General features: G+C 41.6%; 1 protein-coding gene and 1 pseudogene across 1 annotated transcript; both read left to right on the top strand.

The window, feature by feature from the left end:
* Positions 1-31169: 31169 nt before the first annotated feature.
* Positions 31170-99638, top strand: LOC124529118 (forkhead box protein H1-like; annotated as a pseudogene).
* A 10224-nt stretch (positions 99639-109862) lies between these two features.
* POU3F2 (POU class 3 homeobox 2) lies at positions 109863-111194 on the top strand. Its single transcript, XM_047101190.1, has one exon. The coding sequence runs from the start codon at positions 109863-109865 to the stop codon at positions 111192-111194; it is 1332 nt and encodes a 443-aa protein (XP_046957146.1).
* The last annotated feature ends 32985 nt before the right edge of the window (positions 111195-144179 follow it).

Below are 144179 nucleotides of genomic sequence, written 5' to 3'. Positions count from 1 at the left end.
ATCTGCATTTTGACAAGATTTCCAGATGGTTCGCTTACACATCAAAGATTGAGGAGCGCTGCGCTGCACGATGGTGTGGTAGGTGTTTCCGAAAAGATGCAGCCTGAGGAGTCAATTGCATGTAGAACTTTTGCCCTGAGAGCAAACCACCTTGTCTGGTATACGTACAAAGTATCCTCATAAACTACAAATGGTATTTCTCATATCAACAGAGGAAGAGAAAGCTAAATAAAAACACGTACTCGGTGCAAACATCCCTTTTCTATTTATGGAGAAATGCATATGAAGTATATATAATTTTATATATATTAATGCACATGAAAATGGCTTAGCAACAAAATAGAGACAGATCCTGGGTTGCTATAACACTAAATGGAGGATGGAGAACCCTGATGAAGGTTAAAACCAATTCAAATTTGCAGGTTGTGCTGACTATATTATTCTGAAGGAGTTTGTGGTATGATAGTCTACATTGAATCATTTAGATACTTACAGTGTGCATAAATTGAAAACTGTTATTTTTTTCTTCTGAAATGAACTGCTGAGTATGTGTGAGCCCAACTCTATAAAGCGCTCTCTCGCGCTCTCTCTCGCGCGCTCTCTCTCGCTCTCTCCCTCTCTTCCTCTTATCACCTTTTTCCCCCTTATCTTTCTTGATGTCAAACCATGATGGCTGATGCTATCATATGTCTCTTCGTTACACTGAAAGTATTCTTTAAACTCCTTGGTAGAATGCATCCCCCCTACAGCCCTGTTCCACCTCTGCCCTTATAAATACACTTACATTGCCAGTTCTACTCTCATTTGTAACAAGGTAAATTCTTACTTAGGCAGTGTTTATTATCAGGTTCATGTTTGCTTATTGATACTTTGGTTTTATCAAATGTTTCTCAGCGTGAAAATCTTATTTCACTAATGAAGAAGCTGAGTTCAAAGAATTCTTTAGAAGTGTTATACATAAACAACCACGAAAGAGTGTCCCCAACCATAGCAAGCCAGGCCTTGTATTCCTACTCTTGAAATACCACTCATAACAAACGTTGGGGGATTTCTTCTGATTAGATTAATTTCTTATCATTTCACCTTACTCGGTCGCTTCTTTTTTTCCTCTCACTACCAAATACCCATTCTTTAAACTTTTTAAAAACACTAGACTTAATTTGGGGAGCAGTTTCAGGTTTACAGAAAAATTGAGCAGAAGTACAGACTTACATATCGCCTCCAACTCCTCCCACTTAGTTTTCCTTATTTATTAACATCTTGCGTTAGTGTGGCACTCTTGTTGCAATAGTGATATATAATTATTAACTAATTTACATAGTTGAGATCAGAGTTCGCTTTTATTTCTATGGGTCCAAATATCCATTTTTTCATTGCATCACTGCTGTGATCCTTTCTGGATTTTCTTCCCACCTAATTAAGGGAAATACATACTGGTACAAAAAAGAAGCCCATTCCAATCGATCACCACATTACCAGAGGTAAGTAGTAGCTATTTGTTTCTTCTCCTGAACATCCATTGCATTCAAAGGACCTTGAGGCAGCAAGTGACTCAGACATGTATCTGACATGGACTCCCTCTCTGGAACCTAGGCTCAATTAGGAGGGATAAAACATGGATAAAAGTACTAAGACAAGGATTGAAGAGAGCTCAGGAGAAAAATCATGGCAAGTTGAGTGGGTGGAGAAGGACAGGCTCTTGTAGGGAAGGCAGCATTTGAGAGCCACGAAAGATCAATAGAATTTGAGGGTGTGCCAATCAGGTTTAGGGACTGGCTGAGAACAACTCTAGTGAAAAGACTGAGGATGGAGAGATGTGAGTCTTGTAAGAAAGCCAGAAGGAGTTCAGACTGGTTGACTACAGGATTAGTGAAGAGCAGGGATGGTCAACAAAGCTGAGAGTGGATTATCCATTTCTGTGGAGGATACTCCTAGAACACTTAGAGAAGTGGTTCTCCAAGTGAGGTAACAAGACACCCCAAGGCTGTTTCTAGAGCCAGGTTTCTCTTAGTATGCTACTTGGCTCATCAAAACAGAACCAGTCTCCTGAGGCTCTTATTTCCAGGCCTCACTTACACTCACCTATTCAGGATCTGGAGGGAGGAGGTGAATGTAGAGACCAGGAATTCACATTTTGAACGAGAATTCCAGGGGCGCCTGGGTGGCTCAGTCGGTTAAGCGTCCGACCTCAGCTCAGGTCTTGATCTCGCGGTCCTTGAGTTCAAGCCCCGCATCGGGCTCTGTGCTGACAGCTCAGAGCCTGAAGCCTGTTTCGGATTCTTTGTCTCCCTCTCTCTCTGACCCTCCCCTGTTCATGCTCTGTCTCTCTCTGTCTCAAAAATAAATAAATGTTAAAAAAAAAATTGAACAAGAATTCCAGGTGATCCTTATACTATAGTATGAGATAATTTTCCTAAGACAGTTGGGAAATGTGCCAGGGCACAATAGTACTTTGAGCAGAAGTACAGACTTACATATCGCCTCAAACTCCTCCTTTTTTCATTGAATTCAAAATCCACACACCTTTTTAAAAATAAACACATGACCTCAAAAAATTTATCTATGAGGTAGACACACATTCACCCTCCTCTCTCATTAAAAATATTTGGATGGAAACATTTGAGGAGCACTGTACCAAAAGCAGACAGAAGACCCAAATATGCTGCTAATATGTGGAAACGTATATAGATTCTTAGGCATAAACTCTGCTTTGTGTGTCTGTATAAATATCGCCTTTCTCTGCAATGATCAGCTTTGGCCTCCTCCACACCTCCCCTGGTTTGATGGCAGACCATAATAATGTCACTTGGCTATTCTTGAAAAACAGCTACTAAATGTTGATGATACTTACTGCAGCAATATTTATGTGAGAATCCTAAAATACTTGGGAAAATGTTTTGAGGGTGCAAAGGCTGGCATAGCCATAAATTCTGAGTAACGCTGCAGTTGGGCAGGGACATAAAGTTCAATCGCCTCTGATTTTCTGGACGGTTTTGTTCACTGTTTTGTACACTCATACGACCCTTCTTAGTCTAACTGGATGTGGGGCTCTTCCTAGCAGGTTAACTGTCAAACTGAGGAACTGAAGAATATCGTGATTTCCCAAGTCTCATTTGCTCCTGGGGTCATTCTTACCCACAATGAAGAAATCAATTCAATGGCCAGTCTCATTTATCTCAGATTCCTGAAGATTAAACTTCAGACGTTTCTGTACACACAGAAGTGAGAACAGAAGGAAAATCCAAGTCTTCAAAACCATGTGCCTTGAACATAATGGCTGCTGGTAACAAAAATAGAAACCCCTCCCTTTGAGAGAAATGTACTAAACAATGCAGATACAAAGACATATGCAATTTGTTACCAGAGAGAGGAGTTGTATAGGCAAAAGCAGCCAGTGCTTGATTTAATGAACCAGATCACCAATTATCCACAAGGGTAAATGGCTATTCCCCACACTCAGTTCTCACCTCCCACACTTTCTGCTTTGGAAATTATTCCTCTGAATGGACATGCAAAGCAGAAGATGCAAAGAGAACTTTGCCTTTGTTCATTCTTCCTTCAAACATTTATAGGGGAGCCTGGGTGGCTCACTTGGTTGAGCGTCTGACTTTGGCTCAGGCCATGATCTCACGGTTTGTGAGTTCGAACCCCGCATTGGGCTCTGCACTGACAGTGGGAGCCTTCTCAGGATTCTCTCTCTCTTTCTCTCACTCTACCTCACACACTCTCTCTCTCAAAGTAAATAAACTTTTTAAAAATGCTTTAAGGGGCACCTGGGTGGCTCAGTTGGTTAAGCGTCCGACTTCAGCTCAGGTCATGATCTCGAGGTCCGTGAGTTCCAGCTCCGCGTCGGGCTCTGTGCTGACAGCTCAGAGCCCGGAGCCTGCTTCGGATTCTTTGTCTCCCTCTCTCTCTGCCCCTCCCCTACTCATACTCTGTCTCTCTCTCCTTCAAAAATAAATAAACATTAAAAAAAATTTTTTAATAAAAATGCTTTAAAAATGTTCATTCAAATGTAAACAATTATTCTTCAAGTGTGTTGTGTGGCTGTTTTGTGTTTTCCACAACTCACTGCTCTATTTTGTAAGACCATGTCACTCTAACATTGATAACATGGCCCTCTCGCCATCTTTAGTACATATCTGGAACTCATCTGAGGGGTCCTGGGCTACTGCCGTGTCATTAGCTATTTTGCCTCCACCCTTTATTCAACTGAAATGATTTTTTAATTACTGAAGAGAGATCCTTTACAGGATCTCTCATCTTACGTAAGCTGCGACCCTTTTAGAGTCTTTGATCAGAGAATCATACCTGCATTGTCTCTGAGGTTGAAGAAATTTACTTTCCCAAAGTCTAAATTTTATCTGACAATGTCTAGTTTTGCAGCCCTTTGCCCAAATCTCTACAATGGGCAGTAATTTTCCCTATAGTTTCATTAATTTTCACATTCTTGACTATTCTCCTTTCTTACTTCAGTGACAGGCCAAGATGGCTCCTTCCGAACCCATCCGTTTCAACACCCCCCCAGGTCCCTCCATACACAGACACACACAGACACACACACACACAGACACATGCACACACACACACACACACACACACACACACACACACAATTTCTCAGGTTCTATAATATCTCTAGACTACCCCAAAGCAAATTTTCTTGAGTGGGGCCAAATATTTGAGGTCATAGTCATGAAAAGAAAAGGTCACTCAGGCTCTCAGTAGTTATAACCTCACAAATAGAATCCAATTTTTGCAAGCCCAGTAAAGAATGCATCAGATTAGATGCTATGCTTTGCTGGAGTGAAACTTCCAACAGAGTTCCAAATATTTGACATCCCTCATGTCTGTCTTAGCTTAACCCTATCATTGTTGTTACCTGAATTGTAATAGTTTATTCCACAACATCCATCTTTTCAGGAAGGCTTAAGTTTAATAAGAATAATATCCATTTTTCCTTTGCAAAATAACATATATACACTCACATTATACATATATACGCCCACAAACATATACGATTTTTGAAAATGTAACTTTCCATTTTCAGAAATATTTCTGTTTACTGTAAGCAGATTAATGACAAAGACTATTCAAGAGCTCTTTTAGGCTTCTTTGCCTCTTTCCCTGGTCAATCCAAATTTAACACTTATATTTAATAGTAATTCCATGTGAGAGCAAGAAAACACCTCTCTACCCACCCTTGAATGTAGAGCAGTAAAAGATAAAAAGTTATGATAGTATTCTGGTCTTGAGCGAATCAGAATGCCTATTTATTTCTCTTTTGTGGAAGTGCACTTGAGAAGTAAAATGTGAAACCCTACCCCAGTGTGAGATTAAAAGCAGAGGGAGGTTTTCCTCATAACTACAAATGATCTACACGGAGAGAACAAGTAATGATGAGTTTTTGAAAATGATAAGATTGTAGCAATCCGAAGCACTGCAAGAAATTGGCAAATTGTAAAACGACCAGAAGGAGCCACAGTGAAACTCTAATTTTGCCGGCTCTCCAGCCTCAGCAAACGGAGAAGATGCAGGCGGCAGGGATGATTTTCCTCTTTCCAGGGTGGCCGGACCTTCTAAACCATGAGATACAAGAGGTTAGCTGTGTGGTCTCTGTTGGAGAGAGTTAAAGGATCATGGTCGCAGAGCACAGGGCAGTTGAGATATCTGTAAACTCATTTCTGTCATTGCTTTAGGGACACAAAATCCTGTTGGCTTTATTGAATGTGGTAACTGTCAGCGTGTTATGAACATTAACAGGGTCTGCAGAAGTGACCTCCACCGTTGACTAGATAGTTCCCATTGGAACGAGGTTATGACTTGTATCAAGCAAAGTGATGCCTGTTCAAAGAACGGGAACGTCACACTCGGGTAAGATTCTGGAGGTGTCTGGAAGTTAATAACCATCTATTGGTAACTAACACCTTCATGTCTACAGACCAAAATTCTGTCCCGGCCTAAAATTCCTTATTTTTTTTTAAATGAAACTAAGCACAAATAAAGCCCCAATGATGAAACTAGGAATGCTCAAATGTCATTTTGTAGATCCATTGAGACCCACCCACCCCCAAATTTTGGAAAGTACTTGGGATTTCTTGGTCACAGTCATGAAAGAAACGGACCATCAAAGGTTCTAAAAAAATCACGACTTCCTTGTTTAGATCAGATTATCCTTTTACCAGTCAGCTGGTCGGGCATCTCATCCTTCCCTACACTGCCACCAGTGCTGTGTATTAGCCCCAAAGACCCATGCCCCACGACTCCATATTGTATCTTCTTGGCTCCTTATGTAGTCTCTTGACTGTGTTCCCATAGTTGGTACCTCTGTTTCTCCTTCACACCCTGGCCCTGGCCCTAGCCTGGTCCCTAAACTTCCTCAGGACTGCCTCAGCTTCTTCCAGGTAAGCCTGCCACACCTGACTATGACAGCAATACACCACGCTTAGGAAACTACCTTTTCCCCTTATTCTCTGTAATCTAATAGCTATTTTTGTGAGGTCTTCATTGCTAGTTTTTTTTCCAAATTTGAATAATGTTTACCAAGCCCTCTATTTTTTTGTTCTTAGAGAAAGGGTGTGAGCAATTAGCTCAACACCCTCAATATGGTAAAAAGTAAACTGAGTTTTATACTAAACTTCATGTCTTAATTTGGTCATTTCTTCTTGGTAGCACAGTACTTTATTAAAGGTCTCTAACCTCTTCAATTCACTGATTCACTCATTCACTGATTCATTCATTCAACAAACATTTATCCTTTCCATTTTCTCAATTTTTGCATTATAAAACATCTTGCCTAAGAGAGTTTTGTTGTGATTGGTGAATCACATAACTGATGCTTTTTATTCTTACAATTATTTCAATGCAAACATTTCCAGCCTGCTTTTATTTCCATTGATTTTCACACATATTTACCCTTTCTCATCTTAAATAATGGATTTTTCTTCTTTTCTATGCCTGTGTTTAAATATTTCCTTTATTTGTTATATGTGCCTTTTCTTTGCAAAATAATTATAGCTACAGTATATAATTATGGTTTAATCGTTGCATCCATTCTGTTCAATGATCCCTTTACTAAGTGGAATTACATGTCGAGTTAACACCTTTATCAAGTGCTAGTTTTCAAAGAATAAGCTATGCAGTCTTGCTGAGTTTTTCCCAGCACTCGCCTTTTCCAGAACAAAGCATTCTTCCAGAGTGAATGGTTTACAAAAATCTGATAGCAATTCAGTCGGATAGAAAAAATGAAAACTCTATATTTTAGCTGTGTTGCAGGCAAGAAAGATGAAACTGAATCTATCTTCAAATTATAGAAATTGACTGACTTTACAGATGCATTAAATGGTTCACCTTTTAAGATTTAACTTTTTAAGATGTATTCGAATTGAATTTTTGAGATGCCGACAACTCTTACTCTTCCAATGACCCCTGTTTTCTTTTTTAGATATTTTGCTCTGAAGAAATTTCATTGGAAAAAAATAAACTTAATATAATCTCTACTTTTCTTTTGCTTTTTATTTTATCACCTCAAATCAGTTTTAAAAAATAGAATGTAAACCAATCAATAAATAAAATATTATCTTTATTAGCAATATTTATTTTTTTTTAATTTTTTTTTCAACGTTTTTTATTTATTTTTGGGACAGAGAGAGACAGAGCATGAACGGGGGAGGGGCAGAGAGAGAGGGAGACACAGAAGCAGAAGCAGGCTCCAGGCTCTGAGCCATCAGCCCAGAGCCTGACGCGGGGCTCGAACTCACGGACCGCGAGATCGTGACCTGGCTGAAGTCGGACACTTAACCGACTGCGCCACCCAGGCGCCCCGCAATATTTATTTTTAAGTTCCTATATGCTGGATACTCTGCTAAATTCTTTACATAGATCAGCCTCTTTGATCTATATTCAAAATAAGGTTGTTCCTATTATTACCTTCATTTTACAGATAAGCTAACAGGTCTTTAAAAGGGTAAGTGACTTCCCAAAGTCACAGAAGTATTGTGATTATAACATCAATAAGGGACCTCATTCGAACCCACATGCTGATGAGGCCTGTGAACTTTTGGGTTATGTGAGTCAAATAGCACTTCCGAAGGTCATTGTGGGAAAATCAGAATCTATTGCATTAAAATCCCTAAGAAATGAGAACCTCACGCTATGTGCATACTTCAGTATCTACTCCAGTGGGTGCAACGTGCCAGGGAAGACTTTAGTGGAAGCACAACATGGACATCAGACTTTAAGTCACTCTTGGTCCCTATCTACAGTTCATTGACACCATCTAGCTGCTGTATTATCATTTTTTTATTATAACACAAGGGTTTCCCAATGATTAGATTACAGGTAAGAAAGACCAACCACAGTTCGCAGGCTTCAGCCAACACCCTTTTGATTTGCTGTGTCACAAATGGACCAACAACTATCACATACAGTTGACCCTTGAACAATGGGGATTAGGGGCACCGACTCCCAGCCCATGCAGTCAAAAATTTGAGTATAACTTGGACTCGCCCAAAAATTACCTACTAAGCCTACTGCTGACCAGAAGACTTACTCATAGTGTAAATAGTCGATTATCACATATTTTATATAGGTATTATATACTATATCCTTACAATAAAGTAAGCTAGAAAAAAGAAAATGTTAAGAAAATCACTAGGAAGAGAAAATACATTTACAATATGCATTGTATTTATAGAAAAAAAATCTATATATAAGTGGATCCATGCAGTTCAAACCCTGTTGTTTAAGGGTTAACTGTATGTGTGTGTGTGTGTGTGTGTGTGTGTGTGTGTGTGTGTAATATAGATCATATTGTGTGTGTGTGTGTGTATATATATATATATGTATAGGCAAGAATAATTTATTAGTTTGCATGTCTTTAAAGAACATGAGATACTTATATGCTTTTAACATGAGATACGTGTTTGTGTGCCTTTTAGTGTAATCTCTTACATAATCTCAATGTGAAATATTTTTGAATAATTCTATACTTTGTTTAGGGAGTCACCATACATGTCACAGAAATTATCTCTGCTCAAAGAATTCAAAAGCAATAAACATCAAGTCTCAATAGGACTTAATTTAAGGATTTTGCAGTGTCTCAGGCTTATAATATAGATTAATAGCATCATTTCCACAATGAACCACAATTATGTCAATTAATGGAAATTTCCAGGTAACAAGATGCTGAGATAGACATTTTATTACACACGCACACACACACACAAACACATCTATATATATATATATATATATATATATACATATATATATATACATATATATATCAACACGTCAACACTCATAAATAAAATGAAGGGGGTAGTTTAAGCTCCATTTCTTCAGCAAACTCTCAGTAAAATAATTTACATTATTTGTAGTCTGGTTGCCCATAAAGCTTTCAACAGCTGAATAAATATCTGAGTTTTGCTCTTTGTTTCAATTTACTTGCATACCTGTGAGCCCCTTTCCACCACCCCTAGGTAGACCACCCGGAGCCCAGTTCCTGGTGGTGCTAATAAGAGTTGAGTGCTTAATTTCCTGCATGCTGCATATAAAAGCACCCTTATGTGTCAGGCTCCAAAGGCAAAACACAAAAAGGAGTAAACACTGGTTTTATATGGAATCCTTCATATACAAATTATCCCAAAGAGCTTTACAAACAATGAATTCGACACTGGGATGGTGTGAACAAATGTGGCAGCCATTAGGGGCTCACCCATAACTCACACAGAGGCCTCCTTGAAATGTCAAAAAATATACAGTATATCTTCCCCAGCATTCCCTCCCTAAGCAGGGTCTGCACACGAAGCTTGCTGTCAATCACAGAACTCTACTCACACTTAATGTAAAGAAAGGGAAAATTCCTCATTTATAGGATTGATACAATAACTTGCAGAAGAACTTACCCTGCGGGGAGGACTGCGTGCTCAAGTTCAGCCAACGTACTTGGTGCAAGTTACTAGCCCCACCGATTGCTCCTCGGTAGGGTTCCTATATGACTCTTTACAACCACCTGATCCCTGTCCCCAGCCCCTCCCAACATACAAACACCCCTAAATATCAGTTTTGAACAACCAAAGAGTACATAGGTTAATACTTAGCTCACACACAGCGCTTTCCCTGCCCTCATTTTCGTGTTACTCATTTCATTTTATAAATTGTGCACGTGTCTTCCTCACCAAGTGAATAGTAAGAAATCCTGTGTTGTTGCTTTTGTAGCCACCATTTTCCCCCACTACCCTCAACCAACAGCACCTACCCAAGTCCTACTGAGCTAATTGCTTCTGGGTAACAGGCTCTCAATAAGAGCTGATTAAATAAATACAGCAAACTTATTCCAGGACATAGGCATGGAAAGGAAGTTGCACTTTGTAACTTTAGTTCTAACCGAAACTGTATCTAGATCATTATAAGAATAAGTTTTCTTTCTTTCTTTCTTTCTTTTTAATATTAGTGGAAAGAAATGAGCTTTTCCAACAACCCATTTACTGACTAATATCCAGATACTCCTTATCAAAATTTCTGTTAAGTTCTTTCAGGTCCCATGGCAAGCTTGTTCTGATGGAATGTCATGAAAAGCAGAACTTTCAGTCATTGGTTATTGCCCTGGGAGGCTCTTCCAAAGCAACCCCTAGTAGCAATAGTTGTACATTGTCCTCTTGGAACGATGGGCTAATAATGGCAGGATGCTTGATGTCCATATCAGCTTGAGAGTTGCCAGAAAGGAGAGCAGAAGGACAAACAGTCTTCCCCCCTTGGCTTTTTCACACATGGCTTTTGTGAGCTGGGGCTTTGGGTCACCTGACACCCAGGCTGACACATTTGCAGCATTTTCAAGGTTAGGAATCAGTAGGGATGGATGCAGAACAGCTGGATAAAATGAATGTCCAGCCCCTTCCCACCCTCCCCTCTGCACCTTGCTCTTCTCTGCAGGGGAGCCTCTCTGAGGGATCAGTTTGAGGTCACAGGGAACCTATAAGTGCAAGCATCTCTTCCCCTCTTCCAGCAGGCTTCATTTGGGGCACTGAACACACAGCTCACTCTACCCATCTGTCCCCTACTTACAGTTCTTCCACGGCTCCAGAAGTTCAGATTATAATTCGTTTTCTCTTTTAACCACCCTGTGACCCTCCCCTGGGCCAGTTCCTCTACTTATTTACTTATTTATCTACTTATTTCCTTATTTATTTGTGTTCATGGTCAGAGACCCACAGCCATGGGGCAACTCATGCATGGGCCAAAATCATACCCCTTTCTCCTAACTAAAGGGAACATAGTTTGTCTTCTGAAAGAACTTTACATCAGAGAGAACTCTTCAGATATTTAACTGCAGTATAGTCTCTGGTGCTACACTGTCCAGGTTCAAATACTGTCATATTCCTTCCAATTGTGTGACCTTGGGCAAGTCAACATTGACTGGGCCTCAGCTTTAAGTACTTACCTCATAGGATTTTGATTTGGATTAATTGAGTGACTATAAGTAAAGCGTATTTGGAACACAGAAGCACTGTATCTATGTTGGTTGTTTCTGTTATCACCAGCACTGAGTCAGACTGTGCTTTCAACTGTAACAGGCCAACACTGAAATCTCAGTGGTTTAACAACACAGAAATTCATTTCTTACCTTCACAAAATCCAGTTGTGGGGATTCAACAGCACGGACACCACCCATCCTGGTTCTGTGCCATCCCCTGCTCATCTGTGGGATCTTCTCTGGCCAGCAGATCAGGAAAGAGAGAGTAGCAGGGAGCAAGGAGAAAGGAGGGTTGTGAGGGCAGTGTTGAAGGGTCTGGCCTGGAAAGGACGTACCCTACTCCCTTGTACATCCCAGTGGCCAACACTCAAGTCACATGGCCACATCTAGCTGAAAGGGAGCTTTGGTCTAGTTGTGTGCCCAGGAAAAACAAACCTTCAGTGATCTTGTGTTAGTTTAGTCTCTCCCACAACTGCCTCATGACCCTCAAGGGAAATTGTTCCTGAACAAACCTCAGGGCTAATTTAAGACTGAAGTAATTTAGACGCTAATTAACTCACTTTGAGTTATCAACTGTTGATATTATCTCCTATCAACCATAAGCTGTCCTCCCTCTCATTTCCTTATCCTTATCAGCATGAAGCAATGAAGTCTTCTAGCTGGATGATTTCAGGGTTGGGGAGGAGGGAGGGAGAGAGAGAGAGCCTCAGATTTCCAGGTTGATTGTTTCTGTCCTAGGGAATTGTACAAAAATAGAAGTCACTAAACTGAGTCTGACCTGGCCCTCTGAGGCTGAGTTGTAGTTGCATATAGTCCTGGGAAGTGCCCCCAGGACTCAACATGATTACTGTACCTCCCAGATCCCAGCCCTGCTCCTCACTGAGGATTCCTGCTGCACACTGTCTTCAACTCTACATTGTACCATCAAGTGGAATTTAAGCAGCCTCGATTTTGCCAGGCCAAGAATAGGACCATCTCTCCGTGGACAAGGAACCCTTTATTGTGCCTCCCTCTGGGTCTGGATCTCCTGATCACCTAAGGACCTCTTTCCTATCTAGAGATAAAAGAAAAAAATCCCTACTTGTGGAAGTTGGCTGGTTTTATGCTCAAAAATCAAAAGATTCAGTTCTCATATTCCTCCTGCCCAAAGTCAGTCAGGACTTTGTGTTATAAGAATTTGTCTTCTCCAGATCTTAAACCTGGCCTTGGTCCAATGCCTGCTTTTGGTGGGATTTTTCTGCTGCCTAGAATCTTCTCGAAGCATTAGGGACCCAAAAGGCTTAGTGCCGGTATTATATGGATTATTGGCTTAGTCCACCCTTCTTGCAACTGCTTCCTTCAGGCAATATAATTTAAGAGTACAATTCTGAAGTCAGTCTGCATAGGTCCAAATGTTGTCTCTGTCAGTTACTACAAGTCTCTGTGAGCTTTAGTCAACTGCTGGTCTTCATATGCCTGTTTCCTCTCTTACTTTGGGAGTAACAACACTATCTACCTTGTGGGTAGGGAAAGCATTAAATGAATTAGTACACACAGAGCGCATAGAATGGGGTTTGGGGCATAGTAAGTAGTTGCCATCATGATTATAAGCTAGGTCACACCATTTGTTCACTGTGTAATAGACATAGTTCCCCTAAAACAAAAATTACCAACCTTTGAGCTGTAAGTGGACATACTAAAAATACAGACCCTCAGAGATGCTGGGCCAGGCCTGCAGTCACCTCTGCAATGAGCAGCCTCAATACTTTTCCCCAACGTAATATACAAATATTGTCATTCTATGTGCCACGATGTGACAAAGCAGAAAAGCACTCGTTCAAAATTTCCTACAGAGACCATGATCAAAAAAGCAGAAATAGTATTCCACTAAAGTTGAAACAGAGCAAGCAAGGATAGACTCACCCAATTTTCCACCACATTAAGACCATTAACTTCTGACCCAGGTTTCTGAGAAATCTTTCACAGGGCAGAGGATCATACTAGAAGACAGAACAGAAGATGCCAGAATTTCTTAAGCACTGACCTAAACGTTTTCAACAGTGATTCCTGAACCGGGAATTATGGACAGTGTCTGACAAAGGGAGACTCACCGGGGGTACACTCCTCCACCCTCAGGATAACAGAATTCACCCCGCGCCTGGTTGGGATTCCCATGGGAACACTCACTGCAGCCTCTGCTGGCTTGGAGAAGTCTGATTCTCCCAACCTTTGAGTCTGTGAGTGAACTGGCACCTACACACTCACATCAAAAGTCACATCCTCCAGGGGCGCCTGGGTGGCGCAGTCGGTTAAGCGTCCGACTTCAGCCAGGTCACGATCTCACAGTCCGTGGGTTCGAGCCCCGCGTCAGGCTCTGGGCTGATGGCTCGGAGCCTGGAGCCTGTTTCCGATTCTGTGTCTCCCTCTCTCTCTGCCCCTCCCCTGTTCATGCTCTGTCTCTCTCTGTCCCAAAAATAAATAAACGTTGAAAAAAAAAAAAAAAGTCACATCCTCCAAATCCCCAGCCCTGTCTGGTTGCCAAAGTTATTCATGGGGGAGACAAACTCAGGCAGTGGCCCCCTAACCACCCACATGTCAAATTTTTTTTTAATATGTGCACAAATTGCATCCATTGCTGTGGGTTTGAAGACAGTAAGGTGAAGACTAGATCTTGTGTAAAAAACGGAAGAACTGTACCAGACAGCAAGAGTCGCTCCAGCACTGGTTCAAAGTCAAACTCTGACTTCTTTCAGGTCTCCTGAAATGAGCCCTCCCTCAAGTCAGCCTGCTGCAAAACAGATAATTAATATAGTACTGTCCCAGGCTCCCTATATCCAAAAACATTTTTTGCTGAAAATGACAATCATAAAGCTTTGCTTTGCACAACACTTCACAATTTAAATGATGCTTTTGTGAGTTTTGATCATAGAAAAAAACCAAAAATCTCGGGAACTGTTTCCATTTTAAGACCTCTCCCAGTGCTAGTCTTTCCTTGTCACAGTGAGATTTCATTTGGGAGGGGGCGATGTTAAGAGTCTCGCTGGAATCCAAACACCAAAAAAAAAAAAAGATTTTTATTTTATAAATGATTACTATAATGATCACTATAATGATCACTATAATTACAGAAAGAGCTATCATTTCCTGAGCTCTTACTAACTGGCAAGAAAATGCCTCTCATAGTTTTGCTCTCTTCCTCACTAAGGTATAAACCAAGTATCCTTTAAAGGACAAGGGATTCACATTTTCTTGATCAAGCAGTTTGAAACTTCCTTGAAATGCCTTGTTAATCTCTGAGTCCCTGTTGACACATGGTAGGTATTGAAAAAGCTTTCAATAAATTAATTCTTTAAATGATTAGTATAATAATCTCCTCTGAACTCTTCAAAAATTGATGTCCCAATCAAATATGCATCAACATTCCCCACTAAGAGTCACTGAGATTTACAACCAAAGCAACATACCTTCAAATAAATTGGAGAGTTAGTCCATATCATTTCTTCTCCATTATGTTAACTTTCAATATTACCAATACCTTATATAGTTCATTAGTTCAAAGATTTTAAACATTATTCTTTTGTTAAACATTTATTTATTTTTGACACAGAGACAGAGACAGAGTGTGAGCAGGGGAAGGGCAGAGAGGGAGGGAGACACGGAATCCGAAGCAGGCTCCAGGCTCTGAGCTGTCAGCACAGAGCCCAACGTGGGCTGGAACTCACAGACCACAAGATCATGACCTGAGCTGAATTTGGACACTCAACCAACTGAACCATCCAGGCACCCCTAGTTCAAAGATTTTAATACATATAAAGTGTACATTTTAAAATTTGAGCTTTCCATCAACTTTTACACAGTATATGCTCATTGTGATGAATGATTTACTCAAAGCTGCTTTAGTTAATGCACGTGATGAGAAAAGTTTATCATCTAGTACTTTTATATTAGAATTTTTAATCAGTTTCACCTTAAAATTGTATCTAACACTTTTGTTTTCAACCTTTGTAGCTCCAGAGAAATGTGTTTAAAATAATCACTTTAATAACTTAATGGACTTGATATTTTATGTCTGAATGAAATTTAGTTACCAATTTCATACAAGTACACTTAATGCTAAATAATGCCGTGTTATCATGGGCAAATCAGAGAGATTTAATTTATCTACTTGAATCTCTCTCTTTTGGTGTTTCAATTCTGGTTTTTCTTTGACTTTTTATGTGACTTTTTACATTCTCATTTGCACAAAACCATTCTAACATTTAAAAACTTTACACGCTCCTGTTATTTGCCTAAATATCATGTTATCATCAGATAATGATTGAAGCCACAATTAATTTCACCAGTATTTGCAATGGAGTAGTTACCATCATTTGCAGACTTTTATAATTTCAATAAAAACATTAATATAACCATTTTTGTAGGTCAAAACAATCAAACATTAGGACTTCTTATGGCTCCATCTAATACAAACGCACATTCTAGCCTTAAATTGAGGTAGCTTATTTGTTTAAACTCTGGGAGGCTGCAAGAATATGAAGAGGGAAGTTAGTCAAACCTAGTTTTGAATCTCAGTCTTGCATACATACTAGTCCTGTGACCTTGTAAAACTTCTTCACTTCTCTGAGCCCTTAATTTCCTCACCTATCAAATAGTAATTACTACCTGGAAGGTTATCATGAGAATTAAATTAAAAAACACATATAAAGCATCAAGCACAGTGCCTGGAAGAAGACATTCACCAAGTATTTCGTCTTTTCTGTTTCTTCTTGTTTTTAAAAATGGAAATCAAATCAGCTCCAAAAACTGTAGTGCAAAGGGCAATTGACAAATGGATCAGGTAAGTGCCTCTAATTTGTTGCATGAATCAGGTGTTTGTATATGTGTGTGTGTGTGTGTATGTGTGTGTGTGTGTGTGTGTGTGTGTATGCACGTGCACACACCCGGGCACACTGAGATGAGCTACATATGACACTATAACACAATTTGCCTTTCTGGCAAGAACCGATCTTATGAAATGCTTCCCATTTATTTTGATCTCAAGTGTAAATTCAGGAAAAGTTTCATTTTCTTGTTACAAAAAGACTGTTTGGGGGGCACCTGGGTGGCTCACTGGGTTTAGCGTCCAACTTTTGATTTTGGCTCAGGTCATGATCTCACAGTTTGTGAGATGGAGCCCCACATCAAGGTCTATGCTAACTGCATGGAACCTACTTAGGATTCTCGCTCTCCCTCTCTCTCTGCCCCTCCTCCACTTGCATGCTCACACGTGCACATTCTATCTCTCAAAATAAATGCATAAAACTTTTTTTAAAGACTGTTTTATGAATTATTAATCATTTAGCAAATCCAATAGATTGTGAATGTAGATTAAAATCTATTAGCTACTTGCAGTTGACTACCATGATTCTGGGGATGTTTCCTTCCAAGTGATCCTTATTGCTCACTTTGAGAAACGAATGGGCAAATTTCACTCTTTTCTCAAATGGAATTTTCCTGTTTTTTAGACATCCACTAAGAATTTGTAACATGTCTCCTGGTGGTTTGAAAATCTATGACTCTACCGGGGCGCCTGGATGGCTCAGTCGGTTGAGCATCTGACTTCAGCTCAGGTCATGATCTCACGATTCGTGAGTTCGAGCCCCGCGTCGGGCTCTGTGTTGACAGCTCAGAGCCTGGAGCCTGCTTCAGATTCTGTGTCCCTCTCTCTCTCCACCCCACCCCTGCTTGTGCTCTGTCTCTCTCTGTCTGTCAAAAATGAATAAACATTAAAAAAATTAGAAAATCTATGACTCTAGGGAAAAACTGGTATTTTAAATTATTTATACTTCTCCAAAATTGCTTTCAAAGAAGACACAATGAAGAGGGCAGCAATTTTGAACAGACCACCATTCATGGGGCCAAATGCTTTGTTTGTAGTTTTGTATTCTTTGTTTAAAAAAAACAAATTCTGTCCAGTTCCATTTCTGAGTTTTACTGAAACCTTACCAAGTTTCTGGTGTAGGCTTCAGTGCTTTAAACAGTCCCTGTTTTGTTCTTTGATCTCCTGCTTCAGTCCTCCAGAGTCAAAGTGGAGGTCAGAAATAAACCCTCCTCAATTCCTGATTTTAAAGGATGAGAAAATACGGGCAGTTAAAATGTGAGAGAAAAAATATTCAAAGCACTTATACCTTACCTGATCAAATTTTAAATTCTAGTTATATGAAAGAAGGGATTATCTTATTACAGACGTTATGTTTCAACTATCTGGGATTGATAGTTTTCTTATGTCAAAGATTACAGTGTTGTTTCATTTATCTCAAGACACATTCAAGAGCAGCAACTGAAGTGATCTCTATAATAAAATGTAGAACTGTACCGCCTCCCTGCCCAAAACTGTTACTGGCCTCCCATAGAACCTTAAAAAAAACCTAAATTTCTTACTATGTGTTGGTGGCCATCTGACTGCTCAGCAACTCAACTACCAATGTGGAGGGTGATCCCCATTTTGTGAGTCTTCTTGAAACCATGGGTCTGAGCGTTACTTCTCCATCCCTGGCCTGCTAGGGCACACAGCCATACCTATGTTTGGCTAGTTGGACCCCTCCAGGTGGCATTCTGAAGCCTGAGAGAAGGCCACAAAGCTATAGAGATAGGTGAGAAGTTCTTCCTTGTCGGTGTCAATTAGTAGCATTAACTAGCCAATGGAGTCATGAACACTGGCATTATCCTAAAGAGATAGTTTCTCCCCCTACCCTTCCTTAGTTCCTGCTCATTTTCCAAGCGTATTGGTCCACGTTTTCCATCAATTATGGATCTTATCCACTATGTGACAATAAATTCCTTTCTGTTTAGGATACCCATAGCTGCCTTCCAATGTTCGCAGTCAAGAATCTGACTGATACCTGGCCTATGAATCTTCATATTTACCAAACTCTTCCAGAGTTGACTGCATTCAGGTTCACTGGACTTTTTCTTTTCAGTCCTTCAAACATTTGATTCTTTTCCCTTCCTTTGCACATTCAATTCCTTCTGCTGAGAGCTCTTTTTTTTTTTTCTTGTTTCTTACATGCATAGCTATCTCTTTTTCTTCTCCTGGGTCTTCCTTCAAATGTCACTAACTCAGAAAGACCATCTCATGTGGTAGAGATGATCCTATGCCCATGTTGCTTTTTTTCTCTTCTTCTTCATTTGCCTATGTATTAGTCCATTGCTTGCCAATTCTTAATTTCTGGGGAACACACAAACAAAAAACCGCATATTCTTGAGATCACAAATGAATAAAAGATCAAATTTTATATACACTTTCACTATCATTTATACTCACTATATATTACATGCAGAGTGTACATCGCATTGAACATGAAATTTAACATTAACAAAGGTGTAAATATCACACTTTGCGTAAATTTTCTTACTACCAGTTGTCAGGCATAATCCTCAAGCCATAAGATAAATTATCTGAAGAGTCAGGTTTGAACAAAAGGAGACTGGAAACTTAGAGATATTTGAAATTCTAAAATTCAGAATGTAGGCTTTAATCTGAATGTTATAAACTTTATGCCAAAGAACATTTTCTTGATATTTATTTTAATGCCAATAAAACAAAAGACTGATGTCTCCGAATTCTTGAGCCTCTCTATACAAGCAAGCTTAAAAGGACTTCTGCTGGGTTTTGTTAAAGCAATAGTATTACAACATTCTTATATTTTCCCTATGCTTGGGGACATTAAAATGAATATTTTCCTACTATAAATTGGAAATCCTGGGACTTGGGGGACACGGAATTAATCTGTGCTGAAGAAGCAAGTAAAGATGACAGGGGAGATTGAAGGATCACCTCGGCTTCCTTGAGACCCTTGTGGTGGATATATATCATAAATACGATATGTATATTATATATGTACTGTGGGACTTTAGCATAGAGCCTTCTGAGAAAGGCACAATAGCAATCAGCAATAGGCATGCTAAAGAGCATGATACTTGGGCACAATGCCCATTTATGAGTAAAAAAAAATTTTTTTTTCTCCCTGGAGCAGCAAGAAGAGAGCTTCCATACTTTGTCAATTCCACTTCAAGTTATTATGCTCTTCACCCCCTTCATTAAAGCACTGGTATGCAAGTGATCATTCTTAATAATAGGCTCTCCACTATTAGAAGTGGGTCTGTTTCATTTTTCACCAAATTATGAAATAGCTTCCCATTATAACTTATGCTCTGTATACTCCAGCCAAGACTTTTCTCTCATCTTAAAATGCTCTGCTTTAAATGGGCCTCTAATGTATAATTTTATTGTTTGAGCATTTCATTTTCTTTTTGATTTATGTTTCTTTATAGCTGGTTAGACAGCTCTTTGTGATCTTTTGATGAAAGATTCTACATAAATAAAATTGACTGAGAAGAGGGACCTTGACAGTAGCGTTGGAGAATGCTCTCTGCACTCTGCAAACTTAAGATCAAGATTCAAATCTCAAATGAAAGATTTGAAGAATGCTCTCGCATTCCCCCTTTCTAATTTTTACCTTAAAAATTCAAATTAACGTTGGTAATTTACCCAATGCTGGATTTAATCTGCTGTGTACTGACTGAAAGGTGGTTTTGGATTTTTTTTTAAACCAAAATGTATTTGTATTGAACTGCCAAGGCTAGAATAAGTAAGTAGTTACAATAATTATGCTGACTGAATTCAATACCATTAGCCTTTAAACTTCAACTTTATTTATTTATTTATTTATTTATTTATTCATGCATTCACTTATTCATTCCTTGGTATTTAGAACAGACAACTATTTGATGCCAATCTTTTGCAAAACAATAATTACCTGGAAAAAAATTTTTGAGGTCTTTGTTATTTCCCAAATCTCTTTAACAATTTTTTAAGTATTTCCCTATTTGTATTCTACATTCATTTAATCCCAGAATATCAACTAGTTTTATTTTTTTATTTTTTTTTTATTTTTTTAACGTTTATTTATTTTTGAGACAGAGAGAGACAGAGCATGAACGGGGGAGGGGCAGAGAGAGAGGGAGACACAGAATCGGAAGCAGGCTCCAGGCTCTGAGCCATCAGCCCAGAGCCCGACGCGGGGCTCGAACTCACGGACCGTGAGATCGTGACCTGAGCTGAAGTCGGACGCTTAACCGACTGAGCCACCCAGGCGCCCCAATCAACTAGTTTTAATTGTCAGTGAATCATTGATGCAACCTAAGAAAATCCCTTTTCCTTCTATCCTTTCAGATACTCATGAATGCCTTGAAAATTGATGATTTTTTTACCTTTCATCTAGTTTACTCAATCAACAGGATCTGCCTTGCTTAACGCAAAGATCTGAGATTCTTCTAGTGATCTTTAGAAAAATAGTGTATACTTGTAACTTGTGCTTTCACCTAAACATTCTTTTCTTTCTTTTACTTCCCTCAACTTCCCATTTTAAATAACTGCTATTGTTAACAATTGTTCTTGAAGAATCATCATGAAACAGAAATCATAAGGAAAACAATTTAACCTCACAAATCTAGGTATTTAGAAGCCCCTCAATCCATTTACACAATAACAGTAATAGCAAACATTTACTAGGATATACAATGTGTTGGGCACCATGTTTAAAGTTACCATCTCATTTCCATCCAACCAAACAAGTCTGTGACATGGGTATCATCTATCATCATGGTCCAGTTCAATGGAGAGTCAACTGGGTTGGAAGTTGAGCTGGGAAATATCATGACATTGGTTTGGGACATCTAAGATGCTCCGTAGAAAGTTGGAAATATAGATCAAGGGCTTAAGAGAAAGACTTAACCTTGAAGCTTCCAGGAATTTTCTTTACTGGAAAAAGGACAAGAATAAGATGAAAGAACCAGAAAGAGCACTAAGAGAAGGAATTGGAAAGAAAAGAGACAATAGTTTAGAAAAGGAGGAAAATTAAGAAGACGAGTGATATCATGTGTTTTTTCACCAATAAGACTTGCACATCTACCATGTGCCAGGTGCTATGTAGTTCACCATCAATTGGGAATGGAAAGGAAACTGAAAGTTAAATAGTTGAATATCTGATTAAAAAACAGACAGGATATACTGGGAAATACGGAGGAGACCAAAAAAAAATTATTGTAACTTAAACTTGGGTCAGACCCAATCACCATAATTCTATATCTTGCTCAATTAAATCTCCACCAGTTCAGGATTAAGAGTAAAGATCAGAAACTGAAGGTGAGTTAAGACTTCAATTCTTGCACCCACATCAAGAAAATATTAGAAGTTTTTGTTAACTGACTTATTTTTGTTGTTTATATCCTAAGATTCAGAGTCAGAGTGAGGTGTCAAGGAATTGCAAGAAGTCAAGGAGGTAGGAAAAGAATAATAATTCATGTAAATATTTCCATTTATAAAGCACTTTTACATACACTTTAAATTCTTACAATAAAGCTATGAAAGAGATACTATTATTGCTATTTTGCAGATAAGGAGATTATACGATCAGAGAGCATGTGGGATGAGTCCACTATCACAGTATCAGAGTCGGTGAGGGTTGAAGTCATGACTGGAAAGGATCTTCTGATTCCATCCTGCGCTCTTATGCCAGCATTGAGGGCACTGACTCAGGGGAGACTGGAAGGCTCAGAGAATTCAGTGTAGCCTTGGGGGATTGAGGCTCTCAGGGCAATTGGTGGGGTGAGTGGCTGTAGTTCCTTCTGGAGGCTAAGAACAAACAGCAAGGTTGTGGGAGGGAAAGGATAGAAATATAGGTGATTGTGATTGAGATAAAGCTAGAGTGGTGAGCAAAATATTTTTCATATTAACTAATTCTTGTTCCTTCTGGACTCTTTCTCTCTCTCTCTGATTTCCTTCACCCAACATATACAACCCCATTGCATTCATTGTATCAGAGAAGGAAAGTTGCTGTAGAAGGCAGAGAAAAGGGCTTTGCATTTCAAAAGCCTAGATTCTGATGGAACTCAGAATATAAATATAAACTGGGAGAGATGACCTGAAGAGAAAGAACTCGACTATCCCATCCCAGGGCTAGATAAAAGATTCCTACATCTAGGAAGGGATGTTGAGGGAGAACTGGGTAGGGAAAGATGGGTAGGAATGATTGAGTTCCCAAATGGGTTTGGGAAATCTGCAAGGAGAAGAGTGTATGGTCCTTTCAGGGTAAATCTCTGAGTGCATGGAAAGACCATGAGGAAGAACTGACTGTGGGTTGTGTCCAAGCAGAAAGAGGTTTTGACACACTCATGGAGTACTGTGCAGTACCAGGTGAAACAAGATACACGATGGAGAGAAAGAACTTGCCACTGGGAGCAAAAGTTGGCACAGCAGAAATTTAGGCCAGATGCTGAGTCAAACAGAAGCAAGAACACCCAATCTATGCAACATGGACACTTATCTATGAGGACCAGACCCTCCCGATCAATCTGCATAAGTATGCCCTCCTCCAACCCAGAACTTGGCTGCAACATGGGAAAGGTGAAACCTTGAACTGACCAAGATCATGCTGTACCACCTAGGAAATAAGAACTTACAATAGAAATTAAGTTTGGGTGGGGCACCTGGGTGGTTCAGTCGGTTGAGCGTCTGACTTTGACTCAGGTCATGATCTCACAGTTTGTGAGTTCAAGCCCCGCGTCAGGCTCTGTGCTGACAGCTCAGAGCCTGGAGCCTGCTTCAGATTCTGTGTCTCATTCTCTCTCTACCTCTCCCCCACTTGTGCTCTGTCTCTCTCTGTCTCTCAAAAGTAAATAAAATGTAAAAAAAAAGAAAGGAAGGAAGGAAGGAAGGAAGGAAGAAATTAAGTGTAGGCAATACTAAAAATACGACTAAAAAGTTGTGTTTCTTGTGTGCCTGAATTTCTATACTTAGATTCAGCTTGCCAGGCTGAAGTTGTCTTAGCAGAGGTGGCCCACTGCCTTGGAATCTGAGGGTACAGTTTGGATATGCCTCTAAGTAGCCAATGTCAGATGGCAAAGGCCAGCGCAGTACCATGGAGAGAAAGAAAATATCAGGCAGAAGAATCCAAGGGGTGATAAATAAAAGTAGAGACACAGCTGAGGACAAAGCTGAAGGTGAAGCTAAGGATGATGGCAGGAAATATGCAAGGTGGGGGCAGGTGAGAACGGAGTAAGGCTCCTCAGGACAAGAGAGTAGGAAAGAACAGTCAACAGCAGAAGTAAAGTGAGAGGTCATGAACTTCAAATGCAAAGAAACACAAAAATGATGTAGCATGAAATGGCCCCAAAGATCAAGGCTTCCAATACTAACCCCAAGAACCAAAATAAGTGAACACTCGTGTAATCTACAGCAGGTAGAGGAAATCACCAGGAAGCAAAAGAGAGAACTGAGACGAGAAGGGAGGAAATGGAGGAAAAGTATAAATGCATGTGAAGTGGCCATAGGTTGTGATGTGTGGGTCTGGGACAGGGAGAAGCAACATAGGAAAGCATGTTAAAAAGTGAGCCCTGGGCTGGGGCGTCTGGGTGACTCAGGTCATGATCTCACAGTCTGTGGGTTTGAGCCCCATGTCGGGCTCTGTGCTGACAGCTCAGAGCCTGGAGCCTGCTTTGGATTCTGTGTCTACCTCTCTCTCTCTGCCCCTCCCCTGCTTGCACTCTGTCTCTCTCTCTCTCCTTCAAAAATAAATAAACATTTAAAAAGTTAAAAAAATAAATAAGCCCTGAGGGTAAGGAAGCATTTTGTTTTCAAATAAACTGGAAAAAATAAATAGGATATATTGGCTTGGGTTGATAGAGGGGTATAAATGATAATACACAGGCTAAGAAAAATATATTTATTTATTCAAAAAGATATGTTTCCCCTGTAATCCTCAAAATTATCCTGAAAGCTGAGACAAGTAAAGTGAGACGTGATGTTGCCTTTCCATGAGATTACAACTTAGGAGAGGTGGTGGGCAAACCAGCAAATCAGTAACACGATTCATCATAAGATGAAAGCTTGAGAAGCTTTGAGGAAAAAAAAAGCTTGAGAAAAGAAAGCTTGAGAAAAGAAGCTTGAGAAAAGATTGCATACACACACACCCTCACAAACATGATGTAAGCCAGACCCCGTTTTCCTCATGTGTAGAAACATTCATATTGGGACTTGGTCAATTACTCACGAAAAGTAGCCCTGTGGATTTACTTGTATTCACTTGATCAGACACATACAGGCATATCAGTTATGCATCACTCTTTTTTTTTTTTAATATTTGTTTATTTTTGAGAGAGAGAGACAGAGTGTGAGTGAGGGAGGGGCAGTGAGAGAGGGAGACACAGAATCTGAAGCAGGCTCCAGGCTCTGAGCTGTCAGCACAGAGCCCGATGCGGGGCTCAAACTGGGGAATGGCAGATCATGACCTAGACTGAAGTCAGGCACTTAACCAACTGAGTTACCCAGGCACTCCAGTTATGCATCACTCTTAAAAGGCAAATGAAAAGTATTCAATGATACATGACACCAAAATTCCCAAAAGTGAAAAAATCTGGTTTGTCGGCAAGTTCTTGCCCTAACGTCTTCCGGTGATTGTTCCTCCCATGTAACCTCCAGGGTCTGCCCGAGGAAACGGGAATGATGCGATGAACTCTACCTTCACTTTGAGAATTCCAGGACAATTCTTGCCTGTGGGCTGGAGTAAGATACAACACCAAGAGCAAAACATTAATAATTAGGAAAGTCAACTTTTAAACAAATACTGGGAAAGAAAATAAAAAATTATAAAACTTACAAATCCTAGTAACATGTACAAAAAATATGTTACACACAAATGAAGTTCACAGAACTATAAATGTTACACTCTTACTATTTTTCTGTACATTTTAGAAGTACTAAGTAACAAATACTATATCTTTTCTTTCTCAGTAACAGTGATGGATTAAAAGTCATTTTTGGGGGCGCCTGGGTGGCTCAGTCGGTTAAGTGGCCGACTTCAGCTCGGGCCATGATCTCGCGGTCCGTGAGTTCTAGCCCCGCGTCGGGCTCTGTGCTAACAGCTCAGAGCCTGGAGCCTGCTTCAGATTCTGTGTCTCCCTCTCTCTCTCTGCCCCTCCCAAGCTCATGCTCACACTCTGTCACTGTCAAAAATAAATAAACTTAAAAAAAATTTTTATAAAAAAAAAAAAGTCATTTTTGTTTTTCTTCAGGTATTTTTAGTTATTAGAGTTATGAAAATTATAAATATATTATTAGATAGTAAAGTGATATTGGCAATACATATATTAAAGAAAGGTTATTTTTAATTAAAAACATACAAAAATTTTAAATTAGATTTTCAACAAAGATTTAGGACAAGAAATTCATTTTTGAGATTATGTAGTAATTTAATTGAGACCACTGGAAAAATATGTATATTTTTAATTTCAAATGGAATGTTCTATGTAGAATACATTAAAGTAAAATAGAGATAATTTTTGCCTTGTTATACATGGACTAAACCATTACACTGTAGAATCATTTCAAGGCGAATTTCAGTTTTATGGAATATTATAAATTAACTCCAGTGAATATAGTATTGATGTCTGTATTAAAATAGGAAAGTCTATGTTATGGTAAAAGAAAAAAACCCTGAAATTTTAGTTACTTAACACCATAAGGGCTATTTCTTGTTCACACTATGTGTCCAGTGCATTTCAACAGCAGGTTCTCCTCCACAAGTCCCTTAGAGACCTGGACTGACAATGGCATAACGATATCAGTTGGGAATAACACCTTCTGGGTCACTGGCAAGAGAGTGGAGGAGAGACAGAGCAGGAGAGGGAGAGAGAGAATAGCTCACTAGCAATTAAACACATTATCCCAATGGGAAAACTAGCCACATGACCCTGCTTAACTGTGAGAGAGCTGAGAAGTGTCTTTTTTCTTGATTCCAGAAAAGAATAAACATGGGTGTTAGTAACATCTCCCACAATAGCTTTCATCACTTCTTATTGCTGCACATCCGAATAGCTCTTCATTCAAAATTCTAGCTCTACAACAAGGTAGGGAAAGAGCAGAGGAATATCAGAGAGAACTGAACTCCAGGCTTGTCTTTTCTACAGACTAGCTGGTTATGCAGATTTGGACAGGTTACTTCCACTCTCTGGGTCTTGGCCTCTATAGCTATAAAGTGAGGAGGCTGGGCTGGATCATCTCTAAGACTCTTAAGGAAGTAAAATTTTGTGAATCTATTTCATACTTTTATATCAAATAAACTAATAATTAACTTCCTCTTAAAAATATTTTTAAAAATCATTTACTTCACAAAATTCCTTTGAGACTTAATTTACTGTTTTGGTCTTTATTATATATCTAGAGATAGAGACAGAGACAGAGATAAGAGGAAAGAGAAATATTTACAGATTTCATTTTGTTGTTCCAACATCTATAGATATCTTTTGACTCCTCACTTTGGAAGAGGCCAAAATTAATATCCTTTTTTTAAGTTTATGTATTTATTGTGGGGGGGGGGAGCAGAGAGCAGAGAGAGGAGAAAGAAAATCCCAAGCGGGCTCCACACTGCCAGCACAGAGTGGGATGCAGGGCTCAATCCCACGAATGGTGAGATCATGATGTGAGCCAAAATCAAGAGTCAGACACTCAAGTGACTGAACCGCCGAGGCACCCCTATACTCTTACCCTTCCCTTGAGCTTTCTTTCACTCTCCAAATTTTACCGTCGCTGGTAATACTTACATTGCATTTTAATATCACAATTAGGTCAATCATAACCGTAACGGCATTGTCTGTAGGTTGATTTTAAAAGTTGGAAATGTGAGTATGTAAGCACTGTTCAAAGCTAAAGTAGAAAACTATCATAATAGCTGCTTCCACATACAGCTCACTTCTTTCCTGAAATTCCTCACTGATTTTCTTTTTCAGCAACTGGTGGTCTCTATCAGTGTTTTCATTTTTTATAATTCTCCATCTCTATACATTCTATCCATTGTTTTCTTCACCCAGAAACCGTCCTCCCAGAACTTTTGCTTTTTCATATCTAACCTAGACTGATTGCTCCCATGGCATGCCACTGAGCCCCCATCCTGGTGCCTCACTTCACTGCTTTCCTGAGTTGCTTCTAGTGTTTTCTGCATCGCATGATTTCCTGTTCTTGATGTCATCTTCATCTCGCTGGAGTGTATCTTCAAGCATCTTCCTAAAAAAATCGGCTTGAGAGGTCCCCGGTTTACTCTGTTCTTCAGGATAAATACATCCACCTCTGTTGCCCATGAGGTCAGGAAACCAGTTAGCCCATCATATCACTCTGCATGCCCAGTTGAGATCTTCTCATTGTCCAGATCTGCACTCTGGCCCTTCTGAGGACTCTTTTTCTTGGCCTGCTGAAAAATAAATAAATAAATACAGAAAGCTATGCTCCCCGTGAGCAGGAAGCGTACAAAAGTCCTGAGCAATCCACACGTGCTGGGAGCACACCGAAGCAATCGCTTTCAGGACTTGTATCAATACCCCAGCTCCTCAGCCCCTGGCTGCAATAATTCTGAGATGGTTGCTTTGTCCCTTTTCCCAGAGTTTCCCTGTGCGATTAAGCCACAGTTGGCCACAATGATAGCTGGCTTGATATCTCGCTTTTGCTTTTTTAGCAACCCACCTTCCCCGTTCTACTTCCCCCACTGCCCTGCCAGTATACCTGACACTTCCCACATAACCTTCAGACACTCAAATTTGTGTCTCAGGACGTGCTTCAGGGAAACCCCAAACTAAGTCAAAAACTAGCAGCTTGGAGTTCCTGTTTTGTGATGTATATAGTCCATCATTTCATCTCCATATTAACTCTCTAAGAAAAATGATTGTAGAGATGAGAGTCACAGAGTATTTCATCACAGATGTGGAAATGAAGGTCAGCAAGTCAGCGGTGTGGATTCTCACTCCTGCCACCTAAGGCTCACGTTCCGGTTCCATCCACTGTGCCCTGTGGCGCTGTTCCCACCACAGGAATGTGAGTCCCTCCTTGCAGCCTCTACGTATCCCTGAAGAAGGTGCCGAACCCCTCCCCGGTTCACACAAACATTAAAAATCCTTTTCTTTTGTTAACTTCGAATTCCGTATCAACCCACACAATGTTCATAAGTAAATATATTTCTTCCATACCTTCTGCCTAATTTTCAATAAGCCTGCCCTGATTTCCTTCAGGCCTTTGGCTTATAGGCCAGTGCTGAGTTTCGTGGCTGATTAATGGTTCTGATTAGTCCTCCAAGCAGGAAATCCAATATCCCTTAGGGGAACCCTAAAGATGCAGATGACCATGAATTCAAGGAAGCCTATTCACAGCAGAAATCAATGGAGAAAGGAGGCAATGTTAATGTAGACAACAGTTCTACCAGTTTCTAAATGCAAGTGCTCTGACAGAGGGAGTAGAGGGAGGGGCGGGGACAACAGAGAATGTATTCAGAACACCAAATCACAGTTTCATCTCTCGAAAAGCCAGCTTTCACAGCTCCCTTCCCAATGTGGAAATTTAAAGCTTCCTTTTTGTGAATTTTGACCGGTTTATAGCCCCAAAAGAAAACTTCACCCCTTTTAGAGATTACCTCTTGGATCGAATGTGTGTCCACGGGCCGAGAGAGCTTGATTTCACAGAAGCCACATCACAACCACAGCGCAGGCATCATTAGAATAATTTCGAGACCATGGAAATTTTTTTAAAACTATAGAAATGTAAAAACTATAATATTTTCTGTAGCATGTATCTTATCTGAGTACAAATATCACTTACAAGATGATCATAAAATATTCTAATAGGTCTTTAACAGAATGGATTTTTTAATCCAATAAATGATCCAATAAATAAAACTCTCCTGAGCCACCATTTAATTATTCTACTGGTTAATTCTCTACAGAGCCCGGGACAATACAGCATCCCTCCCGCTTCCTTTTGACTGTCCCAGGAAGACCAACATGAAGGAGAGGGAAGTGCGGGTTTTTCAAGGTCAGGACTACAAGCCAGAGGGTTTTGCTCAATGACTGGTTGTCTCTGTCCTCTCCCATGACTGACTCAGCCGTGAAGGGCCATATCTTCACAGCATATCTTCTTTCCTTGATCCCTTACAACTTCTATGTAGGCTGTTAAATAGCAGCCTGAAGTCAGAGGAATTTTACTTTGCTTATTATGCACCACAAAATTTTACATCTACATTTTGGAACATTTGTCAACAATTATCATCCTATTGGGTAGCTGGCTCTGTGATGGAAAGTAGATGGGATACAAAAGGACTATTTTCTCTTACATTTAAATCGTATATTACATATACCTAGCTTCAAAATCGTGTCACCCATTCTCTGCAGTACCAAGAAACCGATGAGAAAGGACAAGATATAGAAGCTGTCAGCTGCCTAGTTTTACCTACATCAAAAGCTACTTCGTCTTATTTGTCATTAAGTCACACAATCATGTTATCAAGAAAAATATTTTCGTTAGAAAACACAATCAAGAATCAACTTAGGAGGGGTGCCTGGGTGGCTGAGTTGGTTAAGCGTCCAACTTTGGCTCAGGTTATGATCTCATGGTTGATAAGTTCGAGCCCCACATCAGCCGGCTCTCTGTTGTCAACACGGAGCCGCTTCAGATCTTCTGTCTCCCTCTCTCTCTGACCCTCCCCTGCTCACATTATCTCTCTCTCTCTCTCTCTCTCTCTCTCTCTTTCTCTCTCTCTCTCACTCTCTGTCTCTCAAAGATAAATAAACGTTAAAAAAAAAAAAAGAATCAACTTGGGTTAAGACTGGGAGCTCCATATCCAGGTTACCTCAAGGAGTAGATTTCCCCAGTTCACACCAAGATTGAGTCCTCTCTCTCTATCCTTCCCCCACCATCCTTTCCCAGTATCTTGCAGGCGAGACAGAATCACCGAAGTGCCTGTGGGGGACATACATTGTTTTTGCCGGCCACCATCCATATCCAAATTAGTCTTGGGCAAAGACCCTAAATCTGCTTTTACCCCATGCATTTGGGCAGAATTAATCCCATGGCCAATTCCAAGGATATGTCCTGGTCGGCTAAATCAATTCACACATATTCCTCTCAAAGAAATGAGGGACAGGCACATGAACCCAATCAGAGCCAATAACTTTTGCTGAGACTTTGGGGACAGATGCAAGGATTCTTCCCAGATGGACTTGAGCCTTGAAGCATGTAGAATAGAACTGCTTCTGTCCTCTTTACTCCATATGAATTCTGAAAAGGAAAGAAAAGCCAATAAATAGAAAGAAATCAGATCCTGATTTGAGCCATGCTTAAAAAACAGTGCTCCTGTACCGTTTCCTTACATGAGTCAGTAAGACAGCTTTTTGGTTTAATCCAGCTTAGACTCAATTCTCTGTCACTTGCAATCTAGAGTCCTACGTGAAATGCTGTGTATGTCCTCTCTTCCTCTCCCAGGAACCCAACAAACCTATATAAACCAGGCATGGATGTGATTACAGCACAACATCCAAACTCCTGATATGATTTGTCATTGGTACTTGGTACCTATATGTGCAGAGTGACAGGCTTAATTGTTCATATTGGCTCTGCCTTCCTACACCCTTTCCTAAGACATATAAATAAATATCACCTCTGTCTCTAACTGCATGGAATTATTTTTAAAATGCAGACAGGACTAATGTAAGGAAAACAAAGGTGAGTGCAGGGTTGACCTCTTCAAGTCTAAAATCTAGAATTTTAGAGAGGCATGACATAGCCTACAAGAATCAATAAACTCAGCATAAAAATTAAGTCACATAAAATTCTTAGAACATGTCACTTCAGAGTTACGCGATGGATTTTAACAAGCTCATCAAAAGTTTTCTATCCAAGTATGCACTGCCCCCTTCAAAGGTGATACGATACAGCAAAACTACTGCCACAGTAACAAGTATTGGGACTTCAAAAGCTGGTATCACATTCATTTGAGTATTTTTCAACTACGGAAAATCTTCATTCTTAAAGAGAGGAGTTGATTTTCGGAAATAAAATGTACTCAGTACTGAATCTTGTGAATAAGAAGGTTGAATGAGCTAATACCATTTTGTTCAAAAATAATATAGAATTAGACTAATTTTTGTGTGTGACTTCAAAATGACTATTTCAAAAGAGATATGTTTTGAGCAAACACTATTAAATACGGAAGCTTCCAAAGACGGTTTCTTAGAAGAAAAATAATGCATGGGTAAACATTTAAGTTCTTACATGCTTGTAAGAAATACCAGTATCATTACTTTTGGCCTGGTCCATTGAACTTAAGATTTTTCCCCTTCGAGATACCAAGTTACAAAATAACAACATTATGCAGAATTTGGCCTATAATCAAAGCTATTTATATCTTTAGTCCTCTAGTCCTGCATATTTTAAGAGTAATTTGAGGCTAAATTTAATAATGCGGTTTCACTAACAATTCCAATTTGTAATTATCCATTAAGCAAGGAAATATCGCTCATGATAGTTTCTTCCTGAATATTTTGATGATACAAAAACTAAACCTAAAATATAAATTTTGAGAAAGTATTTCTAAAAATAGACTAATTGGGCTAAAACACAAATTCACATGTGATGCCATGCATTCCAATGCAAAAGACCATTTTAAAATTTACACCTGCCTTTAAAAAGTTTAATGAGCTATTATTAATATAAAGATTTCATTTATTAGCAAAAGGAGGCATGCAGTAGAGAAGAAAAGCTAGATTTCTTTCAATTGTTCTGTGTTGCTTATTCTATACCCAATAAGTCAGCCAGCTCTGCTTAGAAACTCGGCCATCTCTACAAGATGCAAGCGTTAGCCCTGACTCAACGGCTGGATGGGAGGAGAAGACAAGTAGGAACACTCCTCGACAATCCTCCCTGAAACCCCTAAATCTGCTACTGCATCAGCCCTGCCATGTTGGGTGGATGTTGGAAAGGCAATGGTGGCAGCAGCAGTCTGGGGAACAGACTCGATTTCAACGCCTCAGACTGAGCACATCCCATAAGCAGATAAACACTGTCCAGCCCCAAACAGAAGCCTACCCAAGGCCTAGCAAAGATACTGTGTAACACACATCCACCAGAGGAGAATCATCAAGCTAATTTCTTGCCTTGTTGGGGCAGATTGGCATCTGTATACTGTATACTGTATACTGAGATTGGTCAATTACTCACGAAAAGTAGTATTTTTCTAGAATGATTTCTAGAACATTTCTAGAACATTTTTCTAGAATGTTCAAGACAAGAAATTTTTCCTTTGGAATGTACCCATAAAAAATGCCAAATAAATGTCTCAGTAGGTCTCAAAATACTAAACAAGTGTGTTATTAGATAAGCTTAAGCTTATAAAAATATTAAAAAATTCGGGGCGCCTGGGTGGCTCAGTCGGTTAAGTGTCCAACTTCAGCTCAGGTCATGATCTGCCGGTTTGTGATTTCGAGCCCCGCATCAGGCCCTGTGCTGACAGCTCCGAGCCTGGAGCCTGCTTTGGATTCTGTGTCTCTCTCTCTCTCTGCCCCTCCCCTGCTTGCGCTCTGTCTGTCTCTCAAAAATAAATAAACTTTGGGGCGCCTGGGTGGCTCAGTCGGTTAAGCGGCCTTCAGCTCAGGTCATGATCTCGCGGTCCGTGAGTTCAAGCCCCGCGTCGGGCTCTGTGCTGACAGCTCAGAGCCTGGAGCCTGTTTCGGATTCTTTGTCTCCCTCTCTATCTACCCCTCCCCTGTTCATGCTCTCTCTCTGTCTCAAAAATAAATAAACGTTAAAAAAATAAAAATAAAAAATAAATAAACCTTAATATATATATAAGAGAAACAATAACCCTCTGGGTGTTATAAAAAATTCAATTTTTAAAAAATATTATTTGAACCTATTTTTATGATAAATTAAGCAGTGCCAATTTGTTAAAGGTAAGAGTAGTCTGAAGGATATCTAACCTCACAAAAGATATTGTGTAAATTGTATGCATGTAAGTGCATAATAAATGTATATAAACATAGTCTATGAAGATAAAAGTATAGGCATTTGATGTATCATGTTTTAGTGAATAAAGATAGGACAGAAAATCTTTCCCATCCCAAATTATTCCCTAATAATGTCAGTCTTAGGTGTTAAATTAGATACAAATAATTTTAACTTTTTTACTGAACTTTTTTAAACAAAGTCAAAGTATAGTGAGCAGCATAATAAGCCCTCATACACTTGTCATCCAGCTTCAAAATACATCAACATATGGATACACTTGCTTCATCTATGCCCTTCCCAACACACATTGGATTTCATATTATTTCATTCATAAATACTCACATATGTATGTCCAAGAGATAAGGCTTTGACTCTCTTTTTTTACACGATCTCAACAACATCACCACACCTAAAAAGTTATAATAGCTTCTTCATATCATCTGATATTTAATTAGGATTGATATCCTTGATTGTCTCATAAATGTGCTTTGCTTACTTTGGATCAGAATCTAAATGAGGTTGATATATTGCATTTAGTTAAATTATCCCTTAGGCCTTCTGCGATAGCAGAATCTCTCTTCGTTCTTTTTCCTTCCTTGCCATTTGTTTGTTTAAAAAGAAGGTCACTTATCCTATAGTGTCCCATATCCTGATTTAACTGATTACATCCCACAGTGTTGTGAACATGGTCCTTTATCCTTAATAAGTCTTGAAGACTAGCAATCGGAGCCAGAGGCTACATCAGGTTCAGGTCCAATTTTGCGGCAAGGATAATTCATAGGAGGTGCTATGTATGTTCTACACATCACATCAGGAATTCGTAATGAATGCTTTTCCCTTTTTGTGATTTAAGCTTAATCAGGGACATAGCTATTGTCAGCCTTTCCCTGGGCCATAGGGTTTCCTATTGGTCTTCCACTTCAAGGTTTCAGCAGCTATGGATGATCATTGCCCAGACTCATTACTTCCAAAATCACTTTTAAACTAATAAATACATAGCATTTGATATTTTAAAATACATCTTCACATCCATTACCTCATGAGGTATCGCATTTTGTTATACTAAGCCTCTATTCTAAATTTTTTTTAATGTTTATTTATTTTTGAGAGAGGAGGAGACACAGCACGAGCAAGGGAGGGGCAGAGAGAGAGACACAGATTCAGAAGCAGGCTCCAGGTTCTGAGCTGTCAGCACCGAGCCTGACGTGAGGCTCAACCCACAAACTGAGAGATCATGACCTGAGCCGGAGTCAGATGCTTAACCAACTGAGCCACCCAGGCGCCCCTAAGCCTTTATTCTAATAACTATCACATGGATAGTCTACTATTTTTTAATGTATTTCAGTAAAGTTTTATGACTTTATAGGTATGTTTTCCTAAGTGACTTAGTTTTTTCAACTTCGCCAAAAATTTTGTTTTTATCTCCTTAGAGTCCTTTTCAGCATTGCATATTTACATGTTTACATTTTAATTTAATATTTTTAATTTAAGTCTTTAACTTCATATTAAAGTATAATTTTGAAACAGAAAAGGGTATAAATCCTAAGTACACAGTGCAATTATTTTTCCCATAAAAAATACATCTATGTAAACCGCCACTCAGATAGAAATGTAGGACACTTCCAGCATCTCAGAAAGCTCCCTAATAGTCTCTCCCAGCTAATACCTCCCAAAGGCAACCACTACTACCATGGACTGATTTTGCTGGACTTGAACTTCAAATAGAGTCATACCGTAGAGACTTTTTTGTGTCTGTCTTCTGTTGCTCAATCTTATAATGGGATGTTCCTCATGTCGTATGTGCATGGTTATGATGTATCCCTAGGCAGAATAAAACAGGCTATAAAAGAAAGAGGTTGTGGGGTGCTGACACTACTCTTCTGTTAAGTGCTGTGTGTGTACGTTCATGAGTGTGTGAGGCATTTATTTGCTACTTTAGAATAGTCCATCCCTTTTTCTTTTTGATAGCAATTCTGTAACTTTCATCAGGTATCCGTTCTCCCTGCAGCCTATGCGCTCAGAGAGAAGTTGTTTCCCACTCCCACCCACTCCCTCCACCCCCCTGCACCCAGCTGCTGGGTGAGTCTTACCTGACCTGAGCAAATCCCCACATCCATATTTGGATCAGGGATGGGCTCACAACCTATTTCAGACCCATGACACACACGATTTTTGAGGAAGCTTCTGGATGGAAGGGAAAAAAGTTATTTAGCTCTGCAGAGAAAGCAACTGAAAGAGACTAAAAGAGCTACCCTGCCTTCCTCTGGTTAGTACACTGTAAGCGCATGACCGGAACTGCCACAGCTATTTCTGCATTTAGGAGAGAGCCGCCTGAGGCCCGAGTTAGCGCCCAGCGTGGGTGAAGATGGAAGGACCACGTAGAAGTGGAGTCAGTCCCGCTGCGGACCGGAACCGTGCCTTCAACTGCCTACAGCCAGAGACGGATCCCTGGCCTGCTCCGTTCTGCAAGCCAATTAATTCTCTGCTCTGCTTAAGCCAGTTTCGGCGAGAAGTGCTACAACTCGAAGAGTTTTAATTGTACAGATCGTGTGTACAAAGATTGGGAACACCTGGGATTTGCTTTTTATGCCTCACTCTAGTTTGCCTATTTTCTACAATGCACCTGTTATTTTATCATTAGTAAGAACAATAAATGTTATTTTAAGTAGTCCATTCAAATGCAGTAGTCCATTCAAATGCCCCACACTGAATATGTTTCACGATTATTTATATCAGATAGCATACTGAGCTCAACGCGGAATTGAAAAATCAGCCTTTTTTGCAGAACCTCAATATTTGACATAATGATCATAATAGCACACATTTGGCTAAGGCTTGATTGTTTTCAACCATTATCTCATTCGGTAATCCGAGCGTATATACGAATTAGGTAAGACAGTATGACAGAGACCCCTGTAAGTTTGCAAAAGTGCATTTTCTTTTCCTCCCTGGCAGACAGATATACAGTATTTCGCAGCCTCCCTGGCAGATGGGTGAGCCCACGACTGAGTTCAGCCTAATGGACTGTGAACACAGTGATGTGTGCAGTGCTAGGTCCAACCCAGAGAAGCCTCCCACAAGTGATTTTTCTTCATTCTTCCCATGCCTGCTGCCCAGGTACAGGGATTCTTCACCTGAACTTCAAGAAGAGAACTTCAAGACCCTAGAATTAGCTAGAAGGCACTTGGACCCCTAATTAACTTCATAGAAGGCCATGTACTAACCCAAAACATCTTTATTGGCATGTCCAAGAGTAAGAAATAAGAGTTACCTTACTAGGCTATATTAGTCAGAGTTCTCCAGAGAAGCAGAATACTAGGAGATGTGTATGTGAGTGTATATACAAAAACAGAGAGAGGGAGGGAGGGAGAGGGAGAGAGAGGAATTCAGGAATTGGCTCCCACAACTGTGGAAGGGGCAAGTCCAAAATCTGCAGGTATGCTGGCAGGCTGAAGAGCTGAGTAACAATTGATGTTACAGTTTTAATCTGAAGGCAGGCAGCTGGCACAATTCCCTCTTCCTCCGGGGAGAAGCATCTTTTTTCTATTCACACCTTTAACTGATTGGGTGAGGTCCACCCACGTTGTAGAGAGTTATCTGCATTCCTCAAAGTCTGCTGGTTTAAATATTAATCTCATCTAAGAATATGCCTTCATAGAAACATCTAGAATGTTTGACCAAATATCTGGATACCGTGACTTAGCCAAGTTGACATAAAATTAATCATCACATAAAGAAATGGTCAACACTTTTGAGATTGAGTGTAAATTGGCTGAGGAATCTGGGTTCTGGGCTTTACTGATAAATCTCATTAAATATCTAGTATGATAGTCATTCTATTTAGTCATGAGAAATGTCCATCCCTCTCAGTGCCCTGGACAATGGCTAGGCCTGGATTCTTACCCTTCTTGCCACTACTGGATATATATGATTTCTGTTTTAGAGGATTTTTCCTTGACTTTGTCGAAAAAGACTGCACTCAGTTTACTTTTCCCCAAAATAGGATACTAGGCAGAATTGGTTTCCCTTCCCTTCCCCTCTCCTCCTCTCTCTCTCTCTACATCTCTCCTTCCTTCCTTCCTTCCTTCCTTCCTTCTTTCCTTTCTTCCTTTCTTCCTTCCTCCCTCCCTCTCTCTCTCTTTCTTTCTTTCTTTCTTCTTTTTTTCCCATTCACCTTTCCTCTGCACTGTTCCTGAAAACTGGGAGCAAAGTAAGAAGTAACACCTCCCTGTACCGTAATCTTCCATTTTCTTTCTTTCACCCCCAATTTTTGAAGTTTATTAATAAAAAGCATATTCTTTTCCTTACTTGACTGCTGCTGGGAATTTAGGGCCAGACTTTTTACAACGTTTTTAAGCTTTGGGAGGAGGGAAATTCTTTGATCCTTCTCTATTCTGACAACTATATCCCTAAAATCTGACCTACTATATTTATTTTTCTGTGAAAATACGTCCAAAGAAAGGTTGTCCTAAATTGCAAAACAGATTCACAACCTAATCTAAAATAAAAGCTAGGACAAAAGATAATCAAATTTGGAACCAAGGACTATATTCAAAATTTTTCTTTTTTTATTTTTTTTTTATTTTTTTTTTCAACGTTTATTTATTTTTGGGACAGAGAGAGACAGAGCATGAACGGGGGAGGGGCAGAGAGAGAGGGAGACACAGAATCGGAAACAGGCTCCAGGCTCCGAGCCATCAGCCCAGAGCCTGACGCGGGGCTCGAACTCACGGACCGCGAGATCGTGACCTGGCTGAAGTCGGACGCTTAACCGACTGCGCCACCCAGGCGCCCCTATTCAAAATTTTTCTAAGCCACAGCACAAATTCTGAAAATTTTGTCATTACAAAATGCTTTTAGTTCAATAGCTATCCTTGATGGCTACCTTAAACTATCTCCTTGTAACATATGATGATGCAATTGCTATTTATAAAGCTGAATGCAATTTGAGAAAAAATATTTACTATACAGGATTTAGGCAAGTTCCAAGCGAGTCAGGTATTTGCTAGAAGGCCATTCATTATATTGAAACCCAAATGAAAATAATGTTACTTTTAGACAAGGCAGTCATTGCCCTTACCTCACCTGCTTGTACTGATCATTGCACGGTGCCTTACGTTAACCGTTCCCTGTAATAGCAGTCTGATGAGCCTGATGACCTCTCAAGGTCATCTCAAGCCTTTTGATTATATGAATTTTGTGCTGAAAATTACATGCTAAAATATCTCCACCAAAGCTATGTCATTTTCTTTCTACAACTGTCATCTTTAATGCTACCTCAGGCTTTATATTTAAGATGTAGATCCATGTTTACCTGTTCCTAAAATGGTTTAAAAACTGTTACAGGACTTTCTCAACTTTCAATAGGAATAGAGGCAGATTTCATACAAGGTTAAACAAAGCCAACGGTGAATACCGCCGTTTGCATGTGTGGTAATAGCTCTCAATTGCTTTTCTTCTTTTCCTTAATGTAAGCCAGAGAGCCTATGATATCCATATCACATCAATTTTTTAAAATGTTTATGTCTATATCTCTTCATTTTTTAAAGAAATGGATACCATACCTAATGTGCCATAAAGTAAAAACATTCAGAGGTTAACTTATTAACGCGGATTTTATGATGCAAATTAGGTTGCTATAATTAAACTTTTTCAATAGTTATGTCTTTGCCTGCATTAGGTAGCCACCATAATTTTGAAAGTAAATATTTCACCAGGTGACACTTATTGAATGATATTTGCTAGTATTTTGGGCTCAGAATTCGCAGAACAAAATCAGTGCTGTTGACATGCCAATTTTAGTCATTTGTTACTTTTAAGCACCTAGAAGTTTTTGCCCAAAACTCTAGGTTTCTGATGGAAAGTCCTACTAAAACTTTAGATGACCTTCCCATTAACACAGACACTTTCTTTTATTATTATTATTATTATTGTTATTGTTATTATTGTGGAAAGAACCCTTAACATGATATCTACCGTCTTAACAAATTTTAAGTGCACAATATATTATTGGTGACTATAGGTACAATGTTGTATAGCAGGTTTCTAGAACTTATTCATCTTGCTTGACTAACACTGCATATCCGTTGATTAGTAACTCCTCATTTCCCCTCTTTGATTCTATGATTCTATGAGTTTGACTATTTTAGATTCTTCATAGAAGTGGAATCATGCAGTATTTATTTTTCTATGACTGGCTTATTGCACTTGACATAATATACTCAAGATCCACATATTGTTCCCTCGTGCAGAACTTCCTTCTCTTTTAAGGCTGAATAGTAAGCATCCCATTGCCATGAGATAACACTTCACACCTGTCAAGAGGGCTATTATCAGAAAAACAAAACATGGTAAGAGTCGGTGAGGATGTGGAGAAATAGGAACTTCTGCGCACTCTTGGTGGGAATACAAAATGGTGCAGCCACTGGAAAACAGTATGGAGGCTCCCTAAAAATTAACAATGGAACTACCAAATGATCCAGCAATCCCACTTTCCGGTACGTGTCCAAAAGAAGTCAGAATCTCAAAGGGCTAATAGCACCCCTACGTTCACTGTAGCACGATTCAGAGAAGCAGCCTCAACGTCCATCGACAGAGATCTTCTTTTGATAAAGATGTCTTGTCTCTGTTAGACCTCAGGTTACTCTCGATAAAACACTGAATACACACACTGTCTTTCTTATCCAAAGAGTCGGTTTTTCTCTCTCTTGTCAATTTCCTTTATTCTGATATCAGAATCTTTAGTACTTTGTTTGCTCCCTCTTTCTTTTGAGAAAAAAAGATCCCAGTTTCCAAAATGCAACCTTCACCTACCCCTGCGATTGCAAGGCAAAAAGCTCATGGAAACCCTCAATGACACATTTTCTCTGTCACCAGATGCCTTTTGGTGTCTAGGAAAAGTCCGGGTGCCTTTTTAGCTAAGCTTTGTTTTATTATGTTTTTATTTTCTCTCTCTAGCAGCCTTTGACCACTGATAATTTTATTAGGTCTCTTTTAATCTCCCTGTCTCTAATACATAACTCTGTATGCCTTTTATCTTGTTTCCACTATAATTCTTAAATTACTAGTTGGCTAATTCACTTAGGCATTCTCATGACTTTCCGAGAAATTTTATTGCCGTATCTTATTTTTCTTCCATGAGTTCCCAACCTATTCTTAACAATTTCTGCATTCTATTAAAACGGGCCATTCCAAAGTTCACTTGTTTCTGCTCTATCTTCTTTCACTTTCATTTTCAGCCTGATCCCATACACAAGGAGATTGGGATCGCTATTTCCTAGATTCCTCTGAACCGTTCTGCCTGCAGTCAGACCCCATGCATCACACACAATGCCCAGGCTGGTATTGTTTCTCCTCCTCATTGGCCATCGCCCGCCATGAATGAGAAAGCAATCCTCTATCACAGCTACAAGCACGCGGCCTGCCTTATCTGGTCTGCTTCCTAACACACAGTCTGTTAAGAAATAAGAAATTCAATGCTGCTGGCCACTACTGGCCCCTTGGATGTTTGCACACTTTTTTGTTTTTAATAACGCAGTCATTTCCTTATTCAAGCACTTTTTCTAATTGTGGGACATATAAGGGATTCCAAGAAATAATTTTACTAAAACTTTCCAGTGAAATTGCACAGTTTCAGGGTCAAAGAAGATTTTTTTCTGTCAGATGCAATACTATATATGAACCATTTTGCATTATTTATCTATAAATTGGTAATATTATACATCTTTCCAATCCATATCGAAAATGTAAACTATGAAATACCTTCCTCTAGTTTTCCACCAGAGATAAGACTTTCAAGATCCCTAGGTGGCTGGGAAGAGTCTTAAAATCTTAATTTAGAAAAGAAGAAACACAATGAATGCCCATCAGTAGCTGATAGCTGAAAAGGTATTAGCTACCTCCAGTTCATAGACTATAATGGTGTCATTAAAAACATGAATTAGATATATACCAATCAATTTGAGAAATATTCATGAGATTTTATTAAATGAGAAAAAACAAGATACAGCCAAATAAATATTTAATTCTACTGTGTGTAAAAAATGGCAAAAATTTTATGTGTGCATATATACATCAAAAACAATAATCATATATGTATTACATAGTAACTCTATTTTAGATTCCTTAAAAAGCTTGAAGAAAGCATAGAAAAATACAAAAGATGAATAGCATGGGTTCTTTTAGGTAAAGGAGAGTGATTTGTAGTAGGAGAGAAATACAAGAGGAGGGAGAGATAAGAAAAAATAAAAAAATGATTTGAAATCCTGTATTAAAAGATAGCATGTGATATGATCCCATGTGTGTAAAATGATGTGTTAAAGTGTTTGTATGTGTATATAAAGAGATGCACGTAAGGTTTAAGTTCATTTCTATTTTTTGACAACGATTTTTTTTTTACAAAGTTTGAATTTTTTTCAGCTAAATTATTGAGAGGACAAAATAAAGCTGTTTCCATTGTGGATGAAAAAGAAGAAACATGTGGAGGGGTTTTGTGTAATCATGAGGCTACTGTTCCGGCTCTGTCACACTCCCCTCCCTCATCACTGAGACCCTCCAGCGAAGGGGTAGCCCGCCTAGAGAGGAGCAAACTGACAGGGAAAGTTGGAGCCACGTGCTTCGCGTGAGACGAGGACATGCTGGGTGGCAGAGAGCCGCAGAAAGTGTTCCAAACTTGTCTTTTGGCCAAACCAATCAATACCAGCACAGCCTCCTAAGCGAGCATAGCGATTGTAAAGGAACCAAATTCACCTTTCTCAAGTGTAGGTGGGGTAATGGTAGCCAACGTGCCCGGCCACTGACCGTGGCCCTGAATGCGCTGCCAGCGTTCAGATTCTCTTCCCGCTCGGAGTCTTCCAGTTTCTCCATATATGACGCAGGCACAGTCATATAACCCAGTATACAGGATGGTTGCGAGAATCAAACATCAGTATACCACCCTTAAAGTCATCCCTGCCTTGTTGTGGGTGGTCAGGGCCTTAGCTCCCAGGCATATCCACTTGTCATTTCAGAGAGCATAATAAAGGCTTAATTTAAAATATTTCCTTCAATTGTTATTTATTTAATTAATCATTCTTATTCAATTATTCACAGCTTACAAATCCATGTTTGAGGAGAATGGGACTTTGAAATCACCTTTAATATTTACATTTTGAGACCAAAGCTGCGAATGTATCATTTATTCAACAAATACTGAGTCTTACAATGTCTGCATGCTGTTACCTCCAGGATCAGGCTATTTGGATATAATAAAACTTGGCCTTTCTTCATATCTCCAGCAAGTGAGTCCCAACTCCCAATCTATATTTAATCAAAGCATATGCATTAGTTTACTATGTTTAAAGCATGTTCTCTCCCTATCTCAACCCTCCTTACATTAGAAAAAAGAAATATCAAATGAGAAGAGAAAACCAGCATGAAAAAAAAAATGTTCTCCAAGTTGGTGTAAGAGTAGATATTGATCACTATGCCCTACCATCTCCAGAAGTGGCCTTTTTTTCATAAGTAACAGAGAAAAATATGGAAAAAGTCGCAATGCATTTGAGGGTATCCAAGCCATTACTGATCAGGAGATACACTGCAGAGTATCAGCGACTCTCTTGACCTACCATTTCCTTCTTCAACTTCCTTTTAGATATCACATAGTCTCCACACTCTAAGACAATTCCCCATCTCAAAATCCGGCTTAAGATTCTTCACTGGTACCTATTGCCCATCCACAGAGCCATCAGAGAACTTAATGTCACTACATTTGAAATTAAAAGGGTTTTGTCCATGGGGTGCCTGGGTGGCTCAGTCGGTTAAGCAACCGAGTTGGGCTCGGGTCATGATGTCACGGTTCTTGGGTTTGAGCCCCGCATCGGGCTCTGTGCTGACAGCTCAGCTCGGAGCCTGCTTCGGATTCTGTGTCTCCCTCTCTCTCTGCCCCTCCCCCATTTGTGTTCTCTCTCTCTCTCTCTCTCTCTCTCTCTCTCTAAAAAATAAATAAAATGTAAACAAAAAAAATTTTTTTAATAAAAGGATTTTGCCTTTTCCAGGCATCATTCACAAACATCAGAGCAATGAACTTTATCAGCTACTACCCCTGGTTGTCCTAGGGTTCCTAGTGAGGGGGGGGCGGGTAGTGCATTCACCCTGTGCTGGGAAATGTACTAAGCTAACACCTTCTGGTTTCTCTTCTCCCTCATTCATTCCTACCTGGGGAAGAAGGCAGGATGTATATGATTATTAATGTAAGACAGCGATCCTCAAGCTTTCTGGGCTCAGGATCCCTGTGCACTCTTAAAATTCATAAATAACCCCTAAGAACTTTTAGTTAGGAGGGTGATATTGATCAATATTTACTGCATTAGAAATTAAAACTGGGAACTCTAAAAATTACTTATTTTTATTTTTTTTTCAACGTTTATTTTTAGGACAGAGAGAGACAGAGCATGAACGGGGGAGGGTCAGAGAGAGAGGGAGACACAGAATCGGAAACAGGCTCCAGGCTCTGAGCCATCAGCCCAGAGCCTGACGCGGGGCTCGAACTCACGGACCGTGAGATCGTGACCTGGCTGAAGTCGGACGCTTAACCGACTGCGCCACCCAGGCGCCCCTAAAAATTACTTATTTTTAAATAACAAGAATAAATTCACCAGATGTCGACATAAATAACATTTTATGAAAGAATATATTTGCCAAACAAGATTGTAGTGAGAAGAGCACTATTGCGTTACACTTTTGCAAATCTCTTTAGTGTCAGACTTAAGAGAAGGTAGATGAATTTTCATGTCAACCTTTGGTAATATTACATGTATGTGACCTCTGGAAAATTCCACCGTACACTCTTGAGAGAAAGAGAGTGAAAATGCAAATACTTTTGACCTCATGGCACCAGTGACCACACTCTGAGAAGAAGCACCAATTTAGGAGAATGCTCAATTGGTAAGAACCAATTTAGGAGAACCCTAAATTGGTATCCATGGCTTGGCCACTTGTTCGGCTTCCTTTGAGATCTGCCTTCATCTCGAGGAGAACTCTCCTTTTAGCTCTGCCTCTCCCTCCAACAGGAGGTTCTTTCGTGCACCTGGAGTGGAATGAGCAACTACGTCTCACTCCGGGCTTGGTTTAGGAAGCCCTTCGGGGGCAGCACACCTCACCTGTGCTCTCCAACATCTCCATCAGGAATAAAACTGGAGTTTTTATCTTCATCCACCCAACCCCTTTGCCTTTCTCTTAGTTATTTATGAATGTGGTGGGGAATAGGAGCCATTTATAAGACCCCTTCGACACCAATAATCCTGACCACTTTTATACACATATCAACCTCAGGGTGCTTAGCATTAGCCGAGCCCCTGACTCAGTGTGTTCCAGACAGAATGCTGAGGACAGGAAGTGCAACCTGGCCTGGGGTCCCACTAAGCAGAAAATAGGAGGCATCCTTGAGCACTGTGAGCTCGACATAGACATCAGCACCATTAAGGAGCAAGCCTCCTTGAAAACAAGTTAAAATGTCGCCGTAGAGGGCCCACGTGGTTTCTGCTCTGGCAGAATGAGACAATCAAAGCAAGCTGGGACAAAGAGAAACTACGGGATAATTGACGAGCCTCTCAGGATTTTCTGTCAAGGTCCAACCCATTGTTTTCTCCCACTTTGCAGCACATACAGAGCAGAGTGCTAGTTTGGTTCTGACCATCTCCATCCCCGGTAACATAAAAATGGAGGAAGAGAAAGGAGCTCTTCGATCGAAGCTGCCAGTAAGGAGACACGTGGGCAAAACTGCATTGTCAGCACATGCGGGGTGAGTGGGGCCCTCGGGCAAAGGTAGATCGCAACATCAGCACTTAATCGTTCTTATAGGCTGGTGATTTATCCTCACCAAGCCTATGAATAGAGAATTAAACTTGCCTAGTTTATCAGAAGGAAATGGAACTTGACTCATCAACACATCTCATGGTGCTTCTAGAAATAGGGCTTGGGTGTACCCTTAATAATAAATAGCATCTATTCTAAACAGCATTGACTTTCATTTCAGAGGTAGAGCATGACTTAACTTTGCTTTACATGTGTGACCTGAACTAATGTTCTTATCCTCAGACTCTGCTAGCTACTTGATTGTCCAATAGTCACACTTGTCAAATGTAAACCTAAGGGCCTTTCACTCTCTTCGATTTCAAAAGGGGGCTTCTTTAGGAAGCCTATCCCAGGTCTTGAGGACCTGTATCTCCACAACCCCCACCTGGGGGAGCTCCAGGGACAAGGAGCTGATAAAACTTGAATATGTACTCTGAAGAAAGGTGTATGTACAAGAAATGCTAAGCAGCATAAGACAAAAATAATTTTCATCCATTTTCTTGACTTCCGTCCTTATCAGCAGTCTTGGTCCAAGTCTTAAGAATGTGTTGCCACCTCAAGTATCAGTGTTATTTCTTTAATGAACACGTGTAGTATTTACTATGTATAGGCACTATTAAGAGCATTTTACTACTAATAAACAATTTGATCTTCATAATAACCTAGTGAGGTGGGTACAGTTGTGATCATTTTACAGACAAGGAAACTAAGGCACAGAGATGCTGAGTCACCGCCTGGTGGCTACATGGGAACTCATACTTGGGCGTCCGGCTCCAGAGCCTGTGTACGTTGTGGTCTAGCCCTGCCCTTAACTGAAAGAATCCTGCTTTGGAGTATTTTGTATAAATCTCTGAGATAAACAACGGCACTGATCTCTGCACATCCTAACCTTTCCTTTTGTAAACTAAACGCTGCCGCCCCTGCCTCAGTATGTATGTAGCTCTAAATGTCTCCCCCACAGTGTCTGTCCTTTCCCTTTTCCAAATATTCCCTTCGCTAAGATCAAGGCAAATGGCCTCCAGCGCCCAGGGCCTCCCAAACAAGTAAAACGTTTATTTGTGACTATGTCACCTAAGTCTTCCACAGACTTTCCCACGGGGAAGATTATTTAAACTGGTGGAATATTCTGAAGGACATAGATACAATGTGCAACTTCCCACTTTTAATTCCAACATCTCCTGGAAGCACTGGACAGGCCTAGTAATGGAGCTACTGCTGACAAAAATAGCAGCTATTCTAATCCTCCAAATGTTTCCTGGTAGGCATATTCAATGTGTCCTTCGCCCATTGGTTCTGAAGTTTCTGGCTCACCCTGGAACTGAGCACTGAGTTAGTAGCCTGGACAATCACTTTTAAGTATTTTATCTGGTAGACCCTCAGCCCAAAGAAATTCTAAAAGTGTATCAACAGCTAGGAAAAAGCATTTGCACCTCCTATTATAAACTGACACCGGCCTCCGTATGCGGCAACTTGATTGTATTCCTCTGAGAGACACCCGGCAGATCTGTGTTCACAACATGCAAAGTGGCCCATTCAGGCAATCCGCTCCAAGGACCGGCTCACCTTTTCATCCCTCCTGAGCTCTACTGTGAGATACACTCCAAATACCACTACCACCCCTCCACAGGGTAAGTCTGATTTAACAAAGAACTTCAGAAGCATCTGAGGATTTTTTTAGAAGAGCATCTTTATTTGGGCACACCAATTCAGGCTGGGGGTGGGGGGGGGAATAAGTGAGTTCAATACCTCAAAGATGAGTTACAATCTAGATCTGGGTTAGTTGGCCATGTATGATTCATCAACGATAGCTGAGTGTTTCTGTAGCATATGAGAGTTGCATGCATTTAGGGTGAGACGCATTAAGCTCCCGGACAGATTTCGATGAAATGTTCACTTCCACAACTGATCCAAACCCTTTATTTTTAAAAAAATTAACCGATTTAGCTGTCAAACATAAAATATTCATTTTGTAATTTATGTAAGTAATGATCTCCAGCACACAAACTAGTTTAATTTTCTACGTGAATTTCATTATTTACACTTTCTTCCTCCCTAGTTGCAGGCAGGATTGTGACAGCTGTCCAGAGGCCCCAATTAAACACCTAAACCGGTTCCTATTATACCCACTAAAGCACTTAACCACCACCACCTGCAAAGAGCCTTCACTAAACAGCTACTGATCACATTCTGACACTCCCCATCACCACCCATAAAAACCCACTCACACACGCACACAACTTAAGGACCTCCTACTCCAATATGTGGGGAACAAAAAGGCAAGCGGATCAAAGTTCTTTGGGTTCCCACTTCTTTATTAAAGAAAACCCACACTTCTTTCAGATAAGCGTGTTCTCTGGAGAGACTTTTCTCTAGAACCCCAGTGTACCCATTCCCTGGGCATATGGGTGGTTCTGAGGTATGTGTGCCCCTCTCAGACCTCCCAACCCGCACTCACCAACCAGGGCACATGACCACCGGGCACACGGCTCAGGCCCTCAGGCACATTCTCAGAACTCAGAGACGAGTGCCTCAATGATTCTGTTCTGGAGCTTACAGCATCTTTCATGTGTACTCTCTCCATGATTGTGCCCTGACTGGCTGCAGAGTGCCAGCTTTTATCTTCTGATAAACTTTTTCCAGAATGATGGATTTCTTCTACTTACTCTGTACAATTTTTTAAAAATCAAATAAATGCTCTTCAGCAAACTTTAAGGGAATACTGAAAGACCATTCCACCCTGAAACAAAATAATTCTACCAGGGTCATGAAGTCTCACTGTGTTTTCTTTCCAAAGCTGATCCAATAAGACCAGATGCAGGACTCTTGTTGCAGGCAAATCTCAAAAAAGCATTTAAGAGCCAGCGATCAGAAGTCAGACAAGGCATACTGTTTGTTACAACCACAACTGGGGTCATTCTTCAGAATTTCATTGCTCTTTTTCGCAAAACAGGAGGAAAGTTATTCCAATTTGTCCAGATAAAACTGCATCCGTTTTCTCATAGAGCAATTTTGAATTGCCATGCCGGGCAGATTTTGTTTGGTGGGTTGGCTGGGTTTTTTACTCGCAGAAACCTTTTAATACTCTAAGACCCTTAGTTTCCTGAGTTAATGCCAGTGGAATATTTTGCAGGAATGAGTCACAGTTGCTCAATATTCTGTAGGAGTTGAGGCAAGATCGGTAAAGAGTTATTGGTGGGTGAGGTGGGCAGAGTTGGTGAACGATTGTGTCTTTTGGGTGACTGATTAGTTTATAGTGGGTGATTGATCTGGATTATACTTGTTGGATGAATGGATTACGCAAGTTATGTCTTTGACAGTTCCTCTAACTTTAGAGACTATTCCCAAATTTTGCCGAAAAGCTATGCTTTATACGGCTTCCTCCTCCCTGCCTCTCTCTCTCTCCCTCTCCCTTTCTCATGCCCTTTAACTAAATGATATCCAAAAAGTACATGGATATTTATGAGCCCTTTCTTAAGACAATTTTGCATTTATTTCAAAAATTTTACATACAAGGAAAGATGTTGATTTATTTAAATTAGTGAAAGAAAATTCTGCAGAGTACCCACTTCAACTACAATTCCAATTACTTTTTTCCTTCTGTCATCACAATCATTTGAAAATTATAGAAGTCTCAGCACCAAAGTTTGCAAACTCAAGGAATAGAGTATTTTCAAGAACATATGCTTTAAAAATAGAAACAAACATTCCTTTAAGCCACCTCATTTTAAAGGTGCTACAGATGACCCAAATATATTATTTAGAATTTTTATTTTATGATAATAACAAACACATATTGTGCCACAATGCTACCCCTGATAAATTATTTTCCGATCATAAAAAAATTATTTTATACATAGACATATATAATATTGGTTCTATGGAACATTCCAGTGGACACAAATTCTGTCCTTCCCCATAGACCTGTACTATTTAATACAGTGGCCACTAGCCATATGTGCCTATTTAAATTTAGCTTAAGTTAAATTAAAAATCCAGTTCCCCATTCACACTAGCCACATTTCAAGTGCTCCAAAGCCACATGTGGTTGGTGGCCCCCTTACTGGACAGTACAGATTATAAAATATTTCCATCCCTGCAAAGAGTTCTACTGGACAACACATCTTTTGTTTAGACCAGGAGGTCTTTTACATTATAGACCATGGCTATTTTCCAATAGAGATAAAGCCGTTTTATGAGCATATAACATTTTGTCCTAAAGCATTCAAAGTCCAATGTGCTCATCACATTTTACAGTTAGAAATCGCTCCACATTTTGATTTACCAGTTACTTAACCAAACTTCCTATCTCCTCATCTAAGCTGGAAGCTTCTTAAGGACAGGGACTACATATCAAAAACCTTTATTCCTTTTCATTGCCTCCCAGGTGAGTACTAAGTGCAAGACATTGTTTAAAAAAAAAAATCAGGGGCGCCTGGGTGGCTCAGTCGGTTAAGTGTCCGACTTCGGCTCAGGTCATGATCTCGAGGTCCATGAGTTTGAGCCCCACGTCGGGCTCTGTGCTGACAGCTCAGAGCCTGGAGCCTGCTTCAGATTCTGTGTCTCCCTCTCTCTCTGACCCTCCCCCATTCATGCTCTGTCTCTCTCTGTCTCAAAAATAAAAATAAACATTAAAAAAAATTTTTTTTAATCTTCTTGAATCGAATTCAAATGCAACATAGCCTATCTGCCTACTTATTCTAATGTAATGCCCTTTGGATGCTAAAGAAAAGTTCTTGCTGGTTGGGTAAACCGAGAGGAAAGTCTTAGGCTAAGTGGAATCCTCATGATCCCTCCGGACTATTTCCCCGAATGTATAGCAGCAACACTTACAAGAGAGGCAGTAGTTGCTTTGTGAGGCAAAGGAGTGACAACATGCCATGGCTGTGCTGCCAGCAGATGGATCCCCTTTGCTCCTACTGGGAGCCAAGTCCTAGGGAGGAAGCTCAGAAATCCCAGTCCCACTAGTTGGAAAATGGAGCCCCTGTTTGAGCTCCATTGTGCAGTCCAGCCCCCCAAAAAGTTCTCAGCTTTATCTCAGGTGATCACTTTTCTTTTTTTTTTTTTTTTTTAATTTTTTTTTCAACGTTTGTTTATTTGGGACAGAGAGAGACAGAGCATGAACGGGGGAGGGGCAGAGACAGAGGGAGACACAGAATCAGAAACAGGCTCCAGGCTCCGAGCCATCAGCCCAGAGCCCGACGCGGGGCTCCAACTCACGGACCGCGAGATCGTGACCTGGCTGAAGTCGGACGCTTAACCGACTGCGCCACCCAGGCGCCCCAGGTGATCACTTTTCTAACCCTGGCAAGCATTCGACAAATATTTATTCATTCTACAAATGGATATTAAAAACCTCTTTTGTACACAAAGCATTGTGATTGACGGTGGAGACAAAACAATAGGGAAGGTGGATAACAAATAAGTAGCAAACCAACACATCATGTAAACTGGTGAGATGCTACAGCGGAGCAGGACAGAGTGGTCTGATGAGGGATCATGGAAATGAGCGGGATGGGTCTCAGATTCCATGAACAGGAAAGACATCTTGAGGAGGAGACCTGTACCTTGAGACCAGAAGGATGAGAAGAGTTTGTCATGCACGGAGCCAGGTGGAAGAAACAACAAATGCAAAGGCATTGAGACTGTGGTTTGGTAAAGAACCAAGAGGCAACCAGTGTAGTTCAAGGGAGCACAGAGCTAAGAGGCAAAAAGTGAGGGAGGCAGTGACCATCTTTTGCCATGTCATAGCCAGCTCGTTCATGACCTTACCGGCCATGACAATCCATTGAGATTTCATTATAAGTGCTTTGATAAGCTCTTAAATGCTCAGAAATAGAGACCGAGTGAATGAGTGGGTGAGTGAATAAATGATTGAAACTACTTGACCTTCAAAAGCAAGAGTTTTTAAAGTGGGAGGAATCATATCTTGCTGTTAGGTGTTTGTTTTCCTTAAATAAATATCACATTCCTGTCATCTCTCCTCCTTCCTTTGGATTATGAGGGTGATACGTTTGACTGACTTTGAAACTGCCTCTGAGATAGCTCTACATTTGCTTTTTAGAAAGAAAGCAACATTAACTGGAAGCCTTCCCTGACCCCTTCAGGCAGAATCGGGTCTTCCCTGCTCTGTGCTTGCTCCTGCACTGCTTAGCACATTCCTCTGTGCAACATTTACTACTTTGAATTGTAAGTATGTTTACGGACCATGAACACAACAAGTGCATCTCCGTCACCGCCCTTCTAGCACGGTGCCCAACACACAGTGGGCCCTCCTAAACGCTTTCAGGATGAGTAAAAGACTGAGAAGGAAAAGATGTAGGTCTTCTTAAGTAAATGCAGACTCAGAACCAAGTTTCTATGCTAATTAGTACTAAAAGAAGATTAATTTACTGTCTCTAATCAGCTCCTCTGACCTGATTATGTATTGGAGTCCTGAGGTTCTCTACAAATATTACTATTTATGCAGCATGTAAATTAAGACAACTCTTAGAAAATGGAGAGGTTTGGATTCCCATTCTATAATACAGTTCTTCGCAATTAATTCAAAGTACCCTTTTGTAAATAATAGCCTGAGAAGCGCCAATGCTTCCATCAAGCGACTCCTACTCTGTGTCAATGCTAATACCGTCCTGTGTTTACTCAGAGTGTGGTCTTTGATCCTCCCATCCATGGGAAGTGGGCAAGACAAACATTCTTATCCCTATCTCGTCAATGAACATATAAGCCCCCCCCCAAAAAAGAAATCCATTTAAAGTTACACTGCATGTATGTGGAGAAGCCAATGATATAAAATCCATTTCCTTAGACTCTCTTCTTTCTCTTACACCACAGTCTCTGGATCAAAGGCTCTCAAAGTGTGGTTCACAACTAGCAGCAGCAGCCTCATTGGACTCTGCTCTAAATGTAAATTCTCAGACCCCACCCCAAACCAACTGAATCAACCCCCAGGGGGAGCTAGGGAGGTAGTGGTTAGAAGGAAGGAGAAAAGGGAGGGCCAGCCATGTTTTAACAAGGCCTCCAAGCAATGCTAATGCACACTTAAGTTTGAGAAGCGCTACTTTAGATCATTTGTTTAAAAAAACACGTCTGAATGATTAAAAGTTGATTTAAGCTATATACAGTTTATTTCATGTAATGCAAAATTGCCTAAATTGAAGTTAAAATCTTACCTGAAAATTTGGATATATTCATTACCAACTCATCGTTCATTATTTTGTTACACTGTCATGTAAATTCTGTTTGTGCAAGGAAATAAAAGTTTTGCTTTACATAATACTGTCAAGCATTTGGTTACAAGTTTCCAATTACAGTTAAGCTTGAATGAAGTAACTGTGATAAATTAAAAATTGTACTTATACTTAATCTGATCACATCATCATTAATATCAACTTTAGCACATATGGCTTGACCATCAAACTTACAATAGTAAAAGGATGTAGCAAAAGCTACATTACAGAGTCCATTTCAGGAAAAGATGTTTATTGGTCCAATAGTAAAATAAATGGAGAAGATAATGCAATTTTCCATATATACGACTACTGAAATCTTTGCTGAAGAAATTCATCCAAAAAGAAACTTGGCAGCTTTCCCCTGGAGGAGTCTGCTCAATCTTCTGAGGGTGACTGTATCCCTGAATGATCCCTGAATTATAGCCTTCAAGCAACTGAGAGCTAATCAAAGGTTTATGAGAGAGTATCAGACAGATTCTACTTGCAGAGATATAAGCAACATGTGCTATTAACACGTACAGCAGAATGAGCCGTTGAAATTGTGTAGAAAAGGAGCAAATATTCTTCCAGTGAATCTCAGTGATCAAATATTCTTAATTTCTAGAAAACATGCTTAAAGGGCCTACATTAATGATCCTGATTTTATATTTCCCAAAGAGTAGGCTCTCCGGTGCGGCTGGATAGTAACTGTATGTGGCCTAAGTTAAAAATTCTTACTCTACCTTTTGAACCTTTACTACTTTTTTTAAAAAGTAATTCAGGTGAGCTGCTCCAAGAGGAAAAGGGACCAGCATGGAACCTGGAAACAACTCACACTGTTTTGGACCTGATCATCCAAACTAAATATTATTGGCTCTTCACACTTATGCTTTTGAATGCTTCGCTACTGAATGGCCTCCTTTTATCCCCCTATCTCTTCTCCTCTCCCCTAAATATAAGGGATTTCAACAAGCTGTTGATACTCCTTGATTAACTTTGGCAGATTCTACATTCTCTAAATCATTTTCACAGTGGCACATTGCATTCTGGGACAGGCTATCAATTCTGTGTCCTAATGACAGTCTTCTCCTTTTCCATTCTCAACATTTACTGTCTTCCCAAGGGGAATTGACCCTAACCATAAGGTGGAAAACTACTTGGGGAAAGCGTTTAAAGGGTTTGAATACAGATAAGCACAAAAGTTTAGGCTAAAATAGAGATAGGAGATTACCTGAAGTCTCAGTTATTAACACAATAGCTGGGATGAAGTTAGCCATCAGTTAAAGTTTGAACGAGTGAAAATATTAATAGTTATGTCTTTTATTCATGACATACTCCTGTGTGCCAGAACCATCTAAGCAGTTGACCAACATCATCTCATTTAATCATTAGAAAAACGCTTCCTAGATAGTGACATCATTCCCATTTCACAGCTAGAAACTGAAACTGGGAAAGAAGTCATGCAATGACAACCATAACCAGACTTTGGGGGAGAAAGTTCAAACCTGAGTCTTCTTGACCTCATAGTCTATGCCCCTCTGACAACACCACAATGAATGAAAGAATAATTGCTTTTTCATTCTAGTTTCCAATGACGGTTGGGAGCATGCAAGCACGCAAGGGGTCCTTTACCCATAACGGAGTGATTTGGAGGGGCTCTTCGTTAATCAAATGTCTCTTACAGGGTCCTGGTAAAGGCTATGTTATTGCCACCATTGAAGTATCTCCTCTGGGCCAAAGCTTGCTTTCTAGATGCTGCAGTGCAGATTATTTACCTGAGATGGGGGTCAGAAGAACTCAGGTCCATCTTGGACTGAGTGCAATAATCACTAAATTTCCAGAGACAGGAGGGGCTGGCAAAGGCACATAGGAGTCCTGAGGAGGGTGACTGGAAGTTCAGGCTGGAAAAAGCAGAGGTCATCATGAGAGCAGAGGATCCCAGAGGGAGAGGGAAGGCTGGGAGTGGAGGCTTCAAACTCCAAACTTCACCTACTTAGACATTTTGCTCTAGTTCAGCAATACTGCTAATATTTGCCAGATTAGACTCAAAAATTCTCACAACATATAACTGTGGTGTTGAGCAACTTTCCCAGCAATCAACAAGTTTTGAGTGTAAAAGGGCAATAATGCATCAAAAGAATTATGCAAGAGAAGAGAACGAATTCTCCTTTAACATTTTATGTCTAGAAATTTCATATTTTCCAAATACAAATTAAATAAAGCCTAATCTAAGCTAATTTTAATCAGGGTAACACTGTATTCATTTTGCTCACATGAGCAGGATAGAAGTTTCAGAGAAGATAAATGTTCATCCTAAACAAACTCTGGATTTTTTTTTTAAAGTCACAGAATTATTAAATCTCCCTTTGGAATACTCTTGTCTTTTAGGAAAAAAATCTTTTATGGTACTGAAACAACATGAGTCCAAAAAAAGGAGAGTTCCACAATTAATCCATTCCTTTAACAAATGTTTATTGAATACTTTTTATATGATAGGCACTGAGGGAAATAAAAAGATGAATAAGATCATCTACTCCAAGAGTCTATTTGAGGACACACATACATAAACAATTGCAAAACAATTCAACAGGGTCTGTAATAAAGGTTTTTATGAGGCCCCACTGGAACATAGAGAAAGGAGTCATGCATTTAGCCTGTCTCAGAGCAAATTTCACAAGAGAAAGGACACTGAAGTTGCTTCTTGAATAGAACAACCCCACATGCAAATTTCCAAAGGCAAGACAATATGTGGCCTATTTGGGAAACCATGAAATTCCATATGCACATGGAAAAAGGGGTTTTTATTTATGCAACATTATTTAGCCAACATTTACTCTTCAAAACACTTGACATGCATTAACTCATTTCATCCTCAACACACTTTTCAAAATAACCCAAATTTAACACATGAGAAAACTGAGATTTAGGTAAGTCAAATAATACACCCAAAGTTCAGTTGGGCAAACTGACATACAAACCTGGATAGCCAGAGACCATCATTTTTTTGTTATTATTAATATATAATTGACATATTACTTTGTGCACATTTAAGGAAAATGTATTGATTTCATAAATGTATATATTGCAATGATGACCACCAGAGCATTAGTTAACACCTCTGTCACATCACATAATTATGATTTCTATTTTGTGGCGGGAAAAGCTAAGATCTAGTCTCTCAGCAACTTTGAAGTTCATCATACAAAATTGTCAGCACATAAATATACAAAGCAAACATCATTAGAACTAAGGGGAGGAATGGAGAGCAATACAATAATAATAGGGGACTTTAGCATTCACTTACATCATGGGATAGATCATCCAGACAGAAAATCAATAAGGAAACATCAGCCTTAAATGACACTTTAGACCAGATGGACTTAATAGATAAATAAAGAACATTCCGTCCAAAAGCAGCAGAATATACATTCTTCTCAAATGCATGCACAACATCCTCCAGGATAGACCACATGTTAGGCCACAAAATAAGTCTCAATACATTTAAGAAGACTTAAATATCAACTATCTTTTCCAAACATAATGATTTGAAACTAGAAATCAATTATAAGAAGAAAACTGGGGGAAAAAAACAATTATGGGGAGACTGAACAACATGCTACTGAAGAACAAGTGGGTCAACGAAGAAACCAAACCATAAATCAAATAATACTTTGAGACACATGAACATGGAAATACAACAGTCCAAAATCTTTGGGATGCAGCAAAAGCAGTTCTAAGAGGGAAGTTCATAGTGATACAGTCCTTCCTCAAGAACAAGAAAAATCTCAAATAAACAATTTAACTTTATATCTAGAAGAAAAAATGAAATCCAAAGTTAGGAGAAGGAAGGAAATAACCAAGGTCAGAGCAGAAATAAATGAAAAAGAGATTAAAAAGACAATAGAAAAGATCAATGAAACTAAGAACTGGTTCTTCGAAAGGATAAACAAACTTGACAAACCTTTAGCTAGACTCACCAAGAAAAAAGAGAGGGCTCAAATGAATAAAATTAGGAATGAAAGAGAAATTACAACTGATACCACAAAAATACAAAGGATCATGAGAAACTACTGTTTATAATTATACACCAACAAACTGGACAACATAGAAGAAATAGATAAACTCCTAGAAACATACAGTCTTCCAAGACTGAATCATGAAGAAATACAAAATCTGAATAGACTGACTGCTAGTAAGGAGACTGATCAGCAATCAAAATCCTACCAACAAACAGTAGTCAAGGACCTGACAGTTTCACTGGGTAATTCTACCAAACATTCAAAGATTTAATACTTGTCCTTCTCAAACTCCTCAAAAAACCTGAAGAGGAGGGCACACTTCCAAATTCATTTTTATGAGGTCAGCATTTACCTACTACCAAAACCAGACAAGGACATAGCAAAAAAAGAAAATTACAGGCCAATATGTTTAATGGACATAAAGCAAAAAACCTCAAAATAATATTAAGAAACCAAATTCAATAGTACATTAAAAGGAATATACACTATACATTAAAAGGACCATGATCAAGTGGGATTTATGCCAGGGATACAAGGATTGTTCACCATCTGCAAATGAATTGTTGTGATACACCACATTGGCAAAATGAAAGATAAAAAATATATGATCATCTCAATAGATGCATAAAAAGCATTTGACAAAATTCAATACCCATTCATGATAAAAACACTCAACAAAGTGGGCATAGAAGAACATAATCCACATAATAAAGGCCATATATGACAAGTTCACAGCTAACATCACACTCAATGGAACAAAAAAATCGGCAACAAAATATGGATGCCCGCTGTTGCCACTGAGTATTGAAAGTCCTACCCATGTCAATTAGGCAAGAAGAAGAAATAAAAGGCATACAAACTGGAAAGGAAGAAATTTAAACTGTCACTATTTGCAGATATCATGATATTATATATAGAAAACCCTAAGGACTCCACCAAAAACTCTTAGCAGAAATAAATGAATTCAGTAAAGCTACAGGATACAAAATCAATATACAGAGATCTTTTGTGTTTCTATACACTAATAACAAACTATCAGAAAGAGAAATTAAGAAAACAATCTCAATCTCATTCATAACTGCATCAAAAAGAATAAAATATCTAGGAATAAATTTAACCAAGAAGGTGAAAGACTGACACACTGAAAACTCTAAGACATTAATGAAAGAAATTGAAGAAGACAAACAAGTGGAAAGACATTTTGTCCTCATGAATTGAAAGAATTATTATTGTCAAAATGTCCATACCACCCTAAGCAATCTACAGATTCAATGAAATCCCTATTAAAATTCCAATGGAATTTTTCACAGAACTAGAACAAACAATTCTGATATTTGTATGGAACCACAAAAGACCCTGAATAGCCAAGGTAATCTTAAGGAAGAAGAACAGAGGCGGGGGTATCACGCTCCCTGATTTCAAACCATATTACAAAGCTTTAGTAATCAAAAGAGTATGGTACGGGCATAAAAACAGACACATAGATCCATGGAAATGGAACAGAATAAAGAGTCCAGAAATAAACCTACACATACATGGTCAATTCATTTATGACAAAAGAGCCAAGAATATACAATGGGAAAGGACAGGCACTTCAATAGATGGTGCTGGAAAAACCAGATGGCCACATGCAAAAGAATGAAACTAGACCACAGTCTTGTACACAAAATTAACTCAAAATGCATTAAAGACTTGAATGTAAAAAAAAAATCTGGAAGAAAATATAGGCAGTAAGTTTCTTGATATCAGTCTTGGTAATGAATTTTTGGATCTGACTCCAAAGGCAAAGGAAACAAAAGCAAAAATGAACAAGTGAGACACCATCAAATTAAAAAGTTTCTGCACAGCAGACAAAACTATCAACAAAATGGAAAGGGAACCTAGTGAAGGGGATAAATACTTGCAAATCATAAATCCAATAAAGGGTTAATATGCAAACCATACAAAGAACTCAAACAGCTCAACAGCAAAAAAGCAAACTGTGGAGTTATTTCTAGAGAATGTATCGTAAGCCCTGGGAAAGTGAATGGGGTAATTGCTGAAACATCAGCGATATTGTGGTCTCAAGGCTGTCAGACGAGACACCACCATGGGAACAGAGCCCCATGATCTCCCAGGAGCCAGTTAGGAGACAGACCCACTGTAATTGCCCAGCAGTCCTTGAAACTGTACGTCTTCCCTGTATGCTTTCCCATAAACACCAGATGTGTGTTTGGTCTATGTCTAGGGTCTCCTTGTGTTTTCCTCCCATGCTTTAACATTCTTTGACGTTTATACCTGGCGAACATGAAATAAAAACTATGTGCAGTTTGCTGCTGCTGCTGTTTCGCTGGCAGAGGCAGCCCTGCACGTCCGCTTAGTCTAGTGTCTGAGAACTTTTTCCTCAGTGCGTGGCTACAACAAACAACCCAATTTTAAAAGGGGGCATAGGGTCTGAATAGACATTTTTCCAAAGACATACAAGTAGCCAACAGACACATGAAAAGATGCTCAGCATCGCTATCAGGGAAATGCAAATCAAAACAAAAATGAGACATCACCCACACCTGTCAGAGTAGCTATTATCAAAAAGACACAAATAATAAGTATTGGAGAAGATATGGAGAAAAGGGGACCCTTGTACACCATTGATGGGGATGTCAGTTGGTGCAGCCACTATGGAAAACATTATGGAGTGTCCTCCAAAAATTACAAGTAGATCTACCACATGATCCATCTATTCCACTTCTGAGTATTTATCTGAAGGAAACAAAAGCACTAATTTAAAGCACCACTATGTTCATTGCAACATTATCTACAATAGCCAAGATATGGAAATAACCCACGTGTCCATCAGTGGACGAATGGATAAAGAAAATGTAGTATGTATACAATGAACTACTACTCAGCCTTAATAAAGAAGGAAATCTTGCCATTTGCTACAACATGGATGAATCTTGAGGGTATAATGTTAAGTGAAATAAGTCACACAGAGAAAGACAAATACCTTAAGATTTTACTTACATGTGTAATCTAAAAAACAAGACACATGAACAAACAAAACAAAACTCATAGATACAGAGAAGAGATTGGTGGTTATCAGAGAGGAACGGGTTTGGGGGGTAGGTAAAAGGGTAAAATGGGTCAATTGTATGGTGATAGATGGTAACTAAACTAATTGGGGTGATTACTTTATAGTGTGTGCAAATCAAATCATTAGATTGCACATCTGAAATGAATATAATGTTATATACCAATTGGACCTCAATTTTAAAAAGTAATGATAAGAATAAGAATAAGAATAAGAATAAGAATAAGAATAATACAGAAATGTTGACTAGTCACTGTTATAGCACAAGTCCTAACCATTACATAGCATCTCATGAGGATACAAAGACAAGTTGTGAAGGACTTTATACATCCTGCAATAGCATTTGAAATTGATAGAGTATGGCCATCAGAGGTTTCAAGGCAGTGAAATAACACAATCATATTTTGGTTATGGAAATGTTACCCTAGTGTCAGCATAAACAAGGGGATGGAGACCAAGAAAACTGGAGGCAAGTAGACCTGTTGAGATTTTGTTGCTAAAGCACAGGCAAGACATGGTGAGGATTTTAGTCAGATGATGGGTCTGCACAGAAAGAAATAGAACAAGAAGATATTTAGCGGTAGTATTAACAGGGTTTGGTGACCCTGAGAACATAAGATAGAGAGTGAGATGGAGATCAGAGTCCAGAATGGCATAGTTTCTAGTCTGAGCCACGGGGGAGACGGCGAGTCCCTTGGCCAAGCATTAACCAAGATAGAAATATGAGAAGAGGAAGTTTGAATAAGGATGTTAGTAAGTTCACTTTGGGACATTTTGAGTCTGAGTTACTCCTAGAAAAACAGTTCAGATGTTGAGAAGTAAGGCATAAAGATATAAATTTGCGGGGCGCCTGGGTGGCGCAGTTGGTTAAGCGTCCGACTTCAACCAGGTCACGATCTTGCGGTCCGTGAGTTCGAGCCCCGCGTCAGGCTCTGGGCTGATGGCTCAGAGCCTGGAGCCTGTTTCCTATTCTGTGTCTCCCTCTCTCTCTGCCCCTCCCCCGTTCGTGCTCTGTCTCTCTCTGTCCCAAAAATAAATAAACGTTGAAAAAAAAATTAAAAAAAAAAAAAGATATAAATTTGCTTGTTATTGTCATGGGCACAGTTGAAGCCAAGGAAGTGAGTGAACCTAGCAGTGATAATAAATTTCATGCAGATGTGGAAGAAGAGATTACCTAGGATGTAAACCTTGGCTATAAGAGCTTACATGAGGAAGAAAAGCCCACAAAGAAAGGAAGAAGGAAAAGGAAAATGGGAATAAATGAGAAAATTTTAAGTACAATAAAGAATCTGAGCATAAATTTCCAAAATGTAATCTTACTCTTGATGGAGACTTAGATGAAAATACCCTTATATTTCATTTTCCCTCCCATACTTTAAAATATGATTATTTTAATAGCTGAAGAGTAACTACATTATTTGCAAATAATCAACAGAGATATTCTAAACAACAAATTCTCTACCCAAGTCAATAGTTTCTTAAATGTACAAACTTCAGAAAAAAACTCAAGAGCAAATTACAAACAAACAAACACACTCTGATAAAACCCTTATATGTAGAAAAAAGTTTAGGCATTTTCCACCCTTGCTTTTCCACGAAAGCAAGTTCAGACTAACAAATAGGTAAATATTTTTCAGTGAAAATTGCACCAGTTAAGCAGACATTAACACAATTAGCTTGCAACTTGTCTCCACTAATTAAAAGAGAGACAAATATTTGCATTACTGATAAATCACTGATAATCATTAAAAGTCATATTCTTCTAATAAAAAAATGACTGGATTTTTTAAAAATATTTGTTCATGGGGCGCCTGGGTGGTGCAGTCGGTTAAGCGTCCGACTTCAGCCAGGTCACGATCTCGCGGTCCGTGAGTTCGAGCCCCGCGTCAGGCTCTGGGCTGATGGCTCAGAGCCTGGAGCCTGTTTCCGATTCTGTGTCTCCCTCTCTCTCTGCCCCTCCCCCGTTCATGCTCTGTCTCTCTCTCTGTCCCAAAAAATAAAAATAAAAAAAATATTTGTTCAAAGACATGAACATGAATCCATGTGTATGAGAAATTTTTATGCACTGTAATACTGCATCAAGATACACAGGACTTATATTTAATAACCAAGTATTTGCTTTCTGGATAAGAGTACCTGAGTCCAGAAACAACAAGAGCAGGTGACATCTATGAGTCTCACAGCCAACACCAGCCAATTTGATCCCAAATACATAATAGGAATTTAAAAGCCAGAACCATGAACCAAGAATGACAGCTCCTTTGGCTACCTTACTTCTCTCTTTGGTTGTTTGTTCTTCCATTAGTTAGATTTCAATGAAAATCGAAATTGTAGGCAATACAAATATTATAAGAGATATTATTTTGCACTTGCTTGAATAGGATAATAAAATTTAAGAAGCATACATTGTCCATATGTGGGTATGCACGTTCCTCACCTTATGTGTTCAGTATATTCCTTCAAAGTGTTTTGTAAATAAATTATGGTAAATGAGCTAATATTTTAAGTACCTGCTATTTAAAGAAAGACTAGGTTTCTATAAAGTATAGAATACCCTAATAAAATAGTCATTTCTTGGGTTTGCTTATGGATGTAGATGTTAGTCCCTTCGTAGGTGAATCAATCCTCAGTTTATATATTTAGCTAACTTAAATTTTCAAACATTTGTCTTAAAGTAGAGCACGAGTGCAGCCACACTGCTGATACCATCAAATCAAACCGGTAAATAGTTTTTGCAGCCACAGCAGGGTGTAATGACTCCCGTAACATGATCTGATTAAAGGACCACAGGCTGCTGTGTGGAGAACGGCGGGCAGGGGAATGGAAGGAGAGCCCAGTTAGGAGGCTCTTGCCCTGGTCTAGAAAAGATGATGTCCCGAGCTGGAAAATGAAGAAAATCGAACAGATTAGAAGTACTTTTTTGTAGTCAACTAGACATGTTAGTGGATCAGATGTTGGAAAGCAAAGCACTGAGTGGAGAATAACTTCATGAATAGAGCGCCGCTTCCTGGGGGGCAAAACTGGATACGAGCAGATTTGGGGCAAGGGTTCTTCATTGGCTGTAAGTCTGAGATACTCACTAGATATCCAAATAGATGTTGATTTCCTCCTACACCAAGTGCTGATGATAAAGTGTACCTTGTAGGGTTGTATAGGGTACAAATAATGTATTGAGATCACCTAGCAAGCTGACCAACCCACAACTGGTGCTTAATAGCAGTAACTATTTTTATTATTATTGGAAACGCACAGAAAGTAGGTAATGTCATTGGAACTTGAAGTTGAGAAATCCCATTACTGATTTAAATTTTGGAATCCTCGACATAGCTTACATTCAAGGCAACAGACCACTTTGAGCACCTACCATGACCCAGGTATTGTGCCAAGTACGTGGAATAGAAATAAGAATAACAGAGTTCCTCCTCACAAGAAGCTCAGCACAAATTGTGGAAGAGAATGGAATGCTCAAAGGGCAGAAATTAGAGTAGAAAAAGAAGAGGCTTCAATTTGGTGAATCCTTTGTCGAACATGCAAGAAGGAAGAAGAGCCAATGGAGGAAGCTAAGAAGGACAAGGCAGGAGAGAACCAGGATAGCATGACCAGGATGAGCTCAGGGTCCTTGCCACCAGAGCAGGGGTATGTTTCAATGATGTAGACTTGATAGACAGCATTACCCAGAAAGAAATTTCAAGATGAATCACAGCTAAGAAAATGTCAGAAGACAACAGGTGACTTTTGTTATTTATACGTAGAATGAAAAGACCAGAAACTAGATTGCCAAAGACCAATGAGCAAGCAGTTAGGAAGCAGTGTCCTCTGGGTGAAGAGTGCATCATAGCAGAAGATTGACAGGGTAAAAAGGAGAGAAGGAAATGAGTGCTGCTCACATAGCAGAATCTAGGATTTAAGTCCGCGGGCAACCAAGGACACAAATGAACGATTTTCACCTCACTCTCCAAAGAGATGAAGTTCAAATTGAACAAAGGTCTGGCCCCAACACAACTAGAAGTAGCAACTGTTATCTAATGTCTTCTCCAATGCTTCATTTTATTTTCACAGGCAATATAGTATATATATCTATAGATAGGGGAGCAGAGAGAGAGAAGGAGAGGGAGACATAATGTCTGTACAGACAGACATACACACGCTGGAGGACCTCTTTTTATCCATTCTTTTCACCTTTTGAAAAAATTGGACCAGTGTAGCATAAATTCATAGTTATAGTTTCAAAAAGAATACCATATTTTATGTTCTCATACTTGATTTTTCCTTTCCTAATTATACACTGTTTTAGTGTGAATTCAAGAGAGAGCCGTGGAACGCTGGTTCTTTATTCCTGGCTTTAGTATTAACTGATACGTATCTCTGGACAAATAACTAGGCCTTTCTAAGCTTCTATCTTCTTACTGATAAAAGATGGTTGGAAATCCCCTTCCTCTTGGAAAAAAAGGGTGTGACTGCTTCCACCTCTGGTCACACCGTGTCAGTGAAGAACCATCTCAAACCTCTAAAAATTAAGGAAAGCTCTAATTTGAAAACCCAGTAAGCCTGATAATGCCAGGTTTTAGAGCTGGATATAAAGGCAGACACGGCCAGCGTCATAGCCAGATTCCTTGCTGGTGGTGCTGGGGGAGATGACTGTAAGAACAGACAGACAAAAAAGACAAAGCAGTCCAGGTTAATGTGTAGAAGGGCACATTGTTGTGCTTTTGACATCACAAAATCTAGACTGATGTTTCTATTATTCACATGGGGAACTTGTTCAACTGATTGAGTCATAGTTCCAATTTAATATGTGCAACTGGTTCATAAAGGTGTGTAAAAATACGGCCATTTTCAGCTAGATATACCTGTAGATGTAGATGATAGATTAGATAGATAGATAGATAGATAGATAGATTTCCATTATTTTTTAATGGCCATACTAAATATTTTGACAAATCAGCAGTCAGTTGAGTGCTTACTGTGTGTCAGGTGTTATTCTAAAGACTTCACATGTATTAATTCAGTGCTCACAATACCCAGATGAGGTGAATACTGCTATAATCCCCATCTTACAGATAAAAAAGCTAGACATAGGGAGTTAATTAACTTATCCAAGATTATCCAAGCAAGTAATTGGCAGCCTCAGAATTCGAACCCAGGCAGTTGGGCTCCTGTTCACTTACTTACCTGACCATCACTCTACACTCTCTGCTGCAAATAATGATTAACCATTTAGTATATTATAAGCCTTGTCCTAAGCACTGGGAGCACAACAACGAACAAGGCAGGTAGAGTCCTTGCCCTCATGGGTTTCATGAAACAGTGGGAGATATAGATAAATAAGCAATTAGAATACAGGATTCTAAGTATTAGCCTAGAGGAGATACAGTGTGCTTAAGTCCGATTATTTCTGGAGGGAGAGGGATCTCGGGAAAAATTCCTTGAAGCAGTAAACAAAAACCGGAAAGATGAGTAGGAGTATTTCACCCACCAGGAGAAATAAAGTTGGAGGTGAGAGGGTAAAGAGGAGGGTGAAAGAAAGAGAATTCGCAAAGGGAAGAGAGTGCATGGAGCATGGGCAGAATGAAAAGCGCTTCGGGCAGCCCCAGACCCCCAGCCCTGCCTCACCACACTGCCCCATTGCCCTGAGGCCTCCATGGGGCCAGGCCCCTGCCCACATTGCTCACCTCCTCTGCGTGGGGCCCTGCAGCAACACACGCCTGGGGGTTCCCTGGTCGGAGTCATCCTCCCAGCCCCCCAAGAGGAGGAAAAAGAGATACCTGCGGCCCGACAAGCACCCCCTACACCTACACCTACTTGGCCATGATTTCCTAGGGGATCCAGACCAGGCCCTCCCGCAGGCTGAAACTGGCCCGGATCATCCGTCAGGTTCAGGCTGGGTTCCCCAACTACTGGGAGGACTACGAGGGCTGGGAGGATTCCATCCACCACAACATCTCCTCCAACCATGCTTCGGATGCTTCTGCAAGGTACTTACGGACCCTGAGAAGCCCCAGGCCAAGGGCAACTCCCAGGCAGTAGATGTGAGCCTGATCCCGGCGGAGGTGCTGAGGCTGCAGAACACTGCCCTGTGCCGGCGCTGGCAGAGCAGGAGGGGTGCGGGGAACCCTCGCCAAGGACCCAGGCCCTTAGGTGCTGCACGGCTGGCCCTGCTGGCTGCCCAGACCCCAGCCACCGCCTAGTGAGGGCCTCAGCATAGTGTCTTTGCTAAGGGACCTCAGGGAGGGGGGCCACGGACCAGCCCCAGTCAGGCAGGCTCTGGGCACAGTGGAGGTGTCCACTCCACCTCTGACCTCCAAGAGGACTTTGTGGCACCTCTGCCCCCTCCCCGGGCCCAGGAGGAGACTTCCCAGGAGGAAACCTTCAGGCCCTCGTCCCTCTCCCCTGAGCACAGAGCCTGGCTCCTCTACTTACGGCAGGGTACCCCAGGCCCCTGGGGACTATCCAGTAGAAGTCACAGGGCCTCACTTTGGGGACACCTGCCCACCTCCTGCTGCCAATCTACACTCCCCATGTGATAATGCCCCTGGTTCCACTACCACCCACATCCTGTCCCCAGTGCCCACCTTCAACCAGCCCAGCCTACTACGGGTGGTCCTTAAAACCCATGCCCCTTCCGCTCCACTGTGGGGGCTGCTCTGGGATCCAGATGCCCTCTTCTAGGGGGTGCTGCCCAACAAGAGCATCTATGATGTGTGGGTCAGCCACTCCCTGGATCCAGCTGCCTCCACCCCAGGCTGGCTACTCTCCTGTGCAGCCTGCAGGCTCTCAGGGCAGGGTCTGCTTTCCCTGTCTACCACTTGCTGTCACCATTGGCTTTTTGGGGAACCAAAGCCAAGAGGTCCAAGAGGTGTCTATGGCCACAGCAGCCTTGAAACACCAGACACCAGCGGTGCTGGGAATCCTCAAGTTTCATTGGACCACCCTACAGAGGGCTGTGGCCCAGCTAGGCACCACCCTGGTTCTGACAGTCAGTCATGCCTCTCCTATCCCTAGAAGCAAGACTGGACCGAGTGGAGGCTTTACTTGGAGTAGGCCCTCCCTGATCCCACTTCCTCTCCATGGGTCAGTTCCTCTCCCTGGCTCTGGACTGGGGGAGGGAGACCCTAACAGTGGTTCCAGCCTCAAGTCCTATTCTCCTCATTTGCCTGGGAATGAGGTAGCAGCTTTTTGGGGAAAGGAAATCAAGACCCTACTTGGTTGGGGTTTTTTTTAATTTTTTTAAATGTTTATTTATTTTTAAGAGATGGAGAGACAGAGTGTGAGTAGGGAAAGGGCAGAGAGAGAAGGAGAGATACAGAATCCGAAGCAGGCTCCAGGCTCTGAGCTGTCAGCACAGAGCCTGATGCCGGGCTCGAACCCACCAGCCGTGAAATCGTGACCTGAGCCGAAGTCGGACGCTTAACCGACTGAGACACCCAGGCACCCCAAGACCCTACTTAGTTTTCATGGTGCTAGTGGAGAAGAAAAAAGTAAAGGAACAGACAACATTAAAAAAAAAAAAGCAACTTTTGGAGTTGCAGAAAGGAGAGGCAAGAGGCAGGGGGCAAAATCAGAGCTTTGGACAGAAGTCAGATCACACAGGGATACACCATCTTTAAAACTTTGAACACTGCCTTTAACCAAGGAACCATTAAATGGTTTCAGAAGTGAGTTTCTTGATCATCGTTGAAACATATGAAGAACATTATAGCTGCTGTGCAGAGCCTGGCTAATAGGAACACCAGACTGAGGGCAGCAAGACCAGTTAACCAGTGCAGCTATGTGGGTGAAAGGTAATAGCAACCTGATCTATAGGCATGGCCGTGGGCAACACGGGAGGAGGAAAAAGTTCAGAGGTATTTAGGGAAGAGGTACAGAACCTGGGCAGGGTGGGGGAGGGAGGGGAGAGTGGGAAAAAGGCTGTCAAGGTTGATGACTAAATTTCTAGTTTGCCAAGTGAACAAGGCATCTTGGTGTAGGACTGGAGGAGGCAAAGAGCTAGATTGAACCAGGGTTGTGTTCCACCAGCATGTGGAGCAATGGGGGATGAAGGCTGTAGGCAAGAGGATAATTAAAAGGATGGAGGACAAAGTCTAGGTTAAGTAAGGCAGAAAAGAGAAGGGGGAAGGTAAGGAGTTCAAGGAACTGGAGGTTCTTATCTGGCTGTGACTGAGAAAGGAAAAAATGATGGATTATGGTCAGAAAATGTGATAATGAGACATCAGAGCTGAAGCAGTTCCATGGGACAAAGTAAAAATCTAAAGTAATGCCAAAGGGGTAACAAGACTATGGAAACACCAGAAAATTAAATATCAAAGAGAGGTGGGGTGCTATCTATCGTAAGGTCAACGGGGTGTTGGATCAGAGAGGGGAAACAGAACTGAATGGAGAAGAGAGTTCTGAAAACAAACAATGGATATATCTACCCTGCTTTGCCTCCCCTGATCTTCCTTTGTCTCCAGTAGAAATCATTTACCTTCCATAGTGGTAACAGGGAAGTGAGGCTGGGTAAGTCTGACCACTCCCAGCAATGGCACAAAGGGCTAGAGCGGCCTGGTCTCAAAGGACCCAGCAGCTGTAGCCTGTTCTCATGAAACCTAAGCGACCCAATCCATGCTGTAGGCCTGTCAAATGCTGTGACTTCTGCGGAGTGCACACATAGAGGAGGGGAGGGGGCCTAATGTTTCCTCCCACACTCACATAAATCACTAAGATCTTTATCCAGTATTTATTCAAACATTATTTACTGAGTGCCAGCTATGTGCCAGGCATACAGTCCTAAGGATTTGTAAAACCACAGTTCGAGCCCGAGGGGTGAAGAATCATGCCTGTGCTCCTCTGAAAAACGTATCATACTGGCAAAGTAACTGGGGAAGTAATAAATAAAACTAATGTGTGAGGACTTTTTAAAGAAGTAAACAAATCATTCTAGTCATCAGTATTATTTTCTTGCACTAATATCTTGAAAGAAAAAATGTAAATTGGACAGCATAAATATGTAAAATCGTTGGCATGTAGGGGAGAATTTTTCTGCTTTTCTAAAGATTCGAGACTCATTTTTTAAATTTGAGAGAGGGGATGCGTAGGGGAGGGGAAGAGGGGGAGAGAGAAAGATAGAAAGAGAGAGAGAGAGAGAGAGAGAGAGAGAATCTTAAGCAGGCTCCACGCTCAGTGCAGAGCCTGAAGTAGGGCGCAATCCCATGACCCTGGGATCATGACCTGAGCCAAAATCAAGAGTTGGATGCTCAACCTACTGAGCCATTCAGGTGCTCCTAGACTCATTTTTTTAAATGAAGTATCATCGACATAACATTATATTAGTTTCAGGTGTACAACATAATGATTTGATATTTGTATACACTGTCATTGATTACCACAATAAGTCTAGATACCATCTGTGATAGATGAATGGATAAAGAATATGTAATATCTATTAATATGTAATATGTTGATATATTATATATTTTATTATAATTATTATAATTTATAATAAATAAAATGTATATATTATATATGTATATATTTTATATATACTGTATATATATATGTAAAATATATATACACAATGGAATACTACTCGGCCATAAAAAAAAACCAAAATCTTGCCATTTGTAACGACATGGATGAAACCTGAGTGCATTATACTAGGTGAAATAAGTCAGACAGAGAAAGACAAATACTGTACGATTTCACTTACATGTGGAATCTGAAAACCAAAACAAATGAACAAACAAAACAAAACTCATAGAGACAGGGGCGCCTGGGCGGCGCAGTCGGTTAAGCGTCCACTTCAGCCAGGTCACGATCTCGCGGTCCGGGAGTTCAAGCCCCGCGTCGGGCTCTGGGCTGATGGCTCAGAGCCTGGAGCCTGTTCCCGATTCTGTGTCTCCCTCTCTCTCTACCCCTCCCCCGTTCATGCTCTGTCTCTCTCTGTCCCAAAAAATAAATAAACGTTGAAAAAAAAATTTAAAAAAAAAACTCAGAGAGACAGAGAACAGAATCATGGTTGTCAAGACTCAGTTTTGAATCATAAAAACAAATATATTAAGCATCTGAGAAGAACCATAATGTTCTAGATGTAACCTAAATAAGGCACAAGTTTAAGCAAAAAGTAATCATTTATGTGATATAAAAATCCCGAAAACTTTACATGTGAGATTATGTTTCACTCCTTCCCCCAATAACAAGTTGAAGATGCCCAACCTGCAATATTCACAAAACAAACTATTTACTCCTTTCTTCTATATTTTCCAAGGAACACCTTGCAAATTACTTACTAGAATGATTCAGATTTCTCTTCTCCATTGATACTAGATTTCATTTTAATAAATTCATAAACATACAACTCATTAAAATCTTCAGTCTAACAAAGCCTACAGAACATCAAGATACTTTTAATGCCAAATAGATCACAAAAGAAAGTTGTTGTTTTTTTTAGTTATTCCGGGACATTCTAGTACTCGGCTTAAAGCTATAAGGAAGGATGTAATGTTTTCTCTGTCTACCTATTTATCATCGTATTTATCAAACCCAACTTGAACGTATTATTTCAAATCAAGCTAACATCTTTTTAGCAGCCGAAAACTTGGTCTACAACTCGCTGAATAAAGTGTGTGGTATCTGTGTTCTTCACAGAAATAATGGTGAGAAAGAATCTCATATTTATATCATAGATATACATATATCATACACTTCTAATATAACACACATTTTTTTAAGTGATTGCAACAACTCAATGACCTATCCATTAGCCTGGCTAACATATTAAATCTCTAGGTAGTTTTAAGTGAACTTGAACTTGATTGTTTCTTAGTTCTGCTTCAGAACCCCATGTTCATATGCATGCAATTTCCACAGAAGCGGAAATGTGGATATTGTGGGTCAGTGAGCATTCCTTTCCAGGGTGCTTCTGAGATGAAGCCCCACGATTAACACAGTGCCCTTAATGATGGGCGGGGGACTAAGCATTCCAAGATTGGCCTGGATTCTTGCCAGAAGGGAGAGAAAGGGGTCTTTGTATGTGGACATCTGAAGGGCGGGCATAAACATGTTAGTTGATACTTAACACCCAAAACCAGTGCCAAAACCGTTAGCTCCCCTCAATAGCCTACTCTGGTTTCAACTGTCCGCGACAATGGAGCAGCCACCTCAAAATACAAAACTTGCTCTTTAAACATCCTCAGAGGAATTCCCAAAATAGCAGCTGTTAGAAGAAAACAGACTCTAATTCATTGACATATGCGGACCTTTTAATGTTTTTTCTGGAGACAAGTTGCCCAATTTTTTTGTACCTACATGACCATCTATGCATTTTTAATAATTACCTTGTAGGTTCCGTGATGCAATTCCTCCAGGCACTTGAAGAAGCAGCCCAGGATTCACGTTCAGATGAAATTGTCAGTTTTTGCGACAAGAGACGCAGCTAATTTATGTGGTGAATTTTTTATACGTTTCTTTTTCCCCCTGGTTTTCCTTCCCTGCTGTCCTTGTCCCCTTTCTTCTTCAGTACATTAAGAGATGCCGATGTGCCTGCAGCAACATCCACGGGAGGCTGACTGTAGTGAAGCCAGCCCAGACCCGCCTGCCAGGAGCCGGGCCTCTGTGCCGCCTCAGCAGAGCCCGGCCGCTCCCTCCCAGTCCCCTCCGGGATCTCCTCTGCGATCCCCTTCACCAGGCGGGATCTAATCTCATACCTTCAGTAACTTTTGCGGGCTCCGTTTAGTTCTGGCCGACAGTTATCTGTGTCGCATCAATTCCCCACGGAAAGCAAGCAACCACCTATCTCTAGAGAGCCGTTGGCCAGTCGGGTCTGTGGTGGCAGCAGCTTGGGAAACTCTGGTGTATGTATGAGTGGCCATGTGTAGCCAGATAAGAGACTAAAGGGAGATGCTTGCAATTCCAAGTGCTTTGATTTCCTTCTCCCCTATTTATTCATGCAAAATAGGAACTCTACGTTAAGAGATCTTTGGGTTGTTTCATATCCATATATATATATGACAAGCGTCTATGGGGCAGATGGTTAATGACTTTTCAAAAGAACTAGGGGGTAACTCCGAAATGTCAGTTTTCAACAAAGAGCTCCACAAACAAACAAGTGTGGTCACTACAGGACATTGTCCCCGTGGATGTTTATTTAGGAAGGCAACATCCCTACCGCAGCTCTAAATAAAGAATTCTTCCTCATGAGGAAGCCATTCCATGAGCACAACTACAAAACACCATTAAATGTGAAACATATTTAACACACTTATCAAATTATATCTCTTTAAGAATATGTAGAATCGTGGGGCGCCTGGGTGGCTCAGTCGGTTAAGCGTCCGACTTCAGCTCAGGTCACGATCTCCCGGTCCGTGAGTTCGAGCCCCGCGTCGGGCGCTGGGCTGATTGCTCAGAGCCTGGAGCCTGCTTCCGATTGATTCTGTGTCTCCCTCTGTCTCTGCCCCTCCCCCATTCATGCTCTGTCTCTCTCTGTCTCAAAAAGAAATAAAACATTAAAAAAAAATTTAAAAAAATATGTAGAATCGTTTTCAAATACATACATAATAATATAGAAGATGGCTATTAGTCATATGTAAAACTGTCATGATTTTTGAATCATCAAGCACTCTAACATATTTTACAGGGTGATAATGTTTAGAAGTTTTATTTAAGGAACTATTTATTTGGAGTAGGATTACAGTGATACCGTCAAGAATGACACACTTTGGGTATAACTCGAAATTCTGGCAAAGGCAAAAGTAGACATTGCAAACTTAACAAGCCTTTTGTGTGACCTAGTTACATTAGAATATATTAGTAAGGTTGCATATCGTAGGTTTTATGTTTCATTAGAAAGGTCATCACCGATTTGGGTTGAAACGTTAAAGAAAGGAGACCGCATTAGCAGAGTGCTCTTTAAGGGGTTGAAGAATGAATGTACTTTGCTTCATTAGAGTTACCTCACTGTAACTTGATAGTCTGATTTTACAGTAGGAAGAGACAATAAGAGGGCTCAAAGTCCCAGGTTCCACATTCCTCTTGTTGGAAATGGGTAGGTAATTGCACCATGACATTGTTTCTCCAAAGTACAAACATAATGCAGTAAAAGCAGCCCACCTGTTTGTTCTGATTATAACCACAGATATCAGCCCCATGACATGCTAAATCCTAGAAGACCTTAATTTCCAGATTGTAGTGCTCTTTAACATTTACACCACAGTAGTAAGAGATCTTGTGTTCTTTTAAAACATCACAACTTTTAATCCCAGGGTTATTATCAAAACAAATACATGACCAGGTCTCTGTGTGTAATTCTTAGATGTTTTTATGGATTTAACAAAAATATAAGCCTCAATAATCTTCAATAGGTGTTACTTCTAATTATGCCAAGAAGAAATTTTAGATGTTTTGTTGCTATCACTAATGGCAAAAAGACGTAAACATACATAATGATTCCTCCTGGAAAGCATTTTGTTGGAAACTTTAATTTCTATAAAAGAATAATAAACTATCATTTAATCTCCACATTACAAGGGTCAAGTTGTGTTTGGCTCTTTTTGGTTACAAAGAACAAGGTATGCAGATTACCTTCTATAATGGCGTTTATTGTAAAGATACTCAAGAAAGTAAGGAAGCAGGAAATATCTCCCCAAGCAAGGTTTTCAAAATAGCTAAGCAGATCTCATGATTCCACTGCATTGCCAGTAGCTCAACCGCAGCTCCAGGAGTCTGTATGTGTGTGCCTCAGTTTCCCTCTCCTCCTCCTTCCAGCTCAGGGCTTCTGCTTGTCTCCCTTCAGGGTATGTCTTCACTTCAAAACCACCCTTTTGGTCTCCATCTCTTTTTGGTTATTTTAAAGTCACGCTCCCTAAGAGCAAAGATACCATTTTGGCCATCAGTCCTCATCCGGATTAGAGTACCACAGTGGGTGGAGTTATCCTCCCTGGGCACTCAGATGCTGACCTGGGTCTTAGCACTGATTGCAGGCCAGATTCTGGCTGTGGCTGGAGTAGCAAGGTCACAGGACAAGGCAGGAAATGTGTATATAAGGAAATACTTGCTCATAAAAGGACGGTGGGCACGTGTTGTGCACTCACAGCACGACGAGCACTCACAACCTCAATTCTAACACAACACAGAGTTCCTCACCAGAGATTCAGCCTCAAACTGCCTACCATCCGTGGGGAAGAATTTGAAGGGCTGGCTATGATCCATCCCTCTAGAGGAACCGGGGTAGATATCAAAAACTCTCATTAGTACCATATTGTCAAGACCTCTTATGGGGTTGCTTATACTAAACTATTCTTTCATCATCTGCCTTTAGCTTTCATTCAAATTAAGAGGAAGGAAAATAGCCTGGTTTTTGGAAATGTTTCTTTGTATTGGCGATAAGAACATTGTTGAGTAGCCCTATCCGGGGCTTGCTCGTATGCAGCTCTATGGGAGAAATTTCCTTTAGGGCTATGTCCTGAGAAAAGTTTCACATGCATCAGAGAGAGTGTTGGTTTCCTCATCACGGATAATTGTCCAAATCTCCCTTTACACTTAGGCTACCACAAATCTTGAACCTCAACATAGAACACAGCTATTTCACCTACGTCCTATTTTGTTTCTGATCTTGACATTTGTTCTACTTCTTATTTTCCTTAATCTTATTTTTTTATGTTTTTCATTTTGCCTTTTTTTTTTACAAATTAATTCAAATCCCTTGAGTAAATAAACAGAATACAATGAATAGTATTTTAATAGACCTATATGACAAACAGAGCCTAAGATACAAGAAAAGAACACAATATTTTATCCTATAATCCCGCCTTTCTGAGATTGTCACAAGGGTCCCCTGATATCTGTATGTTCCACTGAACTAAGAATTTAATTGAAAACCACTGCAGAGAAGACCTCACTAAAAAGAACTATCCTAAATTTGAGTAAATATCATAAATAATTTTATATACGAAAATACCACAAGTGTTCAACCTCTATATATTTCCAAATTCCTATTTATATTATCATAATTAGTGCCTAATCCTATAAAATTTATAAGTCAATACCACTTCGAGGACAAACTTTTGTACTTGGCAAAAATGTATAGAAATAAAAGCCAAATTAAAACTGACCACATAGTGGTGATATAAATAGAAATATACAAATTGTCCATATTTTGCCAATAAAAGGAGTGGGATAATCAATGTGATTAGGTGACTTGTTTGTCAAAAGAAAGAAAGAAAGAAAGAAAGAAAGAAAGAAAGAAAGAAAGAAAAGCAAGCTTAAAACTCTTCAAAACCCTATTTCCACTGCTGATTCTCAAGTTCTGTAAGATAGAGTGAATACCCTCTGGTTTTAGTAGAGGAAGGAAATATAGTGACAAATGGCTGTTACAGGATCTGCTTCTCCATCTTCTTGAATAATAGTTTGTCTACTAATGCATAATGTTCTTCTATTTAACCCACCATTGATCTCCACAAAGTGGGCTTTAGGTAATCAAGTAGCCAGTGTTCAAAAATTGTCCTTAATTCAAGAGAAAGATCTCAAATGTGCAACTCTAATGCCAGAAACTTTCTCAGATTGATCAAAACAATCATTTTTATGTTATCTTTTCCAAGTACAGTCCTTTATATCTTCCACCTACACACACCCTTGTATTCTTCCACCAGACAAACTCAGATAATTTGCTACATACACGGATTCAGGTGACATGTTGCCTCACAAAATCAAACAGGAATAGTAATAAAAAAATGCAGAGATTTTCTTTCAAGGCAGAAGAATTTTCTAAGTGATAAAAGAGACGCGTAAGTTTCATATCTCTCTCTAATGAAGATGAAAATCATGTTAAACACCAAATACACTTGTCTAATTACATCAGGAAATACTGTTCTGTATTTGCTAATGAAATGTGATGCTACTATATTCACTGAGAGCCAAAACAAAGTGAAGATATAACATTCTAATTACAAAAAGGCAATTGGTAAAATGGTTGTATGCTTTGAACTGTAATAAAAATTAATAAAATTATGTAAATACAAACACAGTTACTGAAAACATGACACTCTAATTTTAGAAAAGCCACAGAACATAATGACTTAAGAAACTTCAAACCATTTTTAACCTCATTCTCTTCACAGAGAGAAGACTAATGAGAAAATGTTTGTCTAAAAGGCTAATATTTGTTTTGATATATTTACTTCGTTGCTTTCAGTATGGAAGCCACTCCATATCCTCATGGCAGTAAGGATAAAATCCTAAATAAATAAATACGTAAGCATGAATTGTCCATCCACAGGCATTTTGTAACTCACCATGGATGCATTCATAAATGTCTTAATGGCCTTACTACATGGAGTCCTGTTATAATGCAGGAGACAGAGGACACACAGAACCCTTTCTTTGTATGTTTTCCAAGTCATAAGAAAAGGGATGTACCACGCATCACTGTGTACACAGAGAACATGATTTGACCTCCGTGATCAAATCCGTGGTATAACCAGGTGCCTCGTAATAGGCTATTATCATAGCTGGTGCTTAGTGATTCTCCACAGTGGGCTTTGTTCGGCACTAATTTTTCATCCTGAAATCTCTTCATAGCGTTCATGTTGACTCAAGAAATGCAGTGTCTTTAAAATTAACCTTAGGAGTATATGTTCTATTAAATTTTCTAATAATTTAAACATGAAACATTATTAAAATTCATATAGCCTATTCCTACATTTTAATTCTTTAAAATTAACATTTTCATTGGTTACGACAGAGATCAGTGAAATGATAAGCTTTCGAACTTCCATCACTTAACAATACCTTAGTCAAGAAGTGAATGTGGCTCTAAACCAAATAAGCAATTTAAAAACTCTTCAAACGCTGTGTCTCTGAATCGTCTGAATAAATACCATATTCTTTACTAACAGTCTTCAATGATAAATGTGCTTATTTGCAATACACTTACTCAAGGAGTTATAAAGGGACCAGAGATAATGTAAAAGGTCCCTACTTGCTTTAGTATGCAGGAAAAAAAATACTACTTCAAGCCTGAAAATATATGATGGACAGTATATCTTCCATTTGGTTCTGATTACTTTTTGTAATCTACTGGGAGTTAATACCAGAGCACAGATCTTCTGTGTTTCTACAGAAGTCTCCCCTAAGGTAGGTGTAAGAATTACACCAGCTACAGAGGATGTGAATTTACTCTGGTAAAATTGCTACAAATACACCATCAAAATTATGTATCTATGAAAATTGGGAATATTTTTATTTTTCAGTCACTTTCAGGATATGATTACGTCCACAACGGAGGATCTACTTAATCCATAAAAATATATCATTTATTGTGTTTTTAACATAGCTCTTAAAAAAAAAAAAACACTTCAAGTAGCAAATACACTGTAACAAAATCGGAGTAGTATTTAAAACACCCAGATTAAACATCTAAATGATAAATATTGCATGGTACTGCGCATCTGTTCTTTGTAGTGTTTTCCAGTAATACAGCATAGAGCAGCATTTCAGCAAACCAATTCAAACATGAGAATCGCTACAGAGCAAAAGCTCTTGTCACTGTTTGTGATTGTCTAATGGTATATGGTTCAATCATAAAGGGCAGCTGACAGGCTGGTATAAGAAATGAATTTTCTTCTTCCTCCTGACACATCAGGGTAGGGCCCCCTGCTGTAATGCAGAAAATCTTTTATGCAAAAAGAATACACCATCTTTCAGCACATGATTGCTATTCAGAAGATTCTGATTAGGTTTTTTGGTGCATTTTTTAAAATATTGGTACAAAATTACACGAAGACCAAACTAAGACTAGGCTTATGCCTTAGCTTCCCCACGTAGTCATTCTGTGACCTCAGGCATATTACCTCTTTTCTCAATGCCTTTGTTGCCCCATCTTTGAAATGGGAATGGTAATAACAAAGTATGTTTCCTGTCCTAAAATTTTTTACATGAGGTGGATAAAATGGATGAATGTTTTTCGATTAAAAAGCTCAGCCTATGTAAAAAATACTATCCACGCAGTGCTGGGGAAAACAATGTTCTATTTTCAAACACTTAAAGAAGGGATAGTCACACTAAGAGCCCTAATTAAAAATAAATCAAACATGTGGCATAAAATGTTAACATTTCAAATTTTAAACATTTCTGGGTATGTTGCACAAAATGGAAATATGGCACTCTCCTTGGCACAGAAAGACCAAATCGCAAGCCTATCAGATGAGTCTGCGATGAAAACTAAACACTTTTTGTCTGTGGACTGTATGTTAACCACTTTGATAAATACTTCACATTTATTTTCTCAATGAATCCTCACAACCTCTCCTTGAGGTAAGTGCTATTATTAAATCCATTTTAGAAATGAGAAAACTGAAGCCCAGAGGACTTTTTTTAATAGTCCCCCCTGGTTGAAATATGTAAGGACAGGAGGATGTTTGAAACTTTTTAAGAAAACTGGCAGTCAAGCCGGAGCCAACCCCAGTTTACGCTTTTAAGCACTTTGCTGGTTGTATTAGCATAGTAGAGCTGTATTGATTCATTTGATGAGATCGCCAATATTATGGGAAAGATGGGGGAGGAAAAAGGAAAAAAAAAACACAAGACTTTTGAGCTGGAGAAGAGAGATGAGAGATTGGTGCTCACAGGAGACAGAGATCCTCAGTCCTCTGGACAGAACCCAGTAGAAGCTTGGCAGAATAGGTGGGGGGAGTCATGGACCTCAGCTAAATTGGTGAGAGAGTCACAGAAGAGTGAGGAAAAGGACTGGGCAGGTGGGCTTCCCCCGGGAGAGCCAAGTACGATTATACCAATAATAGAGGCGAAGCAGAGGCTGGGAGGCAGGCTGGCGACGTGCTAGTCACCTGGGAAAGGGATCTCTGAAGGGAAGAGGCACTAATGAATGTGATTTATGTGAGTTCATGTTCATAAGGCTGTATAAATGCAAGTTATTATTGCTTGAGAAGTATTACATTCACCAGAAGGAAAGTGTTACCTAAGAGAGACATCAGAATAAGATATTCTGTGCAAATTAACTGGGGCTGCTATTCTGTGGCTAAAAACATCCTACCTCTGGCTGAGTATCCCAGGGTCTAATCTGAGATGGTCAGGAATGGATTAGTGCTACTTTCAGAGGGTTGGGGGGAGAGATCAGTGCACACCCTATCAGAGACTGAGGTGCTTCTGGGGTTTTTAAGAAATACAAAGGTGGAGCACCGGGTGGCTCAGTTGATTGAGCGATTGAGCGTCTGACTCTTGATTTCAGCTCATGTCATGATCCCAGGGCTGTGGGATCGAGCCCCCCATCGGGCTCTGTGCTGAGCGTGGAGCCTCCTTGAGATTCTCTCTTTCCTTCTGTCCCTCTCACCTGCTTACATGCAATCTTTCTCCCTAAGTTAAAATTTTAAAAAGAGAAAGAAAGAAATACAAAGGCAAATCCTGCTCTGGGAAGGAGTAGGGTAACCAACAGATATACTTGAAGGGAGTCTGAGAGGACAGGAAGCACTCAGAGAACAGAGCACGAAAGGTCTGGATGGAGGGAGAGTCCACAGGAGATGCTCATGGCAGAGGCTTAAATGGGAAAGGGCCTCCCCCTGATGAGTTTGAGGATATCCAAGTTGACTGGAATGTCAAGTTTTCTATGCCAGTTTTTTTAATGGAGGTCTGTGGGTATATTCTAAGGAACCTAAGAGTTTTTACATTCAAGAAACATTGTCTTACACTAAAATCTTTCCTGAGATTACCTAATTCCTTACAAAGAAATGCGTGCACCTGGAGGGCCCTTTTATGAAAAAGAATAAAATACTATGAACAAAAATGATATGCAAAAGTAAGTATTTTCTAATGAAGCTAGATAGGGCCCAGGCACATAAGAAGCTTTGAAGGTTAAGCATAGCATTTGGTTAGGTTGGGACAGAAAGGGCAAAGCACTCAGTAAAGGTCTGACCTGATTCACTCCACCTGCAGGGAGCCACTAAGAAAAATGGTTGAATGGTTGGAAGGCTTTGGTGCCCTTGGTGCAAAACAAGAAAGAGGATTTTGATTACCAGTGTGGGAAGAGTGCCATAATATAAAAGCCCTGGAGAAGGTTCTGGCATTAGTTAGAAACCAAAGATTTTTCCGATTATCCCATGGATCTGGAACAAAAATCAAGGGACTCTGCCACAGAGTTACACTTACAAGAAATAATCTGCCTAGAAACACAACGACGATATTCCAATTCAGCTTTGCTATTTTCTTAATGAGTGTTTTTTTGTAGTCATATGCCTTGCTGTCAATGATCAGAAACCAACAAAGATATCTTTAAATTAGTAATCAAACATACTAATAACCACCAGTAGGTTGCTAGCTACTCATAGGCATACAACTTTCTCATGAATAGTTAATTGATTTATTACACCTTATGTTGTCTATTATTTAATTCAGAGAAATCGGGCAGAGATTACAGGGAAACCCTGGGACCAGTCTATGAAACACCAATACCATACATTGACTCTTAAATCTGATTTGGCACATGGAGCCACATCATAACCAAACTAAACTGAGTGGTTCCAAGAATGACTTATGTGGATTCAATTAATTCATTGTGTTGAAAACTGTTAGGATTCTAACTCATTTCCAAGCAACGTCACTAAAACTGGGATGATATCCCTTGGGAAGAGCCCATTGTTGAGTTAAATGACTAGTCTACTGTTTGAGGTGATTTTTTTTTTAATATTCAGGGGAAAATGTTTTGAATCTTTTAAAAAGTCTCTTGAAAGCTATTGCAGAATATTGAGAAGACAAAGGTTATAAAATGTAAATTAAACCGTAAAGTAAAAAGATTATAACATAAAAGAAACTAGGGAGAAAGTCAGGTTTCATGGGACCTTAAGCTTATACAAGTTGGAATCCTTTTAAAGAAACATAATTTTAAATTATGAATAAAAAATGTATACATGGGGCCCCTGAGTGGCTCAGTCAGTTAAGCATCTGACTCTTGATTTTGGCTCAGGTCATGATCCCAGAGTCATCAGATCAAGCCCTGTGTCAGGCTCCGTGCTGAACGTGGAACCTGCTTGGGATTCTCTCTCCCTCTCAATCTCTCTCTCTCTCTCTCTCTCTCTCTCTCTCTCCCCCCCTCCTTCTGCCTCTCCCCTCCGTATGCTCTCTCTTTCCTTCTCTCTCTAAAATTAAAAAAAAAATTTTAATGCATCCAAAAATGAATATTCTCCAATGATGCTAGTAGGAACCCAGGCAAATAAGGGGTCTTGAAGATTAACCATCATTAGCTTCACAATACATTCACCTCCTAGGAGGAGCTAGGAATTATGATAGTCCTTCGTCTTCTGAGTTACACAACACAGGACCTGAAATCTTTTCACTGGAATAAATTAAAAATGATCTTCCTCATAATTAGAGACAGCAATAAAGAGAGGTTAGTTGGTGTTAAAATTAATGCATCAAAATGATTCCTATAAGCAGCCAAGAACCAGGAATACAGTGATCAGGCAAGAGCTAAGGATAAATCATGGATAATTCTGTCGTTTAAAAACAAATAATTTAATGAGCACCGCTTATTAGAAAATAATGTGGCATAACCTTGTAAAGCAAAACATTCACAAACTCTAAACCTGACAATTCTGCTCCTAAGTGTATGTGTGTTACATATATATATATACATACACACAATTTGGTAGGATAAAATTTAAACTTCAACAGAAAACTGGCAAATTTTGTTTTGACTCTTAGTAAGGGAAGGGATATGCAAGCAGACAAACTATTAAAGGATTCAAAATTATTTTCACACTTTTTGAAGTACTGATTCATTGCCGATTATCAAAAGTTAGTTAGGAAGGCTTGGTATCCATCCCTCCATCTCTCATCTTTTTGTTATCCTGGACAAAGGGTTCCCCCATGAATTTCCAACAGCAGGACTCATGGTTTATTGCTCTCATTGTTTCTTAGGCCACAGATTTAATCTGTCTGATTGTGGATTAGCTGGTAGTGACTCTACACATTCCACACTCCTATCCCCATCACCCTATTCCTGCCCCTGCCTGCTCTCTCTAATGACACTGCCTAATATGGCAGATAAAAAGTAAATACGTCTCCTCCAGAAATTGTCATGAAGCCTAAGAAAACCACAGAAAATGAAAGACAGCATAATAACAATATACATTTACAAGGCTGTAAAATATCTAATGTATTTCCTGCCATGTAGCAGATGATCAATAAATAGAAGTTGAGCGAGTCGTTCCTGATGTTATGGCTGCCACTGTCACAGCCTAGGTCATTTGCAAGTAATACCAGTGCAGTGGAAGACGACGAAAGAAATAAGATATGTGTCCTCAATTAGCTCAACGGATGATATAACAACCATGTCAAACAGGGGGCTGCAATTTCAGCGAATAGCAAGGTATTGCAGATATAATTTTTGGCTACTTTAAACATAGCACCTTGTACAGACTACTAGCCAAATGCAAAGCAAATGCAAACTGCAAATGTCAACCAGACATTTAAACAAAGTCAAACCCTGAAAGGATTTACCTTGAAAGGAGGTGGTCACCTCCTACCTTGGTTGACTTGATCTTCAACTGCACTGGTCCTGCTCTACAGCTGTTCTGAGTAGGGAGTACAGTGGGGCTGGGGAGCGTAGAGAGAGAGAGAGAGAGAGAGAGTGTGTGTGCGTGTGTGTGTGTGTGTGTGTGTGTCCAGTAGCCCCATAGTCAGGTACATCAAAGCTTTGACTCCCTATATTCTTGCTTCAAATCTTTCTCCATGTAAAGGGTACTATGCCTAGACTTACCATACAGATCCTATAGAAACATTGAAACCTTCTGCTAAAGCCTAAGAGTGATTCTCAGGAACCCACGAGACCAGGGAAATTTTCCATTCTGAGAGGTACATTTCCTTCCTCCATGATTGACAATTGACAATAACTAAACAGGTAAAATTCTACCCCCTCAGGTCTGACAACTAATAACGCGTTAATCATTTGACTGAGTTATATAAGAATTACATCCAAATAGGAACAATCAGTTCTTTATAACACATAAATGTAACAAAAATTTAAAAATTGCAGAGGTGGCCAAAATCTTTAGTCATCCTCTCATCTGTCAAAAGTGTCAGCTTTAAATGTTTGCCAACCAGTAATATAAATTGAGAGGCATGTGGCTCTGTGGTACACATTTTGGTGGAAAAGATGAAATACACTGTTATCTTCTGACAAGATTCTTCACCCTTTTCTGCAAATGGCCATTCAATCATTAATAAATATTAAACTCTTACTTCGTACTAAGCACTGTTCTAAGGCCACTGGGATACACCAATGAAGAAAGCAGACAAAAATCCCAGTCCTCATGGAGATTCTATGCTCGTGTAGACCGACCAACAATAAGAATAAACATAATAAATAAGCAGATTATATAGTAGATCAAAATGTAAGAAATACAATTAGAGCAGAGTAGGCAGTTAGGAAGTGGACCTAGGCAGAAAGGGACCTTGAAGCCAGGATGCTTATGACCTTAATAAGGCAGTCAGGGCAGAGCTCCTAGAGAGGCTAACATTTGAACAAGGATCTGAAAGAGGTGAAGGAGTTCTCCGTAAGGATATCTGAGGGAAAAGTGTCCCAGGGAGCGCAGTCAATTCCAGCCTTAAAGAGGGAATGTGCCCTGTAATGGAGGAAAACAGAGGAAGGGGGTGGTTTGGAGCAGAGTCAGTGAGGGAAGGGAAAGAGCAGAAGAGGGAGGGGCAGAGAAGTACTAGGGCCAGATCATTCTGGACCTTAAGGGCCATTGTAAGGATTTCACATTTTACACTGAGAGAAGAGGGAATGCTAGTGAAGGTAGAGTGTGGTGGTTGTTGAAGGAAAGAGGACATGATTTGACTTTAAATGGATAAAGCATATCACTGAGAAGGGAATCCATATAAAAGGCCATCGCAGTGACTCAGGGAAGAGAAGATAGTGGCTCCCACCAGGTAATAGCAAGGAAGATGATAAGGTATCAGATTCCAGGTGTATTTTGAAGGTAAAGTAAATAGGCTAACCGCTAAGAGAAGTTTCAAGGATGATTCCAAGGCTCTTAGCCTACGCAACCGAAAAGGTGAACTTACTGTCAAGTGGGACAAATGGGAGTGCCTGAGCATGTTTGGGGGAAACCTTAAGGCATTGGTAAAACAATTGCAAACAGGAAAAAAAAAAAAATAGGAAGGGTCCTCATGAGAAAAGAAAGAAAGCTTCCTCTGTCCCTTCTTCTGACCCAAAATCAGCTGTAGAGCTAAGAATCCATTCTCTATTTGTGTGCTTGTTTCAATGTTTCGATACAAACTTGCTTTCTCTCTCTCTCTCCAGCCTTGAAAAAAACATTTTAAAAGAAAGATATGCATGGAGGAGCATGCATATACAATTTTTAAAAACTGTGGTTGAAGAATCACATTACTGAATGAGATCAGAACAAAGTTTTGTAATATTTGTATTTCAGACTTAGATAAAGCAATGAATAATTTGTAAAACCTGTCTTAAATGTCATTTGTCTCTCTTGTCTGATATTAACATAGCCACTCTAGCTTTTGTTTGATTAGCACAGTGTATCTTTCCCCCTCCTTCTACTTGTAACCTATTCTATTTTTGTCCTTATACTTAAAACATATCTCTTGTAAACAGTGTATATTTGAGTCTGGCTTTTTTATTCAATCTGACAATCTCTTCTTTTCAATGGGGATATTGAGACTATTTATATTCAATGTGATTAGTAATAAAATTTGGTTTCGTCTACCACGTCATATTTACATGTCTCACCTGTTCTTGGTTCCCCCTTTCCTGATTTCCTTGAAATTCATTGAGCATTTTTCATGATGTTGTCTTATCTCTTTTGTTGGTTTAGTAGATAAATTTCTTTGCCATGTTATTTTTGTGGTTGCTTTAGGATTTATACTATATCTTATCGTAGTCTACCTTCAAATGACATTACACCACTCTAGGTACAGTATATAAGAATCTTAGAATAATGTCTCATTTCTCTCTTCCTGACCTTTGTTCTATTTTTCTCATACATTTTACTTCTACTTCTACTGTAAACCCCAAAATACATTACTATTTTTTCTTTAAACAATCATCTTTCCAAGAGATTTAAATATCTTACATTTATTCACATAGTTACTAATCCAGTGTCTTCTTTCCTTCCTATAGGTTCAGATTTCCATTTGGTATCGCTTTTCTCCTGCCTAAAGGACTTCCACGAACAGTTCCTTTAGTACTCTTCTGCTAGTGATAAATTCTTACAGCTTTTCTGTGTCTGAAAAAGTCCTTATTTCACCATTGTTTTTAGAAAATATTCTCATGGTGGAGTTGTTAATGCTGTGGTTGTAATCATTTTATAATATGTAAGTATATCAAATCGACACATTGTACACCTTAAACTAACACGTTATATGTCAAATATATCTCAATAAAATGGACAAGTTTTTTTTATTTTTTTACTTTTTAAATCTATATTATTTTATTTTATTTTTAAGTAAACTCTACACCCAACATGGGGCTTGACCCACTCACGAACCTGAGATCAAAAGTTGCATGCTCCACCAACTGAGCCAGCCAGGCACCCCCAGACAGTTTTTTTTAACTTTTATTTAAAAATAAATACTTTTACTGGGTATAGAATTCAGAGAGACTACCACAGTCTACTTGGGTTCCCTCCTCCCTGTGTTGTAGCCTTGAAACTCTCTACAGACAGTAAACTGGGGTAATCATAGGGCTCCCCATTTAGTTTTCCAACCTGTCAGGAATCACTGTTCTTCATTGTCTAATGTCATGTCTTAAAAAGCATTATCTCATATATGTTTTCCAGATTTGTAGTTCCTTAGGGTAAGAAGGTAAGCCAGCTCCTTCTAAATTAGAAGGTTTTTTTTTAATACAGGGGAAAAAATAGGCAAATTCCATCCAAAATGATCAACCAGAGTTATCTTCAATTGATGGCTAGTTAAGGAATGGCCTAGGGAAAAGGGGGGAAATGTGAATTAGGAATCATGTTGATTCTTCAGCTAAGAAAAGCTGCTGCTCATCTCCTGTTTGGCTAGTTAACCACAGTGGTCCCCAATGGACGTTTGCAATTTTTGTTGAAAATGGAGTCGAATCCTAAGTTAAAGGATATGGAGGAGGAAAGGGAAGAGGAAGAGGAGAAAGGAGGGGAGAGGAAGAAGAAAAAGCCTGAAGTGTAGGAATATATTTTTAAAATACAGAATACTAAGGACAAAACCAAATTGCTACCATACAACTTCCTGTTATATATTATTTCCCAGTAAAACCACAAAATTCTATATTTTTAGGACTCTGGGTCAATGTGCTCCCTTTAAGCCTAGGACCTAATTGGACCATTCAGTTTCTCAACTTTAAAGGACATGACATATAATACAACCTTTGTATATCATTTAGGGTGATGAAATTTAGGAAAATTTCTGATGCAAACGAAAATTGACAGCAACTTTCAAATACTGACCAGTTGGGAGATTTAATTAATCCAGCTGAATATACTAACACCAGTTTGACATAGTAGCTGCAAGTTTGGGTGTTAATACTGGGTTTCCTAGGTGATAAAGATTTTCTTTTTCTTTAGGGAGTTACAATGTTTCCCAAGTCTTGTACATTTATTCCCAGGAAAACAGAAAATGATCTATACCCAGATTAAAATAAGGAATGAAAAGTGGTGCTCATCCTTGACATGGCAAGATATTATCACATAATCACACTTAAGAATAATAAAACAATACTTTATACACTTAGGTAGAGAGTGAGGAAACAACTATTAAATGTCTTTTAAATATGGCTCTGTCTTCCCAAGAAATGTGAGTTTTTATAACAGAACTTGAATATATGGTACAAAACATACAATTCCGAATTAGAAATGCAAAACTAAGTTTATTAAATAACCTTGGCAATAAATAATAATGTTTCTAAGCAGAAATGCATCCTACACCTGTGTTGTACAGAAAGGACATTAACTTCCTCTCACTTAGTCTATCAACCAGCTTTGAAATGCAATTTTGAGAGATAACAGCAAGATAACATCCCCTGTGAGAAATATCTGATCAATGCTATGAAATTCTCAATAAAGGTAGGAGTTTTTCAATCTATAAAAACTCTTAAAAACATCTATTTAATTAACATATATATACATACATACACACACATATATTAAATTCAAGAATAGCAGAATTGCTAAGGATAATGGAGAGCACAATCCAATAGTATTAATAACCATTGTATCTCAAAACTCTATTTAGAAAAGTCCAGGCTCTTTCCTTAAGATACCTTCTATACAGCGAATGTGGAAGGGGGCATGAAGGATGTTCATTGATATAAAATTAAGCTAAAAGATACTTTGGTCTCAATTATCTAGATATTTTGAGTGAATGCCAGATGGTTTCCTCATTTTTCACTTCCTTTGCAGGGAACAAACAGCCTATGTCTTCTTTACAGGAAAAACTTTGCTCCCATTATATCATTGACAAATTTCAAAAGTATAAAATGACTTTGAGATGAGTCATCTCCAAGAGACCAGAGACTTGAATAGTTCCCCCCTTAAATATAGGACTTCTTAGCGGTTTCATAAAAATCCTGGCACTTTAACCCGAGGATAGCAGTTGGTGATCCTCCCCCAGTGAAACTTTGGTGTCTGCATGAGTTTAAACCTATGACTCTTCTCTGGGTCCCTCAGCACGCTGTCACTCCCTTGTCATCCAGCATAGCCCGAAGACTTTGCTCCTTCCTTCCACCCTCTTTGATATGTCCAAGCTCTTCTGGGCAGGCTGATACTCAGATACTCTGGCTGCACTTCCTCAGCCCACCCCCATTACAGAGTTTCTTCACTGGTGACAGAAAAAAGGGAGAAAAAAGGACATTTGAGACACGTGCTATGCCTGGATGTACTTGTCACTAACCTCACAAGCCAAAATTTGCAAAATTTAGTCAGTGCACCATTGTTGAGTTTGTATGACACACAATATTTAGCTTGGCTATATTTTAATTGTGGTATTTGCTTATTTGACTGTTTTTTTTTTTTTTAAGTGCCAAATGATCCTAGGAACCATCTTAGTTTCGGGAGAAAAAAAAAAAACACTAAAAAACAACAACAACAAAATTTAAATGAAAATTACAATTCCAGGCTGATATCTCCAACCTTTAAAATATCAATAAGAGGGGTACCTATGTGGCTCAGTCAGTTAAGTGTACGACTTTGGCTCAGGTCATGATCTCACGGTTCATGAGTTTGAGCCCCACATCAGGCTCTGTGCTGACAGCTCAGAGCCTGGAGCCTGCTTTAGATTCTGTGTCTTCCTCTCTCTCTGCCCGTCCCCTAATCATGCCTACTCCCTCTCTCTCAAAATAAACAAAAACATTTTTAAAAAATAAAAAATAAAATAAAACATCAATGACAAATCATTTCATACAAGAGTCCAATTCATGCTGTCATCTAAGGAGTGTATTCCACACCCCCTGGGAGTCCCATCAGGGTGCCGGGCTAGTAAATGCATACTGTAGCAACCTATCGTTTTTATACGTGTATGGATGTGTGATAACACCCTCTGTTAAAAAAAATTAAAATTAAAATTTTCTCTGCCATGCCCCCTAGTCTTAACCAAACATTGTTTCAATAGCTTTCTGGGGAAAGCCCTCGTTCTGTCCATGACCCCGCAGGTGGAGATTCAGAGGCCTCATGTCAGGGCCAGAACACAAAAGCAGGCTCCTTAACTTTCTTAATAAATGTGTTGATATCACCACTTGGTTCCCAAAAAGATGCCCTCTGTTCTTATTCCACAGTGGGCATAACTGATATACACCACTCTTGAAAGAATCACCTTGAAATGTTTGACATCCAGTTCCAACCAAAAACCCAATGGACAGAAAGTAAATGTGAGAATGCTCATCTGTCTGCTCCTCTGAAAGTCTAAGTTCTAGACTTACATCTTATTAAACATCAAAAGGTTACATACTCGGGCAACCTCTCTTCATGATACAACCTGGCCCTTTGTCAAAGGACTTTACAAGAATGATCCATGTCGATCACACTGCTGTATGCGTGATGAAGCACTCGTTAAGAATGTTTGCCCATTCCGTTACACACGTTACATATACGATAGTTACAAGGGTTAGTTACAGGAACGTATTGCATTTGTCTTCTTAACAGGCGGTTTGAGTTGCTTCTAGGAAAACCAAAACTACATCCCTGCCCTCACTCCAAGCCTTGGACCCTCTCATTAACACATTTGCATTCACAGGTGTCCAGCTTCTGTTCTCCTCTATGACACACGTTCCATCTTCTGTATTACCAACCCCCCAATTTCTCAACATTCTCTCTGCATCAACTGTGCTGCAATATTCTCCATATAAAATAAAACCCACATTTGACCCCACGTGCCCTGTGGCTAATAACCGTTTCTCTGCTCCTCTTTGATAGCAAAACTCCTTGAAAGAATGGTCTAAACTCACCGTCTGTCAGTTCCTCCCTGCCCATTCCCTCTTGAACCTGCCCAGTTTAATTTTATCCAACCAGCATCACTGAGACATCTATTGTTGGAGTCACCACTGTCTGTGTTCCAATCCTCCGTCTTTATTTTATCCAGACAGTGGAACAAGTTGGGAGAGATATTCACTGGGGTGCAAATTTTGAGGAGGTGCCAAGAACTCAGTAACTGACATAAATAATGTTTCAGTGTAATATTTTTCAATGAAAATAAATGCAAAAAACTTCATGATGAACAAAATGTCAAAATTTTGAATGAAGACAGCATTTGATCAGGATCAGACCAATGTAAGGGGAGCAAAGTAAATGTTTAAAGGTGGGATCAGATCCTGTTTCTGTGTAAAAGGTGATATTTTGTTTAAATATTAACATCCAAAGTTCTTACACTAGCCTCTAACACTACTTGTAAAAGTTTACCTGCAACAGAATCAGAATCACCTGGAGTCTTGGGTGTCTGGGTGGCTCAGTCAGTGGAGCATCCAACTCTTGATTTCGGCTCAGGTCATGATCCCAGGATTGTGAGGTTGAGCCCCACATGGAGCTCCCTGCCCCTTTCCATCTGCCGCACCCCCCCCCCCCGCCCACTGACCCTGGCAAGCTGAGTGTGGAGCCTGCTTGATATCCTCTTCCCCTGCCCCTCTCCCCTACTCATGCTTTCTCTCTCTCTCTCTCTCTAAAAAAATATAAATAAATAATAAATACTTTTTAAAACCCATTAAAAAAAAATCACTTGGGGTCTTGTTAAAGCACCAATTGCTAGATCCCACCTCCCCAGAGCTTCAGATTTAGGAACCCTGGGTAGGGCCCAATAATTTGCATTTGTAACAAGTTCCCAGGAGATGCTGAGGCTGTTGGTCTGGGGTTCATGCTGTGGAAACCAACAGCCTGCAGTATTTTTTACTTCTCTAAATTCATCCCCCATTACTTCCCATCTTCTTTCGCTGCTCCAGCCACTCTGACCTTTTTGGCCTTCAAGCCAGCTCCTACTTCAGGACCTTCGCAATTTCTTTCCTTCTGTCTGGAACATTCCTCCCCTAGATAACCACAAGGCCACTCCTTCCTTGAGTTCTCAGATCAAAAACCCTTTTAATAAGGTTTTTTCTCAACACACCATATAAAATACCAAACTTGCCTCACCCTTGTCTGTAGTGCTTTATTTTTCTCCATAGAGCTTATCACCATCTGTTCTTTATCTATTTATTATTTTTCTCTTCCCTCAAGAATGTAAGCTCCATGACAGACATTCTATACTTATTTCAATATTAATTCCAGAACCTAAAAAGTACTTGGCACATAGGTGCTCAATAAATATTTGAAAGAAATGAATGAGTGAGGGAATGAATGGATGAATGAATGAATGAACGAATGGGAATTGGGCATTCACCTTAGACTATTTCCACATCTGTTTCCAGGTTGCATAAGTGGAGGGAATAGTCAAATTTATCATGTGAATCTGAGCAAGTCACTTAACTGCAGCCTCTTCCTGCAAAGTTTTATTGTAAAATCACCTTAATTGGCTTAATCAACCAAAAAAAAAATGACATTAATTCAGTAACCAATACCGGAAGCTTCCAATTCCCCGTTCTGTTTTACCCACATTGCTGACTTAGTGTGCATAGAGGACCACTTAAGGTGGCTAAAATTATAATCCTTCTACCCTGTTGCCACCTGCTTCCAATAGCTGTAAACCGATCTGTTCCTATGAAGAATCATCTCCGAGCTTTTATTTCCTTAAACTATTTTTTTCTCTCATTCTCCTCTATCACACTCTTTATTCTCCCCAGAGAGTCACCTAGTTTTGCCCAGCTAAGAGTCATTCCACCTTCTTCTTTACCAAGTGGCTCCAATTTAAGTGTCTATTCTCCTCATAAGACTCAGGGTAAGCCATGATTAGGAATCGTGTTGGGATGATCCTGTTTCCTTGGCTAGCAGCTGGTGAAGGCATGTGCAAATCACTTAGTTCCAGTCTATGGTCATAGACTACTGAAGACCTCAGGAAAATTTAACTGCCTCTCACTAAAGAGACACTGGAATCAAAGAAATCAAAGATCCTTCTACTATCCAACATCGTGGTACCTGCATCTGACGTCTAGACCTGCAGCAACAACTTTGTAACCTTGAGGGAAGCTAGTGGAGGATAAAGGAGAGATAACTGAGGGGAAAAAAATAGAAAGACATTGGTTCTTGATTAATCAAGGAGCCAATGAGCGAACAACACTGGAGCTATGCTTTCTTGAGATTTCTTGGTATGTAGGACAATAGGGTTAAGACAGTTAGGTTTGGGGTTAGGAATCATCACTTGCATCCTTCCTCATATGGGGACTGTGCTCAGTAGCAACACTACAACAGCCCAGTTAAACACACAATCTGTATGTAAGGCAAGCTATATATCACATGTACAACTTTGCATCCTGGAATATAGCTCTTTCCAACCGCCATAAATTGCTTCCTGGGAATCAAATGCCTATTGTGGGGCATCTCATGCTGAGGTATCCATGTTAAATTTCAGGTAGATCCCAATCTCTTTAAGGTACCAAATAAATACAAACATCTGCTTCCTCAATGTGGCCCAGAAAGAAGTTGGTTTACATCTATCAACCCATGAAAGGAAATAAGTGGTTTTTATCGTACACAATGACCAAAAATAGTAATCATCGCTTATTATTATTATAAGATGCGATCTAGGGGAGAAAATTTATCGTGAACTTTGTAGGACCTTTTTATACAATCAGCTCAATAGAGTTTCTACACAATTTCACAGATAAAAATGAAAGGGCTATGTGACATTTAAAAGAGCCCCTATAGATACTCATAATTTGAATAATTGTGATATGTTTGTTTCAGATATTCTGAAATCTCTGAATCAAAACCATTATAATATAACTATCAAATATCTCATGACACTAGGGGCACCTGGCTCAGTTGGTTGAGGGTCTGACTTCGGCCCAGGTCATGACTCCGTGCTTCGTGGGTTCGAGCCCCACGTCGGGCTCTGTGCTGACAGGCTCAGAGCCTGGAGCCTGCTTCAGATTCTGTGTCTCCCTCTCTCTCTGCCCGTCCCCCACTCTGTCTCTCTGTCTCCCAAAAATCAATAAACATTTAAAAAAATATTCAAATATCTCATGACACTTAACTGTTTATTGCCTCATAAAGTATTTGCATCACTGGGCTTTTTTCTTTTCAAAGTTTACTTTTAGAAGTTCATTCTCAGGGAGCCTAGGTAGCTCAGTCAGTTAAGCGTCCAACTCTTGACTTCCGCTCAGATCATGATCTCATGGTTCATGAGATCAAGCTTTGCATCGGGCTCTGTGCTGACAGTGAGGAGCCTGCTTGGGATGTTCTCCGCCCCTCCTCTACTCCTCCCCCTGTTGGCACTCTCTCTCTGTTTCTCTCTCTCTCTCTTCCCCCCACCTTTCTAAATAAATAAATAAATGAATAAATAAATAAACAAACTTCAGAAGCTGACTATCTCCCAGTGACTTGTTCTCACTGGGTCACTGCTGCAGTGTAGTTAAAATTGTAAAGTTCTGCTTTGTTTCACATTTTTTGTCAGCTCCAGCTCCAGCTCCAGCGCTGTATTGGCAAGGGCTAGGGGTTTCTTCTAGAGTTTGGCTAATACTCCTTACTCAGGAAACCTCCAGATGGACATCGCAGAGATGCTGGTTCAGTTTTTTTCTTTTCAATTTGGACATGTCATGCACAACCTCACTGATGTATAAAACATCAGTAGAAAATGTAGAAAAGTTATTTTGCTTTTTGCCTGCGTATACCCTTTTTATGATGAGCTGAGATGTTTTTCCACAGGCAAAAGTTTTCCTAAAGAAAAACTATAAAAAATAAAAACCTAAAATAGAATAATTTAAACAGAAACTTTGCATTCAGATTTTTACAGTTTCCTGCATAAAAAAATAGAAGATGCTGTGAAGTCTCTAGGAAAGCAAAAATGTCTAACTAGAATGACACTTTTGAGAAGGCGTAGGGGATGTCCAAATTGCATCATGTTGTATATTTCAAGATTTAATCATCATGGGTCAGATTATCCAAGAGGACTCCACCCTGAATTTCGGAATTGTATTTGCTATTATCATGCTCTCACGAGAATGATAAGTAAATAAACATTGCCCAATTGTTTTAGGTGGATATTCCAAGGCACATAGAAATCATGATGTAAAAATATTGCCTTTGCAGGATTTCTTTATGGATATCTAGTTCAGAAAATATTTTGAGAACATGGAATCACCTGAGTATTGTTTTACTGCTGCTATAGTTTTTCACTTGCAAACCTTTTGAAACTCATACGAATACTATAACCATATTAGAACATACAAAAACAGGAGCGCCTGGGTAGCTCAGTCGGTTGAGCGTCTGACTTCAGCTCAGGTCATGATCTTGCAGTCTGTGATTTGAGCCCGGCGTCAGACTCTGTGCTGACAGCTCAGAGCCTGGAGCCTGCTTCAGATTCTGTGTCTTCCTCTCTCTCTGGCCCTCCCCCACTCACGCTCTGTGTCTCTCACTCAAAAAAAAAAAAAATGAATAAATGTTAAAAAAAATTTTAATAAAAAAAAGAACATACAAAAACACTATGAATTCCTTTGTAAAATAATGAAAATAAATAGCCCTGGTTCTTACCTTTTCCTTTTATGGGGAAGTATAGTTTCCTTCTACTGGGAGTTAGTGGAATGGTTTAGATCAGTCAGATTTGACTGATCTAAATTTATATCCTGAATCTATCGATCCATGATACTGGACAAATCCATTAACATGTAAGACTCTTAAATTCTTCATCTGTAAAAATGGGAGGAAGAAGGGCCATAGCTCCCCATACTCATCTGTCATAAGGTCCTTCACACTGGATTACAATTGTCTGGTTACTTGTCTGTTTCTGCCATGAAATTACGAGTTTCCTAGGGGATAGGAGAATGTCTTTGGAACAGGGGTCCTCAACCTTGGCTGCACATAAGAATCACCTGGGCAGTTTCCAAAACCCTAGGACCCAAGCTTAACCATTTAAATGATTATCCCTGAGGGTAGACCCACATGTCTTTCTTAGATTTCTCAGATGGGTTCACCTAACATGAACCAAGAGTGAGAACCACTGCACAGTACCTGGTGTACAGGGGACATGTTGAATAGAATAAGTAAACCTAGTCCGTAAATGAGTGAAAGATGTCACATACCACATTATAATATTGACCTATCCATCTTCCGCCACTAGTCTGTGAGCTCATAGTATGAGAAACGCCATTATGTTTGTTTTCCATCTTCATCTAACACAGTGTCTTATTGGCTTTATACCCTTGGGCGTGTATTAAGAGTTCGATGGTGGGTTGAGAAAGACAATATGAAATAAGGCAAAAAGAGTTTCCTTGGTCAATTAAATGAAAGATTTTTTAAGTAGATAAAAAGCGTAAGAAAAGATTAGATTTGCTCATGTATCTCAAATGGAAAAAGAGAAAAACGAGTTCTACTTTCATATGTACTGTGATAATTCCATAAATATAGAACTATGTACTAAATAGCCAGTATACAACAGACAATTTTGCCTTGACTGGGTACCCGGAGAAAATTAGGAAACAAATGGGCGAATGCACCCTTTTTGGCTTTTATCTGGACTGCTTTGGGCTCTGCAGGAAGAGCTGAGCCCATCATTCAGGGAGGACAGTCTCACAAACATTAATGTACACAATACATTATTTACTGGATGGTCATTTCTTAGAAACTGTTTTGAGTAGCCAGTAATGCCAACTTCCAATTTTAGTGAATGTTTGCTCTTATAGTCTCCCCCACAGTGTGAATTAGATGAGATTTGCTTGCTCCCCTGGCCTAAATAAGGCTGAAATATTCTTAAACTCTACAAGACAAAGCCACAGACTCTCATCTTTGAGTATGAAACGTTTACTGAATTTATCCTGCAAAATTCTTTCTTCAGCATCAAAATAGTTTAAAAGTGTGTGTGTGTGTGTGTGTGTGTGTGTGTGTGTTGCTTGTTATTTACTTGTCTACTTTGGTAAGTTCATACCCATTAAATGTTTGATAGGATTATCATAACATGTTAAAGAAAATTTTCACAGGAAGTTGTATATGTGAGTACCAATTGGTACAAAAGCAAAAGAAAAATTAAAATAATAAGTGTATAAAATAAAAGCAAAACATAAAATTGGCCAAGTATTTGACAGCTGTCAGTGTCACCCAAAGATACTTCACCCTAGAAGCAGCAGTGTGTTTCAACCTCCAACATTTTTTGTCACTCCTATAAAAGCAGCCTTGTTAGTTCTGCCCTCAATGCCCCTGAGGTTTGAGTCCCAACTCTTCAAGACTATTCCTTTTACCTCTATGTATTAGTACCAGCTGAGGAGCACTCCCTCTTCAGAGGTCTGAGTCCCAGTTCCCTGGGGTTCCTTCTCCAGACTTGAAAGCTTTAGTAGCTTCAATCTTTTATTTTTGTTCTCCCAGCCCCACTTTTTGTGCAATTATTACCTCTATATTCCATTAGTCTTTGCTTTTTCATTTTCAGCTCTCCAACACCTGTGTAATCAACTCCTTCTATTAAATTCTCTATTGAGATACCTAGTGTGGTTTGTTCTTTGCCTGCTGGGACTTGACTAATACACACATGAAGGAGAACTGTGTAGCAGTTGGAAGCAACAAATTAATGTAGACATAAGCAACATTAAAAAATATTGGGGTGCCTGGGTGACTCAGTTGGTTAAGCATCCAACTTCAGCTCAGGTCATGATCTCACGGTTGGTGGGTTCAAGCCCCACGTCAGGCTCTGTGCTGACAGCTCAGAGCCTGGAGCCTGCTTCAGATTCTGTATCTCCCTCTCTCTCTGCTCCTTCCCCATTTGCACTCTGCCTCTCTCACTCTCGATAATGAATAAATGTTAAATAAATAAATAAATAAATAAATAAATATTAAATACAGGGTACTGAGTTAAAGAGCAGGAAACAGAACACGATCATCAACATGATGTTATTTACATGAATTAAAAATAATTCCTTCAGAAAATCAGTTTTTTTTTCAAGAATACATGCAACATATTAGAATGGCGGCTTATGACAGAGATAGGAACCAAAGTGAGATACAGACATAAAGGAGAATGAAGGGAAGGAGGGAAGGAGGGTAAAAGGGAGGAAAGAAGGTATCTATGAAAAGGACTTTGCATGAATCGATGATTATAACATGCCATTTATTGAGATTTATGATTAACTCAACCTTTTGCCCTTAAGAGCATGAGAATCAGGAGTTTAAATTGCAAATGACAGTGGCACTTGGGCCGCTCAGTCAGTTGAGCCACCAACTCTTGATTTTGCCTCAGGTCATGATCTCATATCATGAATTCCACAGCGGGAACTGAGAATGGAGCCTGCTTGGGATTCTCTTTTTCTCTCTCTCAAAAAAAAAATTTTTTTTTTTGAAGTGCGAGTGACCAAAAATCAAACTAACTTGGGGGGAGGTAAGGGCTAATTTCTTGGCTTATGTAACAAAACAAAACAAAACAAAAATCACACACAGCTGAATCCAGGGACTCAATTACACCATGTTATATTACTCTGTCTTTTGCTTTTCTCTGAATTGGTTTCTATCTAGCACATTATCTCCACAACAAAGCACCTAGAAAATCAAGGCTTTTATTTTAGTGTATAAGGCATCTGAACATTATTTTTTTTTTCTCTCCTTTATCATCACTCTGGCCAAAGTTATAGGATAATGCTCATTGGCTCTGATTGGTCTGCTCAGGTCATGTGCACTTCCTGAACCAATCACTATGGGGACAAATACTTTTTATTGGCCAATCATGAGTCATTCTCCCCAGAGAGTGGTTTCAGTTTCATGGAACCTGTTACTAGAAGCAAATTCTTCAATACAACCTCAATCCCATTAAAATGTTTCCAAAACTGCTCAATTACTATTAAAGAATTCTACAATGGCACTGTTCTTTCAGTAGGAATATTATATCTGGGTACATCACAGAGGTAGAGCTGGTCTTTAAAGAGAGGACAAAGAACATGACTCACGGCCATGTGGCTTTATTTTAGGCATGCTGTGAATTCCTCTTGCCTAAAATATCTTCCCCATCTGCCAACCACAGTCTTAAATTCCAGTTCCACTACTGAGATTCATTGTTGTGAGCCTATAACATGGACCCTCCAACTGCTTTGGAAAAAGTAAATGTCTCTTTGAATTTATCAGCTTTTTAAAAAATGTTTATTTATTTTTGAGAGAGAGAGCATGCCCAAGCAGGGGAGGGAAAGGGACAGAGGATCTGAAGCGGGTTCTGCACTGACAGTAGTGATTCAGGTGTGGGACTTGAACTCACATACCTCGAGATCATGCCTTGAATCCTGAGATCATGACCTGAGCCAAAGTCAGGTGCTCGACCAACTGAGCCACCCAGGTGCCCCACATTTATCGGTTTTTAACACCTAAGTATTGATTACCTTATCAGATTAATGATGCTAGGGAAGGCAATAGTGAGGGGTCCCTCAGAGAAAAGAGTCTAAATGTGTTAAACTATCACAAAAGGCAGACTTGGAACTGTGTGGCCAGAGTGATAGGGAAGAGTGAGGAGAAGGCTGGCAGGTGATAGGGGACACTTGAGACACAACCTGTCTAATTCACAAATCCTCTTGGTAAAACTACCCATTACAGCACTTAATTACATCTTAGGAGGGGCGTCCTATGAGAAAATGCCCTAACAAGACAAGTTCTTAATAAGGCAAATTCCATATTTGAGACATGGCTGTAGAAGAGCATCTGTCCTGGGTCTACAGGAAGAAAGAAGATTGTTTAAACAAAAGAGAGCCACCAGGAAGAACCTCAGACTCTAACAACTCTCTTGAAGTATTTCTTGCTTCTAATAGTTATGCATATCCCTAGGACCCTTGTTGATCTTTTCTACTGATATGAAGGTGCCAGTGTCTAAATGGCTTTTTTTTTTTTCAGCTAATGCAGTTAACACAGAGCAATACCCCAAAGCTAGCATCCCATGCGATTTGGGACAAGATACTGTCCTTTCCTATATTGTCCCAATTTTGAACCCCTTATTACTAAGTTTCCTATCTCAGGCTCCATCTTCCTAAAAGTAACTGTAACAATGTATAACAATACAAACCTTCCCCTAAGTTTAGTAAGTAGACTGAAGGAAAAAAAGGAGGGAGGAAGAGAAGGGGAAAAGAAAGGGAGGCAAGAACCACTGGCAGTGATTATCTGCAGGAAAAGGAATGTGATGAAGGTCCAGATAGTTAATAAAAAAAAATAAGCCTTTTCATTCTATATATTTTATTATGGCTTGGTTTTTGTTTACAGTGATCATGAATTCATGAATCCTTTTAGTGACTCAGAATTTAGTAAAATTTGTATTTGATTGATTCTACTTCTAAAAGATCTTTGTTTTAGGATTAAACTTGAGGGAGACGGGGCCAGCTCTGTCGCCTAAATACTGACCACATAGAGAAAAAGTGTATCCTATAAAAGCTGGCGTTGCCTGGAGCTTAAGAATAATGCTTAAGTGATATAAAACCAAGCTGAATAAAAATGCAAAATACTCCAATTCTTTGTTACATCTGCTTTTCTCTTTTTTCAAATAGAATGAACTACTGCTGTTCTTGAGAGTGTCATAAAGATACAGGTCGGTTATGCCGCTCCCCTGGATGGGTTTCAGTCGGTAATAAATGGTTTTCTGAGACGTCTGAGTTAAAGCTCTTATGTAAATAGAGAGAGGCTTACATAATGCTCTTTAAACTAGAACTTTGAAGACAATCTGCACTAGGCATATGAAATCTGTCTGTGCTGCAAATGACATCTGAAAACTAACAGGAAACCATCCAAGAAGTGGTTTAAGAAAACAGGAAGAATAAACACCCACAGTGAGAGCTTCTGATCAATCATTTAACCAAACCTCAACCACGACCAGTGAATACGTACGTAAGAGGTGTATCTTGGGCTTATAGTAATGCTACTAACCAAAGCGCACTTCAGCAGCGCTCAGGAGGATCGTTCATTGTAAATTTCTATGTAAAATTCCCCAGGGGCTGGAGCTGTGCCTTCGGCTGTTTCCCTCCCAGTAAGGTTAGACAGTGCATCATCTCACGGAAGAAGCTAAACTAGTATTGATTTTCCAATTTCTAAAAGGAGTAACCATTTCGAGCAAAGGCACGCTGGGGGGTGGGGGGTGGGGTCTGCGTAAAGGAGAAACACATTGCAAACCGAAAGCGCTGCGGAGATGGGAAGAGGGAGCTGTGGTGAGCGAACAGAGGCTGCTCCTCTCTGCCCAAGTAGCGGGGGGTTGCGAAGTTCTCGCCACAACAGCTGCGACGTTCTAATTCTGTAGACCAGCCAGGAGAGAAGTTTCTCTGCCAAAAGACAGAAATTTCTGTATTGGGGGGGGGGGGGGGAGGCGGGAAGGACCATCTTTCATCCGTTCTCACTCCCGCCTCACCTACGTTACCCCCGGATCCTGATGCCCTCCCTTCCGACCCCCTCGGTGAGCAGCAGGTGGGCGGAGAGCGCGAGCTGGCGCTGGCCGGGAGCTAAACGCCGCCAGACTTTCCCGAGCGCCCCCCCCCAGCCCCTCCCCACCCGCGGCCTCGGAGCCCAGCCCCGCCTCCCCGCCCCGCAATCCCGGGGCCCCAGGCCGCGCACGGATCCGAGGCGACGTGTTCGAGCCCCCGAAAACGAGTGGGCTAACTTTCAGGTCCACCCCCAACCCTGAGACTGCCTTTTCACCCGCGACCCGGAGTGCGCGCTAAGCAGCAGCCAAGTGAGAGCGTGCGTCGGTCAGCGCGCGGGGGAGCCGTGCGGCGGGCGGCCCGAGGGCCCGGCGGGCAGGAGCGCTGGAGGGAGCCGCGGCGCCTGGAGCCTCGGAAAGCATCTGCCCTGCTGGGGCCCGCAGGGGCGCCCCTCTCAGCGCCGCCCCCTTCCGCGACAGCCCCTGCGGCGCCCAAAGGCTGCGCGGGGATGGGGAACCCGCGGGCAGAGACCCCCTCCCGCCCGCATCTGCTAACTTTCCTAACATCTCCCCCCTCACCCTGCCATGTAACACACTATTTACGACCGCGTAGACTCGCGCTCACGCACGCCTGCCCTTTTCCCCAGAAGCCTGAAAGTGGCTGAATGGAAACACTGACACGTGAAAACTCTATTCTGAGTGACTTAGTATCCGCCGCCTTGAGGTTTTAATCTTGCCCTGCTCGTCCCGCCCGGTGCTCCGGGCAGCTGTCCGAACGGTCCCGGCAGTCTTTACTGTCCCTAGGGATGGGGAGGCGAGGAGGAAGGGGGAGGAGGAAACGTGAGAGGTCTGGGGCCACAAGGAATATCCAAGGGGAGACTCCGAATTCTAATCCCAAGAATTTAAGTCCACGTGCATTGTTTCCAAACCAAATGCACATGGCAGCTCTCTTCGGAGCCCTAGGACCCCTAAATTGTATTTTAGGAATAGAGAGAAGGGACGCGCCACCACAGACCATCTGTCCTTGGGGGGTAAGGGTACTGCTTACCTTAATCCTGCCCTTTCCCTGCCCCCCCCCACCCCCGCCGTTGCCAACAGGTTTCAAATATGGGAGAGGCACATACACACGCACCTGGCTCACTCTTCACCTTGGTGGCCGACGCCAGCCACGTGTTGGCCCCAGACAGGGTCAGACAGGCCGTACTTGTCTCGTTGGCATGGGTGCCTGTGGCTGGCATGGTGTGAGATTTCAAAATGTCAGGGCCCTGCTGCGGAGATCGCAGACCAACCTCTTATGAACCTCCCCCGGAAAGAAATGAGTGCGCTTTGTCTTGCCTTTGGTTGTTCCTCACCTAAGAAAATCTTTTTTTCTTTTCCAAACACAACACTGAGGATCACTTGTGTCCTTACACTTCTAGCTTAGACGTGTCTACTCTAAAAGGGTCCGGGGTGCATTTTGGCTGGACTTTCCTTTCTTCTGAGTCCCTGCCAGGGATCTTAACCCCTAGTTTTCCTGGCCTGAGACATTGACTGGTGGCCCATCCTTCTTTGGGACAGCTTCCAATGCTCCAGGTCTACTAGGGGTCGCCCACCAAGCCCCCTGCTCACTAACTACCGCTGACAATAAGAAGTGGAGAGAGCTTACTTCTCTCTCATATGACCTCCAACCTGAGGCTTTGCATGGCGAAGGCAAGGAAAGCAGAGGAGATGGTGGGTGGACATTCCAACTCTGACCTCAGAGAAGGAAAACCCTGAACTAACTGCCTCTCCCCACCTTGCATTGTATTCCTGAAACCTGAAATGAAAATGGAAATTGCTTGATATATGAGGAGACGTTATCTAATTAGGGCGTAAGAAATTTAATCTTTCCAGCATGCAGGTCATATAATTAATGTTAATTTAACGCTCAAATTCTCAGTCATTAATTTTTATTCTCTTAAATGCAGTTTGGCAGGGGCCCCTGATCCATGGCAATGGATTTTACTGGATGTGAAAGCACACTTGGTCTTAGGAGTGACTCACCGTAGACCTTCCCATCCCAATAACAAGATCACATCATGTATGCATTATTAAGCCACATAATTGAACGGTCCATAGTTTGCATATCAGACTATTAAAATAATGTGTTTTGCTTTTCTCTGAACACGTATTGTTCAAGCCTCTGCGAATATGTGGCGATTCTGATAATTATCACCAAATTACTGCAAATGTTCTCTTCATTAACATGATTTCTTTCAAGCATTTTTAAAAATGTGAATGTTATTATGAATTAAGAAACTTCTTACAAAGTTGTGTGAAGTGTGTGTGTGTGCGTGTGTGCATGTGTGTGTGTGTGTGTGTGTGTGTGTGTGTTTTAAGGGACTTGTCACTGGGAGGGAAAGGATATATTTTAAATGGAGGAGGGAGAAAAATGCTTTTGACTAAGCATTTCAAGTGGCTTCCTTTGGTCAAATAAAAGTTTTCTCTCTAGTTTTTTGGGCAGCGTCTAGGCAAGAGACAAACAGAGAAAATAGAAAAAATGAGGGAGAAAAGAGGGAGGGAGGAGAGAGAATTTGAAAGTCACAGGAGAGTAAGAGAATTTTTTTAAGTCCCTACTATCTTGTCCCATCTGGTGTGGATAACTTGTCCCCACAAATAGCCTCCTAACTTTTTACCTGACCTAGAGTAAACTAATATCCTCCCTTTTTAAAATACCAACTCAAATTTTTCTAAAGATAACAGCTCACAATTAACTAAATATTGCTGTCTTCCCCTAGCTATTCTGAGCTATACTGTTGGGAGAAATTATAAGCCGTAAAGAGCCTTTATTGTAACCTCTCCACCACACACAGTTTCTAAAGTTGAATAGCAAGACATTAAAACAGACACACACTACTGCAAAATAAGAGTCTCTTCTAAATGTGAGAAATTTTCATCCACCCCCCATTTCTAGTGAAATTTCCCTTTGAGTGATTTTTAAACTTATAACAAACAGGTCTTTCTGCCGCTGGTATTGTCGCTCCTTCCCGGCACAGCGTCGCGCAGCGCGCGGGTCGCTCTCCTCCGACGGCGCTTCCAACACCGAAAAGCTGCCATCAGCCCCGGTGAAGAGGGAGTTTCACCCACTGGTAATGTCACAAGAGTTTGAGGTTGTAAGGTTTTTCCTAAATAAAAGACGTCACCTCGGGTGGGAGTGAGGAGAGAGAGAGAGAGAGAGAGAGAGAGAGAGAGAGAGAGAGAGAATGAGTTGTGGCTGGTGCATTCCGTCCGCTCCAGCAGTAACCTGCTTGGCTGTTCCCTGCGGGGCTGGATACCCCCTCCCCTTGCTAGGTGCCCGGATCCTTCGGGCCTCTCTCCTCAAGCCCACTGTCAGCTCTCCCGGGAAGGGGTGCCAGGCCCCGGGCGGCACTTTTATTTTGGCTGAGAGGAGAGAACGCTGCTCCCAGGCCCGAAGAAGGCGAACTGAGCCCTTCTGTTTGGATTTCCCTCCTCGCTATAGCAACCAGCAGCATCCGGACAAAAATGCGCCCTCCCTGGACAATGGCCCGGCCTCCCGCTTCTCGCCCTCGTCTTCCTCCACCGGATCGCAGCCAGGACCTGCCTAGGAGCTCAGTGGCTCAGTGGCAGGGAACGCCCCCACCCCCATCCTGCTCTGTTCCCTAGCAGTCCCTCCCGAGGTCAGGCCAGGGCGCTGGGACGCCGGCGCAGCCCCTTCTCCCTACCCCTGCTGATCCCCCACGCAGGCCGAGGCCGGGACACAGAACCTCCTGGCAGAGCTCGGGAGCTCCCACAGCGGAGTTCTCCGCGGGATTGTGTGGGTGGTTAGATGGTCCTGAGTAGCACAAACTCCAGCTTTCTTTCAGGGTTAAGAAAACAATTATTAGTATAATGCACAAAGCAGACTACTCCCTCCCTCCCGCCCCCCCCCCATCCGCACACATTCACATTCACGTAAATATAAGCATCCTAAACCACGATCCTAGGCATGATCTCTGACTTTCTTTCACTCTCCCAAGGTTAATTAGGTTCCCTTCCACGAACCGAGCTCCGCGCCTATTCATTATTCTCTCCCTCTGACCTAGGGCGTTAATATGATCAGGCCTGTGACTCGGCCGTGTCCTGTTTTCCTATTTTGCATTTAATGCTGGGACCCGGCTGCCCCAGATTACCATCGAAAACTCGAAGGAAAGACAAGAGGAGTGAACTGTTCTCAATGCTCTAACCTGCCTAGACCTTTGCTTTCTGCGTCGTTTTCCGGACAATGCCACCCTTTACATCTCCGGGACCCACGTTTTGAAAACCTCCCTTTAAAAAAATAGTCATCCCTAACTTTATTAAGTCGAAAAGTGCCTAGAATGACAGATCTAAAAACTCAGAAAGCCAGGAGGAAGTCTTGGCCCACAGCTAATACCGCTGTGATTAACTGCCCTTAAGAAAAACTTCGCTCCCGCGCATCATCCCTCCCCCGCTGAATGCGGTCCCCCGGACACTAACAACACGATTGTTAAGTGCATTCGTACAATTTAGAAGGGATTTACATTCCTGATCTGTGCAGCCAGAATAAGAAAACCGAAGTCCAGCCTCAACCAAATGCAGTCTTGTTTCCCCCAGCGATCGAAACCCAGCCCTAGCTGTTGGACGCCGCACCAGTGCAATTGCTAAGGACGCCCTTTCACTGCGCCTCTGCGCAGGTGTGTGTCCGTGCTCTCACCCCTTGCCTTTCGCTTCTCAAATTATTCCAGAGCATAAGAAAGGGAACGGACTGCGGCAAGAGCTTTATTTTTAAATGCTTTAGAGCTAAGGAGGTTTGTGGGAAATCCCTTTAACTTATCAGAGTTGTCATTCCCTCCTGGTAGTCAGCTATCCACCTGCTTTAAGGCGGCGGCGGGGGGGGGGGGGGGGGGGGGAGGGGGGAAGGGCAGGGGCGGAGGGGGGCTGGTGGAGGGGGTGGAGGTGGGCACCCTCAGGCTCCATTGCTAGGAAGTCATTAGTCCTTTAAAAGCAAAATTTCAGGAAAGGAACTAGGAGCCACCAATCACCTCCTGTTCTGTTCCTGATATTTCAATATAAACAAGCTGTATTAACTCCAAATAGAATTTATCTCGTGCACTGATGGAATGTGTCCTTTATGCTTTCTCCCCTGTAAGGCCTCATATTCACCACTCAAAATTTAGCAGTCTTCCTTTGATAAATTACTCAAAGTAATCCCTGAAACAGCTAGACTGCCTGGGTGATGTGGTTTTAGAAGTCTTCAAACCGTGCCTGTCTATAAAATATTCACTTGCGGACTACAAAGGGGGGATCATTTTTAATGACAAGATTCAGAACTGGGAGTAAAGGGGGAAGAGATTAATATCCATGAATTCAAATAATTTCATTTCAAATACTGAACTTAGAACTTAGAACATTATATCTCACTGGTTTACACAGTAGTGAAGAATCATTGGTATATGAGGTATGGACAAACATAGAGTTGCCAAGCATATGAAGAATGGGAGTTTCCACTTTCAGAAAACTTTTCCTTCTTCAAGACCATTCATGACATAGAGCCAGATGCACATTTAGAAACTTGTAAAATACATGTATAGGCAGTAATTCATATAAATATGAGATTTTTAAAATTGTGGTGACAGTGTGCTGCTACATAATTAAAGATATTAATTTCTGTTGTTTTTTTTTAAGAAGCTAAATGTTTATTGTGTCTCTCATAAGGACTGGCAACTTGAAAATGCATTTTCCATGCTCTTTATGAATGCATCCCCAAGACTGCAGTTCTTGAAGCTTTCAGGAGGTTTTCATTAAAGCAGCCAGCTGCCTCTTTGTGTGGATTGGCTGTTTAAAGCTGTAGCTCTGAGGTGGGAGCCTCAGTTTTGACATTCTGTAGGCCCTTAGCAAAGAAGTTCCATTCGAATGTGGGGGAGCTCTCAAATGAAACGTCATCTGGGGGGCCAGCAGGAGAGCAGAAAGCACAGGAATGAAGGGCTGGGACACAGGAGGAGGAAAGAGGGAAGGAAGGGGGAAAGGAGGGGGGGGAGGGAGGGAGGAGTGGGAAAAGAAGAGATTCAAACAACCCTCCTCCAAGGAGGATACATTTAAAAGGAGACACCAAACGGCAATTTTATCCAAGTTTAAGCCAGTTGCCACCTCCTAAGAAATTTCCCTGTTTCCTGATTTTTATTATCATGAGACTACCTAAATAAGAAATAAATTAAGATCTATCAAATGAATACCATCTCTCTATTTTAATAACTGTGCCTTTCAGCACAGTGTGTGGGGATGGTTATGGGTGTTTTTTCTGCCAAGTCCTGGTACAGAGAAATAAATAAATGTTTTTGTTTTTGTTTTACCTATAGTGTGAGTGTGTTTAGTAGATGAATGAGTTAATAAATTAGAGTTCAAGTTAGAGAGCATGGACTGATACCATTACTGTTATTCAAGTGAAGACTTTGGGGGCCATGGGTTAAGGGGCCAGGCCCAGCTCACTCTTTTGAGGAGTGTGACAGGGTGGAGATAAATAGGGGTCTTTTCGGTTACGTTCGGATACGTTGAGTTGTTTCCTCTCCACGCAGAGCACCCGGGCAAGAGGGAGTCCGCACTATTTCTTCAAACCAGTCCAGGTCAGGATACCCACAGAGTACAGCCCTTCCTGGGACCTAAGGGAAGGGCCCAGGCTAGCGCCGCTGCCTGCATCTCTTCTTAGGGTGCCTCAAGTCTGTTCTCGCTGAAAGGGCCCAGGGGACCCTGCAGCCGCCCCCAGGCAGCGAGGCCCGCTCGAACAGCCTGCTCAGCCATTGTCCTAGCAAGTGATCTCAGAGAGCTGTGCTGGAGTGAGGGAGATATCAAGACACCTTGTCAGTTCAAAGCATTTTAGGGTTGTTTGAAATCCTCTCCACGTCAACGTAAGCAGCCTCAGTATTTGAACAGCTGCTTTGAACAGTGAAAGGGAATGAGCTGAATCAAAACCTGGAGGTGTCTCCCCGAGACACCTTCAACGCGCTTTTATGCGGGTTGGAGAAAGGCAGGCAGACCTGCAGACTCTGCCCTGGCCGGGTCAGCCGCAAGAAAAAGGCGCCCACGACGGTGGGGGTGGCGGGGGAGGGAAGATGAAGAAGCCCCCATCTGGAGCTAAAACCCCGGAGAGTCTCGGTTCCCGGAGCCCCAGGGAAGAGTCGCGCCGGGAGACAGACAGGAAGCCGAGGCTACTCTGGACCCGGCGTTCGCGCCAGCCGGGCCTCCGGCGACAAGCAGGGAGGCGGGGGAAGCGCGGGGGGGAGGTGGTACACAGAGCCCTGGTGCGCGCCCAGCCCTGCCCGCCCGGCGATTGGCCCGGCTCCGAGGTTGGGGGTGGGGTGCGGAGGCTGAGGCCCAGGGGTTGGGCATTGCTTTGTGTACTCCCGGGGATTTATTGGGTGTATTAATCCGGGAGAACTACCCCGCTTGCCCTGTTGAGAACGTTCTGGCTCCAACGTCGGCCAGCAAAATGGGGGCGGGCGGGTGGGGGCGGAGTGGAGTAGAGACCCGGGACCTCTACGTGGGATGGATATCAGAGTCCCAGTGAAGTCCCTTTACAGACAGGAAGTTTTGATGTACACGTGCAGCATATTCTTGCCCCCACTCCGCAACCGAGCGCCCAAAGCCTGGGGTTGAGGGGAGGCGGCAGAAGAAGAGGCAGGTGGAGAGACCTTTAAACTGACTCCGAGCCCGGCCGCCTCGGCTTTCTCAGAGATGTCTGGAAACCCTGTCTTCTCTTCAGTGTATCACCCCACGGGCTGCAGAGGGCCTTGTCCCTTGAGAAATGTGAAATCAAATCCAGAGAAAAGCAGACACCTGCCCTGAAAGGGCGAAGGGGGGGTGAGCTGCTGAGTATTCGGACACTGCCCTTCCTGGCGGCTGGATTCCTCCATCTGGGGATCTCTGAGTTCTCCGAGCTGGGAGGCGGAGGGGGGGGGGGTGTGCAGAGGGCTGAGGCCCGCCTGGATGGGACGCTGCTGGCACGCCGCCCGTGCGCTCCCAAAGCCCCAGGAGAGCCGCGCGCCCAGCGCCGGGAACTCCGGGCCGCTGTCGTGAGGAGGCGGTCCTGCCCGCCGCCCAGCCCCTTCGCTCCCTGTTGAGAAGCCTCCAGCGCCAGCCGCCGAGTCTGCGCGCTCCGAGGCTAGGACTTTTTCATTTTTTCCTAACCGGGCAAAGTTACGGGATTCCTAGCAGCCCCCAGGCGCGCGGCTGCAGTGGCTCCGCGCTTGCGCTGGGACTGAGCGCCACTCCGTGTGTGTCCTCGCCTTGCCGCGCGGGTGCGCGCGTGGGGGGAAGCAGGTCCGTCCTGTTGGCGGCCTGTGGGTTCGCCCCTCCCCTAACCATTTCTCTCTCCCACACACACGCTCATAAACACAGGGCACGTGGAAATTCTCAGCCAAAGCGCCTTGCCCGGGCGGGTGCTCAACGTGGTGATTTATAAACAACTCAGCCACTCCCCAAAGAGCTCGTTCCTCGTTAGTCATGATGAATTCTCTGGCCCGCTCCACTTTGCTGTCTAGATTAAGATGCTCGGAGGCCCCAAAGTGCTCCCCTTGAGCGTTGTTTTGGCTTCCTTTACAAATCCACCACCCCCGGCAGCGCCAGCGCTACAACGCACAGGGCCAAGGGTGAGAGGTGGGGACGAAAGTCACTTTCCCTGGGGTCTTTTTTTCTTTTCCCGGCAGCAACTTTTGATTCTCTTGGCAGTGTCCGCGCCCTTCACTTGGCCCTGCGTGGTGGTCCCGCTGCTGCAGGCAGGGTCCGCGCCTGAGTCTCTCCCACCAGGCTCGCAGGCTCCTAAGCCCGCGGCAGGCACCTGCTCCCGGTGGCTAGGGAACTGACCAAGCGACGCGCTCGCGCCCAGTAGAGCGGCGCCGCGGTGTACTCTCCCGCAGTCTTGCTCTGGAGTTCACGGCTGAAGGCTAAGCTGGAGCTTAGCCAGCGAGCGCCCGAGAGCTGAGTTAGACCAGCCCCACCCGCTGGCGTCCGTAGAAGTTACTAATTAGGAAGATTCCCCTAGCATCAGCCCATTTTCCTTCACACACCGTTCCTCCCTTTGGAAGCAGCTAACGGAAAAGTTGTATCGAGAAGAGCCAGCCGCACAGGCAAGCGCGCACACAGCTCCGCGTCTCGGCTTCCCGGAGCGGCCCTGGGTGCCGCCACCGCACCCGGAGGCTGAGCACCCCTTGCCAGCGCTTCTGTGGCCTCACACAGGGCAAAGGTCTTCCCGCCTAGACTCCTGGTTTTTCTAAGCCAAAAACTGCGCGCGCCCCAGTGTGTTAGTTAATCTGACAGACTTTATGAGTTTTGTTTTGTTTTCGGTCCAGGCCGCTGCGCTGTCAGAGCAGGCAGTTCCGCGCCTGTACAGGAGTTTCTCACTAGTGGATGAGCGCAGGCTAAGCCTGCCTCTCATGGGGTCCTCTCGCCCAGGGGCTGGGAGACAACTGGGCTTGGAACCTAAAAGGAAGGGAGCCTGTGCTAGCGGCGGGATGGAAGGGAGGGAAAGGACCTTTATTTGGGGGCAAAAGTGTCCGCACATCCTGAAGCAAAAAGCACGTGGACATTGAAATTCTATCCGTGGGGGTAAAGGAGACTTCAACAGGGGGACAAGTCTGGCTTCTGACTCTTGGTTTAAGAAACGCTGGTGTGTGTGTGTGTGTGTGTGTGTGTGTGTGTGTGTGTGTGTCCCAAGGTGAATAAAAACGGGACTACCCCTGGCTCCTGCGACTCAGCTTTTCTTTTTCTCTCTCCTTCTTCACCCCCAACCCCAGCCCTAACAGGAAGAGAAGGTAGACCAACACACCCCCCCCCCCGCCACCACAACCCCCACACACCCAAGTCTTCCAAGTGGCTGTGGTCGAAAGAGGACTGAGGCTGCCCCCCGCCCCCCACCATCAGCACCCCCCCCCCCACCGCGCGCACCGCGCGTCTGCTAGGGAGACAGATGGGGGGCGGGGCCCATCCAAGAGGGGCGGAGGAGCCCCGGGGTTGGAGAGCTGGGGTGGTGAGAACTAAGAGAATCTGAATTGGGTGGAGAGGGGGGACTGGAGGAGGGCTGAGAGGACTCGGCGCCCGGGGGGGAGGAGGAGGGGGCAGCTCTACGCCAATCAGTGGCGCCGGCCTGGGAGGTTGCTAGCGGTATCCACGTAAATCAAAGGGCGCGGAGCCAATGGGAGGGGGCGGAGGGGGCGGGGCCCAGGCGCGTGCCGCTGCGAGCTGGCGCTGCCAAGAGAGCGGGAGAGAGCTGGAGAGAGCAGGGAGAGGGGGGAGCGCGGAGCTAGTCAGAGAGTGAGCGAGAGCAAGAAGGAGGGAGAGGAGGAGAAAGAGAGCGAGGGCGGGCGGGAGGCGGCGGCGGCAGCAGCAGTAATAGCAGGAGCAGCAACAGAAGGCGTCGGAGCGGGCGTCGGAGCTGCCCGCTGGGGGAGAGAGAGAGGAGAGAGAAAGAGAGCGAGCGAGCAGAGGAGCCCGAGGCAAAAAAGTAACTGTCAAATGCGCGGCTCCTTTAACCGGAGCGCTCAGTCCGGCTCCGAGAGTCATGGCGACCGCAGCGTCTAACCACTACAGCCTGCTCACCTCCAGCGCCTCCATCGTGCACGCCGAGCCGCCGGGCGGCATGCAGCAGGGCGCGGGGGGCTACCGCGAGGCTCAGAGCCTGGTGCAGGGCGACTACGGCGCGCTGCAGAGCAACGGGCACCCGCTCAGCCACGCTCACCAGTGGATCACCGCGCTGTCCCACGGCGGCGGCGGCGGGGGCGGTGGCGGCGGCGGCGGGGGCGGGGGCGGCGGCGGGGGCGGCGGCGACGGCTCCCCATGGTCCACCAGCCCCCTGGGCCAGCCGGACATCAAGCCTTCGGTGGTGGTACAGCAGGGCGGCCGCGGCGACGAGCTGCACGGGCCAGGCGCCCTGCAGCAGCAGCACCAGCAGCAGCAACAGCAGCAGCAACAGCAGCAGCAGCAACAACAACAGCAGCAGCAACAGCAGCGGCCGCCGCATCTGGTGCACCACGCCGCCAACCACCACCCGGGGCCCGGGGCATGGCGGAGCGCCGCGGCTGCAGCGCACCTCCCGCCCTCCATGGGAGCGTCCAACGGCGGTTTGCTCTACTCGCAGCCCAGCTTCACGGTGAACGGCATGCTGGGCGCCGGCGGGCAGCCGGCGGGGCTGCACCACCACGGCCTGCGGGACGCGCACGACGAGCCGCACCACGCCGACCACCACCCTCACCCGCACTCGCACCCGCATCAGCAGCCGCCGCCGCCGCCGCCCCCGCAGGGCCCGCCGGGCCACCCCGGCGCGCACCACGACCCGCACTCGGACGAGGACACGCCGACCTCGGATGACCTGGAGCAGTTCGCCAAGCAGTTCAAGCAGCGCCGGATCAAACTGGGATTTACCCAAGCGGACGTGGGGCTGGCGCTGGGCACCCTGTACGGCAACGTGTTCTCGCAGACCACCATCTGCAGGTTTGAGGCCCTGCAGCTGAGCTTCAAGAACATGTGCAAGCTGAAGCCTTTGTTGAACAAGTGGTTGGAGGAGGCGGACTCGTCCTCGGGCAGCCCCACGAGCATAGACAAGATCGCAGCGCAGGGGCGCAAGAGGAAAAAGCGGACCTCCATCGAGGTGAGCGTCAAGGGGGCTCTGGAGAGCCATTTCCTCAAATGCCCCAAGCCCTCGGCCCAGGAGATCACCTCCCTCGCGGACAGCTTACAGCTGGAGAAGGAGGTGGTGAGAGTTTGGTTTTGTAACAGGAGACAGAAAGAGAAAAGGATGACCCCTCCCGGAGGGACTCTGCCGGGCGCCGAGGATGTGTACGGGGGGAGTAGGGACACGCCACCACACCACGGGGTGCAGACGCCCGTCCAGTGAACTCGAGCGGGGGGAGGGGCAGAGCGCGGGGCTCCCCCTCCCCTACGGTCCACGGCCCTTTCCCGGCCCCCTTGTTCCCTCTCTAACTTCTGATTGTTCTTTTTATTTTAATTATTATTTCCCCGTCCCTTAAAAAGAAAAAAATAATAAGGAAAGCAACTAAGGCACTGGACTATCCTTTAAACGGTAGCAGGTGTAATGATGTGTTTTGACCTTTACAGGCTAGTACCCAGGCAATGGAGTGGAGTGTCTCATAGAGAGAGTGAGGAGAGAGTGTGTAATAGAGAGAGAGAGAGAGAGAGAGAGAGAGAAGGAGAGATGGCAAGCACTGAGTTAAATACCTGGCAAAACTAAATAAATTACCAAAAAGAAAAAAAAAATCCACCAAACCGTGATAAACACAAAACAGCTTCCTGATGCTCGGAGTTGGCACATGCTCTGCTGTGTTGATTTAATGTGGATCCTCATCAGGAAGGAGGAAAAAATACACATGTTCTTTGATGTAGTCAAAATTTAACCGCATAAATTTGCACTGCAAGAAAATTGAAGTTTACACCAACAAATTCATTGAACGTATTTTTCTTTCTCCCACGGTTAATTTTGAAATTGCCGGGTTTTGTTTTGTTTTGTTTTGTTTTGTTGTTTTATTCAGCAGGGAGAGTTGAAGCCAGCTCTTGGCTACTCTCCATTTCTAACGTTCTTGTGTTGCCCCTTGTTCTTCTTCCTGTTTGTGAACTTTGGTTACCTTCAGGCTCCCCCCAACATTGGTGTAACATTTAGTTGCTTCTTTTACCAAAGCAAAAACGATTGGCTTCATACAAAATAAATAATTCTCTGCTTTCAGGAAACGTGCATGGTCTACCCGCTTTATCCAAGGCAAGAGTCCAGTTTGGAATACAAAAATGAGTCAAGCATTGGTTTTTTTGTGACCAGCCACAAAGTAAACTTCATTTTCAGGCAGTGTTTCTGGGGGAGGTTGTGGAGGGGAGAAAAAGAAAAATCGATAGTGAGTGACTGATTGCTTCATTTTATCAGGCGGGCCCATTGTGAAAGAGCTCAGAGGAAATGTGGAGGTTATAAATGTATTTCCAGAGTCGTCCAACAGAAAGTGGCACTTTGAAGAGAACTAGGGAAATATATATCTTCAGAAACCCCTGTATAGTTCTCTGCCTTCAGTTTTAATAACTTAATTATGAGGAATTATTTGTGCTGAGAGCAGCAGTTAAACTTTGTTCCTCTAATAGCTTTTTTTTTTTTAACATAAAGAAAATAATCTGGGAACTTAATGGTGTATGCAGAGACTTTTTTTTACTGCACAAATACCCATATGCATACAGAGGATATCTCCACTCTAGGCTGGTTTTGTCTTCACTAGCTCATTTGTTTATCAAATCAAATTTAAGGTCCCACACCTTCTTCTCCTATAATTTATCACAGAAAATACCAGTTTAACCTAGACAGCTTTCCCCCCTTCTTTCACTAAGGAAGCCAAATGAACTGGGGGAAAAAAATGCTATTTTCTATCCTTCCTTTTCTCCCTTTGTTAATAGTTTTAAGTGCGCTTTTACCTTATCTTGATGGAAAATGGTTAACTCCCATAACAAAAGACTCTACTGGGAAGTGTAGGTGAAATGAAAAAACTTCTAACTATTGAAAATAAATACCATTAAACTGTGACCGGTTATAATATTTTAAAAAAATAATCAGCACAAAAGGGCGCTAAAAGGGAAAACACTTTTTATTAATCTTAAAAGTTTGGGGCTTTTTTTTTTTCTGGTTAAGTATTAGGCAAATCTTTATTTAAAAAATTAAATTCTCAATACCATAAAATTATGGTTCAGCATCAGATTAGCATTGCACTCCGTAGTTAAGGTTTTAGGAAATATGCTTTATATTGTCTTTTCAAACACCTGTGATTGTTTCATTTTCAATGTTTTTGCAAGATAAATGATGACTTAGAATGGGCATATTTATTTGCCTGTATTTCATTTCCCCCCAACGAATGTCACGAGGAGATGGACACAGAGCTGCTGCTTCGGGCTGTATCACACTGCTTGTTCCTGAGGTGTGGGGACTGGCCTCTAGTGAAGCAATCCAGAGCAGGGCAAATAGCCAATGGTTAAGGGAGGAAATGAATTTTCAGATTCTTATTACCAAGTGGGTAAGGTCAGACGCTGGAGTTCAGGGGACTTGTCTATAGCTCCTCTAACTCTCTTGGGTTTACTAAGAAGAAAGTTACCACTGAACCTTACCACTATGTATATATGTTTAATATCTGTCTTTTGAAATGCAGAAATAGTTTAAATGTTTCTTTGTCTATTTTTCTTTTTTTTTTTAATGCTACCCAGGGAAATATTTTCATATCATTTTTAAGTGGCCTGCCTCAATGTATATTTATTTCTTTTAAAGCAAAAAGGTTCTGGAAACTGTTTTTCTGTAGCTTTAAATGAGTAGATGAGCAAAATCTATATGGGATGTAATTTTTTTGTTCAGTCTCTTTAAAAATACTTTGTTTTGGTACATTTGGTTGTGCTTGTGGGGAAAATAAAAACGCAGAGATCCTTATATATTTATGTTAAAGTAATATTTTATTATCTACATAAAACAGAAATGCACAATACCTTCATAGTTTGTTCTAATTATTGAAATATCTTTATTTTATTTTTAAAGATAGTGCCAAGTTTTAAGGGGGGGGAAACCCTAGACCTTATACTGACTGAGTTGAGTTGTGTGTAAAATACTTCCCTTCCTTTATACTTCATAAAGTTTTGGAATAAATTTTATGCGTATACTGCCAGGTTTCATGTTTATAACTTTCAGAGCTTTTTTGTTTGTTTGTTTTTAAGAGAGACTACTGTTCTGATTCTACTTCACTTTTCTTTGCAAAAAACTATCAGTCCCAGACCTTTCAGTCACTGTGCCCATAGCACTAATTTGAAATGGTCATTGGGTTTGAGTTCTGATTCGTTTGCCATTTCAGTGTCCAACAGAGAGATGTTTGTCCCCTTTAAATATATGCAGATATCCCTACATCTTCTTTCCAGGTTACCTTTACCTTAACTGATTGTGCTTTTTTGGAGAGCATCAATCAACTAGGTGGACTTTAATCTTTACCCACTTGTCCTCACATAATTTGGGATCTAAAAGAGCAAAGCTTAGTTAAGGGTATTATTCTTTTTAATAATTAACAAATATCTTCCAACAAAGAGTAACTCTGACAATATGCAAGATGTGTGTTTACCGAGTGATTAGAGGTAGGACCTAAATATTATTCCTGTTAGGTTTACAGGGGTGGGTGGGGGGAATGAATTTTGCAATGGTTTATACAATAGTATCTATTTCTCTTCAGGCAAGCAAACAGGCTCTAAAACAGAGAGAGAAAAAAAGAGAGAAGAATGTATGGGAGAGACTCAGGCTGTGATGCTAATAACAGATTGTTTCAGATAGTCTCCTATGGAGCATTATACTTACCAAAATCAGTTTTAAGGTTAGTGGAAAATCCAAGCAGTGTTGGGTTGGTTTACAAGTTTGCTGATATATTTGGAGTGCTCCTTGAAACACTGGTTTAAGCATAAATGTCCATTTTGAAAGGTAGTTTCTGGGCTTATTACATCTGATCATCTTTTCTAACTCCTAGTCAATATTACACAGGTCCCAAACAGATTCAGCCAAATGATCTTATCAATAGTCTGAACGAGAAGTGACAGAAAGAAGAAGTGTTTTGTGACCGCAGACATGCTGATGGGTAAAATGTTTAAGCTGGATATAGATTTGAGTTCTGGGTCAATATCCTCCTCCATTGTAGGCAGAAAACAAGCAGCATCTGCCCTCTGCAGGGCATTTTAGTGGACCTTGAGAAGGCGTTTTTTGTTCTTAGCCACAGGGGCTACTGACTGGAAACCATCACGTGTTAAACGGACACGCCATGGTTTTGACCCATGCTTGCCGTTCAGATTAGAAAGCTACTCGGGCACTTTCATTGCCGGTTTGGGGAATGTATTACACGCTAACGTAAAAAACTCTATCACTGCCACTGGGAGACATTTGTGGGGCAGCCATCCCTAAGATGTTGGCTAGCCACAGTGACAAACCCTTTCTTTTCCCCAAAGACAATAATGCAGAACGCGGCCGTCCTGAAAAAGCTCCTGTGTTTCCTCAAAATATGTCACTTTTCAAATTGATGGTGTACGATGGGGGAGAACGGATCATGTGGGAGAGTCGTGTGAAGGTCAGATAGAGGGAATGGCCACAAATAACATTGTGCTTGGCACTTGTAGACATTCTCAGTTCCCATGAAGTTACCTCCTTTATATTTCAGATGGCGGCAACAAAAGCACTCTCCTTCCCCTCCTGCTCCTACCAGTGAAAGCCACACACTGGTTGGCAACACGTTCTGATGAAATGGCTTTCATAAAGGCACTCATCCTTCTATCTTCTTATTTCTCCAAAGCCAACTAATAAAGAGATGCAACAGCAACAATGGGGGACAGGGGGGGATGGCATGGGAGTGCTTTGGTACCTGTGCCTGTGCATCTCTAAGCTGCATACATCTGCCTTTCCTTTGCCTTACTATGGAAGCAGCTTGGGTAGTGCTGTGTTTCTGGGGGAGAGAAATTATCGTTTTGTCACTGGTTTCTGTGATTTGTCTTTGTTGATTTTTTTTTCAATCGGTTTATAGAACTCTGTTCTAGATTCTATTGAATGCCTAGACAAGTTAAAGAATGAGATAAAGAGCGGAGCGTTTACAGAAAAAGAAAGAAGGATGGTGAAGGGAGGGTCAAAGGTAAAAGTGTTTCTTTGGGTCTGCTTGTATATTTCAATGAGGCAAAAGGGACAGTGTCTATTTAAAATGAAAGTACATCTGGAGGTACTATGAATGAAGCTTCACAGTATGACGGAATGGGATGTTCAGCTAAATTTTATACCAACAGGATCCCTATTCGGGAAAGTTTACTTTTTCAGTGATGCATAATCTCTTACCAGGGGGCAGATGGTGGGAGGAGAGAACCAGGGCTCCTGGTACCTATTCTCACCGCTGGATTCAGTACAGGAAATAATGCAAAAGTGGTAGGGGCTTGCCTCTCAGCTAGAAAACTGTGGAATAAACTTGCCCACCTTTGTAGAACTTGGGCCAGAATTATTCCAATGCGTCCTTATCTAGAGGTGGGTACAGGAGGACCAGAAAATGGCTTTTGAGTTTTCTTAAAGCCTTCGCTTGGTTATGGAGATAAACAATCAGAATACTTTCACATTGTTCTTACGTTTTGTGGGAAGCTGGGAAATTTGTTCCCTCCTTTATTTTTTAAGAAAAAGAAAGTTAATTAACTTTATCATGTAGTACTTTCCCTTTACCTTAATAACAACTCTGCTTGGCTTAGCTGTTAGAGGTTTTAGAAACAATATCATATCCCATCAAAACAACCCTGGCCTCTTATTGTTAGAATTCTGGTTGTTGATAACATTAAGATGTATTTCTTAAAAAAAAAAAAACAAAACATGTCTGAAATGTTATTTAATACACCAGTAAAAGTGCATCTATATCTTAAAGTTTATTCCTTTCACGTCTTTCTGAGTTTTTATAGCTCTTTGTCTGAGATTTGGGGGGAGGGGGGCAAAAAAACTTCCATATGCGGTTCGTACGTGAAGAGTCTGGGCTCTGGAGTGTGGTCTGTAGCTGGCGGCACACAGCTCTTTGCTCTCAGAATAGGGAGCTGTCATCTAGAAAAAAAGAAGGAAATAAATGCCCCACAAAGACTCACTTGTCACTGATTTTAGAAAGACAGGGGAGCATTAGGACCCCATCTGAGCAATATGGAGGGGATTTTGATTGTTATAAATTGTATACGATTAACTCTCTCGGCGTGCAGAACGACAGCAGTAGGAAACCTCGCTGTGGAGTAAATTTGAACCTGCATCCTTTTTGATTTGGGGCATATATTTTTCCTCCTGCCAGTGTTTCCTCTGGGTTTGTTGTTTAAATTTGGGGAGTGGGGGGAGAGTAAGGCACACACACAAATTTGGCCAGAGTTTGGCAGGAGAGTGGGGAAAAAAAAAAGTTTCTTGCGGGTGTATAATACACATCAGCCATTGTAAATCACTGGGCTTTAGGGTTCAGGCAAATCCTCGTGGAAAGGGGCGCGGGGGGGGGGCTCCTTTCCCTCCTTCTGTTCAGAAATCTCATTCCGGCAGAAGAATTTTTACGTTCCACAGCGCACGATTCTGGAGACAATGACTCGACATTAATAACTTTTTGTTTGTTTGCTCCCTTCACCAAATATTTCTTCAAAGTTGTTACAGCGCCTGGCCAAGGAGGTCGAGGGTGCTGCCGGACGCTTCTCCTCGGTGCTCAGGCCCAAGGAGGCACCCCAGCCCCGCGGTGCCACCCCCACCTCGGGGAAGCCCAGGCCGCTGAAAGGAAGGCCCAGACTGCCCAGCTTGCCGGCGCAGGGAGGAGAGAGGCGCGGGGAGCCGGGCATTCCCTGTACTCCATCCCCGGCCCTCGCTCCGGGACAGCGAACAGCTCCAGAGTGTCTGCCAGAAACCGGGGGACTCTGCGGCTCTCGCGGCTCCGACGTCCGAATCTTTACGGGGAGGGTCGATAGCCCGGACGTCGCCGGCTATTCCATCGCACTCACTCTCCAAGGAGACCCTGGAGGTCGGGAGGGGGGGAGGCAGCCAACGAGTGGTGGGTTCTCCCACCCGAAGCTGAAGGTAGAGGTGGGGGCGGGGGAGGGCAGATGCCTTGGGCACAGCTGCCGCCCCCGGGAAAGTTGGTTACAGTCGCAGCGAGTTGGCGGGGCCTCTCTAGGGGCGCGTGCGGCTGGGGCAGAGATGCAATGGGGCGCAGAGGTGACCGAGGGTCGAGGGTCCAGGCGCCAGGGAATCTCCGAGCTTTGTGGCTGCGCGGGTTTTCCGCTTGACTCTGCAAAGTTGGGCCCAGGACCTTGCTTTCCTCACAAGAGAGGCAATCGTGGGAAAAGGTGCCCCAAGAGAAGAGGGCAGAGGAGGCAACTGCTGGAAAACTGGGGAGGAAAGGGGGAAGGAGAGCAATTTGGCCCTTTCTTGTTTATTTGTTTGTTTGGGGGGGCGAGTGGGAGGGAGGCAAAGAGTAGAGCAAAGGAGCCAAGAGCTGGCAAACGAAGTTCTGAAGCATGTTCCCTTCAGCCCACACCCATCAAACTTCTGGCTGTTCCTGACCTCAGCTCCCTGCCTCCAATGAAGAAGAACCTACCTACCAAATGCTGAAGCTTGGAAGAAAACGAACCTCTAAACCCCTCGGAAACGGACCACTCCCTGCTGGGTCTAAAGTCGCTCTTGTATCGACAGTACAGGAGGAAAACCAGTTCCCCAGCGAAGGGAACCAGGGAGCCCTTCTTGGGCACCCCAGCCTCCCAAGTCAGAGAAGCGGGCAGCGAGCGGGGAGGGGCCACACCCCACGATCAGAGGCACGGAGTTCCCCTCTGCAGTCTGGGCATTCACAGCACGGGCCGGACGGCCCCAACCCCCGCCTCAGCCCTCCAAGGCTCCTGGGAGGAGTCGCCTAATGGGAAGAGATCACTCAGTTCTTAAAGCCCTCGTAGACAGGTGCTGGGAGTTCTAGCACGGCCTTTTGCCTCTGGAGGAGGAGAGGCCAGGCGGGGAACAGGGGCTCTTGGGGCCTGGGGGGCGCGGCGGGGCCAGGGAGGCGGGAAGCTGGCTGAGGAGGGGTGGGAAGGCGGCCAGGGACGGAAGCAGGGGCTCTGGCGGGGCGCAGGTCGGTGCTGGCGCCTGGCCCGGCCTCCGCCGGGCGCTCCGGGCCTCCTGCTCGCTCCCGCCGCGCCAGCCTGCGGCCACTCACCGGGCCCCGCGGCCATCCCGGGCGAGGACGCACGCAAACAAGGATGCTTCTATTTACTCGCCTCTGCCTGTGGATTTCTAAGACATTCAGCAGGCACAATCATTAAACTAATTTGTATTTGATTGTTTGGGCGGACGGAGGGTAGTTTTATTGCGCTAAGCATTCAAGCAGGCACGCATCGCTGATTACCAGTATACATTAAATAAAGTTGTTTGTACACATTGTCTTACCACATATAGGCAGAGGCTTATTATTCTAATTACTCTAATTAGTGCATTGAAATGTTTTCTACTTGATTTGAGGAGACAGTGATTAGTTCTATTACTTCTTTTAACTCGTATTTTATGGAAAACTGTTGGTGCATGTTCAAATTACTTTATTTGCCCCTGGAATATAACGCTGACCCAAACGCAGTGAACTGCACGGCCCTTGTGGGGCCCCAACTTTGATGTGGGCCTCAGCTTGGAAGAGGCGTTTGTTATTTATTATTTCCCTCCCACCCGCGCGGCCGCGTCTCCCAGCGCCGGGGGCCCCGCCGCCCCCGCCCCATCCCGAGCCCTAGATGCGCGCCGGCACTGGCCGAGTCCAGGCAGACGTGGATCCGAAACCCGCTCCGGCGCCGCATCGCTGGCCTGCTGCCCCGCTGGTTCCCTGGGTGCGATTACTTTTAAAAGACGCCCTTAAGCATATTTTCCGTGAATCTGTTTCTTGGGCTTTAATGTTACTATTAATTGATAAGATCAGCTCATCAAACATACTATTTCGATAGGGAATTGTAATTAAAACCTTAATCCTGTTTGAGACTTTTTTCCCTTTAAATTCCTTTTTCTTATGGAAGGGGTGCAAAGTTCACTATAAAAGTATTATAACAGGGAGATTAATTCGTTATCTAAATAACAATCTTTGCTATTGATCCAACGCACTTTCCTGCACCTTTTGTGTTGCTCGGGGAGACCCTTAAAAAGGAGAATATGACAAAGCAGAAGATTTGGACCGAGTCCCGCAGACTCGGATCGACCTGGCAGGGCGAGGGGGTCAGCGGCCCTCCCCGCCTTAAGCACAATCTGAGGAAGCTCCCGAGGTGGGTCTTGGCCGGTCCGGAGACGCCACCGGGAAGCGCCGCTTCCGAGCCGCAGGCCTGGGAGCCCGGCCTCCTCCGCGCTCCTCTCCCCTGGCAAAAGGAGATCTGCTCAGTTTCTAGGTAAATATTCCACCGGTTCTGCTTTTACTGTTAATATTTAAACTCGGATTATCCCGTCTCTGAATGCGCGTTCCTAACCTTTGCCGGTGGCTGCGATGTAATAAACCCTGGCGGGGCCGGGCGGTTCAGACTCCCGGGGTCTCGGCCGCAGCCTCCCGCCCCCCGCCCCCACCCCGCCCCGCCGGCCCCCCGCCCTCCGCCCCTCGCCGCCCGCCGCGAAAGCCGCGCGGGAATGAAATCAGCGCCTCCCGGCCCGGCAGCTGACGGCTGAGCATCCGGGACGCTCGCAGGCGGAGGGAGGCCGCCCTTTATCCCGGCTGAGGAGTCCTCGGGGGCTGCAGATGGAGTTGGGCCGCCCTGCAGCGCCCTGGAGGAGACAGAGCGAGCCCCGGTTCCCGGAGGCGACAGCCCCCAAACAGGGGTGGGGGGAGGCGAGGAAGTGGGGCGGGGAGGCCGGAGTGTTTGTGGGGAGCAAGCAGATCCTCTCCTAATCTATCTTCCTCCCTCACACGCCCCTTTAAAAGAGGTCGTGGCCCCAGTTTGAGAAGAAGCCCGAGAATTTCTGAGGCGAAGAGGAGCGTCTGTGTTCTTTGGTCAGCCCAGTGGTCTGAGATTGTCTTCTTTTCTAGGATCTTCCCCCCCTCCCCCCCATTCACACCCTCCTTCTCTCCTCCTTCCAACAAAGTCTTCCTCCACCACGCACAGACTTGTTATGTAACAAAATCTCCCCGGCGGGTTTAACTGGAGAATAAAGGACACCCCAGCCCCACCCCTCCTCTCCTTTCCTTCCCTCCTTCCTCCCCCTTTTCTTCCCCCAGTGCATCTGTTCGCCACGACTTCTGTCCTCGCACCTCGCACCACGGCCGCAGGCCTTAGCCGAGTAGAACTTTGGCGCCCCACAGTGGCATCGGCTCGGAATGACTCCTGATTTTACAGCTTCCCAATCTGTTCGAATGTTTTGTTTCAGAACCAATTGCCTTCCCCCTCCTCTTTCTCTCCCTCTCCACTCGTACTTTCCCTCAACTCCTCCTAGCCAAACACTTACGAAGGTGACTCTGTACATATGACTCATACGAAGGTCTCTAAACATCCGGTTCTAGGTAGTTCCTGAGTACCGACTTGAAAAGCTTCATCTGCAAAGACCATACATTTTATACCAGAAAGGTTCCCCCTAAACAAAGGTAAGAAGAAAGAACTGCTCCCCAACCTATGATCCTTACGTGTTTGGACTTTGGCAAGTGTTCAGTCTCTCAGAGAAGCCCCAGGCTTTGAGGGGCATCAGAATACTAGGTAAGAAGTAATGGTTAATAATAGGATGCTTCGTCGGGGGGAAAAAAGGAGCCCCAGTAAATGCTATTTTAATTCGGCCTAGGTTTCACCTGTGATAGTAGGTTTGTTCAGTCTTAGTTTTCAAAAGCGAGTTTCTAGCTGTCACTTGAACAGAGACCTATCCATAGAAGAGCTTTCCAGAATAAGAACACCCCTCCCCCAAATAAACTACCAAAAGTAGCAACTCGGTATATGGAGCTGAACTTTGCTTCCTTCGGAGCCCAGTGAATTAGTCCTTCTCCCACACTGTAGGCCATCTTCCCCACGAATGGTGATTCCTCCCTCTTCTGTTATCCCAGCAACGTGATAAGGAGCCAGACGAGGCCAAGGACCACAGGCCGCAGTACTAAGGGAGCTGACAATGTGCCTGCAGTCAGAAGACCTGCATTTGTGTAGGAGCTCTGCACTTAGGTGTGAGCAGCCTAGGAGAGGTCAGCGGACACCTCCAGACCTCAGTCCTTCTCTTTTGCAGAATGAGGATAATACCCCCTTTCTTTCCAACAGGATTTAAAGTAAGGCTCAACTGAAATAACGTACCAGAAAGTGTATAAAGTGCAAGACCGATGTGAACGGCTGTTGCCGCCAGCTCCACCCGAGGCCTCTGCTGTGACTGTTCAGGAAAAAAAAATGTAGCTTAAAAAATAATGATGCAGCCTTATGTCTATCATTGTGGAGGAAGGAAAAAAATAGCCATCTCAACTGCGTTATCTAGGAAGGGAACCATGGATTCTGATTAGCTTTAAATCAGGGCTACGATTGCACGGGATTTTTTTTTTTTTTTTTTTTTTTTTGGATGTTCAACCTCTGGCTTGTGGCTAAAACCATCATTAGGGCCTCCAGCGCCAGCAACAGTAGTCGCAGCGATTGTAGTTCCGCTGTGATGCCAGGGTCAGCCCAGTACTCCAGTGAACCACTGCCCCCCTCCCCCCGCCACCCCCACCCCAGCTCTCTTTAACGTCTTACAACCTCTTGACATTTATAGCATCTTTCTCTAGGTGTCATTTATAGCAGCCTGCATTAGTCGAGAAGAGAATCCTGGGATCATACACTTAGAACCAGTCACACACACATAAAGCAGCAACAGCAACTCTGGCACCAACCACCGGCAGCTTAGCTGGAATTGATGCAGGCCTCCCACCTGTGGAGAGCTCCAGTGGTCGCGGGCCACATCCAGTCACTGGGCTTGGGCAATAAAGACAGTTTGGATCCAACAGTCACTCTGCGACACCCGGGAGTTCCCCGGAGGGGCGCTGTGACGGAAGCCAGTCCCCCACTCTGGGGGGTGGAGGGTCCCTTTCGCTACTCAGAGGATCCCATCGCACTCGGAGCGTCCTTCCACCACCCTAAAGTCCCTTCCACCGGTCCGGGGGTCCCTTCTGACACTTTGGCGTAGGAGGAGTGGCTCCGGCCAGTCCCTCCCTTTGCCTGCGTCGGGAGGCCCTCTTGGGGCGCCCAGCCGGGCGGAGGGTAGAGGGAGAGGTTCTGGGCGTTTCCCCGCCCGCGCTGAAGCCTAGGGTCCCCGTGCCCTTGGGGCGAAGTCTGCGCGCGGGTCCCCGCGCTGGAGACTCGAAGGTGCGGGCAGGCTTCCGGCGCCCGAAGTGCAGGCGGAGCAAGAGTTTCGCCCCGGGCCGCTTCTGGGCTGCCCCCTCTTCTCCCTGTGGGCTACGCCGGGCAGCCAGGGCCAACTTTTACACTTTGTCTCCCAGGAGTTCTCCTGGGGAAGATGGAGGCGGTCGCCGGCCCGCTGGGCCCCACCATCGGAGCCCCCTCCGGGACCCGACAAAGACGCCTCGCGCTGAAGAGGAGGAGGCCCAGCCGGGAAATGACCTGCACCTTACGGTCCACCGCCCTGGTGGCCCCAGCCGTGCTCCAAGGACCTCTCTCCTAGATGGTTACCTCCCGAACGCCTGGAGACCCCTGGGGTTTCCTCAGTCCAGGCGCTCAGGGGTGGGGAGGGAGGGGCAGCCGAGGCTGCCCGAGGACCCTCCGCCCACCCCCCCCCCCCAAGGGCAGCATGCCTTGCCGGTGAAGAAGGGAAGCGAGGTAGTACCAAGACGCCCCAGATCATGCCTATCTGGCGTGAGCCAAGGACTGCACACTAGGTGCACCTTCGCCTGGTTGTAGAAGCTAAACCACTAGCCCCAGGACAGCAGGACTTCTTCCAAATGCGCGGAGTCCCTGAGCAGAGGTGTGTGGGCACTGCTCCCCGCAGCAAGGCGTCGATAATGCATGTACATGAATCCACAGGCATTTCCAAAAGGACAGACCCATGCTCAATCCATTACGATTCTTAGAGTAATCAGAGCTGGAAGGGAACGGTAATTCAGCAATCTTGTTTTGTTTGTTTTTTTGAGAGAGAGAGAGAGAGTATTTTGGCACAAAGAGGAAAGAAGTGGAGTGGGCACTGTGGGTAGGAGGAAACTGGCACTAAGTGAGGCAGGGGAGCAGGAAAAGGCAGAGGGTGAGCAGGTTTGAGCCAGGCCTGAGAACAGGAGCCGGCGCCCGCATAAGAAGGCTGCTAAAGGAGCCTGCGTACAGAGTTAATTGGTAGAGGATCTTGAAGAAGTTTTAATTAGATTCAAAAGGCAATTAAGAGCCATTGTAGAGGAGTGATCCGATGAAAATAATGCTTCAGAAAGGAAGAGAGTTGGCGCCGTGCATCAGATAGATTAGAGAGGATGAAAAGCAGAGAGGTTAGCTAGGGGGCTGCAGGAGCAGTCCTGACTCAGAGTTGTCAGGGAAGTCTGAAACAGACAGGCAGATGATGGTACTGAAATGGCTGTAGGGGCTAAAAGGAGAGATAAAGAATTGCGAGACCATGATTACATTCTTGTGGGATGAGATGGACAAGAAGAAATGGGAACAAAGAAATTGTGTTCAGTTTGAGATGTACTGGTTTCACTAGTCTCTCTCTCTCTCTCTCTCTCTCTCTTTCTCTCTCTCTCTCTCTCACAAACACACACACACACACACACACACACACAGAGTATCATAGTAATCACCGTAGCAGGTTTTTCAGCAACAACTTATCTATTTGTTGAATCTACCTCTGAGGCTAAGCCAGTAAAATCAACTTAATTTCAATTCTGGAAATTTTTATTAAGCACCTATCATATGTTAGACCCTTTCCTAAATGACATCTCTAGAACTGAACTGGAAAGAATAGGAAGGAAGAGAAAAACATATATCAGAGGTCACAATGTTTTTCCTACATACTAGGTGCCAACCATGTGAGAAATCTTAACAGACAGACCACAGCCAGGGTTCTTGTAACTTCCCAGAAGTCCTGTTTAAGGCATATCACTTTTTTTTCCTCATGTATTTTCTACTACATATTTTCATCTAAATCTTCACTTGCTTCTAAGGGAGTTTAAGAAGTCTGTTTTAGGGGCGCCTGGGTGGCGCAGTCGGTTGGGCGTCCGACTTCAGCCAGGTCACGATCTCGCGCTCCGTGGGTTCGAGCCCCGCGTCGGGCTCTGGGCTGATGGCTCAGAGCCTGTTTCTGATTCTGTGTCTCCCTCTCTCTCTGCCCCTCCCCCGTTCATGCTCTGTCTCTCTCTGTCCCAAAAATAAATAAACGTTGAAAAAAAAAATTTAGAAAAAAAAAAAAAAGAAGTCTGTTTTAAAGAAATTTAGATATACATTAAACTTGCCTTATTTAACAAGTCAAGGATCTAAACCAATGAGGGGTTAGATTTGGGGATAATATGTTTGTTTATATTTACTACTACTTCCCAATTACAGTGCACAAACCCCTCTCCAAGATTTATTTGCCTTCAAAAAGAAAGAAAGAAAGAAAAAAAAGAAGAAAGAAATAAAGAAGAAAGAAAGAAAGAGAAGAAAGAAAGAAGAAAGAAAGAAAGAAAGAAAGAGAAGAAAGAAAGAAAGAAAGAGAAAGAAAAGAAAAAATAGGAACACTATAGTGGATTACTTTGAGTTAGGAAGAAAGGAGGGCAGTTTGCCGAGGCCAGTGGAACAGGAGTCTGTTGATGCTCCCTTGAATATAAAGTAACTGAGAGTGCCTGCTTTAAGAGATCATGAGCGGACTTCCATATGATTTCTCTTCCTCTTTTGTATGCCTCAGATCGTCAACCTGCATCGCTTACTTTTACTTTCCACTCCCCATGTAAAGGCACACTAGCCAGACGGTCTTGATTTTTTTTTTTCCTTGGGAGCTCCATTTTTCAGAAAAGAACTTTTCCCCAGAAAATGTTTTTACAAATGAATATTTGGGGGATCCTGGGGGAAAAAACATGAGAAACCATTTTCTGCAATATTTGTCAGAATAGGATTTAGTCCTTATTTGTTAAAGGAATTAGAGTTTTCTGGAGTCCTTTTGAAAGCACTTTTTCGGATGTAAACATTCTACTCTCAGCCCACACCACCGCCTGAAATATTTCACAAAATGCATCCTGTAAAAACCTCTCAGGGGCAACTGGCTAGATGGGTAGCCCTCTGAGTTAGAGGCTGCACGTGTACATTGGAAGACTGGCCAGGGTTGCCTGCCTCTTTTCTGGGCCTGTCATCACCACAGTTAACTTGAAAAGAAGAGAAAGAGCTAGTATAAAATAGTACATGGTGGGGGCTGAGCGATTAGAATGATCTGTATAGCGGAGCGCCATTCTAGAACCCAACAAAAAAATATTTCTGAAAGGGTTTCAGGTAGCATCACTTTGAAGGTAATCTTAATCAGACGATAAAGTATAGCCTTCTCTTTATAATTTTGCAGTAGTTCATATAGAAAGATCTAAAGGAACATATCACCTATACCTGCCTACCTACCACACTGCTTGAGAAATCGAACGTTGCCAATATGTTATGTGCCCCTCAGTTATGGCTCGCTGTGGCCTTCTCTTCTCTTCTCCATCAGAAGTGACTACTGTCCTGGATTTAGTATTTTCTACCCATTAATACCTTTATATTATTACACATATATTTTTATTCTTAAGAGTTTTTAGTGTTTTTCAAACTTTGTATTGTATAAATGAGTTAAAACTTTTGAGGGGCACCTGGGTGGCTTAGTCAGTTAAGCATCTGACTCTTGGTTTTAGCTCAGGTCATGAGCTCATGGTTTGTGAGATCGAGCCTCATGTCAGGCTCTGTGATGACAGCACAGAGCCTGCTTGGGATTTTCTCTCCCTCTCTTTCTCTCTCTTCCCCTACCCCCCTCAAAATAAACAAATAAACTTTAAAAAAAAAACCCTTTGAATAAGCCACACTTCATAAAAAAATGTTAAAGATCTCAAATGCAAAAGACTGACATCTTGGATACACTGCTATCCTGTTCAGACTTAATAATTGGTTCAATTTATTTATTTCAGATGTAATATATTGGTTCAAAAGCCTATATGGCTATTCTAAACCAGTTATGCTTTCAAAAATTAAAACTCCATAGGACGTAGTAAAATGAAGAATGGATAACAATTGCAATATTTATGTTTGGCCTTTTTCAATAAGCAAGACCTATATATTTTTTACAAATTATCACCTTAGTTGTACATATAAGCCAAATAGACTATCCTATGTGTGTACTTATAAATAACTGTATGTCCTAATACTTGCCACTTCAGAAATATTCATTTCCCAATGGAAAGCATTGTCTTCTCATTTTGGGTACTTTTGTAAGTATTAAATGGTTCAGGAAGGATTCTACTGACATGAGTCAAGAGAATTTGGAAATAAAAAGGTACAGTAGTTTCCTTCTCCAATGGTGAATAAAAACAACACTGAGGTAGGTTGTTTCCAGAGATGGTCCCAACAATAGCCCCCATCCTGCACACTCTCTGCAATGAGATTTTGCCGTTGTCTCATCACATGGTGGAAAGACAGGACCACAAGTCCTATCTCAGTTGGGCTGGCCCGCTGGCTTTGATCAAGAAAATGAGGCCATTAGGAACACCTCTACCTGGCTTGCAACACTAAGGTTTAAGAGTCCGTGTGACTTCTATTTTTGAACTCTTGGAACCCCTGGAGGGAAAGAAGAGATGAGGTGCATCCGCCAACAACCTGGCTGAACCCAAGTCTAGCCAATGAGCTGGCCGAAAGCAGCTAGAGTGCCTGCAGGCAAGAACAGGAGAACGGGCCAAACAACAGAGTCATGAGAAATAATAAATCATTGTTGTTTTAAGCCATACGTGTTGAGGTAATTACCATGCAGCAATAAGTAACTGAAAGAAAGAGTAATATGAGAATGGGTTTGCGCCGTAGGTCTGGCATAGTTGCACTGTGAGGTGAAGTCATAGAAAAAAATGCTCACAAAAGAGTCTTAGCAGTTCCGCATCTTAGTAAAACTAAATATTCAAAAATTCGTAGGGTGCCACTCCTGCCCGTTCACTGTCCTCTGAGGTATGTCAATTAGGAGTGAGCCTTTACACAAGATGAAAACTTTCAAACAACCAGGTCAAATGACACTGCACTTACAGCTAAGTGTGCGGGAATCCTGAACTATTCTGATATTGATAGTGTTTACAATTACCACAAGGAGTTTATAACCTGAGTACACAAATCCGTACCAGTTTCCAGGACAACAAAAGCATATGAAGGGGCGCGGGGGTGGCTCAGTTGGTTGGGTGTCCAACCTCGGCTCAGGTCATGATCTCCTAGGTTCTGGGTTCAAGCCCCACATTGGGCTCTGTGCAGGGCTCAGAGCCTGGAGTTTGCTTTGGATTCTGTGTCTTCCTCTCTGTCTCTGCCCCTCCCCCGCTCACACGCTCGCTGTCTCTCTCTCTCTCTCTCTCTCAATAATAAAAATAAACATTAAAAAAATTTTTAAAAAGCATATGAATATTATGGGTAAGCTGACTCAGAATTCTTAGTTGGAGAATTCAAAGCTCAGAAGAGTAATATAAGAAAACGATTTAGCAATGTTCAGTAAGACGAGGAGATGTGATCCAGCAGAAAAGGGCTGATGCTTTACGGAGGCAACAACTGGAAAAGGCAAAGGAAACTTTCCCTTCATAGGAAATGGGTGGGAGGAATAGCTGCTTATAAGAATATTTTCTTCCTCTGAATTCTAGTATTTGACTATTAGAACTCTCCCATTTGCATGTCACTGAAACTAAATAAAGCGGGCTTAACCACTGCCCCCCCCCAAACACACACACACACACACACCAAGGAATTTATTGGATCATGAAACATAGAACTTTTGAAATGACTTCGCCCAGGGAGACAAATTGCATCATCAGGACTGAGTCAGGTTCTCTTCATCTCCTGACAGGTGAACTCCTGGTGACGAGAACTGCTGGCTTTGTGATAAAAGTTAGGTCTGTATTCTGTACTACAAAGAGCCTCATCTTGAAGAGTTGCACCTGAGGCCAAGAATTAGTCTCACTGCTCATTCTTTTTAAACAGTGTGTGGTGTGTATGTGTGTGTGCTTGCGTGTGTAAGAGCTGCAGTGCTCTGACTGGCCAGCCTGAGTTTACGTGCCAACTTCTAAATACAAGGAATCAGCTCTTTCTAAACCATTTGTCCCTAGAGTCCAAGAGGGGTTTTCCCAAAGGAAGTCAGGGGGGTGGTGCAAGAAGGGTTAAAAGGTAGCATGAATGGGGGGGGAGAGGAATAAAGAAAAATAATGTCTACTATAATCAATGTACAGTAATGCTTATATTTTTTAAATGTCCCTAGGCTAGGGGCGCCTGGGTGGCTCAGTCAGTTAAGTGTCCAACTTCGGCTTAGGTCACGATCTCACGGTTCATGAGTTCGAGCCCCGCTTTGGACTATCTGCTGTCAGCACCAGAGCCTGCTTCAGAGCTTCTGTCCTCCCCTGCTTGCTTGCCCTCTTTCTATCTCAAAAATAAGTAAACATTAAAAAAAAAGTCTCTAGGGGCGCCTGGGTGGCTCAGTCGGTTAAGTGTCAGATGTCTGCTCAGGTCATGATCTTGCCCCTCATCAGGCTCTGTACTGACGGCCCAGAGCCAGGGGCCTGCTTGGGATTCTGTGTCTCCCTCTCTCTCCATCCCTCCCCCTATCACGCTCTGTGTGTCTCTTTCTCCCAAAAATAAACATTAAAAATTTTTTTAATTAAAAAAAAAGACACTTCTAGACTACGACCTAAAAGAAAGGATACTTGCAGAACTCTATCTTGACTTAGCAACTTAAAAAAAAAAAAAGGTTGTATCATTATTTAAGTGAGTTACAAAAATGAATGTTATTGGTCTCTTAACCTACAGTTTCCCTAGTTCTTACTGCAGAGGTAATACACTTTTCTAGGAAAGCACTCTTAGAAGATTAAAAGATTTCATCTAAAAATGTACTTATTTGAAATTCCACAACATTCTTAACGAAAAAATATTATCTGCATAATTACATTAAATGGCTTCTGGAATACATTACCACTAATGATGCTAATAGAGTTAGTCCAGATGCAAACTATAAAAACATCCATTATCTTTTGTCCTTGAAGGAACTTCAAAAATTGTTCTTTTTTTTTTCTTGTAGGAAGCCGACTAATGTTATACTCTAATTTCTTGTACGTTGTTTTGTAAACTGTCCTACAGAGCCTCAATATCTCACAGAAGTTTCTCAAATGATTCAGAAACAATATCCCATAATTCTTTACTTTTTTCTATGGCTCAATTTCAGATGTAATTGATTTAATGAATCTAGTAGCCAACATATACATCTGATTTTTATTTTTTGTCCGAGCTTGTATTCAGCTATTAGGTAGGACAGAAACAACAAAAACATTTTCTACTATTTTATAAGAAAAAAATTAAGTTACCATTATTGACAATATAGAAGGTTAAAAATAAATTTCATTGTGCATCAGTGTTATGTTAACTTACAGGATTTACAAAAAATGTTGGCAGTGACAAAGTAACCTAAATATTCTGGGTCTCAAGTTCGTAAAAAAGCAAAAAGTCCTACAAAAATCATGTTTATTGAAAAATAAAGTAAGATGTTTGTAAGGTAAGAGAGTGCATGGTGATAGAAAAGGCTACATGAGAGGCGTCTAGGGTGGCTTAGTCGGTAAAGCGTCCGACTTCGGCTCAGGTCACGATCTTGCGGTCCGTGGTTTCGAGCCCCGTGTCGGGCTCTGTGCTGACAGCTCAGAGCCTGGAGCCTGTTTCAGATTCTGTGTCTCCCTCTGTCTCTGACCCTCCCCCGTTCATGCTCTGTCTCTCTCTGTCTCAAAAATAAATAAACGTTAAAAAAAAAATTTTTTTTTTCAAGAAAAGGCTACACGTGGAAGGCCCAGTGAATGACTAGATCTCATCAATAAAGCTGCATTATGCAAACTGCTGCTAGCTTTAGGGGATCCTATGACATGGTCATTAGTACATATACAATGTTTTGAATCTAGTTAATAAAATGTCTTTATTTTCTCATATATAATTTTAGGTCACAAGCTTTCTTGGCCTTGTTGGGAAGTGTATTAGTCAACCAGGGTTCTCCAGAAAAATGAAACCAAGAGGCTATGTCTATATGTATGTATGTATATATGTATAAATATCCATACAATATCAAAAGGAGTTGGCTAATGGGATTATGGAGGCTGGCATATCCAAAATCTGCAGGGTAGTCTGACAGTGTGGAGACCCAGGAAAACCAGTGTTCCAGTTTGAGTCCAATGGCAGTTTACTATAGAACCAGGAAGAGTCAATGTTGCAGATAAAGCCCAAAGGCACGGGCACTTGGGTGGCTCAGTCAGGTAGGCATCCGACTCTTGATTTCGGCTCAGGTCATGATCTCGAAGTTTAGGAGTTTGAACCCCGCATAGGGCTCTGCGCTGCTGGTGCAGAGCCTGCTTGAGATTCTCTCTCTCTCTCTCTCTCTCTGCCCCTTCCCATCTTAGCTCTCTCTCTCCAAATAAATAAATGAACTTAAAAAAAAAAAAAAAAAGGCCAAAGACAGCATGCTAGAGAAATTCTCTCTTGCTTGAAGGAGGCCGAGCTTTTTGTCCGAGTCAGGCCTTCAACTGGTTGGATAAGGCCCACCTACATTATGGGGGCATTTTTGCTTTACTCAAAGTCCACTGATTTAAATGTTAATGTCAACAAAGAATACACCCAGAATAATGTTTGATCAAATATCCTGGCACCTAGTAGTGCCAAATTGACACATAAAATCAACCATCACACGTGTACCCCTTATAAACCTGGCATCCCTACACAGCTTCTGAAACTGTACTTAATCTCCAAATGAAGAAAATAAGGTCAGATTTCCACCCAGCATGATACAAGTACCCTGCATACGATGAAAAAGCCACTAACACTTTCGCCGGAAGAAAATGCACGGTCCTTAGATGATGTTTAGTCTTCTTGATATCCTGCAATGTAAATACTATGATGTAAAATTAATAATACTTAAATACTATGATATAAAGTCAACACATCTTATTACATGATAAGGGGATAAAAGGGAGACTAAAACAAAGTTGTGTGCTATCTAAATACCCAAACATCTTCATAATGAAATAAGAGTAAGTACTCATGACAACAAGCCCTCGTTTTTGTAACTGGTCATGAGGTCATAGCTGGTATTCACGACTACCTCCTTCCACTAGCCATTTGGTATTCCCTTTGCCTTTAGCAAGCACCTCTGCTGGTCTTGGTTATTTACATGGTGAGGTGACCCAGACCTTCATTCCTGACCGTGTACTGGAACATGTCTAGGACCAGACCAGGCAGTAAGGAACAATTAGGGAAATCTAGGCCGGGGAGGGGAAAATGCCCAAATAAGTGGGTTGTTTTAATGTGGTCTAATCTTATTCTACTAGAAATGTTGTAAACACTACAGCAGCTATTTTTTTCCTTCGGTTTTCAAAGGGCTTTGGACCTGTTACCTCTGTAACTTCAGCTCTGTTTCAGTCAGGCATTTATTTTTATTTTATTTTATTTTTTTTTCAACGTTTATTTATTTTTGGGACAGAGAGAGACAGAGCATGAACGGGGGAGGGGCAGAGAGAGAGGGAGACACAGAATCGGAAACAGGCTCCAGGCTCTGAGCCATCAGCCCAGAGCCTGACGCGGGGCTCGAACTCACGGACCGCGAGATCGTGACCTGGCTGAAGTCGGACGCTTAACCGACTGCGCCACCCAGGCGCCCCTTTATTTTATTTTTTAAGTAAGCTCTATGTCCAACGTGGGGCTTGAACTCCTGACTCTGAGATCCAGAGTCACATGCTCTACATAGTGAGCCAGCCAGGCGCCCCCAATCGGGCATATTTTTATGGCATAAAAATATCTACCAGTACATATGTTGGCTTTAGAGGGCATGTATCAGACGGTACTGAAAAATAAATTATCCTTTTAGTTTGTTTTTTAATCAAGAAGATTTCTAGTTTTCAGAGGAAATCCTGAATGCTATTACACATTCATATACCTATCCCATATATGTATCACATGAAGATAAGTGCTCAGTTTTATGGGAATGTAAATCTGGTGCCTTTCACCAACGTTGAATTCATAGTTGGGAGTTTCGTGTTTCAATTAAGTAATTAAAACTTGTTGAAATGAAATATCATCTTTAAATTGCCATAATTCAAAATAAAGTATCACACATAATTAAAAAATAGACTAGAAAAAGATGGAAAGAAGAGAGTTTGCAAAAAGGGATGATAAATCTAAAAGTAATAAATTAAAACGACTTTCAAAATAGATGGGGCACTAAGAGAAAATAAAACTGCCTTTAAAAACATCACCTATCTTATAAAACTTGGATCTTAATAGTCTTGCCTTATACTGGAGACAGGCCAAGCTGTGTACAATCTCCAAAATTTGCTCAACAAATATTTATTGAGTACCTACTCTGTGCCAGGTATTATTCTAATTCCTGGAAGACAGAGCAGTGAACAAAACAAAGCCCTTATACTTATAGAGGTAAAACTTATAGAGGGATGGATATAAATCAACACATAGTATGTCAGAGAGTCCTAAGCGCTATAAATAAAAATACAGGGTACAAAGGGTAGTGATTGATAGATGGGAGAGAATACACTACTCTATCAACTGTCAATAAGGGCCTCTCTGTAGAGGCAATATTTGAACAGAGCCCTGAGGAAAGTGAGAGCTGGGATGGTGGAGATACAGGGGGAAGAGCATTACAGCAAGGAGCAGGTGCAGAGGTGGGGGGTAGGGGCTAGTTGGAGAGATAAGATCCTAGAAGATAAGGGTTTTGGTTTCTATTCTGGAGGATTTTAAGCAGAGAAATGACATGATGTGAGCATGTTTTAAAAGGAGTATGTGGATGTGGAGATCAGATTGGAGGAACAAGGGAAGAAGCAGGGGACTGGGGGTAATAATCTAACAGTAGTGCTAATTTTGTAGTATTTCAGTCTCAGGTGGATCTACCCTTATGGATTTGAAGAAGCCAATACTAACCGAAGCACTTTCACTTCAAAGGAGTATTAAGATATTTTGGTTGCCGCGTTTCTAAAATGTATATATGAACATAATTCCATACCTTACAGAGGTCCAATAAGCTAAATGCAGAAAAGAAAAAGTTAAATTAATGAAGACAAGATACAGCCACCAAATAAGGAATGTATAATTGAGAGGCATGGCAGTAACTGATTTCAGATTATTAGGCTAGGTATTTAGTATCTCGGTGTTTGGGGTTGTTATTATTGTCATTATTATCACCAATATATAGAGTTTGTACTGCTTAGACTAGTGTGGATACTGGGGATGCTTGTTAGAAATGTAGTTTTCTGGGTTCTGTCTAGGCTTAGAATCTCCGGGGGTTTGGGGGCTACAAATTTACATTTTTTTATATCAATTTCTTTTTTTAATTTTTTTTTTCAACGTTTATTTATTTCTGGGACAGAGGGAGACAGAGCATGAACGGGCGAGGGGCAGAGAGAGAGGGAGACACAGAATCGGAAACAGGCTCCAGGCTCTGAGCCATCAGCCCAGAGCCTGACGCGGGGCTCGAACTCACGGACCGCAAGATGGTGACCTGGCTGAAGTCGGACGCTTAACCGACTGCGCCACCCAGGCGCCCCTACAAATTTACATTTTAAACAAGCTCCCAGATGATTCTTACATATAGTGATGTTTACATCAGCAACCTCAGAGTAAAGGAAGTATTAGTTTGAATATTAAGATTAAAAGCAAGGAGGATTGTATTCTATTACTTTATCTTGACTCCCTTTAATTGGGTAGGATATGAATAAAAGAAAATTAAAATCCCATTGCTCTGCCATAATTCTAAGAAAAACAACGAGTTAAACTATAATAAAAATTGAAGAAGGATATGCTTTGTTAATGAGACGACAATAAAAAAGCATTAGAATGAGAGCTTTATAGTAAGAATGACCTTAGGAAGCTTGTGGAACAACTTTCTTATTTTACACATGAGGAACTCGAGACACAGAAAAGTTAAATAACAACTACGATGTAGCACAGTCCAGACTGTGGATTCCTCCGGACTCCTGTTCCCCTTCTGTTGTTTCCATTCCTACACCATCAATTCTCTAGGGCCATTTCAATTAGTTTCTCCTATTTTTTATTTCCTAGAGAATTAGGTGATAGTGGTATTTGAGACAAGCTTTTTATTTTCCCAGGGGCGAAACAGAAAGAGTGGGGATCCTCCTAAAAATTCTGAACGTCAACCAACGTTATCAGTAATACATTTCTTTGTAAAGAATGAAGATGTTATTTCCTCTCATGTTATCTTGACATACTTTGGCTGCTTACAGTGAGCGCAAACATTGGTGGAAAATTGCGGTATCTGGAGTATTGTTGTTCAGAATTATTTGTTCCCAACACCTTTGGCTATGACCTCTAATGGCTCCCTGAAGGAGAGCAGTCCTGTTGCCTGATGACTGGGCTTGGCCACATGCCTGGCTTTGGCCAACAGAGTGTGAGCGGACCTAATGAGCAGCGTATCCACTTCGACATTATAGATGCATTTCACATTGCTTCCACTTCTCCTCCATATGCCTTTTGCCACTGGAAGGGCATATCCCAGTTCGAGCCTTCTTCAGCCTGGGTCCTGGATGGAGCAGACCTGAACCTGAACCACATCCTGGAGGTAGCTACAGAAATCAACCCACAGTAGCTAACATGCCACATGAGCGAGAATTAGATGTTCTTGGAAGCCACTCGTATTTCTTAAGTTGTTATTCACTGTAGCCTGATAAAAGCTAATACATAAATGCTTCCAAATCTGGACCAAGAATCTGGTACCTGAGGCAGAAGGATATCAAAAGTAAAAATTCTGAGGTTCCCAAGCTCAGAATCTTTGTTACAAAATTGTGTACACATCTTATCAATGTGCCTACATATACGTTAGTGATAGAATGTTTTTATGCAGTTTAGAGTTTGGTATATGATAGGTACATGTTTGAATTATGGTCATTTGTGTTTGGAAAATAGATGTAATGAATCTCCATGACAATTTCATAATGTAAAATGGCACCAACATGCAGAAAGGAAATGTCACAATTTATCTGGGGATATAATTTTCAAAGTCCGTGGAAATATAGGGAAATGTTTTTTTTAATTATAATCCCACAAACACACAATGCTCTTTCAATTTACATGACTGATGTCAGATTTACATCAGCAAAAATATTTTGCTTCTCCTTGTAAGTTTTTTCAAAGTATTTTTCTTCTTAGTATTCTTAATCCTCCTACTGGTGATGATTTGATAATAGTGTAGGAAACTTTTTTAATTTTATTCTTTTCAATGTATTTGGTGGCAAGGAAGAATTTCATAGATTTTGAAGGATCACTCGAGTACAGATAATACCACCTTGGCGGGAAAACTAGCTGTAGCTTCTTTTGCCTATTTTCATCTGGCGTTGGTGAGCGGGAGCTAGATCGCATCAGCTCAAAAGAACAACGTGTGAGCATCTCATCCCAAATCAGCATTGAGTCACTTCACACTGAAAGCTCCAAATCAGGGAATATTTGCATGACAAAAATTGGGAGGCACTCCAAATCAGGGCTTTTCCCCCACCAGAGAGTTGGTGGTTGAACATTTGTCAAAAGGCTTAAAAAGCCACCTTCTTTAACATTTGGTACTTTAATGTTCAAAACATTACAAAAAATAGATGGCCTAATTTGATTTGTGAGGGTGGACTGAAGGCTACCGAGTTAAAACCGAAGCGAGTGGCTTGTTACAGAGGTTAAGGACCGAAGGTGCTGAGGGGTAAGGCGGAGGCCCCAGGACACCACTCTGCTCAGACTCCAGGCTCCGGAAAACAAGACAGAGCCGAGAGTAGGAAATGAGACCCCTGGCTTTGGCAAGGAGCGTATATACATGGGCGATCAGAAGACGCTTTGAAAGAAGCAGAATAGTCGTTCAATAGTCTAATATTTTCTCTCCTTTTTGTGTAGCTACGCATGGTCAGACACAGCGCCGACAAACGTTAAGGTAACATATGCTAGGAACACACATGTGAAGGTCTTTCAATTTTACAAATATTTCTGGTTATAAATACTCATGGATATTTATTTTAGGTTTTACTGGGTGGAATTATTTTTAGGGCTTTTCAACAAAGGAATCAACATGATCAATTCTTTATTTACGGTATCTGTGAGCAAAAACATCTCAAATGAAATAATGGTGTGACAGAATCTGTATTAGTATTAATAATTCTCTAGCTTTTATGGTTGTAATCTTAGCAGCAACTTACAAATATTCTATGGAAAGCACTGCAGAAATAGAACTTTCCACTAAAAAAATTAACAAAATTAAACACATATTTACCTAAAAGACTGAAAAGAATATATGAATGTGTGTATGACCACACATATAACAGGGTTCATGTAATGTAAAAGTATCTAATTGGGAAGAAATGGTCTTGTAATAAATTACCAACTTCTTTGATTCATAGACTTCAGCAAAACAGGTGCTAGCTCTGAACTGTTGTTACTGTAACTTTAAAAAACACATACTACATATTACACATTTTTAAGTAGTCACTGCTCAGAAGTTAATCTAAAATTTCTACGCTTTCTGTGGCTACACAATTGATGATTAGAATAGTTTATGGACTAGCACAAGATATAAAGAGTAAATACAGCAACTTGACCATGAAACTCTACATACAAATATGAAAAATCATCATATGATGGCAATTCCTTTAGCCATTCCCAATGACTAGACTGTCATTCATGTTCTCCAAATTTTAGGATACCTAAAGTAAATACATATTCTAGAAATCTAATACAGGAAAAAAAATGGACTTAGAAATTATGGGCCCAAATAAAAAGAAATCATGCCCAGAAATATTTTTTTCATCGTATTGCCAGAGCACTAGTCAACTTCCTAATCTTCCTCTTAAATAAATACATTTTAAATATTTTTATTGTTAAGAAATTACAATGCAGGATCTTGAAGAAGCATTTAAAAGTAACTGTAGTGAATACTTTTTTTTAATGTTTATTTGTGGAGAGAGACAGCACGCGAGCAAGCTCAAGCTGGAGAGGGGCAGAGAGAGACAGGTAGACAAGGGATCTGGAGCAGGTTCTGTGCTGAGAACAGCGCCTGATGCGGGGCTCAAACCCACAAACTGTGAGATCGTGACCTGAACCAAAGTCGGATGCTTAATCGACTGAGCCACCCAGGTGCCCCTGTAGTCAATACTTTTTATAAGACACCGTGTACTGCTTAGTAACACTTGCCAAAGTGCTCTGAGAGACTAGTTTCCAAGAAATGTTGACAAGTATTCCACAGAAAATTGGGAAACGCCACAAACCTTACCTCATCTTACCTTCACAGTGTCCATTAAATATCAAGGTTCTGAAGTTCAGCAGTAAGGAAACCTGCCTAACTGTGCTGAATTCTTGGTATCCCGTGCTTATTTCACCATAGAATTTTTTCTTGGCACATATACCTCTTTTGAAATGTGCTCTTTGGTGATTTATATGCATTCTGTAAACCTGATCTGCCCACCTAATTATGTGCTAGCACAAGAGATCTCAACATGTCTTTGTTGTCCATATATATACTGTTGACTAAGTGGATAGATGAATGTGTCTTATCTTGTGTACTTCATTCCGTTCTAGTTCACCAAAGTAATTTGGGCGCGACAAGAACTGCAGTACTTAGGAGCTAATTCGTAAGAAAGGGACTGGCTTCCACAAAAAGCAAATGCCACAGTACACGATACCCTGTAAGTAAAATCAGTTAAACACTGTATCAAACTCTGGTTTAAGTAACAAGCCAACCAAACTTTAAGTAAATAAATCTTATATGGGGGAATTACTGAGAAAGGAAAGAGAAGTAAATAATAGTGTGCATGCAGTCTGCAGTTTAGTTGCAGACTCGTGTAATTTTTGAGTTTAAAATGAGCGGATGTCATTTCGTAACATGAGGACGGATTGTGAGTGTTTAGCACACAGATGATCGCTCATCTACTAGGCTTGGCCTCGTCTAATTTCCTAGAGGCTGTGACACAAACCTATTTACCCAAACCTTCCATTATATTCAGCAGTGTCTTGAAATGATCAATTTTGAAAGTGAGCTAATGAGATACTCAAGCTTATCTTATTATTCTGAAGTACAGAATAATACAAACAATAAAAATCATTAGATATTGAACAGCATTTTTATACAAATAAAATTTAAAACATCTCAGTTGTCTGTACAGATTCTCATTTGTAACAGAAAGAGCTGTTTTATCTTTAGTGTAATCTACTCAATATATCTGATCACATGACTGCTTTGCTTTTAAATTTTTCATTGAAATTTTATAGCTAAGACTGCACTAATTTACTTGCCAAATACACCGATAAAAAATCTTCTTTCCTCTGAAAATGTTAATTTCAACATAATTACATTTTTCCTTTCAAAATGTAATCAAACAAACCATTAATGGTATTCATATGTACACAAATTTAAGCACAAAATTTAGACTTATAGGCAAAAATCTTTATATACTTTCTGCTGTGTCAAAGGAAAAATCTTGGCCTCTGTCCACGGTTATAAAATATATATAATAAATCATGATATCTGATTAAAGTAATTTATCTTTTCCCTTTTGACTTGTGGCTATTGCTGTCAATCATCACCTCATTTGCTTATTGACATTAATGTAACTGCTAGAGAACCAGGTTACAAGGAAAAAAATCACAGCTGCTAGAATAGTGTTTTAGCAATAGCTAACATTCCGGTAAGGGTCACTGACATTTTCAGAATGGCTAAAAATGAAAAGTTCTTCTGAAGTATTAATTTAGTATTAAATGTGCTAAACAGGAGGAAACTAGATGCAGCACTGAAAAAATGTGTGATAAATGGCTTTGAAAATGAAAATTACTGTGTCAAGAATAGGTATTCTTTAATACTGTAAAGTAAAAAAATGAAAAATCAAACAATCATTTTTAATTTACGTGGTAGCCAAATGAAATTTTCATTTGGTTTTATAGCTCTTTGGTTAGCATTACTATACTTGTAAATATGAGTTTCCTGTCTTTAGTTAATTCCTGGGAAACACCAAAAATAAAAACACTTCTGCAAAAAAAAATCACTTTTTCTTTGCTACATATTGGCTCAGAATGAATCACCCCAACAAGAAAGAAGAATATTAACTATGTAAATGTTTTTTCTATACATTGTATATTTTTAGGGTCTTATTTTAGGGCAGTTTAAATTGAGAGGCTCCTTTAATTATGCTCACAGAGTCAGGGACATAGCTTTATTACTAGTCACTGGAAAGATATTTTATCTTACCAAAATGTTAACAAATATTAAAACAATTAAGTTAGCTGACAATACTAATAATAATGGGTCAGTTGTCTTCAAATTTTAATGGATAGTCTACATATTTTCTCTTGTTAACGGAATCCTTGTACACTGTTGGTGGGAATGTAAATTGGTACAGCCATTATGAAAAACAGTACGGAGGTTTCTCAAAAAATTAAAAATAGAACTACCATATGATCCAGCAATCCCACTTCTGGGTATATATCCAAAGAAAATAAAATCAGGATCTCAAAGAGATATCTGCATTCCCACATTATTTTCAGCATCTGTCAACAGATGAATGGATAACAAAAATAGGTGATGTGTGTTTATACACACACACACACACACACACACTCTCACACAACACACACATATCGTTTATACTGTGTACACATATAATAATGGAATGAATGGTATTCAGCCTTGAAAAGAAGGAAATACTGCCATTTTCAATAACATGGATGAACCTGGAGAACACTTTGCTGAAACAAACCAGACACAGAAAGACAAATGCTGCATGATCTCATTTTTATGTGGAATCTAACAGTCAAATTCACAGGAGTGTAAGGGTTACCAGGGACTAGGGGAGGAAGAAATGGGGAGATGTTGGTTAAAAGAAAGTTTCAGTTATGCATGATGAATAGCTTCTGGATATCTAATGTACAATGGGACTACAGTAAATAGTACTTACTGTATGGTTGAAATGTGCTTGTCATTACCAAAATAAACAAAAGTTGTAACTATCTCAAAAGATACATTATTTAGCTTGAATGTGGCAATGACTTCACAATGTATATATAATGTGTATCAAATCATCAAATTGTATACTTTCAACATATACAATTCTTAGTTGCCAAATATATCTCAATAAAAAAGAAAAGTTCAAAATTCTCTTTTGTTATGGTAAAAATTTTTGTTTTTTTCTAAGTCAATAAAATATGGTTCTTCATATTAAAATCTAAATGGTAAAGTGAGAAAGATAAAGGCTGAGAAGAGGTTTGAGAGTGGTGTATAAAATTAGGAGTGTGCAAACCTGAGCTTAGTCACTGATTTGAGAATATCCTAGAACCCGGGTTACAAATTTGCTCCACCAGCCTGCCACTTAAAACGGTTTTTCCATTTTCTATTGGCAAAAAAGAAAAGAATATAAAAGGAAGAACAGTATTTTGTGACACATGAAAATTACATGAAATTAAACCTTCAGTGTCCATAAGCAATGTGGCCACATTCATTTATACATCGTCTATAGTGGCTACCACACCACAGGGGAAGAGGTTAAGTGGCTACAACAGAGACCTACGGTGCTCTCCTTGCTCTGCTCTTCTGCTTGGCTCATTACAAATCGCAGTGATGCAGTTATAATCTTCGCCTTCTGAATACCACACATCTGGTCCTTCCACAATAGTTATTTATTACCAGTGGATACTCATAATGCCAGAACAAAGAAAGGGAAAGGAAAAAAAGAAACGTGGACTCCAAGTTTCATGTGCTGAAGGCACGGTGCAGTCTGGATAATTCTGTTACCAAATTAGATGGCAAAGCACTGTGTTCAACATGCAGTGACACTGTGGCTTTTCTGGAAGAATACTATACATACATTGGAATTATCAAGTGAAGTACTCATCACAGTGGCCAGAAAAATTAGAAAACTTAAAGCAAGGTATCTCATTTCATTACAGAATTTCTTTATAAAAATAAAAACATGAAAATAAAGCCGCAGCCAAAATAAGCTTCTGAGCGGTTCATTTGTTAGCCAAGCAAGGAGAGCCATTAACCAATGGTGAGTTAATTGTTTTTGATTCATCAACTAAAGTGTCCAAAGTAAACTTGCTTAGACTATTTAATTAGCCTTTTGGCAACAACAGTCGCTCAAAGAGTGGAGAACATTGGGAACAACATCAACAGTCAATAAAAAACAAACAAACAAACAAAAAAAACAAGGCAAATGATTCTGAGTAGTTTTCCTTGGCTCTTGATGAGTCAACAGATGTTACTGCTATTTCCTGGTTATTGTAGTTTATTTGATAAGTCAATGCTGAGGCTGAAGTGATTGAAGAGTTAGTTTCTATGAATAGTCTGTGTGTAACAACTATAGGTAAGAGTATCTTCTAAGTTAAGAAAACGTGACTTTGGTACAAGCTGAAGTAGAATCTGCTAAGATGTGTTACATCTGGTGGTAAGAACGTGTGGAGCAAAAAAAGGCTTAGGTGGTCAAATTTACAAAACTTGTGAAGATGCAAAGTATTAAAACTCTACGGTTATTCACTGTACTATTTACAGCAGGTTTTTGTGGAATATGGTTGACTTTCATCTTGTGTTAATGAACTAGTGCTCTCAACATTGAATTTCATGTAACCGGCATCAGTTGTTATCTTTTGTCAGCTATGGAAGGTGACATCCCGATTTGTCCTACCAGTTGGCTTAGCAGCAGTAGTTTTATTGTGAGTTTTTGAGTTCAGAACTGACACTGCAATTTTTCTGGACCAGAAGAAAATACCCTCAACTACTGTTACAGAACACTGAATGGCTTTGGAATCTAGCTTTGGTTGCAGACTTGATGATGTTTTGTAATGAATTCAACCAAAAATTGAGACAGTGCAAAACAATGGGAACAGTTATCCCCACTGTCTGTAGGATTCAGGAAAAGGCTCCTCCAGGTTCAGAGTGTTCTAGAGTAGTGCTTTTCAAAGAGTGCCCTCAGACCAGCAGCATCAGCATCGACTAATTACTCATTAAAATGCAAATTCTACTGAATCAGAAGCTCTGGAGGTGGAGACAGCAAAACAATGTTCACGCAGGAAACATACACTAGAGTAATTTTGATGACAACTAACATGATTTGAATCACAAAGTAACACCCAGGAGCTTTATATATTCCTGTGCTCTCAAGAGGGAAGACAAGAAGCAGTATTTCCATTGTCGCACAAATCTGCAGCAGATACATTTTCTGCTCAAACCACAGGTCCGGCAGTGTTTTTCGGACCCTGATGCAAATGTAAAGGAAATTTCCATTTTTCAAAATCCATTCAATTGTGCAATTCAGGAGCTTCCACGTAACCTTCAATTGGAAGGGATTAATCTGCAAGGCTCTAGCAGGCTAAAAGGAAAAGACCAAGGGAAGAAAGAATCTAATAGAATTCTACCAATGCCTTCCAAGTGATAAATATGCTCCGGAAAATACTCTCATGGATTAACATATGTACTTGGCAATTCTTATCTGCCTGAAAAGATATTTTCAAAGACAAAATATGTAAAATCTTACTAGAGATCAACATTAACAGATGAATACTTACAATCAATTCTGATGACAGGAAATAGTAACTTTGAATCCCAATCGAGTGAAATATTATCCTCCCCATGAGTATTCCATTCTTCTTTAGAACCGTATCACAAAAAAATTGTTTTCAATTACTATGTTTTGAATTCTGTCAATAAAAATTTTGTGGAAATTCATTCTCTCTCTCATTATATAATACCTACATAATAATCTCAATTTTGCCTCTTAGTCCATTACAGAAAATGTTTGCTGACCTCTGCTCCGGAATCAGAAGTCACCCTGCACACTTAAAACATAGGTTAAACGCACTGCCTAGGTGTGTAAAAGCCAGATGTCCAAGGTGTGTAAAATGGCTCTGCCACCAGCAGGTATGTGGACAGGAAGAAGTTCTTCAACCTCTCTTTGCCTCAGTTTCCTCAACTGTAACCGGAAGCAAGCAACAGTATCTATCTTACAGGGTTGTTGTGAAGATTAAGTGACTCAGGGAATACAAAGCCTACCAAAGAGGGTCTGGCCAAAGTAAGCATCAACTCAATGTCGGTTGCTAATTTACGATAAAAGTACCACTTCACCCAGTTGGTAGTCAAATTATAAATCTCATCCTCCTAAAAGTTCCACCAGATAAAACATCTAAAATGTTTATACACATTTGTGAGTGGAAAGAAAATTACAAGTGCATGAAGGTAACGTGTAGGATAACC

Source organism: Lynx rufus, unplaced genomic scaffold (genome assembly GCF_022079265.1).
Source record: "Lynx rufus isolate CCGP_SWC_20201006 ecotype Redwood Valley unplaced genomic scaffold, mLynRuf1.p SCAF_6, whole genome shotgun sequence".
Taxonomy (NCBI): Eukaryota; Metazoa; Chordata; class Mammalia; order Carnivora; family Felidae; genus Lynx; species Lynx rufus.
The sequence above is the reverse complement of the archived record's forward strand: the minus strand, read 5'-3'. Positions and strand labels throughout refer to the sequence as shown.

Excerpts from the sequence above, each read along its gene's own strand:
- POU3F2 (XM_047101190.1), top strand. The coding sequence starts at position 109,863 with ATGGCGACCGCAGCGTCTAACCACTACAGCCTGCTCACCTCCAGCGCC.